At 44.5% G+C, this 113,950-nt stretch overlaps 2 protein-coding genes and 1 non-coding gene across 12 annotated transcripts; 1 reads left to right on the top strand and 2 right to left on the bottom strand.

Moving 5' to 3' along the window:
- Positions 1-13,608: 13,608 nt before the first annotated feature.
- Positions 13,609-13,680, bottom strand: TRNAE-UUC (transfer RNA glutamic acid (anticodon UUC)). The gene has a single exon. It is a non-coding gene; the product is annotated as a tRNA-Glu (tRNA).
- A 15,287-nt stretch (positions 13,681-28,967) lies between these two features.
- Positions 28,968-73,840, top strand: ZFYVE1 (zinc finger FYVE-type containing 1). 3 transcript variants are annotated; one of them, XR_009738807.1, is made up of 13 exons: positions 28,968-29,250; positions 30,592-31,534; positions 50,434-50,938; positions 55,209-55,423; positions 64,296-64,402; positions 66,706-66,814; positions 67,365-67,462; positions 67,549-67,666; positions 69,051-69,221; positions 69,953-70,133; positions 70,613-70,726; positions 72,178-72,952; positions 73,361-73,840. XR_009738807.1 is itself a non-coding variant. In XM_061429347.1 (12 exons), exons 2-12 carry the CDS (start codon positions 31,052-31,054, stop codon positions 72,408-72,410), a joined length of 2,334 nt encoding a protein of 777 aa, XP_061285331.1. In that variant the 5' UTR covers positions 28,968-29,250; positions 30,592-31,051; the 3' UTR covers positions 72,411-73,840. The 3 variants fall into 3 exon arrangements, 2 of the variants coding, with proteins under 2 accessions (XP_061285331.1, XP_061285332.1); XM_061429347.1 differs by having other exon boundaries at positions 72,178-73,840; XM_061429348.1 differs by lacking the exon at positions 28,968-29,250 and adding an exon at positions 29,390-29,505 and having other exon boundaries at positions 72,178-73,840.
- Positions 73,328-113,712, bottom strand: DCAF4 (DDB1 and CUL4 associated factor 4). Of its 8 annotated transcripts, XR_009738810.1 has the most exons (16): positions 113,543-113,712; positions 96,108-96,204; positions 93,877-93,986; positions 93,271-93,428; positions 92,467-92,549; positions 91,255-91,357; positions 89,084-89,227; positions 88,353-88,402; positions 84,524-84,603; positions 83,430-83,528; positions 83,219-83,316; positions 82,187-82,360; positions 81,720-81,834; positions 79,933-80,177; positions 78,806-79,146; positions 73,328-74,638 (listed from the first exon to the last, which is right to left on the bottom strand). XR_009738810.1 is itself a non-coding variant. In XM_061429350.1 (14 exons), exons 2-14 carry the CDS (start codon positions 96,194-96,196, stop codon positions 79,984-79,986), a joined length of 1,494 nt encoding a protein of 497 aa, XP_061285334.1. In that variant the 5' UTR covers positions 96,197-96,204; positions 113,543-113,712; the 3' UTR covers positions 79,788-79,983. The 8 variants fall into 8 exon arrangements, 4 of the variants coding, with proteins under 4 accessions (XP_061285334.1, XP_061285333.1, XP_061285335.1 ...); XR_009738808.1 differs by lacking the exon at positions 78,806-79,146; XR_009738811.1 differs by lacking the exon at positions 78,806-79,146 and having other exon boundaries at positions 83,430-83,525.
- Between the last annotated feature and the right edge of the window lie 238 nt (positions 113,713-113,950).

Genomic DNA, 113,950 nt, shown 5'->3' with positions numbered 1-113,950 from the left:
GAAGCGACTTAGCAGCAGCAGCAGCATATACTCCTTATCCGGTTTTGCTATTTACTTTTACTGTATAACACTTTTTCCTTCTTTATTTTATGGCTTGTTTGCCCATACCCCACTAGATGTAAACTTAAGGAGTGAGAGTATTGTCTGTTTTGTTTACTGCTGTGTATACCAAGTGCCTAGGATGATGCCTCATAAACAACAAAGGCTCAGTAAATATATGTTGAATGAAAGAAGTGGTTATATGTGGATACCAACAGTGCATAAAAAGCAGTAGGAGACTAATGTAGAATGCTATAACCAGTACCACCATTTGTAAAATTTACATCCATCTGTTATTTTCTGCTTGCAAAGTTTGTTACCATTAAGAAAGTCTAATAAAACCTACTCTCCCAGAGCTATTGCATGGATTAAATAGCTAATACATGTGAAAATACTTTGTTCAGTAAAGTGCTGGTCAAATGCTAGTTATTTTTTCAAATAAAAAGTTTGTGCTTTTTTTTTTTTTAACAATCGCAAGCATAAACAAATCCTCTCAGGTTATCCCTATATATAATTAGAAACAATGTACACAAATTCATGTATTGCTTGTATGATAAAACCTTAGAGAAGTCTCAAGCAACAATTTGCTTTCCTATAGTAAGCGTGTTGTTTATGTTGACCTGGCCTCTTTTCCCCAGCCTTTAGTAAAGGCACTCCAATTTCTTAAAAGAAACCATCCTTCCACTACTCCACATCTTTGTAGTTTGGATAGAAAGTCCCAACCCTAGCAAAAACCCTTAGGACATAGGGAGGGACTTACGACCCAATCAGAGCTGGTAATATAGCCCTTACATTGTATCAGGCACTATTTTAGGCATCCTACAAATATGAGCAACTTTAAATCTCTTAGCAACCCAGATAGTAGAAACTATTGTGATTGTTGTTCAGTTGCTAAGTTGTGTCTGACTCTTTGGGACCCCCATGGACTACAGCATGCTAGGCTTCCTTGTCCTTCCAACTCATGTCCATTGCTCAAACTCATGTCCATCGAGTTGGTGATGCCATCCAGCCATCTCATCCTCTGTCGTCCTCTTCTCCTCTTGTCCTCAATCTTTCCCAGCATCAGGATCTTTTACAGTGAGTCGGCTCTTTGCATCAGGTGGCCAAAGAATTAGAGCTTCAGCTTCAGCATCATTCCTTCCAATGAATATTCAGGGTTGATTTCCTTTAGCATTGACTGGTTTGATCCCCTTTCTGTTCAAAGGACCCCCAAGAGTCTTCTCCAACACCGTAGTTCAAAACCATCAGTTCTTCAGGACTCCACCTTCTTTATGGTCCAACTCTCACATCCATACATGACTACTGGAAGAACCATAGTTTTGATTAGATGGACCTTTGTCAGCAAAGTAATGTCTCTGCTTTTTAATATGCTGTCTAGGTTTGTGATGGCTTTTCTTCCAAGGATCAAACGTCTTTTAATTTCGTGGCTGTAGTCACTGTCCACAGTGATTTTGGAGCCCAAGAAAATAAAATTTGTCACTGTTTCCACTTTTTATTTATCTATTTGCTGTGAAGTGATGGTACCGGAACTATTGTGATACAGATGAAAAAAAGCTAAGACTTGAAGAGGTTAAATAAGATTATAGGAATAGTAGATAATTGATGAAGCCAACCTGGTTACTGAGTCCATGCTTTCAACCTTTACACTATGTGCTTTATCAAGAAAAAAGCTTAAAGGGGGAGGGCAGGAGAACTCTTCCTTTTTTCACTTAACTCTGGGAGGATTTAAACTTAGAGCTAGTGGAGAGAAAACAAAACCAACACAGAAGAAAGCAGGGCTAAGCTGACAGTATCATTTGAAATTATGGATTCAGCCGTTCTTTAGGCCAGTTATGTTTCTAGGACTTCCTTGGTGGGGCACAATGGATAAGAATACATCCGCCAATGCAGGGGACACAGGTTTGAGCCCTACATGGGGAAGATCCCCTGAAGAAGGAAATGGCAACCCATCCCAGTGTTCTTGCCCAGAAAATCCCTTGGACAGAAGAGCCTGGTGGTCTATAGTCCGTGGGGTTGCAAAAGAGCCAGGTACAACTTGGCGTCTAAACAGCAACACAACAGCATGCTTCTAGGCTTCTCGGTTTGTAAGCCAATAAATTCCTTTTCCTAAATCAGTTTGAATTGAATGTCCCATCCCTTCAACAGAAAGAGCCCTAAATAATGCACTCATATATCACTTGTAGGGCTTCCCAGGTGACACCGTGGGTGAAGAATCTGTCTGCAACTCAGGAGACACAGATTCAATTCTGGGTTGGGAAAATCCCCTGGAGGAGGGCATGGCAACCCACTCCAGTATTGCCTGGAGAATCCCATGGATAGAGGAGCCTGGTGGGCTACAGTCCATAGCATCACGAACAGGCGAACAGGCAGACACCAGTGAAGCGACTGAGCACGCATGCGCATATCACTTGTCGTGGATAGGCCAAGCTATTCATATGTAATGACCCTCAACCCCAACCTGAGGGGCCCTTGCTGAGGAATGCAGCTGAAGATAATTAATTTGGATATTGTGAATTGTATTATGTGAGCTTCCCTGGTGGCTCAGATGGTAAAGTGTCTGCCTGCAATACGGGAGACCTGGGTTCCATCCCTAAGTTGGGAAGATCTCCTGGAGAAGGAAATGGCAACCCACTCCAGTATTATGTATTATGTGGACTTCCTAGGTGGCTCAGTGGCAAAGAATCTGCCTGCCAATGCAGGAGACGCAGGAAATCCAGGTTCAAGCCCTGTGTTGAGAAGATCCCCTGGAGTAGAAAATGGCAACCCTCTCCAGCATTCCTGCCTGAAAAATTCCAGGGACAGCGGAGCTTGGCAGGCTACAGTCCATGGGGTTGCAAAGAGTCAGACATGACTGAGCATGCACACAATTTCATTATGTACATTCTGGCTCTATTACCATATTTGAGCCAAATGGTCAGCAAAATATCAGGTGCCTTATGAAAAGAACATACTTTAGCTGAACCAAGCAGATCATCTCAGGAATTTAAACTCAAGATCAATGAATTGATAGCAAAAGAAAAATGCAGCGATAGGTGAGAGAGTAGGTGAATTATGTCAAAAACAGAAGGTCACTAGAATAGGTACATTTGTGCCTTGGATTGAGAGGAGGAAATTATTGGAACTCCTATCAAGGTATCTGAGTTGTCATCAGAGCTGCTGGAACTAAGGTGGTGTCCTGGCGAAGCTCCTGTCTCCCAAAGGCTTAGCCATACAGCTTCCTGTATGATTGTCAACTGTTTCTCACATAGTTTCCATGTTAGACACTGAGTTCCTTCAAGGAAGGGACCATGTGTTTATTTACCTTTAAATGGCTAAGCTATCTATGTCAATATTTAAAAATCACAGCATGTCTTTAAAAATAGGAAAACAGTTTTAAACAGCCAGGTATCAAGCAGTTTGTCTCTACATCTCTGCCTGGAGCTCCAATTTAGGCTACTTTGTCGTCAAGATTTAGACTTTATGTGATTTCAAACTGCTGTCAATTGGCATTATTAAAATATTTATATAATTATAGAAGATAGGCATATTGTGTTAGGTCATCTAAAATTAATTATCAAAAAAGCATTGGGTAAAAGAAGAAATAGGTATAAAAAAGGGGCAGTTTTCCATACGAAATGGTAATCTGGTGGCTCAGTTCAATTCAGTTCAGTCTCTCAGTCATGTCCGACTCTCTGCAACCCCATGAATTGCAGCATGCCAGGCCTCCCAGAGGCTGGCTCAGTTGGCAAAAATATCTGCCTGCAATGCTTGGAGATCTGGATTCAATCCCTAACTCGGGAAGATCCCCTGGAGAAGGGACTGGCAACCTACTCCAGTATTCTTGCCTGGAGAATCCCATGGATAGAGGAGCCTGGCGGGCTACAGTCCATGGGGTCTCAAAGAGTCAGACACAACTGAGCAACTAACACACACCATATGAAATGATGAATTAGACTGTTCTTTGGGCTATAAAGAAGAGATAGTCATGAGACTTCCCTGGTGGTCCAGTGGTTAAGAATCTGCCTTGCAATGCCAAAGACATGAGTTCTGTCCCTGTTCAGGGAACTAAGATCTCACATACTGCAGAGCAACTAAGCCTGTGTACTGCAACTACTGAGCACATGCACCAGAACTAGAGAGTCCCTGCACATCAATGAAAGACCCCACATGACTCAAACAAGACCCAATGCAGCCAAATAATTTAAAAAAAAGAGAGAGAGATAAGTAGCTTTGAAAACTGGAGGATCTGTTAAAGTGTAATGATAGAAATATGCAAAGTATTAGTACCAGCACTTTGGCTAGCCTGAGAATCTGGTGAAGTCAGGGAAGTCTTCCAGGAGGAAGTATTATCCTGAGCTATGTTTAACTAGGACTATAGAGGGAAGACAGTTGATGAATAAGATATAAAAACTGCTTCCTTTTATTAGTAATCATAGAAAAGCTATTACCATAGTGAGGTATCATTTTAAAGTCATTTCCTGGTGGGCTGCCATCTATGGGGTTGCACAGAGTTGGACACGACTAAAGCGATGCAGCAGCAGCAGCAGCAGCAGCAGCAGCAGCATTTGTAAAAACTAAGGAGTCTAATAATACAAGAATGTAGAAAAACAGGAACACTTAGGGATTGCTGGTGAAAGTGTACATTGGCACAACTATTTTGGCATAACCTAGAAAAATAAAGCATGTGCTTCGCCTAAGAATTAGTAGTTCAGTTTCTAATTTCATAAAGAAACTTGTGTATATACAGCAGTACACATGTTCAAGAATGTCCATGGCACCATTGTTCATAAAGGAAAAAACAATGGAAAGTGTTCACATGGTTGACAGGAGAATAAATATACATATTTTCAAAATTTACATAATGAACACTGTATAAAGATAGAATGAATAAACTACAGTTACATACACGAAATGTTGAGTCGAAGAAGTCATAGAACTGTATGTTGTACGATACCATTAATATAAAGATTAAAAAATTATATAAGCAACTATTGTTTAAGAAACACATATATGTGGTAAACTATACTTTAAGAAAATTAATTAAAAATTCAAGGTAAGGGCTCCCCTGGTGGCTCGGTGGTAAAGAATCTGTCTGCCAATGCAGGAGACACGGGTCCTGTCCCTGATCTGGAGAGATTCCACATGCGTCAGAGCAATGAAGTGCTTGCACCACAACTATTAAACCTATGCTCCTGAGCCTGGAACCGCAACGACTGAGACTGCGCTGCTCACAGTGAAGCCCACGTGCCCTAGAATCCGTGCTCCACAAGTGAAGGCACCCCAGGGAGAAGCCAATACAGTGCGACTGGAGAGTCGCCCCTACTTAGCACAACTAGAGAAAAGCCCACACAGCAAAACCAAAAATAAATTAATTAATTTAATTATTTAAAAAAATAATTCAGAGTACTGGTTATCTCTTGCAATTGCTATTTTTCTTTTGGAGAAACCAAAGGTGGAGTTTGGAAAAGAGCATATAAGTATCCCCAATGGTTTTGATAATGTTCTAGTATGTAAATTCATTGCTGGGTTTAATGATTTTAATTTTATTATTATGCTTTACAGTTTACATATGCACTACGTATATTTTCAACATAGCAAATATTACGCATATTTTAGCTTAGAAATAAATTACACAAGCACATCTACATATACAACACTTATAGAAATGGTTCATTTATTTTGCTTTTAAAAATTTTATGTAAATAGAATCATACAGTTTTTCAACATTTATTCATTAATAGGGTTTTTTATATGAAATTAGTAAATAGAAATCTGCCTTATTTTTAAAACTGCTATGTTGTATTCCATAATATAGTTGTGTCATAGTGTCTGAACTAGAAAGTTTTCAAAAATAAGAAACAAACAACTCAGAGTAGCTTAACCAGTAAGGAAATGTATTGGCCCATTCAGCAGAGAGATTAAATCGGCTGCCTTTCAGGACTAAGTGATCCAGAACTTTAATAATCTTATCAAGAATGAGGTTCTTCTGTCTTTATTTTTTCTTACCTCCCTGCTCTACCATTTACAATGTGGGCCTTGCTCTAAGGCTAACTTCCCTCATAGTCATAATGTGGCTACTTTGAGCCCATCAGTTGAGTTCAATTCAGTTCAGTCGCTCAGTTGTGTCCAACTCTTTGCAACCCCACGGACTGCAGCATGTCAGGCATCCCTGTCTGTTGCCAACTCCCAAAGTTTGCTCAAATTCATGTCCATCAAGTCAGTGATGCCATCCAACCATCTCATCCTCTGTTGTCCCCTTCTTCTCCCACCTTCAATCTTTCCCAGCGTGAGGGTCTTTTCCAGTGAGTCAGTTCTTCACATCAGGTGGCCAAAGTAGTGGCATTTCAGCTTCAGCATCAGTCATTCCAATGAGTATTCAGGACTGATTCCTTTAGGATTGACTGGTTGGGTCTCCTTGCAGTCCAAAGCACTCTCAAGAGTCTTCTTCAACACCACAGTTCAAAAGCATCTTTTTTAATCATCTTTTAATTTCATGGCTGCAGTCACCATCTGCAGTGATTTTGGAGCCCCCAAAAATAGAGTCTCTCACTGGTTCCATTGTTTCCCTATCTATTTGTCATGAAGTATTGGGACCGGATGCTATAATCTTAGTTTTTTGAATATTGAATTTTAAGACAATTTTTTCACTCTCCTCTTGCACTTTCATCAAGAGGCTCTTCAGTTCCTCTTCACTTTCTGTCAAAAGTGGTGTCATCTGCATATCTGAAGTTATTGATATTTGTCCCGGTAATCTTGATTGCAGCTTGTGCTTTATCCAGCCCAGCATTTCACATGATGTACTCTGCACAGAAGTTAATGTACTCTGCACAGAGTGACAATATACAGACTTTCATACTCCTTTCCCTATTTGGAACCAGTCTGTTGTTCCATGTCAGGTTCTAACTCTTTCTCCTTGACCTGCATACAAATCTCTCAGGAGGCAGGTCAAGTGGTCTGGTATTCCCATCTCTTAAAGAATTTTCTACACAATTTTTAATTAAAGAGAAAGTATAAGAGGATTTCAGAAGTTCTTTTTTTTTTTTTTAAATCTTATTGAAGTCTAGTTGATTTACAATGTTGTGTTCATTTCTGCTGTATAGCAAAGTAATTCAGTTACATACATTTTTTTCATGTTCCTTTCCATTATTGTCTATCACAGGATATTGCATATAATCCCTTGGGCTATACAATAGGACCGTGTCGTTTATTTATCTTATGTATAATAGTTTGCATCTGCTAATCCAAACTACCAGTCCTTCCCTCCTGCATCACCCCCACCTCGGGCAACCACAGTCTATTCTCTACATCTGTTAATCTGTTTCTGTTTCATAGATAATTTCATTAGTATTGTATTTTACATTCCATATATAAGTGATGTCATATGGTACTTGTTGTCCTCTTTCTCATTTACTTCACTTAGTATGATAATCTCTAGATCCTTGCGAGTTCCTGCAAATGACATTATTTCATTCTTTTTTTATGGATGATGTTCAAGCTGGTTTTAGAAAAGGCAGAGGAACCAGAGATCGAATTGCCAACATCCGCTGGATCATGGAAAAAGCAAGAGAGTTCCAGAAAAACATCTATTTCTGCTTTATTGACTATGCCAAAGCCTTTGACTGTGTGGATCACAATAAACTGTGGAAAATTCTGAAAGAGATGGGCATACCAGACCACCTGATCTGCCTCTTGAGAAATTTGTATGCAGGTCAGGAAGCAACAGTTAGAACTGGACATGGAACAACAAACTGGTTCCAAATAGGAAAAGGAGTACGTCAAGGCTGTGTATTGTCACCCTGCTTATTTAACTTCTATGCAGAGTACATCATGAGAAACGCTGGACTGGAAGAAACACAAGCTGGAATCAAGATTGCCGGGAGAAATATCAATAACCTCAGATATGCAGATGATACCACCCTTATGGCAGAAAGTGAAGAGGAACTAAAAAGCCTCTTGATGAAGGTGAAAGTGGAGAGTGAAAAAGTTGGCTTAAAGCTCAACATCTGGTCCCATCACTTCATGGGAAATAGACGAGGAAACAGTGGAAATGGTGTCAGACTTTATTTTTCTGGGCTCCAAGATCACTGCAGATGGTGAGTGCAGCCATGAAATTAAAAGACGCTTACTCCTTGGAAGGAAAGTTATGACCAACCTAGATAGCACGTTCAAAAGCAGAGACATTACTTTGCCAACAAAGGTTTGTCTAGTCAAGGCTATGGTTTTTCCTGTGGTCATGTATGGATGTGAGAGTTGGACTGTGAAGAAGGCTGAGTGCCGAAGAATTGATGCTTTTGAACTGTGGTGTTGGAGAAGACTCTTGAGAGTCCCTTGGACTGCAAGGAGATCCAACCAGTCCGTTCTGAAGGAGATCAGCCCTGGGACTTCTTTGGGAGGAATGATGCTGAAGCTGAAACTCCAGTACTTTGGCCACCTCATGGGAAGAGTTGACTCATTGGAAAAGACTCTGATGCTGGGAGGGATTGGGGGCAGGAGGAGAAGGGGACGACAGAAGATGAGATGGCTGGATGGCGTCACTGACTCGATGGACATGAGTCTGGGTGAACTCCAGGAGTTGGTGATGGACAGGGACGCCTGGCGTGCTGTGATTCATGGGGGTTGCAAAGAGTCAGACATGACTGACCGACTGAACTGAACTGAATATTTCCATTAAAAGATGTTTGGTCCTTTGAAGAAAAGCTATGACCAACCTAGACAGCATATTAAAAACCAGAGTCATTTCTTTGCCAACAAAGGTCCGTCTAGTCAATGCTATGGTTTTTCCAGTAGTCATGTATGGATGTGAGAGTTGGACTGTTAAGAAAGCTGAGTGCCAAAGAATTGATGGTTTTGAACTGTGGTGTTAGAGGAGACACATGAGAGTCTCTTGGACTGCAAGGAGATCCAACCAGTCTATCCTAAAGGAAATCAGTCCTGAATATTCGTTGAAAGGACTGATGCTGAAGCTGAAACTCCAATACTTAGGCCACCTGATGCGAAGAACTGACTCATTGGAAAAGACCCTGATGCTGGAAAAGATTGAAGGCAGACGGAGAAGGGGACAACAGAGGAGGAGATGGTTAAATGGGATTACCGACTCAATGAACATGAGTTTGAGTAAACTCCAGGAGTTGGCGATGGATAGGGAAGCTTGGCATGCTGCAATCCATGGGGTCACAAAGAGTCAGACGTGACTGTGCGACTGAACTGAACTGAATATTTCCATTATATATGTAATGGAAACATATATATATACCAATCCTCCACCAGCTTTGTTCATAGTAATGCTTCATAAGGCCCCCTTGACTTCACAGTCCAGGATGTCTGGCTCTAGGTGGGTTATTACACCCTCGTTCTTGCCACTTTTTAATATCTTCTGCTTGTATTAGGTCCATACTGTTTCTGTCCTTTACTGTGCTTATCTTTTCATGAAATGTTCCCTTGTTATTTCTAATTTTCTTGAACAGACCTCTAGTCTTTCCCATTGTATTGTTTTTCTCTATTTCTTTGCACTGTTCACTTAAGAAGGCTTTCTTATCTTTCCTTGCTATTCTTTGGAACTCTGCATTCAGATGGGTATATCTTTCCTTTTCTCCTTTGCCTTTCACTTCTCTTCTTTTCTCAGCTATTTGTAAGCCACAAAGCTAGTGCAGGTGATGGAATTCCTTTTGAGCTATTTCAAGCTCGAAAGCTTATTTAACTTATATGCAGAGTACATCATGTGAAATGCCAGGCTAGATGAAACACAAGCTGGAATCAAGATTGCAGGGAGAAATATCAACAACTTCAGATATGCAGATGACACCACCCTTATGGCAAGAAGCAAAGAGGAACTTAGGAGTCTCTTGATGAAAGAGGAGAGTGAAAAAGCTGGCTTAAAACTCAGCATTCAAAAAACTAAGACATGGCATCCAGTGCTATCGCTTCATTGCAAATAGATGGGGAAACAATGGAAACAGTGACAGACCTTATTTTTGGGGGCTCCAAAATCACTGCAGGTGGTGACTGCAGCCATGAAATTAAAAGACACTTGCTCCTTGGAGGAAAAGCTATGACCAACCTAGACAGCATATTAAGAAGCAGAGACATTACTGCCAACAAAGGTCTGTCTAGTCAAAGCTATTGTTTTTCCAGTAGCCATGTATGGATGTGAGAGTTGGACCATAAGAAAAGTTGATCACTGAAGAATTGATGCTTTTGAACTGTGGTGTTGAAGAAGACTCTTGAGAGTCCCTTGGACTGCAAGGAGATCAAACCAGTCAATCCTAAACCAGTTCTGAATATTCGCTGGAAGGACTGATACTGTGGCTATAACTCCAATTCTTTGGCCACCTGATGCGAAGATTTGACTCATTGGAAAAGATCCTGATGCTGGGAACGATCGAAGGCAAGAGGAGAAGGGGACAACAGAGGATGTGATGGTTGGATGGCATCACTGATTCAATGGACGTAAGTTTGAGCAAACTCCAGGAGTTGGTGTGGACAGGGAAGCCTGACATTCTGCAGATCATGGGGTCGCAATGAGTTGGATATGACTAGCTACTGAACAACAACAACAGCAATACCACATCCTCTTTACCATTAATCTGTCAATGGACATTTAGCCAACATGTGTTAGCTATTGTAAATAGTGCTGCTAAGTACACAGGGGTACATGTAGCTCTTCAAATTATGGTTTTATCAGGATATGTGCCCAGGTATGGGGAGTTTTGAACCTTATGGCAACTCTAGTGTTTTGAGGAAATTCCATACTGTTTACCATAGAGGCTGCACTAATTTACATTTCCACCAACAGTGTAGGAGGATTCCCTTTTCTCCATACCCATTCCAGCTTTTATTGTTTGTAGACTTTTTGATGATGGTCATTAGGACTGATGTGAGGTGATACTACATTGTAGTTTTGATTTGCATTTCTTTAATAGTGATGCTAGCATCTTTTCATGTACATATTGGCCATCTATATGTCTTCTTTAGAGAAATATTTAGGTCTTCTGCCCATTTTTCAATTGACTTATTTGGCTTTTTGTTATTGGATTGTATGAATGGTTTGAATATTTTGGAAATTAAGCGCTTATTGTTCATTTTGCTTGCAAATATTTTTTCCCAGTTCATAGGTTGTCTTTTCATTTTGTTTATGATCAGAAGTTCTTCCAGAAGCTCAAGGAAGAACTTTCTAAAAGCCCTAGGAACATGAATTGATCACATCCTAAATTGTTTCTTGTTCTTGCCTGAAATAAAATAATTGTTAAGATACTCTTAGAAAATCAAGCCTATCCCTTGAAGTAAGAGGGAGGTCAGCTTTCCTAAATCTAAAGTCTGTGTGGGGGAGAAATGTGGATATTTGAGCAAAATTAGGATTATGTAAGAAAAGAGAAAGAGGGAAACAGAATCTGAGAAGGCAACCATCATCCATTATACAATTTATTGAATAATTTTCTTGTTTATGAACATTTGTTTCCAAATTGTATGCATTTAAACAATTATGCAATTATCATCTTTATACAAGTTTCCTTCAAAATTTATGTTCGTAATTCTCAAGGACTGATACCTAGGAGCGGAAAGGAATAGTGGAAGAGTATGCTGATTTCTAAATTTGAATAGATACTACCAAATAGTTCTTCAAAGGAGCTATACCCACTACATTCTTAAAAATAGTTTAAACTTGAATACACATATATACATTGTTGTTGTCATTTAGTTCCTAGGTCCTGTCTGATTCTTTTGCAACAGCATGAACTGTGTAGCCTACCTGGCTCCTCTGTCCGTGTAGATTGCCTTTCCTTCTCCAGGGAATTTTCCCGATGCAGGGAGCAAACCTAAGTCTCCTGCATTGAAAGTGAAAATCACTCAGTTGTGTCCAACTCTTTTCTACCCCACGGACTGTAGCCCACAGACTCTTCTGTCCATGGAGTTCTCCAGGCAAGAATACTCGAGTGGGTTGCTATTTCCTTCTCCAGGGTAACTTCCTGACCCAGGGATCGAACCCGAGTCTCCCGCATTGGCAGGCAAATTCTTTACCACTGAGCCACCAGGAAGCACACACACATACATCAGTTCAGTTCGGTTCAGTCGCTCAGTCATGTCCGACTCTTTGTGACCCCATGAACCACAGCACGACAGGCCCCCCTGTCCATCACCAACTCTGAATTTACCCAAACTCATGTCCATTGAGTCGGTGAAGCCATCCAACCATCTCATCCTCTGTTGTCCCCTTTCCCTCCTGCCCTCAATCTTTCCCAGCATCAGAGTCTTTTCAAATGAGTCTGCTCTTTGCATCAGGTGGCCAAAGTACTGAAGTTTCAGCTTCAACATCAGTCCTTCCAATGAATACCCACGACTGATCTCCTTTAGGATGGACTAGTTGGATTTCCTCACAGTCCAAGGGACTCTCAGAGTCTTCTCCAACACCACACAGTTCAAAACCATCAATTCTTTGATGCTCAGCTTTCTTTATAGTCCAACTCTCACATCCATACATGACTACTGGAAAAACCATAGCCTTGACTAGACGGACCTTTGTTGGCAAAGTAACGTCTCTGCTTTTAACTATGCTGTCTAGGTTGGTCATAACTTTGCTTCCAAGGAGTAAGCGTCTTTTAATTTCATGGCTGCAATCATCATCTGCAGTGATTTTGGAGCCCCCAAAAATAGTCAGCCACTGTTTCCACTGTTTCCCCATCTATTTGCCATGAAGTGATGGGACCAGATGCCATGATCTTCGTTTTCTGAATGTTGAGCTTTAAGCCAACCTTTTCACTCTCCACTTTCACTTTCATCAAGAGGCTCTTTAGTTCTTCTTCAGTTTCTGCCATAAGGGTGGTGTCATCTGCATATCTGAGGTTATTGATATTTCTCCTGGCAATCTTGATTCCAGCTTGTGTTTCTTCCAGCCCAGCATTTCTCATGATGTACTCTGCATAGAAGTTAAATAGGCAGGGTGACAATATACAGCCTTGATGTACTCCTTTTCCTATTTGGATCCAGTCGGTTGTTCCATGTACAGTTCTAACTGTTGCTTCCTGACCTGCATACAGGTTTCTCAAGAGGCAGGTCAGGTGGTCTGGTATTCCCATCTCTTTCAGAATTTTCCACAGTTTATTGTGATCCACACAGTCAAAGGCTTTGGCATAGTCAATAAAGCAGAAATAGATGTTTTCGTGGAGCTCTCTTGCTTTTTCCATGATCCAGCAGATGTTGGCAATTTGATCCCTGGTTCCTCTGCCTTTTCTAAAACCAGCTTGAACATCTGGAAGTTCACGGTTCACGTATTGCTGAAACCTGGCTTGGAGAATTTTGAGCATTACTTTACTAGCGTGTGAGATGAGTGCAATTGTGCGGTAGTTTGAGCATTCTTTGGCATTGCCTTTACATACATTTGCTTTAATGGTAGACAATGACATTTAATTTAGTTTAACTTACATTTCCATGACTTTCTCCAGTGAAGGTGATTATCTCATCCTGCAGCTATTATCTGAAGCTGTTCCCCACCAATCCAATAGAGCTACATCTACTTTTTTACTCCTTTCATATTTAATACCTCTGACCACTACCTTTTTTCCTTTTGACTACGCCACACGGCTTGTGGGATCTCACTTCCCTGACTGGGGATTGAACCCAGATCACAGCAGTGAAAGTGTGAAATCCTAACCACTAGACCACCAGGGAACTCTCTGACCACTGCCTTTAACAATTCCTTCTTCCTTGGTTTCCTTGTCCCAGGTTCTTCCTCCTACAACACTGCCTCCTCCTTCTCAGTCTCCTTTGAATGGTCCTCTTCTTGTTCTCACGTCTTAGAATGTTGTTCGTCCTCAGTGTCCTGTTGCAAGCCTTCCTCCCTTCTTGCTGTAAGTGATCCCACAGCTGACTCATCTACTCTTAGGGCTTCAACAATAAGTCTAGATATATAGATCTATTCTCGGATCTGTGTCTGTAGCCTAGATCATCTGAACTCCCTTCTCTTATTGGCCAGCTATCTACCACGTGTCTCTATTAGGATATTTCCTGGGCACCTCAAACCCAACTTAGGCAAAACTACACTTAATATCATCTTGTCTGTTTTTTTGCTTTGGTTTGTGTTAAAAGTAAAATTCACATAAAATTCACAATTTTAAACATTCTTAAGTCTGCAATTCAGTGGCTTTTAGTGCGTTCACTACGTTGTGCAAAATCACCACTAATCCCAGAACTTTTCATCCCTTCAAATAAAATTCTGTACATTAAGCAGTCATTCTCATTCTCTGTTATCCATTCCCCACAGCCCTGAAAACCACTAATTGGATTCTTGTTTCTATGGATTTGCCTATTCTGGGTACTTCCTATGAACAGAATCATAGAATATGATTTGTGTCTGACTTGTTCACTCCCAGGTGGTGCAATGGTAAAGAATCCACCAGCCAAGCAGGAGACCCAGGTTTGATCCCTGGGTCAGAAGAATCCCCTGGAGGAGGAAATGGCAACCCGCTTCAGCATTCTTGCCTGGGAAATCCCATGGACCAAGGAATCTGGCAGGCTACAGTCCATGGGGTCACAAGAGGGCTGGACATGACTGAGTGACTTAACAACGACAACATCTTTCACTTAACATGTTGTGAAGGTTCATCCATTTGAACCATGTGATAGTACCTCATTCCTTTTTATGGCTGAATAATATGCTGTTGTATGGATATGCCAGGTTTGATTTATCCACTTATTAGTTGATGGACATTTGAATTGTTTTCACTGTGAATAATGGTACAATGCACACTTGTATGCAAATTTCATTTGAACATATGTTTTCCATTCTCTTGAATGTTGTCTCTGGGAATGGAATTGTGGGATTATATGGTAGCCCTATGTTTAACTTTTGAAGGAAATACCAAACTGTTTTCGATAGCAGCTGCACCATTTTTTGTTCCCACTAACAACGTTTGAGGATTTTAGTTGCTAATATTTGCAATTCTCTGGATTTTCCCCCCTAGTTATACCTGTCCTAGTGGATGTGAAGTGATATCTCACTGGGGTTTTGGTTTGCATTTCTGTAATGAGCATCTAGGGCTCGCTTGGTGGCTCAGATGGTAAAGAATCCATCTGCAGCGTGGGAGACCTGGGTTCAGTACCTGGGTTGGGAAGATCCCTTGGAGAAGGGCATGATAATCCACTTCAGTATTCTTGCCTTGGGAAATCCCAGGGACAGAGGAGCCTGGCAAGCTATAGTCCATAGGTTTCCAAAGAGTTGGACACGACTGAGTGACTAAGCACAATGAGTATCTATCCATGTGCTTTTTGGTCATACATGTATCATTTTTCTGCAGTCTTTTTAGACTAGAGAAATGTCTATTTACATTCTTTGCTCTTTTAAAATTATGCTGGGAGGGATTGGGGCCAAGAGGAGAAGGGGACGACAGAGGATGAGATGGCTGGATGGCATCACTGACTCAATGGATGTGAGTCTCAGTGAACTCCAGGAGTTGGTGATGGACAGGGAGGCCTGGCATGCTGCAATTCACGGGGTAGCAAAGAATCGGACACGACTGAGCGACTGATCTGATCTGATTATTAAGTTTTAAGAATTCTTTATTATGAATATTAGACTCATCAGTTCAGTTCAGTTGCTCAGTCACGTCCAACTCTTTGCAGCACGCCAGGCCTCCCTGTCCATCACCAACTCCCATAGTTTACTCATACTCCTGTCCATTGAGTTGGTGATGCCATCCAACCATCTCATCCTCTGTCGTCCCCTTCTTCTCCTGCCTTCAATCTTTCCCAGCATCAGGCTCTTTTCAAATGAATCAGTTCTTTCCATCAGGTGGCCAAAGTATTGGCGTTTCAGCTTCAGCATCAGTCCTTCCAATGAATATTCAGGACTGATTTCCTTTAGGACGGACTGGTTGGATCTCCTTGCAGTCCAAGGGACTCTTGAGAGTCTTCTCCAACACCATAGTTCAAAAGCGTCACTTCTTCAGTGCTCAGCTTTCTTTATAGTCAGACTCTCACATCCATGCCTGACTACTGGAAAAACCATAGCCTTGACTAGACGGACCTTTGTTGGCAAAGTAATGTCTCTGCTTTTCAATATGCTGTCTAGGTCGGTAATAACTTTTCTTCCAAGGAGCAAGCATCTTTTAATTTCATGGCTGCAGTCACCATCTGCAGTGATTTTGGAGCCCAAAAAAATAAAGTCTGTCACTGTTTCCATTGTTTCCCCATCTATTTGCCATGAAGTAATGAGGCCAGATGCTATAATCCTAGTTTTCTGAATGTTGAGCTTTAAGCCAACTTTTTCACTCTCCTCTTTCACTTTCATCAAGAGGCTATTGAGTTCTTCTTCGCTTTTTGCCATAGGTGTGGTGTCATCTGCATATCTGAGGTTATTGATATTTCTCCTGGCAATTTTGATTCCAGCTTGTGCTTCATCCAGGCCAGCATTTCTGATGATGCACTCTGCATATGTTACATAAGCAGGGTGACAATATACAGACTTGACGTACTCCTTTCCCAATTTGGAAGCAGTCTGTTGTTCCATGTCCAGTTCTAAGTGTTGTTTTTTGACCTACGTACAGATTTCTTAGGAGGCAGGTCAGGTGGTCTGGTATTCCCACCTCTTTAAGAATTTTCCAAAGATGTATGATTTACAAATATTTTTTTCCTATTCTGCAGATTGTCTTTTCACTTTCCTTACAGCATCCTTTGATGCACAACATTTTTAATTTTGATGAAGTCCAACGCACCCTTTGTTTGTTCGTGCTTTTGGTGTCATCTTTGAAATCTGTTGCCAACTCTAAAGTGTCAGTGTGTTCAGGCTGCTACAGCAAAATTCCACAGACTGGAGAGCATTATGAAGAGAAGAAATTTAATAGTCACTGTTCTGGAGGCTAGAAGTCAAAATCAGAGTGCCAGCAGGGCCAGGTGACAGCACTCTTCCTAGTTGACTCACATGGCAGAAAGGGACTAGAAAGCTGTGTGGGATCTCTTCTATAAGAACACTAATCCCATTCATGAGGGCTCCCCGCTCATGACCTAATCACCTCCCAAAGGCCCTAATCACCTCCCAAATAATAATATTATTAATATTCTATTAATACCATCACCTTTGGGGATTAAGATATCAGCAGATAAATTTTGGAGGGACATGAACATTCAGATTCTGTCAGATCTCTCCACAATGACCTGCCCATTTTCGGTTGCCCCACGGGCATGGCTTAGTTTCATCAAGTTGGACAAGAGTGTGGTCCTAGTGTGATTAGATTGACTAGTTTTCTGTGAGTATGGTTTCAGTGTGTCTGCCCTCTGATGCCCTCTTGCAACACCTACCATCTTACTTGGGTTTCTCTTACCTTGGACATCGGGTATCTCTTCACGGCTGCTCCAGCAAAGCGCAGCCACTGCTCTTTACCTTGGACAAGGGGTATCTCCTCACCGCAGCCCTTCCTGACCTTCAACGTGGGCTAGCTCCTCTAGGCCCTCCTGCGCCGGCACAGCCACCGCTCTTTGGACGTGGGGTTGGTCCTCCCGGCCGCCGCCCCTGGCCTCGGGCGTGGTGTGGCTCCTCCTGGCCACCGCCCCTGACCTCAGATGCGGGGTAGCTCCTCTTGGCTGCAGCCCCTGACCTCGGACGCGGAGTAGCTCCTCCCGGCCGCCGCCCCTGACCTCGGACTTGGGTAGCTCTTCTCAGCCATGCCTGCGCCGTCGCAGCCTGGCACTCTCGGCCGCTGCCCCTGACCTCGGACGTGGGGTAACTCCTTTTGGCCGCCGATCAGGCCCCAATTCCACCTCTGGGTCATGGTGGAGAGATCTGACAGAATGTGGTCCACTGGAGAAGGTAATGGCAAACCACTTCAGTATTCTTGCCTTGAGAACCCCATGAACAGTATGAAAAGGCAAAATGATAGGATACTGAAAGAGGAACTCCCCAGGTCAGTAGGGGTGCCCAATATGCTACTGGAGATCAGTGGAGAAATAACTCCAGAAAGAATGAAGGGATGGAGCCAAAGCAAAAACAATACCCAGCTGTGGATGTGACTGGTGATAAAAGCAAGGTCCGATGCTGTAAAGAGCAATATTGCATAGGAACCTGGAATGTCAGGTCCATGAATCAAGGCAAACTGGAAGTGGTCAAACAAGAGATGGCAAGAGTGAACGTCGACATTCTAGGAATCAGCGAACTGAAATGGACTGGAATGGGTGAATTTCACTCAGATGACCATTATATCACTACTGTGAGCATGAATCCTTCAGAAGAAATGGAGTAACCATCATGGTCAACAAAAGTCTGAAATGCAGTACTTGGATGCAATCTCAAAAACGACAGCATGATCTCTGTTCGTTTCCAAGGCAAACCACCCAATATCACAGTAATCCAAGGCTATGCCCCAACCAGTAATGCTGAAGAAGCTGAAGTTGAATGGTTCTATGAAGACCTACAAGACCTTTTAGAACTAACAGCCAAAAAAGATGTCCTTTTCATTATAGGGGACTGGAATGCAAAAGTAGGAAGTCAAGAAACACCTGGAGTAACAGGCAAATTTGGCCTTGGAATACGGAATGAAGCAGGGCAAAGACTAATAGAGTTTTGCCAAGAAAATGCACTGGTCATAGCAAACACCCTCTTCCAACAACACAAGAGAAGACTCTACACATGGACATCACCAGATGGTCAACACCGAAATCAGATTGATTACATTCTTTGCAGCCAAAGATGGAGAAGCTCTATACAGTCAGCAAAAACAAGACCAGGAGCTGACTGTGGCTCAGACCATGAACTCCTCATTGCCAAATTCAGACTTAAATTGAAGAAAGTAGGGAAAACCACTAGACCATTCAGGTATGACCTAAATCAAATCCCTTATGATTATACAGTGGAAGTGAGAAATAGATTTAAGGGCCTAGATCTGATAGATAGAGTGCCTGATGAACTATGGACGGAGGTTTGTGACATTGTACAGGAGACAGGGATCAAGACCATCCCCATGGAAAAGAAATGCAAAGAAGCAAAATGGCTGTCTGGAGAGGCCTTACAAATAGCTGTGAAAAGAAGAGAAGCAAAAAGCAAAGGAGAAAAGGAAAGATATAAGCATCTGAATGCAGAGTTTCAAAGAATAGCAAGAAGAGGTAAGAAAGACTTCCTCAGCGATCAATGCAAAGAAATAGAGGAAAACAATAGAATGGGAAAGACTAGAGATCTCTTCAAGAAAATTAGAGATACCAAGGGAACATTTCATGCAAAGATGGGCTCGATAAAGGACAGAAATGGTATGGACCTAACAGAAGCAGAAGATATTAAGAAGAGGTGGCAAGAATACACAGAAGAACTGTACAAAAAAGATCTTCACGACCCAGATAATCACGATGGTGTGATCACTGACCTAGAGCCAGATATCCTGGAATGTGAAGTCAAGTGGGCCTTAGAAAGCATCACTATGAACAAAGCTAGTGGAGGTGATGGAATTCCAGTGGAGCTACTCCAAATCCTGAAAGATGATGCTGTGAAAGTGCTGCAATCAATATGCCAGCAAATTTGGAAAACTCAGCAGTGGCCACAGGACTGGAAAAGGTCAGTTTTCATTCCAATCCCAAAGAAAGGCAATGCCAAAGAATGCTCAAACTACCGCACAATTGCACTCATCTCACATGCTAGTAAAGTAATGCTCAAAATTCTCCAAGCCAGGTTTCAGCAATACGTGAACCATGAACTTCCTGATGTTCAAGCTGGTTTTAGAAAAGGCAGAGGAACCAGAGATCAAATTGCCAACACCTGCTGGATCATGGAAAAAGGAAGAGAGTTCCAGAAAAACATCTATTTCTGCTTTATTGACTATGCCAAAGCCTTTGACTGTGTGGATCACAATAAATTGTGGAAAATTCTGAAAGAGATGAGAATACCTGACCTGCCTCTTGAGAAACCTGTATGCAGGTCAGGAAGCAACAGTTAGAACTGTACATGGAACAACCGACTGGTTCCAAGTAGGAAAAGGAGTTTGTCAAGGCTGTATATTGTCACCCTGCTTATTTAACTTATATGTAGAGTACATCATGAGAAACGCTGGACTGGAAGAAACACAAGCTGGAATAAGATTGCTGGGAGAAATATCAATAACCTCAGATATGCAGATGACACCACCCTTATGGCAGAAAGTGAAGAGGAACTAAAAAGCCTCTTGATGAAAGTGAAAGAGGAGAGTGAAAAAGTTGGCTTAAAGCTCAACATTCAGAAAATGAAGATCATGGCATCTGGTCCCATCACTTCATGGCAAATAGATGGGGAAACAGTGGAAACAGTGTCAGACTTTATTTTTCTGGGTGACTGCAGCCATGAAATTAAAAGACGCTTACTTCTTGGAAGGAAAGTTATGACCAACCTAGATAGCATATTGAAAAGCAGAGAGATTACTTTGCCAACAAAGGTCCGTCTAGTCAAGGCTATGGTTTTTCCAGTGGTCATGTATGGATGTGAGAGTTGGACTGTGAAGAAAGCTGAGCGCCAAAGAATTGATGCTTTTGAACTGTGGTGCTGGAGAAGACTCTTGGGAGTCCCTTGGACTGCAAGGAGATCCAACCAGTCCATTCTAAAAGAGATCAGCCCTGGGTTTTCTTTGGGAGGAATGATGCTAATGCTGAAACTCCAGTACTTTGGCCACCTCATGGGAAGAGTTGACTCATTGGAAAAGACTCTGATGCTGGGAGGGATTGGGGGCAGGAGGAGAAGGGGATGACAGAGAATGAGATGGCTGGATGGCATCACCGACTCGATGGACATGGGTCTGAGTGAACTCCGGGAGTTGGTGATAGACAGGGAGGCATGGCGTGCTGCAATTCATGGGGTGGCAAAGAGTCGGACACGACTGAGCGACTGAACTGAACTGAACTGAAACATTCAGATACTAGCACACGGTCATGTGGATATATACCTGTATTTTTACTTTTTTTTTTGGTGATGTTGTGGGTCTTGTGAGATCTTAGTTCCCCAACCAACAATTGAACCTGGGCCCATGGCAGTGAAAGCTCTAAATCTTAACCATTGGATCACCAGAGCACTCCTTTTATACATATATATGTGTGTGTATATATATAGAGAGAGATTGCACTGGTCTTTGTTGCGGCATGCCGGCTTTCTCTAGTTGTCAAGAGCAGGGGCTCCTCTACATTGTGATGCACGGGCTTCTCATTGCAGTGGCTTCTCTTGTTGTGGAGCACCAGCTTTAGGTGCATGGGTTTCAGCGTGTGAGCTCAATAGTTGTTTCTTATGGGCTCTAGAGCACAGGCTCAGCAGTTGTAGCCTATGGGCTTAGTTGCTTCACGGCATGTGGTATCTTCCAGGACCAGGAATTGAATCCATGTGCCCTACATTGGTAGGTGGATTCTTTTAACCACTAGACCACCAGGGAGCCCTCTGTTTTTAATAAAATTTCATTGTTTTATCTTTTACATCTTGGATTTGAGTTAATCCTTATATATGTCGTGGGGCTTCCCTGATAGCTCAGTTGGTAAAGAACGTACCTGCAAGGCAGGAGACCTCGGTTTGATTCCTGGGTTGGAAAGATCCTCTGGAGAAGGCTTAGGCTACCCACTCCAGTATTGAGCTTCCCTTCTAACTCAGCTGGTAAAGAATCCACCTGCAGTGTGTGAGACCTGGGTTTGATCCCTGGGTTGGGAAGATCCCCTGGAGAAGGGAGCAGCTACCCACTCCAGTATTCTGGCCTGGAGAATTCCTTGGACTGTATAGTCCATGGGGTCGCAAAGAGTCGGATATGACTGAGCGACTTTCACTTTGTATATGTTGTAGTATAGGGGTCCAAATTCATTTTTTTGCATGTGTATATCTAATTGCCTCAGCACCAATTTTTGAAAAAACTTCTTTCCTCCATTGAATAGTCCTGGAACCTTTGTAAATCATCAACTGATAGTAAATGGTTGGGTTTAATTATAGACTCTCAATTATATTCCTTTGAGAAATACTTCTATCCATGTGTAATTACCACACTGTTTTGATTATTGTAGCTTTCTGAAAAATTCTGAAGGCAAGGAACGTGAGTACTCCAGGTTCACTGCAGCATTGTTTACAATAGCTAAGATATGGAGACAACCTAACTGTTCATTGATGGGTGAATAGATAAAAAATATGTGAGTAACGTAAGTAATGGAATGTTATTCAGCCATAAAATCAATGACCTTTTGACACTTGTGACCACATGGATGGACCTTGAAGACTCTATGCTAGGTGAAATAAATCAGAGAAAGACAAACGTTGCATGCTCTCACTTTTAAATGAAAACAAAAAAACAAAACCAAGCTAAAAAATACAGGGAACAACAAATTGATGACTGCCAGAGGTGGAGGGAGGTTGAGGGGTGGACAAATTGGGTGATGGGGGTCCAAAGAACAGACTTACAGCTATAAAATAAACACATCATGGGGGTGTAATGTACAATATTGTGACGGTAGTCAATACTGCCATATTGCATATTTGAAAGTTTAAAGTAGATCTTAAACTTTCTCATTCAGTTCAGTTCATCACTCAGTCATGTCCGACTCTTTGCGACCCCATAGACTGCAGCATGCCAGGCTTCCCTGTCCATCACCAACTCCTGGAGCTTACTCAAACTCATGTCTATCATTACAAGAAAAAAACTGGGAGGACTTCCCTGGAAGTCCAGTGGTTAGGACTTGGTGCTCTCACTACTCAGAGCTTGGGTTCGATTTCTAGTTGGTTGGGGAGCTAAGATCCCACAAGCCACACAATGTGGCTACGAAAGAAAATAAAAATTTGTAACTGTTTATGTTGACAGATATTAACTGTTGTGGTGATTTTCTTACAGTGCATGTACACATCGAATAATGATGTTGCACACCTGAAACTAATACAATGTTACACGCCGATTATAAGTTCTCAAAAATGAGTTGGGAAGGGGGTCCCTCTTCCATTTTCTGGAAGAATTTGTGTAGAATTGGTATTGCTTCTTCCTCAAGTGTTTGGTAATAGTAATAGAATTCAACAGCAAAGCTGTCTGGGCTTGGAATTGTCTTTGTGAGGAAGTTTTAAACTAAAATTCATCTTTAAAAAAAATAAAATAAAATAAAATTCATCTTAATAGATAAAGGGTTATTCTGATTACATTTAGAGTCACGTTTGGCAGTTTGCTTTAAGGAATTTGGCCGTTTCTTGTAAGTAGTTGAATTTATAATAACAAAAAGTTATTAATACTATTTATTATTCTTCTACTATATTAGGATTTGTAGTGATTCTTATTTCCATTTTCTTAACTGTGTTTGTGTCTTTTTTATCTTTTTTGGGTATGTCTAGATATAAATTTACCAACTTAAAAAAATCTTGTCAAAGAACCATCTTTTGGATTATTTTCTCTATTGTTTTCTTTTTTTTTCTTTAATTTTGTTTTTTTTCTTTTTTTTTAAATTTTATTTTTAAACTTTACAATATTGTATTAGTTTTGCCAAATATTGAAATGAATCCGCCACAGGTATACCTGTGTTCTCTATTGTTTTCTATATCATGAGTTTCTGTTCTGATCTTAATTATTTTTTCCTATTTATTTTGGATTTAACATGCTCTTGTTTTCTAGCTCCATAAGACAATAGCCTAAATAACTGCTTTGAGACCTTTATTTTTTTCTGAGATAAGCTTTATATCCTACAATTTCTCTCTAAGCATTGTCTTTATTTTATTTATTGTGTTTTCATTTTCATTCAACTCATAATACTTTCTAATTTCCTTTGTGGTTTCTTTGACCAAAGTATCATTTAGAAGTGTATCGTTTAATTTCCAAATATTTGGGGATTTTCCAGATATATTTCAGATACAGATTTCCAGTTAATTTCATAGTGATCAGAGAAAAGACTTTATATGATTTTAGTATTTCTAAATTTACCGAGATTTGTTTTATTGCCTAACATGATCTATTTTGATGAATGTCCTGTGTGTACTTTAAGAGAAGGTATGTTCTGCTGTTGTTAGGAATATCAAGTTGGTTGATAATGTTGTTCAAGTCTTTCCTATTTTAACTGATTTCCTTCAGCTCTTTGTGCATTTGTCTATTTCTGCTTTCAGTTCAAACTTCAGACCCTCATGATGACAAAACCATGTTTACAAATTCTCAGAAGAGACACTTGTGATCATTATTATAGAATACAGTCCACCTATAACTCTGGGAGATAGCGATGGACAAAGGAGCCTGGCGTGCTACAGTCCATGGGGTCGCAAAGTCACAACTTAACGGCTGAGCAGTGGTCACACAGACAGGTTTCTTTTCTTGCTCCCCCTGCTGGTAGGTAAAGTATTTTAGTCCATCCTTGGACTCCAAGCTTTCTTGGGGGGCTTCCCTTGTGGCTCAGCTGGTAAAGAATCCACCTGCAATGCAAAAGACCTGGGTTTGATCCCTGGGTTGGGGAGATCCCCTGGAGAAGGGAACGGCTACCCACTCCAGTATTCTGGCCTGGAGAATTCCATGGATGGTATAGTCGTTGGGGTTGCAAAGAGTCACACGTGACTTTCACTTTTTCTTTTGCAAGGATTCTCTTTTATTGCCCAGTTTCCTCTTCTGTTTCTCTCCTTAGTAATTGTTATCAAGACTCTGAGACTTCTCTGGTGGCCCGGTGGTAAGATTCCGTGCTCCCAATGCAAGGGTCCTGGGTTCAATCTCTTCATCAGGGAACTAGATCCCACATGCCACAGCTAAGAGTTTGCATGTCTTGACTAAAGATCTGCAACAAAGGTTGAAGATCCCGAGTGCTGCAACTAAGACCTGACACAGCCAAATAAAGTAAATAAATAAATGTATATAAAAGACTCTAGGAGAGTCCCCCCAGGCTTCCCCAGGAATTACCACTCTGCTTGTGTTTTTTTTTTTAACTTTCTTTTTTGACTTTCTCTTTTTAATACTTGGGGATTGCTCTTATTTTCCTGTCAGTGTAGTAATGTATTTAAATATATATTTTTTGTAGTTTACCTAACATCTGAGTATTCTGCTGCATAAGTCTTTTTAGAATACCATGTCAAGCATACTCGCGGAAACAGAAGTTTCATTTTGAATTCCAAACTGTTTTTATTTATTTATTTAATGTTGTTACTATGTACTCGTGGTCCATGGTCAGCCCACTGATTGAACAAATGTCTCATCAACTCTTACACAACAGGTATATCTCCAAACACAGAAAAGAGATTATATATTGAGTACACTCTCTGTAGCAAATGTCCACTCTATTCACTGTTTTTGGATGTTAATTCTAAATGCCCTGGACAGAAAATCTGACTGGCACAGCTAGAGATCAAGGTCTTTTCTAGTACCTTTTTAACAGAGAAAAAGTTTTTAATTTGTTGACATCTCATTGTATTAATTTTATCTTTTATGAATTGTGCTTTACTGTCATGTCAACAAATTCTTCACTTAGCCTAGGTCTTGAAGATTTTCTCACGTTTTATTCTTAAAATTTTATAGTTTTGCATTTTACATTTACATCTATGATCAGTTTTTAATCAATTTTTGTGTAATGTATGAGGTTCAAGTTGAGGTTAATTTTTTTTTCTTTTTGCCTATTTTTTTGTGCGCAATTACTCCAGCATCATTCTTCCTCAAAGATAAAGGAAAGACAATCTTTCCTGTAACTGAATTGCTTTTGCACCTTTGTCAAAAATTAGTTGAGTGCATTTTTCAAAGATGAGAAATGGAGAAGGAAATAAGATCTTAAATATGTTATTTGACCCCAAGATTGAGATTTGGCAGAAATGATAATCACCAGATTGTGCAATTATGTGAGCCAAATCATTTCTTTTATTGATTAAGGCAGTTTGATTCACAACTTCTGCCTTAACTACTGGAAGGAAAATATAGCTCATAGGTTGGTGGACTCAAATATAATCTGATGAAGTAGATTATCATATTTTAAAATGACAAACCTGGAAACCTTTTACTTGTTTTGTATGTCTTGTTGGGGTTGAGACCTTTAAAATGCTGTGCTGAGTGACCTAAGGAAATCAGTAAGTCCATAAGCTTGGTTTGCTTACCTCGAAGATTCTACTTTCCTGTCACCTTTTGCATTATTCAGTTTTTTCTAATTAAAATTTTTAAATTTTATTTTTTATGGTAAGATGCACAAATGGGCTTCCCTGGTGGCTCAGAATCTGCAGGAGACCCAGTTTCGATCCCTGGGTTGGAAAGATCCCCTAGGGAAGCGAATGGCTACCCACTCCAGTATTCTTGCCTAGAGAATTCCATGGACAGAGGAGCCTGGCGGGCTTCAATCCATGCAGTTGCACAGAGTGACTAACCGTATTGTATTGTATTGCATTGTATACAAATGGGAAAGTACAAAAAACATATAAATTGTGTAAAGCAAAATCTAGTGAGTATTGGTACAGCTACTACGAAGGTCAAGAGTTGAACACTACCAACAAACACCCAGATGCTTACCATGTGCCCTGATCATATCAGCTCCTTCCATGAGCTAACCACTGGGTTTGTTGTTGTTCAGTTGCTAAGTCAAATCTGTAGTCCCCACGTGACCCCACGGACTACAGCACACTAGGCTTCTCTGGCTCCTCCACTATCTCCCGGTTGTTGTTCAGTCTCTCAGTCATGTCCTACTCTTTGCAACCCCACGGACTGCAGAATGCCAGGATTCCCTGTCCCTCACTGTCTCCCAGAGTTTGCTCAAACCCATGTCCATCGAGTTGGTGATGCCATCCAACCATCTCATCCTCTGTTGTCCCCTTCTCCTCCTGCCTTCAATCTTTCCTGGCATCAGGGTCTTTTCCAATGAGTTGGCTCTTCGCATCAGGTGGCCAAAGTACTGGAGGATTAAATACCATTTAAAGTTTTAAAAAGGATTAAAAAAGCTCCAAAATCACTGCAGATGGTGACTGCAGCCATGAAACTAAAAGATGCTAACCCCTTGGAAGCAAAGTTATGACCAACCTGGAGAGCATATTGAAAAGCAGAGACATTACTTTGCCAACAAAGGTCCGTCTAGTAAAGGCTATGGTTTCCCAGTGGTCATGTATGGATGTGAGAGTTGGACTGTGAAGAAAGCTGAGTGCTGAAGAATTGATGTGTTTGAACTATGGTGTTGGAGAAGATTCTTGGGAGTCCCTTGGACTGCAAGAAGATCCAATAAGTCCATTTTAAAGGAGATCAGCCCTGGTTTTTCTTTGGAAGGAATGATGCTAAAGCTGAAACTCCAGTACTTAGGCCACTTTAGCCCACAACTCATGGGAAGAGTTGACTCATTGGAAAAGACTCTGATGCTAGGAGGGATTGGGGGCAGGAGGAAAAGGGGACGACAGAGGATGAGATGGCTGGATGGCATCACCGACTCTATGGACGTGAGTCTGAGTGAACTCCGGGAGTTGGTGATGGACAGGGAGGCCTGGTGTGCTGCGATTCATGGGGTCGCAAAGAATCAGACATGACTGAGCGACTGATCTGAACTGAACTGAACTGAAATACCATTTTGGGGAAGGAAATGGCAACCCACTCCTGTATTCTTGCCTGGAAAATCCCATGGGCGGAGGAGCCTGGAAGGCTACAGTCCATGGGGTTGCAAAGAGTCAGACATGACTGAAGCGACTTCACTTACTTACTTAAATACCATTTTGTCCTCAAGATATATTAATATCCTCATTTTATGATTAGGAGTATGAGGCAAACTATTAAGATTATAAAAAATTATTGTGGTAGGTTAGAAATAAAACCTTCTAGGGAAATTTTGTGACATGCTAACCAATCCTTAGAGCCTAGCTCGAGATGTTTTATCTTAAGTTCATTTCCAAAATCCCTCTTTTCCTCTTCTCTCTTTAAAACCTGAAAATTACAAAGTGCTACAGATAGCTTAGTTCTTAGTATCTTGGTTTGTGATGTGGCTTTCTCAACGAAGTTTTACTGTTAGTCCAACTGTTGGCTATCTGTCCAGTCTTGAAAACATAATTTTCAGCAATATAATCCTCACAAATAACTTATACTGTATTATGTAGACTTGGCTTTACTATTGGTCTAACTATGTCCCTTGAATCATCAGGTAAAAAATTATCTCACTTTAATTCAGGAGATGGGTTCCTGTCCCAGCTTTGTCAATTATTTGCTTTATGACCTTGGCGAGTCACTTAACCATCGGTTTCTCTCCTGGGTTAACAGTTATCAGGACAGAGTCAGAGAACATGAGAATTGGCAGGGATCTTTGAGATTACATTGATACAATCCTTTTATTTCATAGAGAGTTGCATGATTTGCCCAAGAGCTTTCTAGAACAATCACAGTCTTCATCTCAGACCAGTGCTCTTTACACCAGGCTTCTGGTGTTGTTCTAAGAAACAATAGAAAAGACAAAAAGTGAAAGCACTGAATAAAAGACAATTTCCAAAACAAACAAACAAACAAAAAAACAGGTAACAATATTAACCATTAGCTTGTGTTGTAGCCTGAAAATTTACCTGGATAAATGTACCTCTCTCTTACCAAAAGCTGATTTAAAACTTGGAAGTTCTGAAGGTAAATAAGGAAAGGTCAGAGAAATAAATTAATGGAGGAAAAAAAAATTAATTCTTGGCTTGCAGAACATTCCAAGACTACTTATATTCTCATATAAATTCTTTCTGGTCTTAGTTTGTGCAAGACGAAATTGGGTAACTGGAGACTGCCTGTTTTTAACACATTTCTGAAGGAATGGTGTGCAATAAAAGTTACTTGAAATCGAATTATTTGCCTGGCCTATACCACATATTACATCAGTTCTCTAATTTAGAGCCACTCCTTCTCTGGCCACTACCCAGAACAACGTGCTGAAACCTGCGGAAACCACAGTCAGCGCAAAAACTCCAAGTCCCATAATGCTCGAGAGCCTGTCTCTAGCGCCTCTTCGCAGGAGCCGCGTCTTCCGTATCGGGAGTTGTAGTCATTCAGAGGCTTCACTTCCGGGAAGTTGGGGAAGGGTGCCACTCCGAGGAACTACACTTCCCAGGAGGCTGTGCGCACGCCTCTCCGCCCTCGCCGCTGTCAGGCTCCACCTCTCCCGCTCCTCCCTCAGTGGGCTGCAGCGCTCACGCCTTCCTGTTAGTCCGAGCAGGGAGAAGTTCACTCCGATCAGCTGATCCTAACTGACAACAGGAGAGGAGGAAGCCCGGGAGGCAGCGAAGGAGGAGGGGGGGCTGAGATGGAGATGGGGATGGATCCACCGGTGCCCTGAAGAACAGCCCCCGCCTCCACCGGCGCCCCGTGGTTCCCGGACGCCGCCTCGCCGCGACAGAACTGCTTAGTGGTGGGGTTCCCGGGCCGCCGCGGTCGGGGAGGGAAGGGCACGGCCCTGCGCCGGGCGAGCGATAGCCCTGGAGCTCCCTCTGCCCCCGGGAGGAAGGGGGGGGCGGGTGCGGCTGGGGTGGGGGTGGGGTGGTATAAACAATGGATCCGGCTCTGGCCTCTGCCGGCGTGGGGGAGATTTGGGGGGACCTTCTTTGTTCTTAGATCCTGCTCCAGCCCCTCGGGTTGAGGTGGTGTTGCCTGGGAGGAAGGAAGGGTGAGAAATCCCCGGCTGGGGAGAGGCAACGAGGTGGGAGGCCGAGTGGGCAGACTGTTTGCTTGGGTCTTGGTGGGCGGAGAGGTAGCCTTTTGAAGGTTGGTTTTACATTTTTAATCAATTGTGACAATTTTGATTTTTGTTAACGTTGCGGGAGCTGCTTGGGCACGTCTGTGATTAGGGTGTAAATAAGGTCTCCTAGTCATTCCTTTCGCCTTCCCTGTTTATCTAAAAATTAGAAGGATAGATTGATTTCTGTATGGGAGGAGTTGAATACCTGAAAGGAGGGCTTTACATTTCGTTGGAGCATTAGAATGGGTATCCAGGCGAAGGGGAGTTAGAAATATGATTGTAGAAGGGGCAAAAGCCCCTTTCTTGCTCCACTTATTTTTCTTTCTTTTTTTTTTTTTAAGTTATTTTAAAGTTGGGTTTTGAGTGACAAAGAGAAAAATTATTTAACTCACTGCATGCCTGGCTTTGCAGTGGGCCATAGTGAAGGAATTCTGTCTCCTGTCGCTCCTTTTTTGCAATTTGAGAAAAGGATGAAAGGAAGTACAATAGTTGTTTTTAAGCACCGTAGAATGGTGGTGACTCTTTCCAGGTTGAGAGTCCTTAATAGGCATCTGTCTAGAGTTGAAACAGCCCAGTTACAAGGGTCTTTGGACCTGCCCAGGACTTTGATGGAGCTAGAGTTTATTATTATTGCTTCTGTAGCTTTTTAAAGGCATCTTTCTTCGCCTCTCCCAATTGTGGAGTGCAGGGACGGGTGCAGAACGTTGTCCCTTCAAGGACTGTTTGCTTAGTGCTTTCGATCTGAATCTAATAACTCAAGGAACAGAGAATTTCAGTCTGGGAAATAAAGCGACAGAGTCTGTTAAGTGCTTTGATCCTATAGGTAGTTGTTTTCAAAAGGAACAGCCTTAATCATGATTTTGAGGAGAAATTTCTAGGATCAGAATGAGTCAGTATTTAAGTTTCAAGAATGAAATTTCTCTTGGGAGTTTTAGCCTCATATTTAATCACAATCTTTTTATAAAGGTGCACTTCTTTTAGATGAGTGAAATACTTTTCCTGCCTCTATTGTAGGTATCCCCAGAAATATTGACTTGAGGTTGGATAATATTGAAAAGCTCCTGACCACTCTTTCATTACCAAAACCTTGCGACTGAGGCCCCACCCATGAGCCCACCTCAGTAAATCCATCAGATCTCTCTCAGATAGCCATAAAAGACCCTTTCAAGTTGATTTTGACCACATATTTGCCTGCACTTTATGGAAGATGAAACTATCAAACCAAATCAACGTTGCTGCTGATTCAAGAGTCTTAGAGGCAGAAAATTAAACATTGGAACATTTGTGAGTGTGTGAAGAATTCTAATAGGACATCGATTGTTTTTTTTTTTTAAAAACAAAACACATTTTTTTAGGGTATTCAGAACCCTGTGGAAGTTGTGTGCAGTCTTCAGACTCAACACCTCTGTCTTCACTTCCCCCGGGGAAAGCCCAGTTACCGTTACATGGTAGGTGGTTTCCTTCCAGTCTGAATATGAGTGCCCAGACTTCCCCAGCAGAGAAGGGCCTGAATCCAGGGCTGCTGTGCCAGGAAAGTTACACCTGCAGTGGGACTGACGAGGCTGTCTTCGAGTGTGATGAGTGTTGCAGCCTGCAGTGTCTCCGTTGTGAGGAGGAACTCCATCGGCAGGAGCGCCTGAGAAACCATGAGCGGATCAGACTCAAAGCTGGCCATGTCCCTTACTGTGACCCCTGCAAGGGCCCCAATGGGCACTCTCCAGGTGTGAAGCAGAGGGCAGTGGTGAGGTGCCAGACCTGTAAAATCAACTTGTGCCTGGAGTGCCAGAAGAGGACTCATTCTGGGGGTAACAAAAGGAGGCACCCCGTTACTGTGTACCATGTCACTAAGGTCCAGGAGTTGCTGGAAGAGGAAGGGATGGATGAGGAGACCAAGAGGAAGAAGATGACTGAGAAGGTTGTGAGTTTCCTCCTAGTAGATGAAAATGAAGAAATTCAGGTAAGCGCTCAGTGATCTAGGATTCATGTGGTAGTGGAGGAGATGTGTTGTTGGCAGGTGACTCTCAGGGAACGTCCAGGAGGAGCTTACATTTTAATCGCTAAGAGGCAAGACTTCCGAAAGCTTAAGTTGCATGGAGTTAGATTCACTTACCAGCTGCATGACCTTGGGCTGAATTATCAGTACTTTACCCCTTTGAGTCTTAATGTTCTCATCTGTACACTGGGGACAGTGCCTACTTCATTGGGTGGTCATGAGGAAGAAATGACACAGTGTTTGTAAAGCCTGTTAGATAGTGAATACTCAGTATATGATAGCTGTCATTATTATTATTAGGATTATTATCAGAAAGAACTGATTTAGAACCATTTTCTGAATGAGAGCACTTTGGTAAGTTGTGAATACATGTGAATGAGGAGAGACTGTGTGTGCAGAGAAAGAAACACTTTTTTGGTGGGTCCCAGGGGAGTGGAAGGCTGTAAATCATAACCCTGCTAGCTCCACTGGGAGACAGGTCTTTGAAAAGTGGGCATTTCCTAAGGGTAGTACCCTCTCCAAATGGGCTCTTATTCTCATATATTAGCTTCTGATCAGTAGAGGCCAGTAAGGGCATCTGTGATTACAGGACTGGAGAAATATTTAATTCTGGGCTAGGGAGAGGGTGGTGAGTGATAATAGGAGCAAGTTGGAGAGATGAAAGTGTGTGACAGTTGGGCCGTTTGGTAAAGGGGGTAGATGAATGAATGTACTCTCCACTGAAGCTAGCTAGTATCATCATTTCTATACTTCGAATGAAGACTGCTTGAATTCACATCCTGGCTTCACTTACGGACTGTATCACCACAGATAAGTTATTTAAACTCCGTGCCTCAATTTTGCTTCCACATCGTAGTAGCAATTGAGAGGATTCAAAGAAATTAGGAATAGAAATGGAAAGGCCCTTATCACCGGGCCTGGCATTTGGAGTCAGCATCAGTTTGTTGTATTTGTCAGTATCAGGGAGTGTTTGTGGTACATTCAGTACTTTTGGTTGTGATGACTCCTCAAGCCTCCAGATTGGAGGAGTACATTTGTAAGTTACCACTTGGAAACTGTCTAATTACCCTTGAATATTTTTCATCTGTCTTTTTCCTCTTTAGATAAGATTATGGAGATGAATTGCATCATGATTTCTATGTACATGTATTGTCAGCTACTTTGCTAACACAGGCTTTTCTTTCTTGGCTGAAAGGAACTAATAGAGTTATGGAAGAGTGACCCAGATCCCCTTCTGCCTCCCTTGTTAGCAATAATGTCTCCTTTATGGATTATGCTCTAATTGGGTGACAGTGTGGACTAAATATTTATAAATGGAACACTTGGATTTGGATGTTTCTTGTTGGTTTTACCACCAGTTCTCTTTAATGTGGAATACTTTGCAGTGTTGTCAGTGTCATAAAATGAGAGGAAGATTTGGGATGACCAGTAATCCTCATGGATACTGTGTCAACACCAAAAAGAGTGTTTCTTAAGGGGAGGAGGCTGTATTTTTTTTTTTTTTGTAGCGTTGATACATATTTCTTAGTAGAGAATTAAGAAAATAGAAGAATGTATACCAAAGAAGACAAATCCAACTGTTTGTGCATCTGTTTTTCTTGTAATGTGTCATATATATATATATATTATAATTGGATTGTTCTGTAAAGATTTCTCCTTCATAAACATTGACTACTTCCCAGCAAATATCAGTTTATTAATTGCAAGCAGCTTTGGTTGGGACTAATGGATTAGATGAGAATTTTAGGTGGAGATTTGTTCTCATAGAGTCATAGTGGTAACGTACGTGGAGAAACTATCTGGTTCCCTTTTCTAACGTGAAGGTCTGAAACAATTAGAGAGGTGATTGTCTGATATAAATCTAGATGATGAACTCAGCTCGATTGTAAACTCTTGGAGAGCAGGACCCTGTGTTGTGCCCTGGGTCATACAATGGTGGACATATCAGCCCTTAAATACTTGATTGGTGATGTCACATGTCAGCCTCAGTTTTTTAGAAATGAATATCACACACATACTTAGTAAAAAGGCTAAAACCATATGAAAGGACATACAATGACAAGAGTTCCCCTCCTACTCCATGCTCTTGGTCTCTTGTTAGAACATTCACCATTAACAGTTAACTATGCGCCCTTCTAGAATTTTTGTCACGTATGCTTATGAATATATGTATGCATCTTTTAAATTTTTCAACAAAAAGGGAATCTAATATACTTGCTGCTCTGTCCTTGGCTGTTTTTCACTAGAGGATACTTGTAGAACTTTCCTTATCTGCACTTTGGGGTTTACCTCATTATTTAAAGGCTGCCTAGTACTCGGTTGAATGGTTTTTCTATAATTTTAGCCTATTATGGGATGTTTGAGTTATTACAACCAGGGATGTATTGAATATCCTATAAATCTATTTAGATATGGAATCTTTGTCAAATGATATGTGCATTTTAGATTTAGATTGATACTACCAAATTTCTGAACCTTATTTTCTTTGTTCCTGCAGTGCTTCTCTGAATCTCCCCTGGGTTCTGGTCTTGGCTCATCATAGTTAAAATTTAAAGAGCTCTCACTGTGGTACTTGGCACCATGCATAGCATTTGCACTCATTGAATCCTGATGACAGATAGCTCTGTATTAGTTTCTTACTGTTGCTGTAACAAATTATCACAGATTTAGTGACTTAAGACAAGTTTTTCTATTATAGGTCAGAGATCAGAAGTCCTAAAATGGATTGATGGGGCTGTGTTCCTTCTGGAGGCTATGGAAGAATTTGTTTCCTTATCTTTCTAGCTTTAAGAAGCCTCTTGTGTACTTTGGCTTGTGGCCCCACCACCCAGCTTCAAAGCTAGTAGTGTTAACATCTTCTAATCCCCCTTTCCATCTTTTTTCTTCTGCTGTCACTTGCTTCTCTGCCTGTGGCCCTTCTGCCTCCCTCTTGCAAGGATCCTTGTGGTTACATTGGATTCACTTGGATAATCCAGCATATTCTCCCCACCTCAAGGTCCTTAATTCAGTCATATCTGCAAAGCCTTTTTGCCCCATGAAGTGACAGATTCGCAGGTTCTAGGCACTAGGATGGCATCTTGGGAGGTGCGGTGGGGGCAATTTCACCCTACCACAGCCTGTGAACTAAGTGTAAGTCTTAGTAAGTTCGGCAGCTGTAACAGAATAGCATAGATGGGGAGGTTTATTAACAACAGAAGTTTATTTCTCATGGTTCTAGAGGCTAGGAAGTTCAAAATCATGGCACTGATAGATTCAGTGTCTGATGAGTGTTTGGTTCATGACAGCTGTCTTCTCATCATGTCCTCACGTTGCAGAAAGAACCTCTCTGGAGTGTCTTTTATAAGCACACTAATCCTGTTCATAAGATTTCTACCCTCATGACTGAATCACCTCTCAAAGGCCTTACTTCCTAATGCCGTCACATTGGGAGTTGGATTTCAACGTATGCATTTTAGGGGAATACAACATATCATCTAGAAGCAGTGTGTTTTCTCGATGAGGACACTGAAACACAGAGAGATGAAATGACTTGCCAAGGTCAAGTTACAATAAGTGGCAGAGGATTTGCGCTCCAAGATCCTTGTGCTATAATACTTCTGTTCTCTCTCACCAAGTCATTTAAATGTTCTAATCAAACTTCATTCTGGTCAGTAGCATCAGCTTACCAATTCCTCATGGCTACTGTGAGGATCAAATGAAACACAGCTCTGTGTAAATGCAAGACTGTTAGCACTGAAGAACTCCTTCCTCATATCAGTGAAGATTTCATGATTTAGGCCCTGATTTTGCTTTTCTCTGTATGGTTCTAGGCATTTGTGGGCTTTGATCATTTTCAGTTTAGTTCATAGGGATGATTTTAGCAGCTTGTAGGCTGTTACTGTTATGTGAGGTTCCCTCAAATTCTCTGGCCTAGAATCTCCTAAGATTTTTTGTTTGTGATCTGAATATTATTTAGTTTCTTTTGGAAGACCTGGAAGGACAAAAAGCTTCCTTTTGGAGGTGACAATTTTATCATTGACCCGTTGCCATTTGAGTGTATACTGGAATGGCAAATTTGGGGAGAGATTGACTTGTAGTCTCAGAAGCAGGAACTCATTGGTGGCTCTTAAATGGACACATTTGGCCTACTAGCCAAAGACATTTCATTCATTCATCACCTTTATGGAGTATATCTGCTGGTGCCAGTCATTTTCTAGACTCCAGAGATAAGGTTTGGTCCATGCCATCATAAGAGCTTACCATTAAGGGAGGAAAGCAAAGTTCACACATGTAAAACACATAAAAAAGGTGGTTTCGCTGTATAATCAAGGAAGAGTGACTGAGAAGCCACTTTTGCCAGATGGTCAGGGAAGGTTTTATTGTAGAGGTGACTCTTAAGCAAAGACATGATGGTTAATACCACCTGGGGAAATAGACCTCCAGACAGAGGAAAATGAGAACAGAAAGCAGGTAGGCTGGCATGTTTGAGTAGAGAAAGAATGCCTGTGTCGCTGGAGTGAGCCGACAGAGAGTGGTGAAGATGGAGGTGCAGAGCTAGGCAGTTGCCAGATGCTGTGGGGCCTTGTAGGCCATGGAAATAAGTGTGGTTTTAAATGTTGTGGGAAGCACCAGATTGCTTTATGCTAGAAGGTCACTTGTGCTGATGGAAGTTTTTTAGAGATGCTCTTGACTTTGGTGTGAAGACTAGGAGACTTTGTAGTGTCTGGGAGAGGACAAGAGGAAAGCAGGGAACCCACTTAGGAGGCTGTAGCAGATGCAGAGGGGAGAAGGAGCCTGGAATTGGTGCAGTTACTGTCATGGTGAGATGGAAAAACATTGATGAATTTGGGACGAAGTTTGGATGTAAAACAGGAATGCTGGTATGTTGGGTAGGTGAGTGAAGGAGAGGACTCCGTAGTGACTCCTAGGCATTTGGTTTGTGCAAATAACACCTGCTTAAAACCCCAGGTTTAAATTGATAAAACCCCAGACTTAAATTGATAAAACTTTTAAGAACTCAGTTCACATAATAAAGAAAAAGTTAAAGTAATCTCATTTGTTACTATCTAGCACAGTAGTTCTCAACCAAGGGTGATTTTGCTTGCCCCCAGGGGTAGGGGTGGGGGGGCATTTGGTAATGTTTGGAGACTCCTCTAATTGTCACTGCTGGGGGATCAGGGATTATGTGCTTCTGGCTAGTGGGTAGAAGCCAGAGTCCTGCTGAGTATCTTAAAATGCATAGGGTAACCCCCACCTAGAGAATAACCTGGTACAAAATGTCAAGGGTGCTAAGATTGAAACTGATCTAAGAGATGAAGATTTGTTCTGATAGGAGACCTGGATTCCAGTGAAGTGGAAAACATTTAACCAATACACCACTTTTTATTCCGTCTTCTGGTTCTTTCTGTTCCTCAGAAGTAATTTAGCTGAAATCAATATTATCTTTTGGCATATTTTGTAACCTCTCTAGTGAAATGGTTAGACCTTCTGTGTTGTATTCATTGATTTTTCTAGACATTACTGGAACTGTAGTTGGAAAACCAGAGACTCATGGGTCCATTATTTAGAAACTCACAATACGTAAATGATCCACACTGACAAGAGATCTATAGTTTCTTGAAGTTAGAGACAACGCCCTTAGCAAATAACTCAAAGGTTAGAAGAATAAAGTTCTAACAATTAGAGTTCTTAATGGAGGTAGGGGGTAGTATTTTCCTCTTTGTTGAGTCTTGTGAGGGATTCAGACATCTTGTCTTGCTGAAATATTTCTAGTCACAGAAATGGTGAAAACATTCATATACTTTTATATATATATATATAGAAAACAAAATTATACATTTATATGTACACAGATCCACATCTAATATATGTATATATAAATACTTAAACCCCAAGTTTTTCTTTCTTTTTACAACCACTCCATTCTCCACTGTCTCTTTTCTACAAACTTGCTATCAGAACAGAGCAGCACACTAACAGTCTCTTGCCCCTGTTTCATCCTCATGCTAACTGATCCCCAGTGGTAGGAAGGCTGTGTGCTCTTCATGCCAAAAAGCTCTGGAAGTTAAATCCCCTCCTGCTGAACATGTGGGGTGATAAGGAAGCCCACTGACCCAGGAGTGGTCCATGAGACCCTTAAGAAAGTGTCTCCTGGGGTAGGCCTTCCTAGACTAGAAATCCAGAGCCCTGAGCCCTGTCTGAAAGGGAAGGCCAGGGTAAGCCTTCCTGTCCTTCAGTGAAGTCAGTGGTGGACCTCATCTCACTGAGACCGTTCCTTTAAGAAGACCCATCACGTTGTTTGGCTGCTCCACTTGTTTACAGTCCCAGAATAGTGTGGCTCAGAACACTGGGAGTTGGCCTTTTTTTTTTTTTTTTAATTGGCTTAAAGAGACATTATTCTAGTGGGATTCAGGAATGGAAAATAGCTGAGGATGTTTTTGTACTGTATGGGAATCCTTGACCCCAAACAGGCTGTGCTGGTCTGTCCCATTTCTTTTCTGCTTCTGTCTTAGACTCATCTGCGCGTGACCCCCTGGGCCTTGTCCTCTGCTGCCTGGTCTAGGGTACCTTCCAGGGGCTTGCTCTTCCCAGGACCTCTGTTTCAGAGAAGCTGGCAGAAACCCCTCAGGACTTAACCGGTTGGTAGGTCAGGAACCTGGGGATCATAATTATCTAACTTGTGGAACTTCCTTATTTTTCTCTTCGAATGGTCAGACTATTATAGTATAAGGACTCATTTTGGTACTGTGGCTGGTTAGCCCTTTGGCAAATTCTGGTCAAAACACAAATATATTTATTCTTGGTTATTAGGTGCCATGTTAAAAAATGTAACAAAAAACCCCTCCCATAGATCTGCTTAGGAGCTGTCTGTCAAAATAATAAGCAGTAATTGGTACAACAGCAGAGACTCCATCTCCCTCCACCACCTTTTACTCATAGAAAGCCAAGTAAAAGTCCCTTTTGTTTAGTAATAGTAGTTGGGGGAGGGCATTGTATGATATTATTGGGAAACTGGGGTTGAGGATGACTCAGACAAACAGGAAGATGAAAGAACCCCTATTATATGCCTCTAATTTCTGCTCAGCATCTTGTGAGCTCACTCAGCCTTGGGCTTATTCAGTTGTAACAGACTTCTGGCATTTAACCTGGGAGGCTATTTTTTTAGTCCAGGGCTGTTTAAAATTTGACCCATGCAAGCCATCAAAACCACTGTGAGTCAGCTTTTCAGGGAACCTATCTTTAACTATTTCAAGTTACCTCCAGTTTGTATGATTCTAATTTTTTTCTGGTCTGTCAGTTCCTTGAAGTGATTGATTTTTTTTCTGGAATTTGGTAAACATTTGGCTTTTTTGAGTCGGGGTTAGTATCCTAGGCAGATTTCTCATTAAGTTGACGGTGTATGTTTCCCTGTGGCTGCATCTCCGGGCTGTGCTACTCTTGAGTTGGTCCTGCAGATTGTGTCATGTGGAAGCCTTCTGATGGCTGGCTGGACTCTTCTGGGGAGTCCTGTCTGCTTTGGGAACAGCTCCCAACAGATCAGTTCCAGCTGAGGTTGGAACTGCTAAAATGTATTGAACACATTTGATCAATGGGGGGCAACCAGCGGAAACCTAGTGGGTGAGATCACAGAGGAGGGAAAGAGATAGAAAGTTTTCAGGCAAGACAGATTGGAAAGACCTATGGGAAGGGACACAGAGGAACTTTTGGAGGCAGGAAAGGGTGGGTGTTTCCTTGGAGAATGTTTTGTTCATTTTGCCCCTCTTTCCAACAGCTTTTGGCCAATAATTAAGAGGTTCCCTTTGACCTGTTTGTGAGGTCAACTTGGTGGTAGCTGGAATCCTTGGTGGTGGCAGAGAGGTATACCCACCATACGTAAGCACTTGGCCTCTGGCTTGAATTGATGGAGGATAATTCAGTTTTCTTGTAGCTTCTGGAATTTTTTTTTTCCCCTCCTTCCTAATTTTCTTTTGCTTGTGACTGGGTTATTGCTGTCTTTCCCAGGAACTTGACTCTTAGAGTACTTGAACAGACGGAGCCTGGTTCTGGCATGTAGTCACAGATACCCCAGGTTCAAGTTAAGAAGAGAATAAAATCCCAAGCAATTCAGCAGTCGTAGAGTATTCTAGAAATTCCTCTACCTCTCAGCCCATTCTCCTGCCTGGTGAATATGTCATCCAATTAATACATGGCTGAACCGTTTTCCATAATCTCTTATAACCTTTCTTTTCAAAGAGTTTAATTCAGTTTACCTGTGTCATTCAACAGCAGTCATAAACATTTATTGAGCGTCAATTTTCTGCCTTACTAGTTTGAGTAATCGCTCTGAAAAATGCTTTAAAGTGAAAATTCAGAGGTTGAGCATGACTGGGGAGGGGTTGTGGGGCCTTCTTTCCTGGGAAGGCCCTGCTGTCTTCTGTCCTTGTCTCTGAGCAGAGGCTGCTTGAGGATCCTGACTGTTGGTGCGCACCCTTTCTGGTCCCGGTGCCTGGGCGTTCAGTCTGTGGCTGGTAGGTCACTGGGCGCACTCATTCCTCCCCGTGTCCTTAGTCAGCTCTGTTGTTTGGAACTGGATCACCTCATGGGCAGCCATAAAGACAGCCTGCTTTGCCTTTCTTCTTTTTCCTTCCCTCCCTCCTCCTCCTCTCCTTGTTTCCTTCCTCCCCTAATTCTCTCTCTCTCTCTCCTTTTCCCTCCCTCCCTCTAGACTCTTCCTTCCCTCTCTCCCTCCCTCATCTCTTCCCTTCTTCTCCCCCCTACTTCATGAATTATGAAGTTAAATCTACCATTGCCAGGGGAAAAACGTTTCTTTCCAGTGCTACATGTAAAATTTTAGGCTTAGTAGAAGTCGCTCAGTCATGTCTGACCCTTTGCAACCCCAGGATTGTACAATCCATGGAATTCTCCAGGCCAGAATACTGGAGTGGGTAGCCATTCCCTTCTCTAGGGGATCTTCCCAATCCAGAGATTGAACCCAGATCTCCGGCATCGCAGGCGAATTCCTTACCAGCTGAGCCACCTGGGAAGCCCAAGAATACTGGAGGGGGTAGCCTATCCTTTCTCCAGCAGATCGTCCCAACCCAGGAATCCAGATGGGGTTTCCTGCATTGCAGGCGGATTCTTTACCAGCTGAGCTACAAGGGAATCCCTTTAGGCTTATGTACCATATTCTTTTTTTTTTTTTGGCCACACCATCATGCAGCTTGGGGGATGTTCCCCAATGAGGGATCTGATTGAACCCAGGCCCTCAGCAGTGAAAGAGTAGAGTCCTAACCATTGGACCGCCAGGGAACTGCTTATGTACTGTTTTGGACTGTTCATACATTTCTTCTCCTTTCACTACCATGAAGATTGCATTTACTGCATTTTTTTTTTAAAGGATTGATCTAAAGAGATTTGGCTTTATAGTGCTGCCTTCCTTGACCACCAGATTTAAAACAGCAACTCCTGCCTGTTCCTATAGTCCTACTCCTCTTTCCTGGTTTTTCTTCACTCTGCTTATCATTGTTTGACATAACATGTACTTAAAACCAACCCTTGTGGTATAACTTACACATAATATAATATGTACATCAAAAACCAGTTTTTTGGCTTCATCCCATGGCCTGTAGGATCTTGGTTCCCAGACCAGGATCCAACCTGAGGCCCCTGCATTGGAATCTCGGAGTCTTAACCACTAGATCTCCAGGGACGTCTCTGTAATACACACCTTTTAAGTGTACAGATTTGTGAGTTTCAACAAATGTGTGTACACCTGTGTAACCACCTCTGCAACACTCGAGATGTAAGTACCACACGCTAACCAATTGCACCCCTGGGGCCCCCATAACGCTCAAGGTATAGAGCGCTTCCGCCCCCTCGGAAGGTTTCCTTCTGACTTCCCCTAGGAAGTCAGTCCCCAGCAATCACTCATCTGCCTTCTACAGCTGCAGATTTGACTTTCCTGGAGTTTCGTGTGAATAGAATAATTTGGTGCTGCTTTGTATCTGGCTTCTTGCACTCACCATATGTTTTTGAAGGTCATCCGTGTTGTTGCGTGTCTCGGTTCATTTCTTTGTGTTGCAGAGAAGTTCTATTGTATAGATGTACTGCAATTTCTTCATTTGTCCAAGGACATTTTGTTTGCCGTATATATTGTTTGCTTATGGTCTTTCTTCTCCCCATTAGCATGTAAGCTTCCTGAGGGCAGTGATTTTTTTTATAGGGGTGTAATTCATGTAACATAAAATTAACGATTTTAAGCGAACGATTCATTAGTATTTGGTACATTCAGTGTGGTGCCACCACCTCTGTCTAGTTCTAAAACATTTTCGTCATCCCAGAAGAAAACCCTGTACCAGAGGGCAGTGATTTTTTTGTCTTTTTTATGCAGTATTTGTTATTTTCCAGTTATAAAACTTACATAGACTGGTCATGTTAAAATACTGAAGATACAGAACTACAAGAAAGTATCCACTTCTATCTTAATTTTAGAATGAAAACCACTAGTACCTTTAGTTCTTCTGAATGTTACATTTACTCTTTGAGTGTGGCCTAGAGGCAGACCAGGGCACTGCAACATCAGTCGGCACTTAACAGCATTTACGGCAGGCCTCCGCTGTGCTGAGTGCTTGCTGTGCATTCTCTCAACTTAATCCTGGCAACAATCCTGTGAAGTAAATTACATTGTTACCCTCATTTTACAGATGAGATAATGGAGCCCAGAGAAATTAAATAATTTCTTTAAGGTTTTTCTGAAGTCAGTGAGTGGTAGAGGCAGATTGGACCCCCTCTGCTTTTTTTTTTTTTAATATATATTTTTATTTATTTGGCTGTGTTGGGTCTTAGTTGCAACATGAGAACTCATGTTGAGACAGGTAGGATCTTAGTTCCCCAACCAGGGATCAAATCCAGGTCCTGTGCATTGGGAGTGCAGAGTAAACCCACTGGACCACCAGGGAAGTCCCCCCTCCACTTTAAAAAAAGATATTTTCTTGGCCACACTGCACAGCATGTGGAATCTTAGTTCTTCAACCAGGGATCGAACCCATGCCCCTTGCAGTCTTAACCACCGGACTGCAAGGGAAGTCCCCAGATTGGACCCTAAGGTGTAGCCTTCCCTAGAGAGAATATAGCATCTAGACATTCTGTTCTGTGTTTATTCACTTACTTAACAAATAAGTACAGATTTCCTATTGTGTGTCAGGCCCTGTCTTAGGGCTAGTGGTAAACAGCATAGCTTAGACCCTTGCCAACCTGGAGTATGCTCTAGTGGGAAGCTGGAACCAGGAATAATGGGAAAATGTTAACAGAGGTGGTGGGTGGGGACTGGAGGCTCTGATTAAGAGAAGGGTAGAGAAAATTGCCCATGGCGCGATCCAGATGGAGGTGGATCTGAATCGAGCTCTCACTTTTTAAAAAATTAAAACATTTCCTTTGTGGTTTATCACAGGATACTGAGTATAGTTCCCTGTGCTCAGCTCTGCTGTCTTCTGTCTAGCCTGGAGTTGTTACTACTAATCCCAGAGCCTTTACCAGAGCTTCCGTCTGTTTCTATAGCTGGCCAGATATGAGTATGCCATGCCACGCCACTGAAAGGGGGGCATCTTCCATTTGGAAGCTCCTTGGAAGAGTTCCTTGAGGATGATGTGGGTCTTGAGGATGATGTGGTATTTCCAATCCCCAGAATCTAGCATTGCTTTGGAAAGCTTTTCACTCAGATATAAATGGACAGCTGAACTGGGTGAGTTGGGTGAAGTCAAAGAAACTGACCATGGAGCTAAAAATGACCCGTCTAAAAGAATTTGCTTTGTGGATCATCCCTACATAGAAACATTTCTCTTTCCTGCTAGAGGAGCTGCAGGCAGCACTGTGAGGTCATATGTCAAAGGCACCACTGGTAGTTAGAAGACATGGGAGGAGAATTCCTGACCTCTCAAGTAATGGAACTCTTTTGAGGACACTGGAGTGGAAGAAAATGATCTTTGCCCTTACCAAATGCGCTCAGTGTGTTTGTGAAGCCAATCTTGTGACTTTAGTGGTCTTAAGAAAACATTTGATTGAGAAACAATTGTTTTTTACATGAAACTTGATTGGCACATGTGTGGGTAAACACAAACATGTACAGTCCTTGGAGGATAGGATGAAACGTAATTTTCTGAACTAGCTGGGTTGGGGGGAGCAGGTTTACTAGAACTTTCTGGCAGTAGGGATTTGCGGTTGGAAGGGAACCTCCTTTGATTTTGGACTTTAACAGTGGACTGGGTCCTGATCTGTTTGACATTGTTTAAGTAAAATTTTATCTGAAAATTAGGCCATGGACTTAAATCTTTGTATGGAGTTTTTTTCAACATGATGAAAATAGCTCTGGATTTTTCAGAGAAGAGAGTCCTCACTTTTCACTTCTCCTTTCCTTCCTACAGAAGATGGAAAATGTTACCTAAATTATACTTAGGTTGGTCTTACACTGTTAGATTAGTGCCAGATTCTAGATGAAGCTTGATACATATTTGTTGATTGGTCAACAGAGAAAAAACACAGCCTAAAAGTTGAGAATTAGGTTTTACTTGGTGAGTTTACTGAGGAGTATAGCCTAGGGTAGCCTCTCAGATAGCCCACTCCAGTACTCTTGCCTGGCAAATCCCAGGGACAGAGGAACCTGGTGGACTGCTGTCTCTGGAGTTGCACAGAGTCGGACACGACTGAAGTGACTTAGCAGCAGCAGCAGCCTCTCAGATGGCTCAGAGGAACTGTTTCAAGGAGTTGAAGGAGGAACCAGCATACAAGGGAGTTTTTGCTGGGGGGAAAAAAAGAAAAATTTTCTAGTCCAACATCAAAAGATCACTGCTAATCACAAAGAATAGAAATCTCAAGTTAATGATTTCAGTGCTTTTCTGTGGGAAGATGCAAGAGTCTGGGCTCATTGAAATTATTCCTTTGATGTACACCTTTACTATCTAGAGTCAGTATTCTGTTTTTCTCCATCCTGAATCCCCTCAGGGTGAACCATGGCAGGAGGGCTGGGGTGGCTGCAGTGACTGATGGCTGGATGGAGGCAACATTAGTTGTTTACCACAACGGCAGGCAGCGTTCTTTGTTTACTGAAATGGCAAACAGCATATTTTTTGTGTACAGGTTAAATGAAGTAATCAAGTTCTCATTTCCTTCTGAGATAGTGGTTCCAGTTCTGCCAAGATTGAGAATCTGGTTTGGTTTCTTTGGGTTCTGTCTCTTCATTGGAGCTCAGGCAAAAATGGAATGAAAGCAGAATAAACCAGAGTAATTGTTCAGTTCCTAAGTTGTGTCTGGCTCTGTGACCTCATGGACTGCAGCATTCCTAGCTTCCCTGTCCTTCCCTGTCTTCCAGAGTTTGCTCAAATTCCCATCTTGAGTTGTTGATGCTGTCTAACTATCTCACTGGCTGCCGGCCTCTTCTTTTGCTTTCAGTCTTCCCCAGCATCAGGGTGTTTTCCAGTGAGTTGACTCTTCGCATCAGGTGGCCAAAGTTTTGGAGCTTCAACATCAGTCCTTCCAGTGAATACTCAGGGTTGATTTCCTTTAGGATTGACTGGTTTGATATCCTTGCAGTCCAGGGGACTCTCAAGAGTCTTCTCCAGCACAGACCCTCACGTAAATGTAATTAGTGGGAACTTAACTTTGGGGATAATTTATCTATTTTGAGTAATGTTAGAATCTCAGTGGAGAGGTATAAAATCATCTTTGTTGTCCAAGGGTGGGATTTACCATGAGCGCTGTGCGGGGCGGAGCAGTCATGCCTCCCTTAGCCCTTTCATTACTTTGGGAAAGGACCTGATTTTTGTCCTCAGCTATAAAAACTTAGAGGACTGCGTGTTTGTAATTGGTGCAGATCAGATCCTCTGCACCCAGAGCGACCAGAACTGAGAGGACCTCAGTCCTGTGTTTCTTTCCTTTGGAGTATGTTCCGGTGTCTTTAACTTTACTGCCTCTGCTCTGTTGAACTTTCCTCCTTCCAAGGCTTTTTATTTCGATTTCTGTCCCATCTCTTGCTTTTTCCTCCCTCGGCTGCCTCAGAGCAAAGCCCACACGGTCATTCGTCCCGGAATAATTCTCTGAGGGCCGAGAAGGAATCTCTCAGAGACTGTCATCCTTCCCCTTGCCTGCTTGGGTTGCCTTTTTCACTGTTGTAAACTGCTCTGAACTCTGAGCTGAAACAATGTAGTTCATTGAGTACTATAACATTTCATTCTAGAAACTCTCCTTGGAACTTGGCACAAAATGAAAAGCTTTGATGGGTGAGACAGTGATAGAGAGAGGGGTGTGTTGTTCGGTTTCTTCAAGATGGGTATGGTGACAGTCAAAGTTGCTCAGTCGTGTCCGACTCTTTGCGACCCCATGGACTATACAGTCCATGGCATTCTCCAAGCCAGAATACTGGAGTGGGCAGCCTTTCCCTTCTCCAGGGGATCTTCGCAACCCAGGGATTGAACCCAGGTCTGCTGCATTGCAGGCAGATTCTTTACCAGCTGAGCCACAAGGGAAGCCCAAGCTGTAAAGTCAGTATCAATAATACTATGTTGTTTTGCTTAAGAGGAGTGAAAAGGAGTTACCAGGAGCAAGCAGTGAGAGCTTTTCATTTTCAGATAGAATTAGTTTAGATTTCACCCCATCACTGCCTCAGTCCCTGGATGGACAACCTCTGAGCCACAAGCAGGCGCAAGCTCGGGCGCTGCTGCTGTGCCCCTGGGTGTTTTCCCAGCAGGCTCGTCTTTACTAAATAATGGCTGGTATTCATCAGGCGCTTGCTCTGTGCCGGGCGTTGTACTGTGCCCTTTGCGTGCCTTATCGCCTTTCGTCCTCTCAGTAGCCCTATGGGTTGTAGAATCTCATACCATCTCATTTCCCTGAGGTTTCAGGAGTTGAGCAGCCTTTCCAGGGCCACACTGGGTGTTGAATTTGGGTGTTTCTGACTTGCCTGAGGTCCATGTGAGCAGGAGGAGGACGGAAGGCAGAGGCTGGGGAGGAGCACCTTTGGGGTGTTGCTCCTGTTTTTGCTGTTGGGTCAGGGCCGAGGACCATTCCCAGCATGTCAAGTTGGGTGGGGTGACCAGTTGGCAGGGTTCAGAGTCAGATAGCTTATTTCAGCCCAGGAATGGAGCAGAGTGGGAACAGGCAGATGGTGAATAGGCAGAACCAGTAGAGCAGCAGCCTTGTTCCCCCTGGCCGCATTCTTCCTTCATCAAGGGGAACCTTCTTACCTTTTCTTGACCTTCTCTTCTGCCAACTGTGGGCTTCCCAGGTGGCTCAGACGGTAAAGAATCTGCCTGCAGTGGGGGAGACCTGAGTTCGATCCCTAGGTCAGGAGGATCCCCTGGAGAAGGGAATGGCAACCCACTTCAATATTCTTGCCTGGAGAATCCCATGGACAGAGAAGCCTGGCGAGCTACAGTCCATGGGGTTGCAAAGAGTTGGACTCAGAGACTAACACTTTCAGTTCACTCTCTTCTGACTGAAAAACCGGTCTTGTTACTTACTCCCTAGGCTGTTGTCTCCTTTCTGGCTCAGGGGAAACTGCCCACAGGTTAAGGATGAATTGAGTAGTATAACAGGGAGCAAAATAATGCGAAAGGCAGAAGAAGGAAAAACGAAGCATGGTTTCAGTTTGCCAGGCATTTTCTCGTTTATCTGTTGATTTGATTAGCAACCAGTACCCAGTCAGGGGAGGCAAAGATGGTTATATCCTCATTTTACATGTGGAAAAATGCAGTCAGTGCATATTGAATGATTATTCAGGGCTTCTTGGTAGAAAAACCAGCCTGAGGTTTGAGCTCCACCTCCTAGAATTCTTTGCGCTAGACTCATCTGCACATGCGCACATGAACTTGTATGTTTAACATACCCCCGGACACCTGGTGCCAAAATCATATCCCCAAATGCTGACTCCAGTGAGTTACTTATATATGTTATGCACATCATTTAGTGGGTAAATCTTGAGACATTTAACTCTTAACAGCTCCTACAGGCCCCTTTTCAGGTGCCCACTCTTGAGTGTCCTGGATACCCGTTGTGGTTTTTTTTTTTGGATAGTGGATTCATGATTGAGTTCATTTCCAGGGGAGAAAACCCCTGGGCCTTGTCTTCTTCCTCCAGACTGTTTGATGACTCTTGCAGCCGGCCACTCTGACCTTATCTGACTCCTTGCTGGTAGAGGTTTATGGAGCTTTTGTTTTGTTTCTCTTGCGGCCAGCTTTGCAGCTTGGAACGATACTGGAGGAGTGACATGGGTCCAAAGTGGGCTGTTCTGTGTAACTTCTTGTTCCTCTCAGTTGCCTGGGAGATCAGTGAGCCCAGTTATCAAATGCCGCCGCTGTGTTCAGCCCTGTGGACGATCCAGGGTGGAGAAGAGTGATCAAAGTACCTAGCAAGGTGCACTGCATTCATTCATTCGGTAGCTCAATATTGAACTCCTCTCCTGTGCCAGGCCGTATCCCGAGTACTGGGGGTGTAAGGGCAGACTCGCTTCTGCCCTCATGCATCTAGTGAAGGGCACTGTCAGTGCAGTGGGCATTCAGTAAATAAAATATTGTCATTAAGGCTATTCCTGTAATAATTGTAGTGATGTCATTAATAGAATAGTGAGTGCTTTACCATCTTGATGAGATTATGGGAAATGAAGAGATCGTATTATCACACCCAGTGGTCTGCCTCCCTGTAACTTCTCCTTATCAAACCAGCAGACTCTTGAGAGTCAGGAATGTGTTTTCTGTTGTTGTTGTTTGTGTGTCTCCTGGCTGGAGGATGAGACTTGTAAAGGTTCATCACTCCTTTAGCTGGAGTAGAACACCGTGTGTTTGAATTAGGAGCGTTGACCCTGGGGATTTGTGTTCTGAGAGTTACAGGCCCCTGAGCATCTTCCTGGAACTCCAGTCTGGGATCTATCTCACTGACGCCAGCGCCCTTCCTTCCTGGCCTGACTTTTTTTTTTAATTTCGTCACGGCACACATGTTTTCTCTGTTTGTGGCGTGAGCTTCTCGTACTGTGGAGCATGGGCGCTAGAGCTCACAGGCTTAGTAGTTGTGGCGCTTGGGCTCACTTGCCCTGTGGCATGTGGGATCTTAGCTCCTTGTTTAGGAACCTGCATCAGCTGCACTGGAAGGCAGATTCTTAACCACTGGACCACCAGGGAAGTCTCATGGCCTGACTTCTTATAAGGACTGCAGTGTTTTTAAACTGTAAACAGGAATTATGGATAGATGGAGTTTGACTAGTAAGTTGTTCTTTGTTTTTTAATAGTCTTACTCAGATGTAAGTCACATACCATGTATTTATCATCCTTTTAAAATATACAACTCAGTGCTTTCAGTATATTCATAACGTTGTGTGGCCCTTAGTACTAAGTCCTTAGCATTTTCATCAACCCAAATAGGAACCCTGTACCCACTACCAGTCACTCCCTATTTTCTGCTTCCCTTCACCCCTGGCAGCCACTGATACATATTCTATCTCTATGAGCTGACCTATTGTGGACATTTCATATAAAAGGAATTATATAATATGTAACATTTTGTGTCTGGCTTCTTTCACTTAATATTTTCAACGTTCATCCATGTTGTAGCATATATCAGTACTTTTTATAGTTGGATAATATTCAGTCATTGTATAAATATACCGCATTTTGTATATTCACTCATCAGTTGACGAACACATGGGTTGTTTCCATCTTTCACTGTTATGAATAAGGCTGCTGTGAAGATTCATGTTCAAGTTCTGTATGGATGAATGTTTCTAATTCTCTTGGTTTATACCTCGGAGTAGAGCTCCTGAGACATTTGGTAACTCTGTGTTTCACTTTCTGAGAAACTGCCATGCTGTTTTCTAGAGTGGCTGTGCATTGTGCATTCTCATCAGCAGCGTTTGAACATTGAAGTTTCACTGTATTCTCACCAGAACTTGCCATTATCTTTTTGATCATAGCCATCCTAGTGGGTGTGAAGGGATATCTTGTTGTGGTTGGTTAGCATTTCCCTGATGACTATGGTGTTGAGCATCTTTTCATGTGCTTATTGATAATTGAATGTCTTCTTTGGAGAAATGTCTGTTCAAATTGTTTGCTTAATATTTAATTAGGTTATTTTTTCCTTACTGAGTTGTAAGAATTATTTACATATTCTAGACCATTAGTCCCTTATCAGATATGTGGTTTGCAAATATTTTCCCCCGTTCTTTGGATTGTCTTTTCATCTAATGGTATCCTTTGCAGAATAGAAGTTTTTAATTTTGATGAAGTCCATTTTATCCATTTTTTTCTTTTGTTGTATTGATTTTAGTGTCATATCTAAGAAGACATTGCCTAATCCACGGTTGCAAAATTTCCTCCTATGCTTTCTTTTAAGAGTTTATAGTTTTAACATTTTTATGACCATTAAGTTCTTATATACTGACTGAGGCTTTCAAAGTTCCTGTTAGCTGTTTGCTAGGGGTAAGTGTCAGAGAAGGCAATGGCATCCCACCCCAGTACTCTTGCCTGGAAAATCCCATGGATGGAGGAGTCTGGTAGGCTGCAGTCCATGGGGTCTCTAAGAGTTGGACACGACTGAGCGACTTCACTTTCACGCATTGGAGAAGGAAATGGCAACCCACTCCAGTGTTCTTCCCTGGAGAATCCCAGGGACAGGGGAGCCTGGTGGGCTGCCGTCTATGGGGCCGCACAGAGTCGGACACGACTGAAGCGACTTAGCAGCAGCAGCAGCAGGGGTAAGTGTTGGGTGAGAGGCTATTATCCTGGGACTTCTTTTCCTTGTCACATTGACAAGTCAATCGAGGAGCCCTGGCAAGCACTTAATTCTTGCAGGTGTTTCTAGCTATTTTGCAGTTTTTGTATTTCATTGTCTTTCCCCTCCCCCCTCCCCCCCTCCCCTTTTTTGGGAAGGTAACGAATGAAGAGGACTTCATTAGGAAATTGGACTGCAAACCTGATCAGCATCTGAAAGTGGTTTCCATTTTCGGAAATACTGGGGATGGGAAGTCTCATACCCTCAACCACACTTTCTTCTATGGCCGAGAAGTCTTCAAAACCTCCCCTGCCCAGGAGTCCTGCACTGTGGGAGTGTGGGCAGCATATGACCCAGTCCACAAAGTAGCCGTGATAGACACGGAAGGGCTCTTGGGAGCTACAGTGAATCTAAGCCAGAGAACACGGCTGCTGCTTAAGGTCCTGGCCATCTCAGACCTCGTCATCTATCGAACTCATGCAGACCGACTGCACAATGACCTCTTCAAGTTCCTTGGGGATGCCTCAGAAGCTTATTTGAAACATTTCACTAAGGAGCTCAAGGCTACCACTGCCCGCTGTGGCCTGGATGTCCCCTTGTCCACCTTGGGCCCTGCTGTTATCATTTTCCATGAGACTGTGCACACCCAGCTGCTGGGCTCTGGTAAGTAGATGGGGTTCGGTTGTCATACTTTGACCTTTCTGGGTACACTGGGCTGCAGTAGTGACTTGGTGGCGGTACATTGCCCAGAAAAATTTCTGCCTGGGCAAGACATAAGGAAGTGTTTCGAGAAGGACGACATGATCAACCATGTCAGAATCTGCTCATGGGCAGGATGAGGATTGAGAATTGCTGATTGGCTTTGGCGATATAGAGGGCCCTGGTGATCTGGGTAAGACCGTTTCCCAGGGATGGTGGGCCTGAAAGCCTGATCAGAGTGGGATCAAGAAAAGAGAAGGAAAAAACTTAAGGTAGTATATTGATCTCTTTCTTCTATAAAGGGAAGCAGGTAAGTGACAGCAGGAGGCTAATGTGGGATTTCAAGTTTTCCCTTTATTGAACTTTAAGACGCGAGGTATTGCAGATACTTGGGTATTGCTGGGAATGATTCACTAGAGCAGGAGTGATGCACAGGTGGAGGGCTGACCTTAGGAATGTGGACGGCTCATCTGTAACAACAGGAGAGAAGGGAGATTATATGGACACGATTACAGGTAAGTAGGTAGGCGTGGTGGAAGGTGTCTTCTTGTTTCTGTTTTCTTAGAGAAATAGGAAGCAAGAGCATCGCCCGAGTGGGAGGGTGAGGGAGCAGGTGCGACAGTGATTGGATGCAGCGGGGGCAATAGTGTTGGCTCCAAAAACAGTTTCATTATGAACGTTCGTTTAGTTAACAAAGTTTATTAAGTGCACAAGGTCACATGCTGACTGCCAGGACCCCAAACTGAAAAGAAAACCAATTCCCACCCTCGAATAGCTGGTAGTCTAGTTGGAGAGGCCACATGTGTTCCATTCCGTGGTGGGTGTCGCTCCTGGAGCTGTGAGTGTGCAGAAGAGGGACACTGTACACATCTTTGTAGGAAAGAGGAGGTGACATTTGAACTTTAGAGACTGGCTAAATAGAGGAGGGGAGGAAGGATGGTCTAGGAAGATGAACCTGTAGTGGTTTGAAGGAGCTTATTGTGTTCAGGGAACTGTAGGTATTTGTACACTGAGTTCCTGGATTCTGTTCCTGCCCATTTCAATGCATTCTCCTCAAAGGATGGGGAGTGATGTTTTTTAAAAGCTTAATTTATACTTTAGGTCATGTCATACTCCTGCTTCCAACCTGTCAATGGCTTTCCATTACATCAGGATACAATCTAAACTCCTAATTATAGTGTCCTCACTCCTGCCTCTGTCTCTGAACTCTGCTTACCCCTTTCACTCCCTCCACTAGCTATACCAGACTTTTCTCTGTTCCCATCTTTGTACATGCTACTCTGTCTACCTGGAACACACTTTCCTCCAGCCAGCCATCCTCTTTCAGATTCAGCTCAACTCTCAGCCCTTTGGAGCCTTTGCCAAGTGTCTCCTTTAAAATGGTCCTTCCTGCACCCTGGTGGTCCTGTCTTGTTAGATCACCCTGTTCATGTTCATCAGGGCAGCTGTCGCTCTCCAAAATAATCCTGTTTGTTTGCTTACTGGTTTTTGATCTTTTCCCCTTGGAATGGAAACTCCAGGAAGGCAGGAACCTTGCCTGTCTTATTCACTGCTGCCTTTGAAGAGCCTGGGTGAGTGCTTGGCGCACAGGAGGCTGTCATCAGGTACTTGCTGAATGAAGAGGCTCAGTGTGTCTGAGGCTTAGATTGTGTGGGAGGGAATAGTGGACACAGTCAGGAATCAGATCATGCATGGATGGCCTTGATTTAGGTCTCAAGTATGACAAGATCCCTTGAAGGATTTTAAGTAGGGAGTTAATGTGATCAGATCTGTATTTTCAAAAAGATCCCCCACGGCCTGTTGCAGGATGAACTAGAGAGGCACGTGTAGAGGCAGGGAGGTGGCCAGGAGCTTATCACAGTACTAGGTGAGGAGTGATGGGGCCTGAGCCAGGGCAGGGCAGCAGGTGGGGAGTGGACAGACTGGGACCCTATTAAGGAGTTAGAATCCGAAGGATCTGGGTCTAGGATACCTCCCGTGATTAGCATTTTTATGCCACTTTGGATCTTCACAGCTTTGGTGAGGGGAAGGTCTAATTTCCTGTTCAGGGTTTTGAAATAACCAGCCTTTCAAAGTAACTTTTTTTTCCATAGGCTTTACTTAAAAAAAAACAAAACAACCTTCTTTATTTTTGGCTGTGCTGCATCTTTGCCGCTGCATGGGCTTTTCTCTAGATGCAGCTTGCGGGGGCTGCTCTCTAGTTGCAGTGTGCAGGCTTCTCGTTGCAGTGGCTTCTCCTCTTTCGGAGCACAGGCTCTAGGGCGTGAGGGCCTCCGTAGTTGCGGCTTGCGGGTTCTAGAGCACAGGCTCAGTAGTTGTGGCGCATAGGCTCAGACACTCTGCAGCATGTGGGATCTTCCCGGAACAGGAATCGAACCTGTGTCTCCTGCGTTGGCAGATGAATTCTTCAGCACTAAGCCATCAGGGAAACGCCCCTGCTTTTTTTCTTTTGCTTTATGCCTTGCACTATGCTAGGTGCTTGTTTATTTGTTTTTTTTAAATAAAAGCTGAATAACAAAGATAACATTTTTTTCCTTAAATTTTTAAACATTTTTATTTTTTTGCCTGTGTCACACAGTATATGGAATCTTAGTCCCCTGACTAGGGATCAAACCTGTACCCTCTCCAGTGAAAGTACAGAGTCTTAACCACTGGCCCACCAGGAAAGTCCCAACATTTTCTTAAAATAAATGCAGACTTAATGTTTCTTTGTTACTCAGCTCAATCAACAGCAGCTATGTTTTACAAATGAAGAAACTGAACTCAGAGAGCTTAGGTTATGTAACCAAGGAGTTTCCAGCTAGTAGGCTGCAAAATTGGGAGTCTGAATCCAGAGTTGTTTGTGGATCCAGAACTCTGGCTACTTCTCTTTGATGACTGTACCTTTAAATTGAGCTAAAGCCATATTTCCAGTGTTTAATTGGAATGATTTTGTTGTTAAAATATTAAAGGAAATTATGCTATATGACTCAGGGAACTCAACCCGGGGCTTGGTCACAACCTAGAGGGGTGGGATGGGGAGGGACGTGGGAGGGAATGTTCAAGTGGGAGGGGACATAGGTAAACCTATGGCTGATTCATGTTGATGTTTGGTAGGAATTAACACAATCCTTCAATTTAAAAAAATAAATTTTAAAAACAACATAATCCTTTGTCAGCACAGAATCTAGTTTCTAAAGAATAAAATAATTTAGGTTTTAAAAAAAAATTAAAGGAAATTAAAACCAAAAGTCCATCGAAGTTTTATCTCCAAAATGATTATTGAATCTGTTTATACTGCTGCTCCCTAAATTTCTGGATAAATGTTAGATAAACTACGGGAAGGCTGATACCTTCACACAATGGCAGTTGTCTGCAACTTCACCAGCATAAGATCAGCGCTTCCAGAGCAGCTATTTATTTTAAATGCTCACTAGAAGGTGACTGGTGAAATCCATCCATAGGATGAAAGACTTATGTAGCTGTTAAAAAGAAGGAGATGTCTCCTCACAGTGTATCAAGTGTCCAAGGACACACGCTTACCGTATGTTGTTAAGTGATGAAAGCAAGTTGCACGTATGTGTTGGGAATTATGTAGGAAAGAAAGTCTGAAAGGGTAATCACTGGACTGTAGTTCCCTTTGAAGAGTAGGAGGGAGCAGAGGACCTACGTTTCTTTCCTTTTATGCTTTGACATGTTTGGATTTTTTACAATAAGCACACTAAAAAACAAAAAGACACTTCTAGTTAAAAATCCATCTTGTAATGCAGGGGACTCTGGTTTGATCTCTGGTTGGGCAACTGAAACCCCCACATGCTGTGGAGCAGCTAAGCCCTCGTGCCGCAACTAGAGAACCCGTGAGCCACAATGGAGATCCCTCATGATGCAGCTTAGACCTGCTGCAGCCATTAAATAAATAAATATTAAAATTAAATAAATGACTCTCTCTTTTTTTTTTAAGTTACTTCCTTGAAGTGTAACACACATACCAAAAAGTGCACAGTATATCAGAAGTGTATCCCTGAGCACTTTCACAAGCTGAGGGTACCTGTCACTTCAATACCAGGCCCCACTTTACAGAAACCCCTGCTCGTGCTTCCTTCTAGGCAGTTCCTTCCATCCTGACTTCCAACAGCATAGAGCAGTTCTGCCTGTTTATGTACTTTTATATTTACGGAGTTACACCACATATTCCTTTTATAATGAAAGACAGGAGACTTAAGAAAGGCCCCTGTTCACACACCTGTTTCCACAGATCACCCCTCTGAGGTGCCGGAGAAGCTCATCCAGGACCGGTTCCGGAAGCTGGGCCGCTTCCCGGAAGCCTTCAGTTCCATTCACTACAAGGGGACGAGGACCTACAACCCTCCCACTGACTTTTCTGGGCTTCGGCGTGCTCTGGAGCAGCAGCTGGAGAACAATACCACCCGTTCTCCCCGGCACCCCGGCGTCATCTTCAAAGCCCTGAAGGTCAGTTGGTTTCTGGCCTGAGTGCTTCTCACTGGGGCACCAGTGGGTGGTTAGGACACTCAGTTCTCCAGCTTCTGTTGGTGCTGGTGATTAGAAACCTGGGCCGCAAAGAGAGGATCTGTGAAAGGAAGGGCATGAGTGCAGTGTGTTACCTGTTGAATGGTGTCCTCTTGCCAGGAACATGAATCTTGGATGATAATTAAAAGGTCCTCATCTTGGAGAAAAACCTTATTTTACCATTCTTTATAATAAAGACATCAACTCAGTTCCTGCCAAGACTGCTTCTGTTTTAAGGTTTACTTTGTATACGCCCCTGTGTTACCATGCCTGCAGGCGGAGGACAGAGGAGCAGGGAGGGAACAGGGTCTTTGGAGCAGTGCTGGGAGTGTGGGATTTGGAGAAAGGACACTGTTGACAGGAAGACTTGAGCTAGGGATTTGAGGGTGCTCTGAGGGTTAGGGCATAGAGCCCGAGACCGGAGGAGATAGGAGAACCGGTTTCCATAAAGCTAGGCTGGCCTGTTTGACCCAGGAACAGACTTTGGGCATATGCTGATTTGCTTCATCCATGGAGTCTAAAAGGTTTGCGGTGGGACACAGTGTAAGCAATTTCTGCATCTGGGTAAACTGTATATGGAAGTTTGTTATACTATTTTTGCAACTTTTCTACAGGTTTGAAATTACATCAAAATGAAAAGTTAAAAAAAACAAGAGAAGGGAATGAAAAGTTACTACTCAGACAAGTTTATGGTTTTTGCATAGTGGTTACTAAAGGCTGTGTTTAGTAACCTCACAAAATTCATATCTTGAAATACTTTAATGCCCAATTAGTATACATGTACTAGTATACATACATATCCAGGGGTTTGGGAGGTGACTGGGTCATCAGAATGGAACCCTCTTGAGTGTCTTTAGCACCCTTACAAATGGAGCCCCAGAAAGCTCCCTTCCACCAAGTGAGGACACTGAGAAGGCACCATCTGTCAACCAGAAGGCAGACCCCCACTTGGAGGCTGCCATGCTGCACCCTCATCTTGGATTTCCAGCCTACAGGACTGTGGCGAATAAATTTCTGTCATTTATAAGCTTCCCAGTCTGTGGTATCTCATTATAGTATCCTGATTGGACTAGAAAAACTTGGGACTCTGGAGTCAGACAGAGTTGTGTTGGGATCCCAGTTCTGCCATTTACCTGTTGCTTGGTCTTAGGAAATTTGTTCGTTCATCCATTCAACAAATAAATGAGTGGATCTCTGTGTCAGAGTTTGAGGTGCTGGAAATAACCGTGGAGAATAAGATAGACACCAGTGTTTGCCCTTATAGTATACTTCTTCAAGGGCTTCCCAGGTGACTCCATGGTAAAGAATCTGCCTACCAGTGCAGAAGATGACGAGTTCGATCCCTGGGTCGGGAAGATCCTCTGGAGGAGGAAACGGCAACCCATTCCGATATTCTTGCCTGGAAAATCCCAGAGAGAGAGGAACCTGGTAGGCTAGAGTCCATGGGGTCACAGAGTCGGACACGACTGACCACACATGTCCTTGTAATGGCTTAGAGGTAGTCAGGTGGAAGATTACACCCAAATATTGGGAACATTCTTAAATGCAGGCTGAATCCGTACTACGTTATACAAAGGGCTGTAAAATCTGATCCTTAAGACTATTGACAACTAGGCCAATGGCTGCATTATAGAGTTCCTTAGGTTTTCTCAAAGTTAACCTGCTTAGTGTTTGCAGAAGCCCTTCAGGGACACCAGGTGCCGTGAGCAGTAAGTAACCTGTGCTCAGAGTTCTTGGATGCCCTCCTCCAGGCGGGTTTGTCAGGTCCCTTTCTGCTGTTGTTGTTGTTACATTGTGTTTTTACGAGGTGATATGATTCATGAAGCTTTCTGTGATTAAAAAGAGCCTGGTCAGCTGGAATTTTGAGGACTCTTGGTAACCGTTGGCCTCAAGAGTTTACCTGGATCTTGTATTTCCTGTTCTCTGAGGCAGGCTCTGTGCTGTACTGAGGTGTGGGCCCACAGCTCTGTCCATGCGATGGAGTTACCTGTTTAAGCTTGTGCTTCGGGCTCTCCTCAGGGAACTCTGGGGTCTTGCAACTTGTTCAGATCCTTGAAAAAATTGTTTTGTCTTTTTCTGGTTGTTTTTAATCTTCTTTAAATTAGAAGTTGTTCATTCTCTGATAATCATGCTTAGAGAAAGCTACCTTTAAGGTCTGCATTAGGCAAATTGACCTAGGAGAGGTGTATTGCTATTAAAATACTCTTAACAGAAGTCTTCATAGTTCAAAGCAGTGTATAATATAATGGCCATTTATTTTTGTCCACTTATTTTTTGTTTTATGTTGTATTTTTTTTCTTTTAAGGTGGCCTTGCATTCTTTTTTGGAACAAAAGAGTAGGGATGGTCATAAACAGATAAATTATCAGTGCCAAAATAGCTTGTTTGACTTTCTGTTTCTCCCATTTTTTTCTTTCTCTACTGGTATTTATTCTTCACCTTGTCCAGTGCCTTACTGACTCCCTGAAGAAACACTTCAAGAAGCCTTGGGATATATTCTAGTATGATTTATATGATTTTGTTTCCTCTGTGATTTTCTCTTTATTTTACATAAGATACACAGGAATATTGTTAGGAAATAAATGTATAAACCTTTTGGGAAAATTGGGAGGCACTGTGTGCACTGTGAGGCAAGACTGTGATGGCCAAAAAAAGAAATCGCAACCCTCTAGCAAGACCACCACTGTGCAAGGGTGAACACTGACAGGTTAGGCAATAAAATGTCAAAAAGGATATGAAGCACTGTAAACTTTTACAAACTTCTGGTTGAGGTAAAATTAGTATAGCCACTTTGAAATGCAGTAGTATAAAGAAATGCATAATATATATTCCAACCATGTCATTTCTAGAAACTGGCCATAAAGCAACTCTTCCACAGGAACACAGAGACCTATATGAGGATGTTAATGGCAACAGCCTTGTAATAGCAAAGAAAAAAGCAAACTAAGTGTGCAAAAAATAGATAAATGGGGCATTATATGATTCTTTTCTACTTATTTTAAAAAGAGAATTGGGGTTGTGATGTATCTATGTGCCTTATATACTTTGCTTTTTTTTTATGGAGTGTTGAAGCCTAGCATTTTTTCCATGCTATTAAATATCCTATAAAACCATGTTTTTTTAAAAATAGCTGCATGCTTTTTCATTTATATGGATGGATCATTTTTTATATGTAGTAGTTCTGCCCTTATTTTAATAGTACTTTCCATTTTTCCTTATATTTTCTGAGTACCTAAAGGTATTGCCCCGGAGAAGGCAATGGCACCCCACTCCAGTACTCTTGCCTGAAAAATTCCATGGATGGAAGAGCCTGGTAGGCTGCAGTCTATGGGGTCACTCAGAGTCGGACACGACTGAGCTACTTCACTTTCCCTTTTCACTTTCATGCACTGGAGAAGGAAATGGCAACCCACTCCAGTGTTCTTGTCTGGAGAATCCCAGGGACAGGGGAGCCTGGTGGGTTGCCGTCTCAGGGGTCGCACAGAGTCGGACACGACTGACTCGACTTAGCAGCAGCAAAGGTGTTGCCCACATTCTGCCTAATTCCTTCAGGTAAATTGCAGCTCCCATTGCTGCTGGCCAACCTTTCTGTGGAGTGTTTACTGATGTCATGTTCTGTGCTCTGCACTGACGTGTATTTTTCATGTTATCCTCATACCAACTCTGAGGTTGAGAAACAGAGGCACAGAGAGGTATGCTAATTTGCCCGAGATGGCTTGTCTAGTGAGTGGTGGAGAATTTGTTTTTTTAATATTCATTTATTTATTTGGCTGGGCCAGGTCTTAGTTTGCAGCCTAGCACTCGGGATCTTCAGTCTTTGTTGTGGCACGTGGGATTGTTTTTAGTTGCAGCATGTGGGATCTAGTTCCCGACGAGGGATTGAACCCAGGCCCCCTGCATGGGGAGCGCAGAGTCTCAGCCACTGGACCACCAGGGACGTTCCAGTGGTGGGGATTTGAACCTGGTAGTCTGGCTCCCAAGTCTGTGCCTTTAAACCCTGGGCTGTATTCCTTCTCAGTAGTTACTCAACTTTTAAGAAGGTCAGAAGATGGGTCGTCTTTAAAGGTTCCAGTTGCCTTTACAAAGGACATTCTTATAAGTTGTATTTGAGTGTTTGGTTACTTTAAAAAGTTATTTTTTAAATTGTAAAAGCAATGTGTGTTTGTAATGAACAATTGAAATAGTACAGATTCAAATAGTACAATCCAATAGTAAGGTATGACTTGAATCCTTTCACTCCTGTCCCCCTCACTGTATGATAACTGTTATAATACTTTCTGACATACACTTCCAGAAATTTTTGGTGCTGCTTCGGTGCATACAGAAATATATGTATGTAATGTTTGTATACATTTTCTCCCTAAATAAGTCAGATCATAGAGAAGTTAAATCTTTTTTTCCTTCCTCATATTCTTTTCCTGTTCATTATTAAACAGGAAATGCGATTAATGAGCAAGATTGAGGAGTTGTAGAATGTGTGTGTGTGTGAGCATGTGTGTGTGTATGAGACCTTCAGTCACTTTCTGCTCTAGCGACTTGCCCGTGTGTTTCCCATTCATTCTGCTGATCTAGTCACTCTTCCTGCCATTTAGCCTCTTTGTGGTCCAAGCCCCAGTTCCTTTTCTCCAGGGGAATTTTTCTCACTTCTTAACCTCTCACTCGTTTGCTCAGTTTCCACAGTAGCAACAGCTCAGATACCTACCAGCAGAGCATATTCTCACTGATGAAGTAAGTCTGTTTAAAGAAAAGAGATGCTCAGGTCCCTATTGACCAAGGAAATTGAATATTGAATTAACTGTTGTTGCCTGTATTTACAGTTATGAATAATGGAGAGAACCATTTTAAGGTTGGATTCTTACAGGTTTTATGTAATACCTCCTTTAGCCTCCGATCTCTAAATGTAGGAACTCTGACTCTCTAATTCTGTCATATCAGGAAGCACCTATTAAGTATTTACGAAGTTATTATATATTTGGGGGGGAGGGGCATCGTGGATTACATAAGAGTCTCCATTTTGAATCAGAAAATTCACTGCTAGCCTTTGATGACTGGAGTGAAACTTACAGGTTAGATAGTAAGAGCTGTACTGTTGTCAAGGCAACTAAAGTTCAAGATCATCTAGTCTCCAGGCAGCCTTTTCCAGACTGACCTCAAATACTTTCCCAAGCTTTCTCAGGAAAGGTCCTTCCCTGCCTCTTATGGCTTTGGGGCCTCAGGAGGGAGGGAGGCCAAGAAACCCTGGAATGATGTGAGGCTTGAAATTCTTGAAAGAGATGAAGTATATGGATTAGGTGGTAATGTTCACACTGGAAAGAAACAGGTTATAGAGGAAGGAAGACAGTGTCTCTTTACCCTTGTATCTAAAACACATGAGCATCAAGCTTTTTTTAACAGTTATTGTTATGTTTCCATACTTTTTTTTTGGCCGCATCATCCAGCATGCGGAATCTTAGTTCCCTGACCAGGGATCAGACCTGTACCCCCTGTAAGGGGTGTGTGGAGTCTTAGCCATTGGACTGCCAGGGAAGTCCTATTCCCATACTCTTGATTCATGTAAGTCCTCCTGATGCTTGTCAAGGTCTGATTCATTACTGACTGCCGGCTCTTCGGTGAGTTGTGAGAGAAATACGATGCTTGTGTTACCAGCATTTGAGAGGATGGGTGGCCAGCATCTGAAGAGGTGAGGCTGGTTGGTCTTGGAGTTCTCTTTCTGATGTCATAAGAAGTTACTGTTGCCTTGGCAAACGTAAGCCAACAGTTGTCTAGGGCCGGTGACAATGGAGGTTCTATGGGGATTTGTCTCATGGTGATCAGGCTGCAGATTGTTTCATGCTAAGCCTTGAGATATTTAGAAATGTCCTCATTTTTCTGAAGATCTTCCAGAGAAGTGAATCAGGCCACTTGAGTTTGGAACAGAAAAAACCTTATGCTGTCACTATTATTGGGCTGCAATTTTACATTTACTGGGGAGTGGCATGCCTTCTGAGTTCAACCCAGCTGTTGGATTCATGCTAAATTTGATATTTTTCCTAAGAAAAAGTATTACTTAGGTTATCCTTTCAGTTACCTATTTAAAAGAGAAACCGAGGGCTAAAAATGCTCTTCTTTGGGTCTCATTATACATCTTTAGTAGCTTCTGCGTTCCTTATTTAGCTCTCTTTTTTTTCTTTCTTATTTTAACACTGCATTTGGTACTTAAGCATCTTTTTGCAGCTAAATATTCACCCACAAATGCAACCAGCCATGAAGACCAGGGAGCTGTCATGGAAAGGAGAGAAGCTCTTATATCCCTTCTGTTAGCTGGATCAGTTGGTGAGGGTATCTGAAGGATAAAATTAAAGAATTCTCAGCATAAAAAATAAAAATATTAATCGTGGCAGCTCACGGTTTCTGAGCTCTCAATCTTTGCCAAGTGCTCTATGGAGTAACTTCATTTGATCTCACAGTGTAATCCATGGAGACCCCTGCTCCAATAGCCACCCCCATTTTACAGATAAGGAAATTGAGGCACTTGAAGAGCTACCAACTACAGGCTGAAATAATTTTTTGTGGGGGGTCCTCACATTGATGCAAATTTTCCATTTGGTTTCATGCTATACCCGTTTATTTTTTAAGTAAAAATAACTTCCTGGGACTTCCCTGGTGGTCCAGTGGTTAAGATTCTGTGCTTTCACCGCAAGGGGCATGGGTTCAATTCCTGGTCAGGGAACTAAGATCCTGTATACCACGTGGTGTGGCTAAAAAATAAAGCAAAAACTTCCTCCCCAAATCTTTCAGTAAATTGACACATTAGGAAGATGATTCTCTGTTTGCCCACCAGCTAGCCCCAGAAGGTTAGGCACACAGCTGTTTGAGAAACACAGCTGTGTGAGAAATACAGAAAGAGTTATCAGTGATTTGGCCAATCAGTGAGTAGTTAGGCATAAATTAGAGAGGCCTGTGGGCGTGGGATAAGACCTGGTGCAGAGGCAGGGCCAAGGTGAGGAGGAGAGGGTGGGTGGGTTGGCGTGTGCGTGGGGCTTGGTGTGCGTGGGGCTTGGTGCTGGGGCACTTCATTGCAGAGGTCCTAGTTGAGTACTTGTTAAGACGTGTGCTGGACTGAGAGGAGGATCCAGAGGTAGTACGTGCCTTTCTTAGTGTTTGTGATCTAGTCTGGGAGATCAGATACATATATCAGGCTTACAGCTTTGCCTCATCACTTACTACCTGGTTCCGATGTTGAGGACAGGAGGTGCTCAGAGAAGGCAGAGTGTGATCTTCCCAGAGTGGTTGGGAAGGCTGCATGGAAAAGGTGAGACCAAGGATAGGTCCTACTCAAAAGTAGGAGAGAGGAGGATGGTGTAGGCTTGACTCTGCTGGGTTTGCGTCTTGTTTATTCTCTTCAATATTCACATGTATATTCCCTTATAGTCTGTCTCCAAATCTTACTTGTTTTCCCTTAGTTACTTTTTACAAAATTACTACCAAGAGAAAAGGACGTATATGTATTAATCTTAGATTGTTTTTTTTGGTCCGAGTCAGAGATTGCCACTTGGTCAGCCGTCACTGGCAGGTGGTATTTTATGGGCATGTTCATTATCTTTGCAGGAGCTGAATTTGAATGCACATGGGTGAGTCCCACACCCTTAGTCTGACACATTCTTTGCCACTACTCTTGTCTTGAACACCTGACCTGACTCAACATTGAGAGCTTGTGCTTTTGAAAACAGTTGGTTTACAACTCAGGGTATTAGGCTTCATTGGGAAAAAGGAAAAGGAGTTTTAATAAATAAGTGTCCTTAAGCGAAATTCTGTTTAGAACTTGAGAATCTTAGTTTAGAACCTAACCTGCCCCTTTTCTGAATCTCATCTTAAAATTTCTTTCACCTTTTTACTAAAGAAAGTAGCATCTTGTCCTTCTGTTTTAAAGCTACTTTTATATCTCTTCCCCTGAGTAGTGCCTGGCTGCCACAGAAAGAGTCAAGACTTAGGAACTGTGAATATTTAATAATTTTTAAAGCCTAGAAAGCCTATTTATATTTAATTCATATGACTTTTTTCACTGCGTATGACTGAAGGGTTGGAGGGGGGAAAAAAAATCAGCCTGAAGAATACTTTCAATATAAAGTAGTGAACACAAAGAGGATTAAAAATGGAAGCTTCCTTTAAACATAAAAATTTCAGTCTGTTACTTCACATACCTTTATCTTTCTTCTTGGCATTTATTTTGACCGTTTGCTGTCTTTTAGGTTAGTTACTATAGTTGATAAAAAGGCTGCCAATACCTAGAATAATTCCTCCTTGCGTTTTGGCTGATAACCCTTTTTTGTACATAGAGATAGTTCTGTGGCCAGTAAACTCCAGTGAGTGTCTGTGGTTAGAACTGGTGGAGACGCCCAGAAAACTCCCAGCGCACTTCTGAGCTCTGTCTCCCTCCGACTTCAAGACAAGCCACCTTCTCAAGTATCGCTTTCTTTCCCAGCTTCACAAAGATGAAATGGGCATTCGTCAGTATCTGGTGGTTTTGAATGAACAGTGGAGTGTGTGACATGTTTATAACTTTCAAGGTCATTAGGAGAGAACAGTAATTTTGCTTCCTTCTGAGCTCTTGGGAAATGGGCCGGTTCTTTCTGAGGTTTCCTGTGGTGAGGATTGGTGTAAGTCAGGCCAAGAAGGTGGAGGTTAAGGAGCAGAAGTCGCTGGCTTCCCGCTTCTAGCCGCAGAACCGGTAAGAAATAAGCCAGCGGTGAGGGCGTGTTAGAAAGGCAGCCAGTGGAAGGCCCAGAGCTCCGAGCTCTTTGCTGAGGCCCTTCGCGTGTCACCTTCCCTCCGCGCAGGCTCTGAGTGACCGCTTCAGTGGTGAGATCCCCGATGACCAGATGGCACACAGCTCCTTTTTTCCAGACGAGTACTTCACCTGCTCCTCCCTGTGTCTCAGCTGCGGGTAAGTCCCCACTGTGGGAAAAGAGCCTCAGAACAGTGCTTCACAGACTTCCCTGTGCCTGCAGATCACGTGGGGTCTGCTTAAGTTAGACTGTGACTAAAGGATGGAGTGGGGCCTGAGATAGGGTATTCCAACAAGTTCCCTGGTGAGCCTAACGGTCCAAGGACCACACTTTGAGGTTGCAGGGGATTACAGGACACATGGTTACGAAGAATTCCCTGAAGATTCCAACCGGTTTAGATGTGAAATTGACTGGTTTGAGTAACTTTCACTGCAGAAAGCTTTCAGTTCAGTCTAGTCACTCAGTCGTGTCCGACTCTTTGCGACTCGATGGACTGCAGCACTCCAGGCTTCCCTGTCCATCAACAACTCCTGGAGCTTGCTGAAATTCATGTTCATCGAGTCGGTGATGCCATCCAACCATCTGTCATCCCCTTCTCCTCCTGCCTTTAGTCTTTCCAAGTGTCAGGGTCTTTTTCAATGAGTCAGTTCTTCATATCAGGGAGCCAAAGTATTGGAGCTCAGCATCAGTCCTTCCAATGAGTATTCAAGACTGATTTCCTTTAGGATTGACTGGTTTGATCTCCTTGCAGTCCAAGGGACTCTCAAGAGTCTTCTCCAGCACCACAGTTCAAAAGCATTTAGCACAGAAAAGAAAAAGCACAGAAAGCTTTAGGTTGCCCGTGTTTCTGTGTTTCTCTTACCAGAGCTTTCAATTCTAGTCATTCCATCCATTCACTGTGCACAGCACTGGGGTAGGATCGGTCCTAGTGGATTCCTTTCATGATGAGGACAGACGCCTAGAGCACCGTAGAATTATCCAGGGAGCTTTCCAAATGATTGAAAGGCTTTGTCTCCAGGGTTTCTCACTTACCAGATCTGGGGTGGTGCCTCAGCACGGGTGTGTTTAAAACGCTCCTCAGGTGATTCTGATGTGTAGCTGAGTTAAGAACATTGAGTTAGGGCAGTATTCTCAAACTTTATGTATGCATCGCCTCGGGCTTTTGTTAAATGCAGATTCAGAATCAGCAGGTCTCGGTGAGATTCTGTGTTTCCAGCCGGCTCCTGGGTGATGCTGCTGGTCCTTGGTTACAGGGGAAACAGCAGTGATTCTCAATTTTAGCATGCCTCAGGAAAACCTGAAGGACATGTTACAACAGGTAGTTGGGCCTTGCTCCCAGTTTCTGATTCAGTAGGTCTGACGTAGGGCCTGAGAATTTGCCCTTCTGCTAAGTTCCCGGGTGATACTGATGTTGCTGAATGGGGACCGCACATTGAGGCTCACTGGATTAATTTGAACTGTTGATAGCTACTCAGTCACAGGCCAGTGACTTGTTGGATGGAGCCTGGGGGTTTAAATGCAGTGTGTCAGGGTCAGATTGCAGACTCTGTCTTGTAGACACTGGCCCACCTCTCCACTGCTTTCATCACTTCATCATCTAATCCTGTCCTCCACATTTGCCTATACGGGGGAGACCTGAGCCTTTTCTGTAATGAATTGCCTTTTTGCATTGATCCCTATAGGCCACCTCCTGGGCCACCATATTTGCTCTGAGTTTGTAACAAGGACGTGGTTCTTGGATTATACAGACTGCGCCAGGGAGGACTGAGGCTTGTCTTAGAGAGGAAAGAGGGATGTTAGTTGCCAGTGTGACTTCCTTTAGCGGGCCCCATGAGCCCAGCAAGAGAGGCTTAGGCTCTGTTGGATCATCATCACTTTTCCATTCTAACTGTGCCTTACCAGGGTTTCCAGAGCTTTCCCTTCTCTCACAGTGAAATTCTAAAGTCCTGGTCCCTGGTTTTGCGTTGTCAGGAGAGCAGAGCTCACTGTTCATTTGGAAGGTTTTCTTTTCAGCTTAAGCCTCCTCTTAATGCATTGTCAGAATTTGAGGGTCAATTTTTGTTTTGCATCTTGGCAGCCTGTTCTGATTAAACTTCTTATTTCATGCTGTTTGGATGTTTGAGTTCCCTGAAGGCTGTTAAGGTTTTATCTCTCATCAAGGTGCTTTCTGCTGGCTCCTCCATTCCTATTGAGGGACCTGGTGGTTTTCCAAGAAGAGATACCCTTTTGGCCCTTTTTCCTCATGCAAGAGTAATAGGTGCACTACCTGTGTAGCACTGTTGATTGCAAGTATGAGAGAGGCCCTTAGTTTCCAAAACAAACTGCTGTCTCTCTGCTCCGTATTTGGGGCCCAATTAGTAACAGGGGGTCTAGTTTTGCCCTTGCATCTGGCTTAACGCTTGTGCGTAAGCGGCCCTGGCTCCTTTTAGCAGCTTCATGTCAGCTTTGGTGCCTCCCTCAGGGCTGGATGTAAGAACAGCATGAATCACGGGAAAGAAGGGGTACCTCATGAAGCCAAGAGCCGCTGCAGATATTCCCACCAGTATGACAACCGGGTTTTCACCTGCAAGGTGAGTCCTCCCAACCTCTGCTCCAGCAGCTGGCTTGCTGGCCACACTCCCCTCTTGGAAGACTGGCTTAGGACCACTCTTGACTGTTACCAAAGTATTTGATATTCAAATTGAGTCTATCTGAAACTTCTCTCCAGCTCCAGCCATTAAAAACTCACATGTCTGTTGCCAGGGGCCCCTTGGTTTATTTTTTTTAAGCTTAAACCTCCCCCCTTATCCTGTTGAGCCTGTATGCCGGGTTCATCTACATTGACTGTTTATTCCTAAGAGTGAAATTGCCCTTCAGAAACTTAGTTTGGATGAATTTCTCCTATGACAGTGATAGAATTTGTAGCTCAGTTTTGGGCCCCTGGGATGGGTACACATTCAGATCATAATCATTCAGGGCACTGACTTCTTTGGAGAAAGACTTTCCTCTGCTCTGCTAAAACCCAGGGTCCGTAAGCCCTCAGCAGGTCTGGTTTGCAGGCAGTGGGGCCAGACAGGGGTGTGGAGAGGCCAGGGGGTCTGGTGGACAGAACAGAAGCTGGCAGAGTGCTCCGTGTTTCAGGCCTGCTACGAGAGAGGCAATGAAGTCAGCGTGGTGCCCAAGACGGCTGCTTCCACTGACTCCCCCTGGATGGGTCTTGCAAAATATGCCTGGTCTGGGTGAGTTTCAGTGGCTGGCATTTGGGTCTGTTTGTCTCTCCAGGCCCCTGGTGTGGAGTTCCAGTATCTGTCTGCCTTCCTTGTAGGTACGTGATCGAATGTCCCAACTGTGGCGTGGTCTATCGTAGCCGGCAGTACTGGTTTGGGAACCAAGATCCTGTGGATACGGTGGTGCGGACAGAGATTGTGCACGTGTGGCCTGGAGTAAGAGCTGTTTTATTTTTCTGTTTTCTCTTCGGGTTGTCCAGTTATTCCTGTGTATGGGAAAGTGGAGCTTGTTTGCAATGGTGGTTAACCATGAATTTCAATATGTTGGTGGTTTAGGAAGCTATGATCTGGAGTGCCTTTTTTGTTCTAGACCGTTCATTTTTATCCCATTTCTTGCATAAATATTAGAAACACGACTTAAACTAAAAATTGATATATAAATTGCCTTAGCAAATAAAACTTTATCTTTTCATATTCTCCTCACTCATTTTCCATATGTATGTTTGTATAGATACAATTACAATTAACGTGCCACTTAACTGCTTTTTCTCATACCACAGTTTTGCTTTGTTTCCATATTGCTTTCACTTTTCATGATTTTCATTTGTAATCACTGTGTAATATTCTGTCTAATGTTAAAGTTTGATTTCCCCATTCTCTTCATTTTGAACATTCATGCTGTTTATGATTTTTTTATTATCAAAGAAAATGCTATCGTGACCATCTTCATGTAAGAAAGCCTTTTCTTTGTTTTGGAGTATATTCTTCTTGAAGTATATTCTAAGAGGTATAATCACTATGGACCTTTACTGTTTTTAAATTGGATTTTTTAATTCAAGATGTTGGAAAAACAAATCTATTTATGAGACAGTGATACAGTGCTTTCATTCTGCATTAAACCACGATTCACACTTGGAATTACCCATCAATCACAGCACATCCAATGCCTTTTCCCTTCATGGAAGAAAGATAAGCGATTTTCTATGTGTTGTTTGCTTCAGTCGTGTCAGACTCTTTTCAACCCCATGGATTGTAGCCCACGAAGCTCCTCTGTCCATTGAATTCTCCAAAGCAAGAGTATTGGAGTGGGTAGTCATTGCCTTCTCTAGGGGATCTTCCCAACCTAGGGATTAAACCCTGGTCTCCTGCATCATAGGCAAATTCTTTATCATCTGAGCCACCAGGGAAGCTCTTTTCTATAAGGGACTTATTTTACTTGGTGGTGTTCCCCTTTCTGGGTGATTCCTAAAGCAACAGATCCTAACCCAGCCTGGGGTGGGGAATCTCTTGGAGGAGGTGTCCTCTTTATAGGATTATTTATTTCCTGGGTTGTATATCTCACAAGCAGAGTAAGTTCTGAATTGAACAGTTGTGGACCAAGTCCTGTGGTCATCTTGAAGAGTAGTATCAGCAATGACTCATAGGGTGTGATGTTGCTTAGAAGCCAAAGGGATTCTGATCTGACCCTGCTCTTCTCTGCCAGGGAATCTGTGGTTCTGAGTTGGCTGTGATGGGTATGTAACTCACCTAAGACCCCTCTCCCTCCTTCCCTTTACTCCCGTCACTCAGAACATGATGGGAGCCTGTGTTTTCATTTCAGACTGATGGATTTCTGAAGGACAACAACAACGCGGCCCAGCGCCTCTTGGACGGGATGAACTTCATGGCTCAGTCGGTGTCTGAGCTCAGCCTCGGGCCCACCAAGGCTGTGACGTCCTGGCTGACAGACCAGATCGCCCCTGCCTACTGGAGGCCCAACTCCCAGATCCTGGTACGGCAGCAGGATCCCCGGCACAGCCCATTCTCCTTGTGTTGCTTCACCCTGCCCTTAGCTTGTTCTGCGAGGAAGGCTTGGAGTCTCTGTCCCAGCCAGATGAGCTTCCAGAGTGTGGGAAAGGGTGGGACACACCTAAGACAGCCAGTGTCCTCTTTGTCCGCTGATTTCCCGTGTTATTTTCTGAGTATTTCCCTTGTGGTGGATTTTAGTTCACTTTCCCACTAGAGCCAGTTGTTATTGGTCAAATGTCTGAGGTCATACCTATAGACTGTAGAGGAAAGGGAGCCTTTAGAGGTCATTTAGGGTCACCCCCAGCTTGATACACAAACCTCACGGCTCCCACATCAAGGGAGTCCCCAGATTTGGCCCAAACACTTGTGACAGGAAACCTGTTCCTCCTCAGCTTCCCAGAGGCTCATGAGAAACCGTGAAAGAAACGAATCCTTGTTGCTTTTATGGCTGAAATTACATAGTCCTTTCTGAGATCCCTGTGACTCGGCCGGGTGGATGTGAGGTACCTTTCCAGCACTTCTTGGAAGAAAATGTTAATCACAGCTGTGCTTCAATGAGGGTGTTCCATGTGGCTGGAGGTCTTAGGTCCCCTCTGTTGGGACCATCAGCATCCTGCCATCCTCAGATGATCCAAAAGACTCCCTGGGTTGACTTTCTCAGCTGAGCAGACATGAATGACACCTGCCTCTCTGTTTGTTTTGGGCTTGGAACAGAGCTGCAACAAATGTGCTACATCCTTTAAAGATAACGATACCAAGCATCACTGCCGGGCCTGTGGGGAGGGCTTCTGTGACAGCTGTTCATCCAAGACCCGGCCGGTGCCCGAGCGGGGCTGGGGCCCTGCGCCCGTGCGGGTGTGTGACAACTGCTATGAAGCCAGGAATTCCCAGTTAGGTAACGTGGGGCCCAGGAGCCGCAAGGTGGAGGGGACCTCTCCTTGGCACTGGGTGCTGGGAATGGGACCCTCACCTGCCCAACCCTGTTCCTCCCCGCCTCACTCTTTGAGAGCAGTCGCTCCCCTGGTCTTGCCCAGGCATCCTCTAAGCTCTTTGTTAACTGAGTCCTGGGGGCGCTGTTCCTTGGCTGGGGGAGGGTTAAAGCTGTCCTGTGTTTACCATAGGCTTAGACTGAATCTTCTCCTGGAGGAGGTTCTAGGTCATGCTCCTGGCCCACTGTAAAGGAAGGTTATGAAATAGCCCCAGAGACCTGAGGTAGAGGAGTGGCAGACCTCACTGGCTGTGGTGTGCGTGCCCACAGCCCAGACCCTTGCCACCCTTGCAGAATGGCACAGGGTGCCCTGGGAGAAGCGTCTAGAATTTTTCATTTGGGAAATGACTCAGAGGTGATGGCATTTCCTTCATCATTGTCTGCAGATGTCACTGAGGCACAGGGGGACGACGAAGGTGGGACGCTGATCGCTCGGAAGGTGGGCGAGGCCGTGCAGAACACTTTAGGAGCCGTGGTGACAGCCATTGACATACCACTAGGTGGGCCTGGCAGTGCCTCTCGGGTGCGGTGTGTGTGGGTGAGGGCTCGCGGAGTGCCGTGCCTTGGGCTGTTGTTTTGTCAGCCTGCTGACCTGGATTGAGTTGGGCAGCAAGGACGTGACTGAGAATTTACTTTCCCTGCTTCATGCTGAATACCTTGGTGGTTTCATGTCTATTCCTGGAGGCCATCCTCTTAGGCTATCTATTGCTGCATAATAAACCACCTGAAAATGGAAAGGCTTAAAACAATCACGTCTCAACAGGACAGGCAAGCATTCTTCTCTAAGTGGCATTGCCGGGAATTACTGCTGGACTTTCCAGTATGGCAGCTGGACGGGTCTTGAGGGGCCAAGCCAACCTCACTTACACGCTGGCTAGCCTGGCAGGGCTGCCTCGAAGGCTGGGCTCAGGAGAACTTCCCCTTCACCCCATTCCCTGTATTCCCCACGCCTCTGCACATGGTTTCTCCAGTGCTAGCGACTCCTTACGTAGTGCCTCAGGGCTCTCAGACAGGCCTGGGCCTGGAAACCAGCTCTTCTGCTAGAGACTGCTGTAGTCACAGAGCCTGCCTAGATTCAAGAGAAGGGGCAGGGCCTCAATCTGCCACACCAGCCAAGCTGTTATTCCTTTAAGATTGAAGAGAGCCACTCACCTGATGTGAAGGGGCGGGCTTATAACCAGGATGGGAAGAGGGAGATGAAGGGAAACCTGCCAGTGTGCGGAGGGCTTAGGCAGGGCTGACTGGGCCTGGGGCATTCCAGCCCTTCATAGGGGAGAGACCAAGGGCTCCTGGGTGGCTGTGATGACAATTGCATGGATCAGATTTGATCACATGGCTCACAGAATGAGCTGATGACAGGCTTTTGACTTGAGAGTGTAGAAATAGATGGATTTATCCAGCCTGGAGGCTCAAGTTGCATCTGCTCTCAGGTGACCAGGAGGGGCAGGGGCTGCCCTTGGCAGAACCTTCCAACTGTGCTTAACAGGCACTCACTTGCTGAGCACTCACTGGCTGTTGGGTCCCAGCTCATCAGACACTTTATTTCTTATAATCTTGTAACTGTTTTTGAAGGTGGGTTGTTATAGATGAGTAAACCCAAGGCCCTGAGACTCTAAGGAGCCTGTCAATCCCACAGCTGACTGACTCAGGCTCAGTGGAACTGGGATGAAGCTGTGTCCTGACTCCAAAGCCCGAACTTCACCATTCCGCCAGTGGTTCTTAATTCAGCCGTAGTGTAGGCTCACCTGGAGAGCGTACTAGATAGGCACATATCAGTGCCAGACATCCTGACCTGTGTGGTAGGGGGTGAGGGAGCCCTGGGTGGAAGGGGTGATGTGTGTGTGCTTAGACTGTGAGCCAGTGAAGTGTCTGTCGCTGGCGTCTCACCCGGTGGGACTTGGGGTGCTGGGTCCCGCGTGTGCCGCCCATCATGGCCCCTTCCGCGACGCAGGTCTGGTGAAGGATGCAGCCAGGCCGGCCTACTGGGTCCCGGACCACGAGATCCTGCACTGCCACAGCTGCCGGAAGGAGTTCAGCGTCAAGCTCTCGAAACACCACTGCCGGGCCTGCGGACAGGGCTTCTGCGACGAGTGTTCCCACGACCGCCGGGCTGTCCCCTCTCGAGGCTGGGACCATCCTGTCCGAGTCTGCTTTAACTGCAATAAAAAGCCCGGTGACCTTTAACCCCAGCTCCCTCTCCGAGTCCTTCACAATTCCTTAGGTTCTCAGGGTTAGAAACAAGGTCGTGCTGAGGTAGGCCCTCCTCCTGGTCACCTGTGGCGGTGTGTGTCCTCTCTCCTCATCCCGGGGGCCCTGTTCCCACTGTGGGGTGGCGGGCGGGGGGGTGCAGACAGCGAGTCGGGGCGAGCCGGGCGGCGGGCCCGAAGGCGTGAACCCCACCAGGGCGGGCAGCCTGAGCAGCTTAGAGCAAAGGGGAATGAACTCGAATCCACTGCATTTTATTTCAGTTAAAAATAATACGTACGTAAATATATACACACACACACACACACACACGTATATACATACAAAAGGAATGTGGAGGCGTTCACGCTGCCGCTGGCCGTGAACACCCGCGCAGTCCGTCCCCAGCAGGGATCCGGGGGCAGCGGGCAGCAGGTCTTCCCCCCACAAAACCGAGCCAAGTCCAAGGCCACTGCACCACTAGCCTCCCTCTGCTGCTTCTCTCCGAGCCTTCGAAGCCTTCATGCCCCTCGGCTGCCAGGGTAGGAGCTTCCCAGGGACCTTCTGCTGGGGGTGGCCTGTGGGGGAGCTCCCTGGGCCCTCCAGAGTCAGATCCCAATCCCTGCCTTGGCCTGTTTCAGAGACCACCCAGCTTCGCGTGCAGGTCACGGATGGGTGGAGGGTGTGGTAGGGTCCCCGGACCCAAGGAGTCCCCAAGCTCAGGTGACGTGATGTCCCTCGAGCGGGGGCGGGCACGGAAGGAAACGGGCCTTCCCCAGCAGTGTTCCCTGCTTGTCGATGCTTCCATTCGCTCCACCACTTGGCTTTCCCTGCCCCGCAGTGAGCACCTGCCCCCACCCTCCCCTCCCAGCCCCCGCAAGCCCCCCATCTACTGAGTGTTGCACTAGGGTTCTTGCTTATTTTGAAGTGTCTTAATTCTTTATTCCCAGACACACGACCCCTTGAGCTGTTGGAGGGGTGGTCATGAGAAATCTTCCAGGGAAAGCACAGAACGGACTGTTAGTGGTTTTTTCAAAGTATATACAAACATTTCAGCGGATCGTTACGAAAAAATTCTCCAGTCCTGGCGAGAGAAGTCAGATGAACGTTTGTTTCTCAAGAGCTGGGACATCCATATCTGTCGTGACTGGAAAGAGACCGTTGTGCTGAAATCCTGTCATCATGGTGGATTTTATCGTCAATGGCCAAAAAGGAAGAATTCGAAGTGACACAGTTCTTGACTGAACTGGGGGGTGGGCCAAGCTTCAGGGAGGTACGTGGTGGTCACTTGGTGTCGCTGACGTGAGCCCTGGACACGTGTTGGTCCCTCAGACCTGCTTCCTTCCCGCCTCCCGTGGCCCAGTGACTGAGGCCTGCTCTAGTACTGTGTATTATTAAATTCGCCGTTATAAAGGAGTCTTCCTGCGGAATATGGACTGTGGCCTCTTTCCTTTAAGTTCATCAGTATTATCTTGCTACCTCTTTCTAGTTGATGAAAAGTGAAAGAAAGTGAAGTCGCTCAGTCGTATCTGACTCTTTGCGACCCCATGGACTGAAGCCTACCAGGTTCCACTGTCCATGGGATTTTCCAAGCAAGAATACTGGAGTGGTAGCCATTTCCTTCTCCAGATCTTCCCAACCCAGGTATTGAATCTGGGTCTCCCGCAGTGTAGGCAGACGCTTTACTGTCTGAGCCACCAGGGACGTCCGTCCCCTAGTTGATGAAAGCTGGTGGCTTTTCAGAGCAAAAGCCAAGTGAGAGGTATATTTTACCTGTGAATATCTCAGTTTATTCCCTGGGAATGCTCTCTCCCAGAAGAGATTAGGTGTTACTAGTGACCTGTGGAAGCCCTGGGAAGAGACTCTTCTCCTTTTGTATCTGCCCTTTGGTGTCGATCCTCTGCCCTGCCTTGCTCTGTCTGTTCAGCTCCCGTTGAACAACTGTTCACCGTCTCCTGTCCTGTCGTGTGGGGCCGCCCCTGAGCATGGTGTCTGCTGGACCACACAGGAAAGATGCAGACAAGTCTTCCAAACTCGCTTTCTTACACTAGTCAGACCAGGAGAGGAGAAGAAGGTAACCTGGTATCAGAATAACCAAAAGTTCTCTCTTTTGTCCTACACACCCAGTGTTCATCTTGGTTTTGCGGTGGCTGCTTTAATTCAGATGAGGCCAAGAGTGCAGGTGGGTGGGTGGTAGGAGCAAGCAGGGAGATGGGTCCGGAAGTCACCTGTAGGAAAACTAGGTTTAAGGAGATCTTACACTTCCAGGGCAAAAATAAAAATTCCATTCTCTCTAACACCAGGGGGTTGAATAGATTCCTTGAGCAGGAGACCTTGTTAGCTGTCTCACTCATTAGCAGACCTTAGGCAAACTGCTTTCTTTTCAGTAGCCCCCCCCCCCGCCCGCCCCCCCCCCCCCCCTCAGTATATTGGCATGATCTTCACCTGCTTCGTAGGGTCCTAAGAATTAAATGGGAATAATGGTGAAAAAACATAAGCAAGTGTCTACATGTGGTAAGTAAGTGCTGGGGAAGCTAAGCGCCCTGGAGGTTTCTGTGAAGCTCAGACTCAACCGATTTGAGTTGAGTTCAGTTCAGTCGCTCAGTCGTGTCCGACTCTTTGCCACCCCATGAATCGCAGCACGCCAGGCCTCCCTGTCCTTCACCAACTCCCGGAGTTCACCCAGACTCACGTCCATCGAGTCAGTGATGCCATCCAGCCATCTCATCCTCTGTCGTCCCCTTCTCCTGCCCCCAATCCCTCCCAGCATCAGAGTCTTTTCCAATGAGTCAACTCTTCGCATGAGGTGGCCAAAGTATTCGAGTTTCAGCTTTAGCATCATTCCTTCCAAAGAAATCCCAGGGCTGATCTCCTTCAGAATGGACTGGTTGGATCTCCTTGCAGTCCAAGGGACTCTCAAGAGTCTTCTCCAACACCACAGTTCAAAAGCATCAATTCTTCGGTGCTTAGCCTTCTTCACAGTCCAACTCTCACATCCATACATGACCACTGGAAAAACCATAGCCTTGACTAGACAGACCTTTGTTGGCAAAGTAATGTCTCTGCTTTTGAATATGCTATCTAGGTTGGTCATAACTTTCCTTCCAAGGAGTAAGCATCTTTTAATTTCATGGCTGCACTCACCATCTGCAGTGATTCTGGAGCCCCAAAAATAAAGTCTGACACTGTTTCCACTGTTTCCCCATCTATTTCCCATGAAGTGATGGGACCGGATGCCATGATCTTCGTTTTCTGAATGTTGAGCTTTAAGCCAACTTTTTCACTCTCCACTTTCACTTTCATCAAGAGGCTCTTTAGTTCCTCTTCACTTTCTGCCATAAGGGTGGTGTCATGTGCATATGTGAGGTTATTGATATTTCTCCCGGCAATCTTGATTCCAGCTTGTGTTTCTTCCAGTCCAGTGTTTCTCATGATGTACTGTGCATAGAAGTTAAATAAGCAGGGTGACAATATACAGCCTTGATGTACTCCTTTTCCTATCTGGAACCAGTCTGTTGTTCCATGTCCAGTTCTAACTGTTGCTTCCTGACCTGCATACAAATTTCTCAAGAGGTAGGTCAGGTGGTCTGGTAATCCCATCTCTTTCAGAATTTTCCACAGTTTATTGTGATCCACACAGTCAAAGGCTTTGGCATAGTCAATAAAGCAGAAATAGATGTTTTTCTGGAACTCTCTTCCTTTTTCCATGATCCAGCAGGTGTTGGCAATTTGATCTCTGGTTCCTCTGCCTTTTCTAAAACCAGCTTGAACATCTGGAAGTTCACGGTTCACGTATTGCTGAAGCCTGGCTTGGAGAATTTTGAGCATTACTTTACTAGTGTGTGAGATGAGTGCAATTGTGTGGTAGTTTGAGCATTCTTTGGCATTGCCTTTCTTTGGGATTGGAATGAAAACTGACCTTTTCCAGTCCTGTGGCCACTGCTGAGTTTTCCGAATTTGCTGGCATATTGAGTGCAGCACTTTCACAGCATCATCTTTCAGGATTTGAAATAGCTCAACTGGAATTCCATTACCTCCACTAGCTTTGTTCGTAGTGATGCTTTCTAAGGCCCACTTGACTTCACATTCCAGGATGTCTGGCTCTAGGTGGGTGATCACACCATCGTGATTATCTGGATCGTGAAGATCTTTTTTGTACAGTTCTTCTGTGTATTCTTGCCATCTCTTCTTAATATCTTCTGCTTCTGTTAGGTCCATACCATTTCTGTCCTTTATCGAGCCCATCTTTGCATGAAATGTTCCCTTGGTATCTCTAATTTTCTTGAAGAGATCTCCGTTTTTCCCATTCTGTTGTTTTCCTCTAATTCTTTGCATTGATCACAACAGTTAGACAATTACAGATGAAACAGATCGGAGGACAGCTTGCACAGATGCCCAGGTGAGGGTGAAACATGTCCCAAGAGAAGGGGCAACAGGGTAAGGTGTGTGTGTTCACATCTCAAGGCCACGTTTTATCCCAAGGCATAAGAAGCCATTGAGTGCAGGCATCTTTGGGGAAAGGTCATTCTCATGGCAGTGGCCTGAAGAGGCAGACATCAAGGAGTGGGCCTGGAGGCATCTACCGTTGTAACACGAATGGAGAAATTTAGCCTGCAGTTGTTTTCAGAGACGGTTACAGGGAACATTTAGACCAGGACGGAGTGAGGGCTCACAGGTAAGAGGTAAGCAGGTGGTGCCTTTGTTGTGGGCACCGAGTGTTGACCGGTGGGCATTTCTGGTGACCAGTCTGTGCTACTGTTCTCATCCGTTAAGAAGGCCACGAGCAAGGAAACAGCAAAGGGTTTATCGGAGCCTGGTGCTGACGCCACCCTCTGTTCATTCTAGACCTTTCATTGGCACCCGGAGGATCAGGGCAAAAGGCCCTAACAGACCTGCAAGTGAAAAATGCCTCCAGAGTGTATGACAGACTTAGTCTTCGGGACACTCTTAACAAGCAGTGTGCCAAAATGCTTTATCAACTTTGCAGTGAAGTTTAACCACTTTTCATATCATCTAGAGCAAATGTTAGGAGCAGTGACCACTAACCAAACATAAGAACAGATTGCTAAATTAAGAAGTTTTGATCATGTCCTCACCTCCTTTTTTTTTTTTTTTAAGCCTAAGGCAAACATACAACTAATTCTTTGACAACTGTATTTGCCTAGTAAGAAACTTGGGCTATGGCACAGTTGACAAGGCATTAGGAAGGTGTTTGGGAATGTGATGTGCTCAGTCATGTCCAACTCTTTGCGACCCCATGGACTGCAGCCCACCATGCTCCTCTCTGTCCATGGGATTTTCTAGGAAAGAATATTGGAGTGGGTTGCCATTTCCTCCTCCAGGGGATCTTCCTGACCCAGGGATTGAACCTCCATCTCCTGGGTCTCTTGCATTGCAGGTATAACCACCAGCTATATCTCAGAGCTCATCAGGTACTTTTTTGAGTAGTCAGTTGTCTCCTGTCTCTGAGAGACAGTGTACTGTTCAAAAGTGGACTGAGTAGCCACAGCTTCTTTGCAGTACAGAATTGTGGCAAAAGCTCTGCACTAGAGGTGCAATACCAAAGATACTCTCTGTAGAAGGCAGATCTTCTTATGAACAAACTTGTGAGAACTTAGAACTTCTGGGGGTGAAAGTATGAGTGATATTAGGGTCACAGCTTAGCACTTATGCTTGTTTGTGCTCTTCGGGTGGGGGCATGTCACCAAAATCAATCCAAAAGATTCTGCTGTGATTGGTCAGCTGGACCTTTCAATCATAAGGCTATTTCCTGAGTCCTCCATGCAGGTCAGCATGCCAGGGCTGCAGAGATACAGGGGCGATGTCTAAATGATTGAACACCTAAGAATTCTGGTAATTGGCAAGCTTCTTGCCTTTGAGTGCCAGAGCCAGAAAAACTTACTTACTTGGTGATTAAATATGAAATGCTAGCATTGCCCCAAGCTGCCTTGTGATTTCTCCTTAGCACTAGCAGTGTGATACCCAAGTACTGTCAGCAACTGGAGGAGTGTGGAAAGTAGAGGACGTGGTCTCTTCTGGTACCAATGCCAGGTCTGTGATCTGTGGTCAATTTCTCTGCCCAGAAAAGGATGTTGATAATTTTTATATTATTACTACTGCCCTACCTCCTTTATGGGTTGTTTTAAGGGTCTAGTCAGGTTAAGATAGGGGAAAGTCATTTATAAAACCTAAAGCTCTGAAAACATTTATTATAACATACAGCTCATCTATGGGATGACCATTCTGATACTCTAATGAGTTTTGGATTTGTTTCTCTGTACATTAAGTTGTAGGAGGGTTCTGGCAGGACACAGATGTGTAACACTTAAGGGGATAACTGTAAAGTGTGTTAATTGGCGAAGCACATTGGACTAACAACAGAGAGATGCAATTACCAGCTGCAGGTCTGAAGGGACAAATGGAGAGAAGTTCCTGGAATCCAGAGAGCTGTGTTCCAGCAGAAGCTGTAGCCTGGGGTGGAGGGAAACAGCCACAGCTCTGCAAACCCCAAAAGGAGGGGAGCCAGAAACTAACACTCTCCCCTCAAGCTCCTGTCTGCTTTCCTGCTGTTATGTTCGATTGGCTGAACCCAACCCAGGCCAGGGAGCCTGCTGAAAGCTTTGCAGAAAAGCCACGAAAGCTGGCCTCAGTCTCCATCTTTTGTTCCCTCACCCAAGATCTGAGCAGGTGTTGCCGTAGCTGGTTTGATGCTACAGCAGCCAAGCATCACGAGGTTCTAAATCATGAACAGAAATGACACACCATGTTGTGGTTCTTTATCTGGTAGAAAGACCAGCTCTTTATATTAACACTCTGTATAAACATCTCACAAACCACTTCTCTTGGATTACAAAAAGGCCAAGCCCGTTTTCTTTGAATTGGGGCCCTTGAATGGATGTTCAAGTCACCACGATAAATACAGGAGCTGCTGTATCTAACAGTCTGGAAGGTGCTTCAAGAAATGCACGCTAAGGCCTGCCTAGCATCTGAAAGGATCCACCTTTCCTTTGAAAGCCAATGAATGGTAATAAATGAGAATCTGAGAGATCTGACACTGGTGTTGAGTGAGTTTGAGAAGGCTAATTTAATGATGACCAACTCAGCCTTAAAAATCTTCTTCTAGAGACTCAGAGAAATGACTTTCCCTTCTTCTCACCTGGCTTTCTCAAGGATGTCTTTCTGGGACCCAGGCACTGACTACTAACAGTCTCATCAGGCTTCTTGAAAGGGCTTTTGGTGAAAAAAGCAGCTTTAGTTACTGTCTATCTTCAGCCTTTAGAAAATTATTTTTTGTTAAAAAAAGAGGGGAAGAGAGATCCTAAGGAATTCAACAAGAAATAGGCACCTTTTATGAAAAGGACTTTCAAGGCTCACAACTTAACCGAGATCACTTTACTGAAGTATCTCCACATAAAACATATCACCTCTTCCTCCGCAGCTGGATGGATGGTACATGTGCACACAGACGACCCACTTAAAATGCCCTCACTGGAAACAGCAATTGTGGCAAAAATACGGCTACCTTAGCTCCCTTGAGTAACATTCACACCCCTCCAGGCCGCACCCTGCAGAGTTAGCTGTAGGAGAAGCAGTAAAGGTCCTGCCGGACAGCCATGAGCAGCCCTGGCGCTCCCCGGGCGCCCCCAAGACGAGAAGAGAAGGCCACGCTGGGGATGTCGGCCTTGGAGGTGGGGTATGGGGAGGGTATGGTTCTGAGTAGTCGGCCGTCGTGGAGGCTCCAGATTCTCGTGTAGCAGTCCTGGCCCACTAAGAGAGAGGGAAGACATGCTGCAGGTTAGTGAGAATGCACAGGACCAGGGCGGAGGGCAGGGGGTGGAAACTGTGGCCCTGGCTTCCACGATTCCTAAGGGCTAAAGGTGATTCCACATGAGCCAAGCAAACTCACAACGGAAATTGTCTCTACAGATAAGATGTCCCTTTTGAAAATTAAAGTCACAGGTTGCCCTGGTGCTCCAGAATTGCGAGTTGCCGGTGTTCAAAGGGACAAGACGCAAAGGCTGGCTGTGACACCCTGGGTGGTTCATGGGGCATCTTGGCTATTGGGTGGCCCATTCTGTTTCTCTTGGTGACAAGGGCTGTTCAAGAGGGAGCCCAGCCCACCTGTTCTAGATGACATGCAGCTCATTTCCTTTTTATGAGATAGTAACCAGGACGATCTCTTTAATTTCATTACATCCCGGGGCAAACTGGGTGATAACTCTCTCCAAAACATTTTCTGCTTTAATGATTCAGTTCATAAGACTTTATAGTCTTCAGTATTCACAGGTCAGAGGAAAGAGACACCAAACACCACTGATTACAGCAGCCCGGACAGCCAGTATACGCTACTGGGGGAAAGGGCAGACCTCAGGCGTCACGGACTTCAGTGTGTGCTTCCGACCATCCGAGTTGACTCTATGACCTTGGGGGTGGGTCAGTTCGGGTCATGCAGTTCAAGGATTACTGCTGTCAGCCCACTCCCTACATCTGCTTCTCAACAAGGCTCGTATCTTTCCTATCATCCAGAACACAGAAACTCTTCTGCAGTGAAAACTTGTGGAAAATAGACTTAAGGAAGCTAACTGCTGGTGGTGTGGTAAGAGTAGTAAAAAATTCTAAGAAAGTTCTAGCGAAGTGATGCTTCTCAGCCACAAAAAATTTCACAGCAGATAGGTACTTTCTGTAGGAATATTAGAAAATTTGAGATCTGTGAAGACTAAGAACATACACCTTAATGCCAAGGGCCTACTATTTCATTTGTGAAAGTGCTGAATAATTATATAATATAATCTGTGATCAACTCCTAACTCCTTTCAAGGGGGTTTGGTGCTCGAAAGCTCTGCTTCTATTCTACACATCATGGGATCACAGCGGTGGTGGTAAAGGGACCGGGCATTGGTTCCTTTACAATGACCTTCATCTCTGTTCTCAGCATCCTCTGGTAGAAGCATGAGTACAAAGAACAGGGGCTCAAGCTTTGCGACAGGACGGCTGCCCTGAATGCGGACCTGGTGAACAGACTTAACCCCCACACCCAGGTCTCCTAAGTTGCTGTGTTTTATTGCTCCTCACTGGCCTGTAACTGAAGTGATGTCTGCCCAGTGACATGGAGACAAAGGGCTATCCACATGCTGGGGGTTAAACTGTTGCTCACTGATGGCCAACTTTGCACCCCATCTTGACTCCCAGACCCCAAGTGTCCAAACCCCCCTTTATTCAGCTTGCCATAGAGTCATGTCTTCTCTGCTTTAGCTGCTGGGGGTCCTCAGGGTCAGGGTCAGTGGGATGGGGCGCCTCGTCCCCAGCTACCTGCCACCATGATTCCTTCCTCCTCGTGCACGTGCAGGGGCAGGTGGGCATACTCGTTCACGTGCCCTTCGTACTGCCTGATGCACTTGGTGGTCCTCAGGTCCCACAGCTTGATCTGTGGGAAGAAGCACAGAGGCTGTCAGGAAGGGTCCATCCAGCACGTACTGGTGAGCCCCAGGCGTGAAAGCCAGCGGGGGCGAGGTGTCTCCACAGACCTCTTCAAGTGAGAAAATGTAAGGCGCCCGCTCTGAGTCTGAGAACCTATCAGAGGCACCAGGACAAGTGCCCCATCCCTTTAGACCAGATGGGGCTCCGAGTGGGCGGCAAAGCAGCTGCCCTGCACACCTGGCACCTCACCTGGTCTCCACATGCCTCTCCCCTGCCGCGGTCCGACACAGGAGCCTCTCCTGCCGAGCCCCTCCCCTGGCCCAGAGCAGCTCCGTGGCTGCAGTCAGCAGTACCCGTACCGTTCCGGCCATGTCGGACGCCATCAGGCACTGTTCTTCTTGGAGGATCTGCACAGAGGTCACTGCAGAGTCGTGGAACAGGCGGGTGGCCTTCCAGCCCTTGCCCTGATTTTGACAACGCAGATCAATGGCAAAGATTTCGCCAGAACGACAGCCGTTAAACAGCAAAGGAGCCTGTGGAGAGAAGGACTGTTTGGTACCTCCCTCCACGTCTGCGAAGAGTGAGTCCCCCAGAACACACCCCCTGTCTCCCTTCTCTGGATCAGAGGGATGGGTAGAGGCAGGCTGGTTAGGGTTCGAGCTTCAGCGGAGACGGAAGGGTTTCTTATCAAAGGTCAAGAACTGGACATCACGTGTCCCTCCAGTGTCCTCCCCGCTGGCTGCGACGGGCCCTTAAGGCCTCACCCTGAACCCCTCCCCTCCCGTGAAGTGAGGGTGTCCCATCCCCGCCCAGGTTATGAGTGAGAAAGTAGGTGATGAGAGTGGAGTAAAACAGACTAGAAATCCAGGGAAGACACGGGTCCCAAATAGAGTGGGAAGATGGCTGAAGAAACCAGAATGATGAGTTCTGTGCTTATTGCCAAAAGCAGGTCAGCACATCTCTTCCACCCTTTGAAAGAAAGGTGGCATTTTCTATAGGTCGAGTCTTTGAAATGTAGTAAGGACCAGAATTTTAATTTTTAAATTTATCAAATGGGTAGCTTGCCAACTGCATATAAAACTGTTACAAACTGGGACATAATTTATACATTAAAATTTTTTTACTGTCCTGCTGGCTAATCTAAGTACTCAAGAACTAACACTTCATTGAAACTTTAGGAAGTTGCTGAAAGCCAGCTGAGCCAGGCCTTTCTAGATCGGCCAAATTTCATTCAGCACTGACTTATTCACCCATGAATCACTTCGGATGCCCTCTTTTTCCCTGTATATGAGAGAGGAGGACTAGATTTCACACAAGGGAATCCCATTCCAGCCCAGCACAAGGTTGCCTCTTGGGAAACTCTGAGTTAGGCCCTCCCCAGTGCAACCAACCGTGACAGCAAACTGCTGGGTCAAGACGTCACTGCTGGTCCCAAACGACTGCCGGTGTCCCGTCACCACGCTGGTCACCAGGACTCGCCGAGACAAGCCTGAGAGAGACGGAGACAGGGCGGACAATGTCCCTCTCGGTCCGGGGAGAGGAACTGTGGACTGGCGTTTCAGGTCTGTGCCCTCTCTCACTCTGGGCAGCTGGGTGGCTCACCTGTACTAAAGCAGTTGTTTGCCTGGATGTTCAGGGACCACGCGCAGGACCAGGCCCCGGGGATCCGGAAACTGCAGAGCATGCCAGGCCGGTCTCCTGCTGAGGGAACAGTGTTTCAAGTCCAGCTGTGTGATCTTAAGCAAACTTTCTGTTCATTTTTTAAAATTGATAAAACATACATTAAGGGCACAAATCATACTATACTCCTTAATGAGTTCTCTCAAAGTAAGTAGAGCTTTGTAACCACCACCCAGGTTACTAGAACATTCTAGTACCCTGATACTCTTCATGTTTCTTCCCAATTACTACCCTCCTCACTCCTCCCTAAAGGAAACCACTATCCTGACTTCTAAGAGCATCTCTTGGTTTTGTAAGGCAAATTCTGAACCTCTTTTTGCCTCAGTTTCCTCATCTGTAAAATGATGATACTATATCCTCCTGCTTCACAAACTGGCTGTATGATGAAACGCTAGGCACAAGGCTAAGTGTGCATTAAATCACTTAATCTTCCATGTAACCCGAGGGGGCAGATATTTACTTTCCAGAGGTTAAGCAATCTCTTCAAGATGGTTAGGGGCAGAGCTGGGATTCATGTCAGGTCTACCTGAGAGGCCTGATCCTTGTCTCTGAACCTAATTCTCTGAAACTGAAAACTTCATATCCAGAATGCTGCCAGGCCGCCAGACTGCCTTCAGCCATACAGAATCTAAGTATCCCTGACAGCACCTTCCATACAGTAGGAGCTTAACAGATGCTCTCTTGGTGATCTGTATATAGGCAGCCTAAATAAATATTTTCATCTCCTATACTGGTTACACATGCTTTTAACTGTTCTGGCTGCTGAAAAGACCCAAAAGGAGGGGATAAGTGAAGATGTACACGCTTCCAGTACAAATCCTGGGTGGGGTTTAGGGAATCCTCCCAGGTGCTCTGCAGACTGTCCCCATCCTGCGAGCTCCCACTTGGACTCACCAGCCTGTGGTCCCCACCCGTCTTGTCCAAGCCATCACCACAGAGCTTATGCTGCTGCTGGCTGCAGCTCCTGGGAGGCAGAGGACAAAGATGTCCCCCAGCACCTCCTTATCCATCAGTACCTGCATGATTACTGACAAACAGCGACGTGGGGAGCAGGGTGGCACAGCCTGGAGTCTCTGCAATTCCCATGAGGCACAGCCTGGAAGAGCTGTTAAGGACAGTCAAGAACGAGTCTCCTCCAGGAGGAGAATGGGCATCAGCACTCTTCAAAAAAATCATCCACATTTAACAGGCTCCATGTTCCATATTTAGTTTTGGATATTTTAAAAGGAAAAAAATGTCACAGATACACTTAAAGGCCCCTTTTTAACTCCCCCCACATAGAATTGTGACTCTAAAACAAGTCTGAGTTCTAGGCCTTAATATTTCTACTACACAGTATTTGTCCTTAAGCAATGTAAAGAAGCATTTGATTTTAAAATACATGTAAATGGCGTCACACACAATCTTCTACAACTGTTCAACGTACATTGTCTCCGAGACGTAACTGTGGTAGTGTTTGTAGCTCTGGTTCAACCACTTGCACCACAGAGCACCCCTTTGTATGAACAGACCACAGTTTATTTATCTGGGATCCTGCTGCTGAAGTGGGTTTTGCCCCCGCCCGCATCCTTTTTTCCTCTCTTCTTGTCCTTCTGTCTTCCACTCCCATGTATGGGAAGCTTCTCTTAAGAGTTTCTTACACCTGTGATAAGGATTTCACTTTACACTACAGTGTGCCATATACACACAAACATTTGAAACAGGAGTTCCGTTAAACAGTCACCCTTACTAAATAGGAAACCGGCATCTTCTAGCAGTTTTCCCCATTCTCCTCCTACACCAAAACTTGGCTCTATCAGACCTTAAAAACTGTGTTTATCTGAATGGGTATAAATTACCTTTCAATTCGCATTTCTCTGGCTACATCTGATAGTCATCAGGCTTCCCTTCCTTTGAGCTGTCACTTTATGTCCTTTGCCTGCTTTTCTACTGGACTGTCTTCTGATGTGGTTCCTTTCCCTTCAGAGTTTCAATAGAAACCTGTGTTTATTCCCTACTTCCTCGCCTTTTACTCTTCAACCCACTGAAATCCAGGTCAGACCTTCGTCTTTTCAGTGAGATGTTCTCCACCAAGGTCTCCAGTGAGCTCTTAATACCTAAACCCGATGAATGCCTTCCGGTCCTGCCCTGAGCCATGCAGCAGTTTCTAATGGCACACTCCTTGGCTCCGTAAGCACTCCCCTGGCGTTCCATCCTTGGACCTTCTATCGCTAAGACACCCCAGCCTAGGCTCTAAAGCCTCGTAAACTCGTGTCTCTCCTCCACTCCTGCTCATCAGTTCACTCTCTCGCCACTACTCTGGGTCCTGCAGCAGCCTTCCACCCAAGGTCTCATCCTCACCAGTCAACCACCCTCACTGCCATTTGAGAAGTGAATCCATGACGACTGTTCTCCAGGGGCATCCCACAGCTCTGAGGATGTGGTTTTGCAAGGTCCTACCTAGCCAAAAACATCATGGCTACCAAGCCACTTACTGCTGTCCAATGTGCCAAGCTCGCTTCTCACTCTTCCTTCTAATGGGCGCTCTGTCCCCTCCTTCCCCTGTGGGGATCACCTCCAGAAAGGCCACCCAATTCCTGTACTCTACAACTGCCCCATGGCCATCACTGCAGACTTGATCACCTGTTGAGGTGCCTAGTTCCTACCTTCCACAGGGGTTGCAGATGCTCAATAAATGATGGAATGAATATACACACTTCATCGAAAAATGTACATCTGTGCCAAGCAGGCAACAGTCTTGACTACCTGCATGTGTGACGTGTGGGTATCATGTTGCCTTGGGTGGTAAGCCTCATGTTAAGTATCTCTAGTACACAGGCTGTTGAAATTATACATGAGAACCCTGATCTGGGCAGCTCAGTACTTTCTTAAATAAATTTCTTTTCCTTTTAGGTTTGTAGGGCAAGGATGGGAGAAAGTCCTTACCCATGTTATTATGGCTGAAACCCAGGTTACACTCAAACTCTGCACAGTACTTGCAAGGGCCAGTATCAAAGATTTAATCCTTTAATAGGCCACAGGTCAATGAAGAAACTAGTTAAGTGTAGAAAAAATTCAGTTGACCCTTCCGCCATTACAGAGAAAAGAGCAGATGGCTGGTCTGAACCAGGTGTCATTTTTCTAAAGGGAGAAAGTTCAAGACCTTCAGTAAAAGCAGCAGGTGTGTAAAAGCCTGATTACCTGAAATGACCACCAGAGGGCAAGCTGCTGATCAAAGAGCAATAGACCCCAGTCATTAAACCCCACTACAGGCATGCTTTGTTTTATAATGCTTTGCTTTACTGCTCTTTGCAGATAGTGGACTTTTTTATATATTTTTAAAACAAATTGAGAATCCATAACAACCTGACGTTGAGCAAGTCCACTACTGTTGCTATTTCCCCAACGGCATTTGTTCATTTTGTGTTTTTCTGTCACATTTTGGTAATTCTCACAACATTTCAGAATTTTTCATTACTATTCGTTACTATTTTACGTTACAGTAATCTGTGATCAATGATCTTTGATGTCTATTGCAAAAAGATTGACTTGTCGTCAACAAGTCAAACTCAGATGATGATTAGCACTTTTAACAACAGTATTTCTAAGATAAGGTGTGTACGTTGTTGCTCAAATATAACACTGCTGCACACTTACCAGGATAGTGTAAACAACTTTTATATGTACTGGGAAACCAAAAAATTCATGTGACTTGCTTTATTACGATATTCTTTTCGTTGCAGTGGTCTGGAACTGAACCTACACTCTCTCTGAGGTAGGCCTATAAATGAATTTTATCCTCACAAAGAGAAGCATGGAAAAATGCCATATTGTCTGAAGATCAGAAATGGGAGTGAGGTTCTTGTTTTGCCTTTTTAAAGGCTTGATCTCTTCTGCCCTCTGGTTAAGATCAAGACAGTAACAGGTGGTCGTATCACTACACAAACCCCACCAAACGAAAGCCACCTAAAACTTTCTACTTACAGAACACACACAGTTTGTCTTACATAAAATTTATAATCAGATCCTAATAAAACCCTTTGAAACAGAGTGTTGTGGAACAAATAAAAAAAAAACAAACCCCGCAAACCAAACTAACAGATTCCAATTGAGGCATCATTTGTTGAGGACCCATGACATGGCCAAGCACTGTGCTGAGTGTACTCACAGATGTTAACCAGTTAACCTGAGGACAGCTCTAAGTTAGGTAAAACAAGTGGTCACACAGTTTCAAGAGCTCATTTGTTATGGAAGTAAACCACAAGACTCATTAGCACATGGCTTCGACTTTGGGTCCTTCTCTCCATGAAGGACACAATGGACAGCTGACCTCTGCACCATCAAGAGCCCCAGGGAGCCCAGCTGCCCTGACTGGGCACTGTGTGCCCCTACAATCTGGGAAGGGAAGATGGAGACGAGAATGAAGAGTGCTCTGAAGAAGGCCTAGGGCCCACAGCCCCAGTGCACGTCCAGGGACACCCTTTCTGCTGTGCCCTCAGCCTCCCCGCCCTGCCTGCAAGGTTCCCCTTCCCTCTGTCTCAGGAGGACCTGGGGTCCCTTTTCACGGCTTTACTGTTCCTTTGCGCTTGGTTCCTCTGCTACAGCACTGACTCTCGAGCCCAGGACTCTGTCTGATACGTGGTGCCATCAGCACAGTTTCAGCACTTCAACTACTTCTCTGTGCTCATGGGGATCCCTGTTTTCTAGCGGATGCGCCGCTCTTTCCTTCAGGGGAGACATGCCTGCAGAATGGCCCAGACCTCTGGACACTAAGACACCGAGACACAGTCTCACAAACCCCACAGGTGCCCAGGTCTACACCAGTGTGCAGCCCGCCCACCAAACCTCTTCAATGCCCAAAGATACAGAACGTGGGAATCCAGGTGATTCAGTGAGGCCCAGCACATGGCGTTCACCTGGTGAGGAAAGACAAGATGGGAAGACTGGTCTGACTGCCAACTTAGAATCAGACGCTTTCTTACAGAACACAGACACATGACTGCTTTCTTCAGGTCTCACTCCTTGAATAGGGGCTGGAACGAGCTTCTGAGGACAAGGAAGCTCCCTGCCCACTGCGTAGAACCTTGAGGGCAAGGGGAGGAAGCAACTCCTGGGCTGGGGTCCTTCATCATCAGCATGGGGGCCTCATAATGAGGCATCTGGTATCCCGTCCAGGGAGGGGATGGATTCTCTGCAACGGATCTCACTTAACCCAGAAATCATTTTCAACCTGTGTCTGTCTTGTGGCCCAGGTCTCAACCGAAGAGGAAATCACAGCTTCTTACAGATGCCATCACCCCAAATCAATGTAAAGGCTGCCCGCTAGTCAGCAACAAGGCTCTTTACATTTATGTAAATTTCAGTGCTGGCTAGACTGGCTGGGAGATGGAACACAGGATGATGCAGTGGGAGGACCCTCTGCCCACCGTGGCGCACCTCCCAGGAGCTAAAACACAACGTTTTCCCTTGTGAAAATGAGGTAATGGAGCCCTGCCTCCTTCACCAAGCTCTCCTCTCCTCTGAGTGTGACCAACTACCACAGTGCCCTGGATCTAAAGGCAAAGCGGCTGCCAAGGCTATAGCGCAGGGCAGCATACCTTCCGGTTGGTGAAATAGAGGTTTTCGTGCATGTGCACCCTGAACGTGGGGGTCTTCAGGCCGTGCAGGCTGATGATGCCGTACTTTGAGCCCCCAACTTTGACATCGTTCACAGTGAAGAGCCGGTCACTGTTGGTATCCGCCTGGAGAGGGGAGGTGGACTGTGGGTGACTGCCCAGGCTGAGCCAGGTGGGCTGCCTAAGACCAACTGCCCAGTCCCCACGTTCTCTGTGCATTCCCACCAGGTGAGGGCCCCTGTCCATGAGAGAATGTGGAGTGACCTGACTTGCCCCTACGTGGTGTAGCCATCACCGGGCAAAGCTAACAGATATCTAGTCTCACAACTCAGAGGCAAAAACAGCAGTGAGGGGCACGGCCAGCAAGTCTGACTTCACTCAACTGGGTGTGGGAGAGTCCTAACGTCCACCCAGAGGACTGCTCAGATGAGCCTCATGGTGACACAGCACGTGGCCATCATGCAGGCCACACAGCAATGTGGGAAATGCTAGTTATAACTGGCAAGGGCTAAAAGATTCCTATTACATAGCTACTGTGATTACCACCGCAGGAGACCCCAGTTCGATTCCTGGGTCAGGAAGATCTGCTAGAGAAGGGAAAGGCTACCCCCTCCAGTATTCTCAGGCTTCCCCTGTGGCTCAGCTGGTAAAGAATCTGCCTGAAATGTGGGAGATCTGGGTTTGATCCTTAAGTTGGGAAGATCCCCTGGAGAAGGGAAAGGCTACCCACTCCAGTATTGTGGCCTGGAGAATGCCATGGACTGTACAGTCCATGGGGTGGCAAAGAGTCGGACATGACTGAGCGGCTTTCACTTCACTATGATTACCACCAAGTAAAAAAAGGCACTGTGTGGGGAAAAAAATTGTAATAAAAAGATGGCACTGGGATGTGGGCTATTTTTAAGCTTTTCTTTTCTCATTTAAAAGATGTGGTTAATTATTTCAAAGCAAAACCTTTATATGTGTGTTTTTAATATATATGTATAAACATACACATATACACACTGGTTTGGATGCTGGTGAAAACACACTCCCTTTGCGAGTTCACTTGGCAAGAACAAGTATGTTCCTGAAGAATCATTTCCATGGCTAGCGTCAGATTGAGCACCTGATCCCTGGGTGACAAACTGCCCTTCCCACCCCTCTGGTCACACCCGCTATCCAGGCAGGGAGGGACCTGCAGGCACCAGCACCGCAGTGTGAGGACCGAGGGCCCAGGCCGTGCTAAAGCGGCAGGCGCACAGCGACCTCTACTGTCCCCGCCCGGTCTACTGGAGGGAAGGGGCTCCAGAGGGGAACCCCCCCACCAGAAAGGATTCTGCTCGACTGAGGTCAAACTGTAGCCCAAACACAGGAGAGAATGTGAGTCCTGGCCCCCAACACACCTTACGCAGAAGGGTTCTGCTGCCGAGGTCTCCTGGGGCCGGACCTCAATGGTCAATTCCATCGCCTCAGCCTCCCATCCTACCAGTAGACCACTGAGGTTCTCTCACTCTCCTTGACTGGCCCTCTGCCTCCAGGAAGGCCTCCAGGGGTTGTCAGTCTAGCTCAGTGGTCTGACTCCTTCCGTCTGTGGTGGACACTCTAATCCTCTGCCAGCATTTCTCTGGCCCCTGGCTTCTGGTTTGGGTCTAACCAGAAGTGGGAACTTTCTGTTCCCCAGAAATGATGCAATGGATGAGGAAACGGAGGTGTGCTGGATGAGCAGGCCCTGCTAATGAAGTCAGGGACAAAGCAAGAGACGAATACGCCATTGCTTCTGAAGGATGCTGGAACTTCAGGTTTGGCCACCAAACCCTGTCCAGCACGGAAAGGACTAGAGGCCCCTGGTCCACTGTGTGCTTTCTCACCTGTGTACACAACATACCCAGTGGAAAGTTACTTAGTGATGGTTCTCCATTGGCATGTGCGGACTGTGGCTTTAATGAATGTCAAGTGACACAGCTGTAGTGGGGCTGACAACGGTCACAGCACAGCCTGTCTCGCCAGCTTGGCATCTGCCGCTGGTAGCTGCTTGTTAGAACCGTAATACCTGATTTCAAGGCTAGAGGCTTCTATGCGGTCAGGCTTGATGGAAAGCAAAGCGAAGCCACAAATGGCCCAGGGGACAGCCACTACACCCCGGCACCCGCGGACGGCTCCCTTGCACTCACCATTATCAGGTTAAACTGGTCACTTGCCAAAGCGGAGGGATCCGAGCTCTGAATTTGGACCTTTTTCCTCTGCATGCAGCTCACTCGCAGCTCGTGGGCTAAACTGCAGAGGAGAAGGAGAGCAGCATGGGAGGGTGGACGCCGCACGTAGGTACCCATGAAGAAGACGCAGGGCTTCTGCTCTGTCCCCCACCCAGAAGACCATCTTTGTGGGTCAGTTCTCTCTCTGTGTTAAATCTCAGCAGTGGAGCTGAACAAGGCTCCAAGGAAGCTCGATTTAAGAATCTTAGGAAAACGACAGCAAAGAAATGGCTGGCTCACTCATGGTGTCAAAGAAGGGCACACTAGAAAGATTGGTTTTGGATCATCTAGCTCAACTCTTTCTCTTGGGATGAAGAGCGTGTGACCGAACGGAACAACCTGCGGCAGGGCACACAGTTCCCGTGCAGCCGCCCATCCGACTGGCTCCTTTCCTCTTCACCAAGGACTGAGCATGTCTTCAGGTGAAGAACTAGACCTTTAACTCTTTTCCCACCTGCCCTGGCTGACACTGTCTGTAGGGCCGGCCTTCCGGGGAGGGGCCTCCCCAAGGGAGCCACCCCCTACTCATGTTGTTCTTCCCGGCCCAGCTGTAGCAGGAAGCAGAACGCAGGGGCTAGGAGCTCAGGCTTGGGGTCAGATGGATGGTCGGTCCCCTTTCTACTTTTACCCTGAACAAATCATTCCACTCTGAGTCTCAGTCTCTTCGTTTGGAAGCTGGGGGAAGGGTCAACCTACCTCACAGGTCTTTAGTTAGAACTGTAGACATCACAAGTGTTTGAAATTTAGTACATACCCATTTAACGTGCCATTTTTGCTGACAACTCGTTAGAAGGAGAAAAGGAGGCAGAAGTCTGATGGAATGAAGTTAAAGGACCTTCTACTTAACTAGAAACAAACTACAGGTAACGAAGAGGAAACACCTTGAGAAATTCCTGCCCAGTTTCTCTGCCTGGATGCATTCCCCGCTCTCCCTGGCTCTAGAGGGGAGGTGATGCTCCCAGCGCTGACTTCAGCAGCGGAAGGCAGGCTGTGGGCTGAAGCGCCTCCTCTGTGAAGGTTCCTCAAAGAGCAGCTACGCACGCTATGCCCACTTAATTCTTGGACCATGGAAATAAAAAAATACGAAAAGAACACTGATGAAGAAAACATAACCATGAGGCATTATCTTACCGGCAGTAACTGGTGGCGTTGAGAAAACCCAGCTTGCTTTTCTGGAGTAAGGAAGATGCATTAAATCCCAACCTGGCTATTTTCTAAATTAAAGAGAGAAAGATGCGATGAAGTTTTCTGTTATTGTATAATGGATTCTGTTTTTAGGATGTGATGAAGAAACAGGTACTAAGTTGACAGAAATTACATGCATAAAAATCTGATCCTCTCCTGTGCTAGTCTCCTCTCCTTGGAAAGAGAAAAAGCCTATCACAAGAAAGTATGTGAGAGCTACAAAGTCTGCTCGGCACCCTTCTCTCCAAGGGCCTTGTCAACTTAAACCTGCGATGAGGCCGCTGAGCTAGCGAGTGCAGGAATGGCCTGGCCACTCGGGTCTGCATCGTGCTTTCCGTTTGAGCTACCATGACGGTGGGGCCTGGATTTTCCACTCCACTACTCCTGTGATCACTGAGATATCCTGGCGTCTCATTCCCAGAAGGGGTCCTGGAGACCCTCCTATACAAACCACATGTTCTGGTTTTCCATTGAAAAGATACAGTCACAGAGGCTGTATCAGGTTGCTAACCAAGAACCTCCAGGGGAGGAACAGAGTGTCAGGATTACTGATGAAACCCAGCGAATGAGAAAAGGTGGTGGTGGTGGGAGGAGTATCTTGCCGGTTCCTATTCTCTTCATCAGGTCCCCTTCAGGGAAGTGTGCTACGCCGAGTCTTATGGGGGGTGTTTCACTGCCGCCTCCTTGTGGCAGTGGGTGGACGCTGGCAGGAGTGGCGGGGACGGGCAGCCCCTGGGGTGCGGCACCTACCTTTCCCTGCTGCTCCTCTTCCTCTAGCAGCCTCAGCCTCTTGCGCTCCATTTCCTTCTGCCGGATACTCTCCTTTGTGAGCGGGTTGCAGTTGTTATGGCCAGGCAGCAAGCGGAAGTAGCGCTTCTTTTCAGGATCAAAGTAATAACCTGGTAGATCTTACATCAAAAGAGATCTTACATCAAAAGAAATAAAATTCAACTTAAAACTCCATGAACTTAGCCACCCAACGGAGAGCCCAGGGGCCTGTCCACCACCCCTCCCGTTGCCGGTCCTTCCCGAGGGACAGCAGGTGGACGAGCATTGCCAGTCTCCACTCTGGGCCCGAGTTCAGCCCTGCGGGGAGCCGTTTGCCTCAGGATCTCGGTTCTTAACACACTCGGCTCCTCCCATGAGTGTTTCAACTTGCTCCCAGGATTTCCTCTGAGTCAGGAATGGGCTAATGACACACCTAGAGTGTACCACACACAAGTGAAGACACACGGGGCTGAGGAGAAGGACAGCCAGAACAGACAGAACCAGATGACAAGGGATGACTAGGTTTCATCTAGTCATCTTTCGCCGCAGGCAGGCCCCAGAGGAGCCCTGTCCGGCAGGCGGCCTTACCTGGCACAGAAGAGCTGCCAGCTGTGCTGGAGGTCGAGGGGGCCTCACCATGGCCATCGCTGGAACCCTGCGGGCTCTGCTGCGCCCCTGCGTCCTTCCTGCAAGAGTAACTTGCGGCCAGTGAGTCCCAGTCATTCTCTGACTGTGGGGTCCTGCAGTTCCACAGCCTTCACATTCCCAACCCTCGATTACTTGGGAGGCACTGACCCTTCTCTTCCTTGGAAGCAGTTTACCTACTGCCAATATTCCAAAGTCAGGGCAAGGTTTTGGCTTTTCACCCTTTACAGGATGCAGGTCACAGTACTTCCCCTTTTGTATCTCCTCCTTTGAGCATTTTCTGAGGTCTTTTGGAATTTTCCAGATGAAAATGAGAACAGAACTCTTGGCCAATAAGAATTTTACCAGCTGGGCTCATCTGTCAACTCAAGAGTAGCTACAAGGCCAGGTGAATTCAAGTCTTTACTGGATTCAGCAGTACAAAGAATTTACATTTTACTTGGCTACCCAAGCCTACGGTTGGAGAAACTGGGGTTCGGGCACAGAGGTGATTTCCTCAACAACACTGGGACAGACCCATGGTTTAAAGACTCATTCTGCAAAGGTACAAGCAGCTCCTGTGGCAATTACAGGCTGAAGGATAGAACAAAAGACCTAATTTTAGAATTCTGATAAAGTCCAAAATTATGAACTTTCCCTACCCTAGCCTATAACACTGAAAGGAATACAAACTGCAAAAAAAGCGTAAAAAAAAAAAATCAAATAACTTTCTTTTTGCCCAGAAATACAATACAGTTTCAGAGAATATTATTTATTCTCCCTTTTTATGGCCCAGAGCTTCCCGAGGCAGTTCATCTGTTATCAGCAGAGAGAGAGAGAGGGATTAAGTGTCATGACAGATGTCTACATTTCTAGTCCAAGGACTGCTGTTCCCTTCTTTCCATGTGGAGTGCAGAGGATTGCTGTCCTGCATGTTTCCACGCGACTCTGCCAGGCTGAGTCAAGGTACTCTTCTTACACAGACCACATTCTGGTGCATGTTGTGCTCTTGGGGGAAGGCCTGGGGCCCATGGTTCTCCTTATACAACGTATCAGCACTGGGTACTATCCTGATCTTTCTACAACACGGGTCAAATTTGGGATTTCAGCTCAGAGTCCCTATTAGCTTGAACCAGGTGAGGCCTGCCCATACAGGAGGCCTGCTCAGAGCCAGGGATCCTCATGGGGCTTTGCATACACTACTGTGACCCTCGCAAGAGAAGCACTGTATACGAAGAGTGACTCAGGGTGGCCAAGTAGCTTGCCCGATTTCACACGGGAAAAACGCAGAGCGTCAAACCCAGATATCCTAACACCCTTGTTCCTTCCACACAAATGTGATGCCTTTTTAAAACTTAAATTTTATGGTTTTTTTTTACTCTTTGAGTTAATCTATTCTAGAGAAGCATACTGGCATTCGACAGCTTCTGATTCTATAATTAGAAATTTGTCCATTTTAAAAGGAGATCTGGAGAGTGGAAGAGTTCTGAAATTGGCATATAGGTCTCCTTTGGTGAGGAATGGGCTGTAGAGACCTCCTAGGGCCAGAAGTCAGGTCAGCAGCCCTGAACTGTGAGGAGGTATCCTCTCCTGGGGTGGGGTGGGGTGAATCATGTCCTGAGACTAGACTGTTTGTACTTCATTCATGCAGAAAAACAAGTGTGGAAAATGTTTATTATAGGGATTCCACCTAAGTTTACGCTGTTTTATTTTCTAAGCTGGGTGGTAGGTACATGATATTCACTGTATTACTCTTTATACCTTTCTGTATTCATTAAATATTAGCTATTATATATTACATAGCCTTCCTTGGGATTTAGGCTGAATTAATGAAATTAGGTTTCTAGAAAGCTATTTTCAAGGCTGAAAAAAAAAGAGAGAGAGAGAGAAAAAAGGTTCAAAAAATGGAGAAACAGCTCCTCAGTTATACCAGACAGTGTTTAAGCCTGTGGCTAGGGCTCTGGCCACAGGTCATGGTCACACGGAAGAGGAAGATGAGTGTGGCCATCTCCTCACTACTCAAAGTGTGGCGGATGGGCTGGTCCTCGGCAGAGACACCCCCGTGGGAGCGTGGGAGACGTGTAGACTAGTCAGCCCCCCTCAGATGCTGCACTTGGTCGAGACCCTTAGGGAGTTATGTGCGTGTGAGCGTGCTGGCCATGCTGGGAAGACACTGGGCGACCGACAGCACTTGCCTCTCGTTAGAGCCATGTGGTCTGAACCAAGCGTTGTGTCGGTGGCCCCTTCTCCTGTGCCTTCTACTCTTCCAGCTGCTTTGATGCATTTCAGCTCCTAAAAGACAGAAAGAAGAAACAAAAAGAAATTACATGCAAACGCACGTGCGCACATCTTTCTCTTCTGTTTGCTTTTGACAGTTCAGTTCCTTCACGTACAGAACTGGGAAAGCCCCCACTAAGCCTTACCTAGAGAAGGCCTGCCACGAGGTGGACGCACGGATAAAACCCAGCGCCTGTAGCCACTGTCTGCCTGCAGCCTCTTACCTCACGACAGACACCTGGCCTGCCAATCCGCCAGCCTCCACTCCCCGGGTCACTGTGTGACGTGTGGACAGACTCTCACAATTACTTTTCGACTGAGGTCTGAGCCTGCCTTGAGAACCTTCTTCAGCTAGTCTTTTCCCTACCAGATTAACACCAGAGCTATATAATAATTATTCTTTCAATCCACACACACCCCTGATTCATACAGAACAGTTAATAGTGAATACTTTCTCTTCCTCAGTATCGAGCAGGAAAAACTGTGAACAAATTAAACAGGGCCAGTGCCTGTGACGTCTCGATGTGCTTTAGAGACTGTTTTAGCTTCCTGAAGTACATTAACTAAAGGCAAGGGTGTGCCTTTGTTGAAATGACGACACTGATGTTGCCATAACTATTTCAAGTGGCTTTTTCAAATCTTACCTTGTATAGCCTGAATTTATCACTTAGTTGTCAAAATGTCACAAGTTTTAACATTGGGAATCACACTAGGAATTCTTAAGAGACTGAACTGTAGTATGGAGGCCAGTTGCTGCGAGATTCATGCTTTCCCAACACCTGGTTGGGATTCCTTTCCCACTCACTGGAGACACCGTGACATCCGACTGAATGTACTTTATAAACGTAATTAAATGCCATGACAAAAATTGGAAAAATATTTCTAGGGCTGAAATACAACCAAAGAACAGATTAGAAAACCTACCTGCCTTTGTACAGGAGACAGGAATCAAGACCATCCCCATGGAACAGAAATGCAAAGAAGCAAAATGGCTGTCTGAGGAGGCCTTACAAATAGCTGTGAAAAGAAGAGAAGTGAAAAGCAAAGGAGAAAAGGAAAGATATACCCATTTGAATGCATAGTTCCAAAGAATAGCAAGGAGAGATAAGAAAGCCTTCCTCAGTGATCAATGCAAAGAAATAGAGGAAAACAATAGAATGGGAAAGACTAGAGATCTCTTCAAGAAAATTAGAGATACCAAGGGAACATGTCATGCAAAGATGGGCTTGATAAAGGACAGAAATGGTATGGACCTAACAGAAGCAGAAGATATTAAGAAGAGGTGGCAAGAATACACAGAAGAACTGTACAAAAAAGATCTTCATGACCCAGATAATTGTGTGATCACTCACACTCACCTAGAGCCAGACATCCTGGAATGTGAAGTCAAATGGGCCTTAGAAAGCATCACTACGAACAAAGCTAGTGGAGGTAATGGAATTCCAGTTGAGCTATTTCAAATCCTAAAAGATGATGCTGTGAAAGTGCTGCACTCAATATGTCAGTATTGGAAAACTCAGCAGTGGCCACAGGACTGGAAAAGGTCAGTTTTCACTCCAATCCCAAAGAAAGGCAATGCCAAAAAATGTTCAAACTACTGCACAATTGCACTCATCTCACATGCTAGTAAAGTAATGCTCAAAATTCTCCAAGCCAGGCTTCAGCAATATGTGAACCGTGAACTTCCTGATGTTCAAGCTGGTTTTAGAAAAGGCAGAGGAACCAGATATCAAATTGCCAACATCTGCTGGATCATGGAAAAAGCAAGAGAGTTCCAGAAAAACATCTATTTCTGCTTTATTGACTATGCCAAAGCCTTTGACTGTGTGGATCACAATAAACTGTGGAAAATTCTGAAAGAGATGGGATTACCAGACCACCTGACCTGCCTCTTGAGAAACCTGTATGCAGGTCAGGAAGCAACAGTTAGAACTGGACATGGAACAACAGACTGGTTCCAAATAGGAAAAGGAGTACGTCAAGGCTGTATATTGTCACCCTGCTTATTTAACTTATATGCAGAGTACATCATGAGAAACGCTGGGCTGGAAGAAGCACAAGCTGGAATCAAGACTGCTGGGAGAAACATCAATAACCTCAGACATGCAGATGATACCACCCTTATGGCAGAAAATGAAGAACTAAAGAGCCTCTTGATGAAAGTGAAAGAGGAGAGTGAAAAAGCTGGCTTAAAGCTAAGATCATGGCATCTGGTCCCATCACTTCATGGCAAATAGATGGGAAACAGTGGAAACAGTGGCTGACTTTATTTCTGGGGGCTCCAAAATCACTGCAGATGATGATTGCAGCCATGAAATTAAAAGATGCTTACTCCTTGGAAGCAAAGTTATGACCAACCTAGACAGCATATTTAAAAGCAGAGACGTTACTTTGTCAACAAAGGTCCATCTAGTCAAGGCCATGGTTTTTCTAGTAGTCATGTATGGATGTGAGATTTGGACTATAAAGCTGAGAGCCGAAGAATTGACGGTGTTGAACTGTGTGGTGTTGGAGAAGACTCTTGAGAGTCCCTTGGACTGCAAGGAGATTCAACCAGTCCATCCTAAAGGAGATCAGTCCTGGGTGTTCATTGGAAAGACTGATGTTGAAGCTGAAACTCCAGTACTTTGGCCACCTGATGCGAAGAACTAACTCATTTGAAAAGACCCTGATGCTGGGAAAGATTGACGGCAGGAGGAGAAGGGGACGACAGAGGATGAGATGGTTGGATGGCATCACCAACTCAACGGACATGGGTTTGGGTGAACTCTGGCAGTTGGTGATGGACAGGGAGCCCTGGCGTGGTTCGGTTCATGGGGTCGCAAAGAGTCGGACACAACTGAGCGACTGAACTGAACTGAACTTGCCTTTATTCCCCAACTTCTACTTTTGAGTAGGGAGTGCCTTGCCTGTTAGCATCAAACAGAGCACTGCAAGTCCAGACCTATGTTCCAGAATTCACTATTTATCCAAAGACTCTGTGTCAACCTATGATTGTGAGTTGGGGTTAATTCGATACAAATGAACAAAAATTAAGTGAGTATAGTACTTAAACATTTCATGAATTCTGTAACAAAGTCCTTGATTTGCTTCCTTTCAGTCTGCTTCCCATAGAGTCACTGCACAATTTGGATTAGTTTAACCAGCCACTCTCTAGTCCTGTGCCAGAAAGCATATGCACCACTAAAGCACATCATACAACCATGCCGACTTGGAGCCATCACAAATGTTTCACTTTCATCCTCTGCTGGGACATCATAAACTGACCTAGTTTTATTTACTCCTAGTTTGGTTCACTGCTGACAATACGGAGCATTATCACTCTCCTAAAATCCTTTCCACTTCCTTCTAGTCACCGTTAGTACATAGCACAGCTCCCTACTTCACCCAGAAGACAGACGTTACCAGCATGAATACCCCAACTTCTTTCTCATCCCCTGCACAAATGTCTGCCTTTACTAATTCCTATCATCTCCCCTCCTGTCTAGGAGAAACACGTGGCCCTGTGCCTTTTCCAGGCCAACCCATCCCTCCTGACAGTTTCCTTCTCAAACATTGCCAACATCTGTTCTCATATGTTTAATCAATTTCCCACTTTCCTTATCTCAGCGTATAAACATGCTCCGGCTTTTCATTTGTATGTGCTCCACCTCCAATCCAAAAGGAACAAAAGTGTTCTGGAAGCACAATCTGTATGTACACACCCTACTTCTTTATTTTCCAATCATTCCCCAATGCAGTCAGGCCCCCTCTATCCTCACCCTTCTGCTAAAATGCTCTTACTGAGGTGTGAACTAATGATCACCTACCTGCCAATGTTAGTGGTCTCTCTTTAGTCCTGATTCTCACGACATGTGACACCACAAAGTTTCAAGCTTCTTGAGGTTCCTGGAAGAGCTTTCTCTTGGTTCTCCCCTGACTTGTCAAGTTCATCGTTCTCTCATTTCTCCTGGGCCACCCATTCTGTGTTTCCCAACATTCTATCCCAGATGCTCTTGATTCCATATTTAATAGCATCTCACCTACAAACACAGTTTCACCTCTATCCTAGCATCCCTCCAGAGCAGGGGTCCCTAACCTCCAGGCCTCCAGACAGGTACCTCCTGCCAGATCAGCAGTGTCTCTAGATTAGAAGCAAAGCACACAATAAACGAAGCTTGCTTGAATCATCCTGAAACCACCCACCCTGGAAAACTGTCTTCCATGAAACTGGTCTCTGGTGCCAAAAGGTTGCGGACCTCTGCCCTAGAGCATTCTAGTTCTCATGAAAAGGCCATCTCCTGTCTACTTCTACATGAAGCAGATTCAACATGTTCCAAAGAGTTCATAATCTCTCTCTAGTTTCCTAGCCTGCTCTCTTACCTATCTGTATTTCCCGTCTCTGAAATTCCACCAGTGTTTCACCCCATCCAAAAATATAATTTTATTAATTTTTCTCAGTAACCACTTTAATGGCTCCTGAATTTAGATCAATTACCTTAAGCCTTAGAAAAAAAAAAAAGTTGTATTTGTTAAAAAATAATAATAAGTTAAAAGATTATCATTATTACCAACTCAATAAAAAGATAATAGTGAGTCAAAGGCTTCAGATCACCCAGCAGGAGGCAGGCCACTGGCCCACCAGCACCACTGTCCTCAAAAGAGCAGCGCACAATCACAAAGACACAGCTAATAAGAAAGAAATGGCAGCTGCTGGTTTTGGCTGAAGACAATACCTCTAAACTACCAACTCACACAAACACAGGTTCAGGCAATGCAACAGAACAAGGGAGGCTGACAAGATCAAGCGGAAGTCATTTTTAAAAGTCGTAACAAATAGATGTTGACCAAACATGGAAAAGAATTAAGAGTGGGATGAAACGGTATCTTTCTGTACTTTTAAGAAGTCTATTTCAGGGGTAGAGTGTGTCTTCCCCAAATGCAAACGTGGTTCAATCTCAATAACCACTTTAGGGACCAGGTTTGCACCTATCCCTCTGCGTGGAACTCTGTACTCTCACCTCCCACCATTAAATGTGATGTGAATTCTTTAAGACAAAAATCCTGCTTTGTTCTTTTTTCTATTCCTGGCAGTCAGTAGCTGGCTCTTGGTAAATGTTCACTGAGCTAAAACCAACTGACCAACATCCAGCCAACCAACCAACCAGCCAACTCTGCAGCTATTTTAAATCCCAAGTAGCTTCCTTCTGCTCTGGGTATTTTCATTTGATATTCAACATACATTACAAAGTGCCCACTCACGTCAGGCACCGGGCATGGATGGGCAGGCAGAGATAAATTGTGGTTCCTGTTCTCAAGGGACTCGGTGCTTAGAGGGAAGATGAATATGTGCACCAATTCCTGCCGTGCATCTTCAGGGTGATACAGGTCTCTCCAGGTGCAGTGGGGGCGAAGGCAGTGATGGCTCGGAGTGGAAGAGCCAGAGTGGAGACTGAATTTGAATCCAGCCCGTCAGGCAAGGTGGCAGTGTGAGGAGTCTGTGAGCACTTTTTGGTGTGGCCAGAGCCTAAGGTACAAGGGGTTGGGAGATTGGGCTAGAGGCAAGCAGGGTCAGATACTGAGGTCCCTGGGTGAGTAACATTAGACCTGTATTTTAGAAAGGGCATTTCAGAGGCAGCGGTGGAGGGAATGAGCTGGAAGTTAAGGGTTGCTGCAGCAACTCAGGTTAGATGAACCCACCAACATGGAAGTAACAGTGATACCTGGGATAGAGAACCCTGAAGTTAGAAAGATGTAGGAGGGAAATTTCATGGGAGAGGTGGGCAGAGGGCAGCTGAAAACTGACAAGTGAATAACTGGCAGTGTTCTGACCTGAGAGTCCAAGAATAAAGAAGGAAGGGCGGTTTGGGGAACAAAGTCTGACCATGAAGAAGCCAATCTCAAGATGTGTTAAAACGGGCCTGAGAATCCAGAGGGGAAATGAGGCAAAAGATACAGATTTGAAAGTCATCAGCACACGGTAACAGATTGAGACAAATGTGGCTCAAGCCAAATATACAGCGAGGATTAAAATTCAAAATTAGAGACAATTTTATTGGACAGTAACATGAAGTCAGCACAATCAGTTTTTAGATTGGTGTTTCTCTACCAAGGACGATTTCACCCACCAGGGGACATCTGGCAATTTCCAGGGACATTTTTGTTTGTCACAACTTGGGGGTGGGGAGGGGTGGGCTGCTCTGGCATCTAGTGGGTAGAAGCCCGGGATGCTGCTAACCATCCTGTAATACAGGACAGCCCCTTACAACAAATTATCCAGCTCCAAATAGTGCTGAGGTTAAGAAATCCTGCTCCAAAAGGAAATGCTCAATAACAATTTTGCTGGGGATAAAATGCTGGCTCTCAGCTCCTTGGGAACCACTCTGCCAAGCACAGATATTAAATAAGATGTGTTGTGGCAGGCTGAGCTTGGCTTTGCCTTTTAGAGTATCTTTCAAGCACTTAAAGGAATAAAGAATAATAATTTCTAAGAGACCATTATTCTAGAAAGATAATGTTAATCTCAAACAAATAAAGAAACATGACTTAACTTTTTGGAAAATGTCTGAGCAATACTTATCAAGTAATTTAAATGTACATGCCTTCTTCCGGGCCTTGATCCTAAGAAAATAATCCAAAAGATTGTAAGAATTATATGCAAGACGTTTACTACAACTTTCCAACTCACTGTATGAAGCTAGGAGTCCTTTGTTGCCAAAACCAGACAAAGGTATCACAAGACAAGAAAACTACAGATCAACCTACTTTATGAACACAGACACTATTCCTCAACCATATGCTAGCAAACCAAATCTAGGTTCAACACTAAAAAAAAAATCAGTGCAATACACCATATTAACAGAATAAATGAGAAAAAAATAAACAAACACCCACGTGATTATCTCAATAGATGCAAAAAAAAAAAATACTGGACAAAATCCAATGTCCTACTGGACTTCCCTGGTGGTCCAGTGGTTAAGAACCCGCCTGACAAAGCAGGAGACATGGGTTTGATCCCTGGTCCAGGAAGATCCCACATGCTGTGGGGCAACTAAACCTGCATACTGCAACTACTGAAGCTTGTGTCCTCTGGGGTCTGGGCCACTGAAACGAGAAGTCCGCACAACGCAACTACAGAAAGCCTGGCCCACAGTAATGAAGATTCAGCACAACCAAAAATAAATAACATTCAAAAACAAAACAGCTCTTATCTTAAAAAAAAAATCCAATATACTGTCATGACAAAAACTAGGCACAGAAGGTAACTTCCTCAACTTGATAAAGGGCATTGACAACCCCCCCACAGCTACCACCATAATGGTAAAAGACCGCAAGCTTTTCTCCTAAGATCAGGAACAAGACAAGGATGTCTGTTCTTATCATTTCCATTTAACACTGTCCTGAAAGTTCTAGCCAGGAACAATTAGGCAAGAAAAAGAAATGAAAAGAATCCAAACAGGAAAGGAAGAAGTAGAACTATTCATATCTGTAGATGACATGATGTGATACATAAAGAAAATCCTAAAGAATTCACATATACACATATGCACAGAAACTACTGGAGCTAAGAAATGAGTTAAGCAAGGCTGAAGGATGCAAAATAACTGTACTTCTGTACATGAGCAGTGAATAATCTGAAAGTGAAGTGAATACAAATCCATTTAAAATAGCACAAAAAAGAACAAAGTACTTAGTGATAAATTTAACGAGTGCACAACTCTATACATTGAAACTACAAGACATTGTTGAAAGAAATTCAAGAGGACCTAAATAAATGAGAAGACAACCATGTCACGGATTGGAAGACTTAAGATGGTCTACAAACTGATGTACAGATTTAACATACCGCTCTCAAAATTCCAACCGCCATCTTTGGAGAAGTTACTAAGTTGATCCTGAAATTCATTTGGAAATATAAGGGACACAGAAGAGTGAAAATAATCTTGAAAGAGAGCAAAGTGGAGGACTCACACTTCCCAATTTCAGTGCTACAGTAATCAAGACATTGGTATTGGCACAAGGACAGCAACATAAATCAATGGAGTAGAACTGAGAATAAAGAAAGAAAGAAATCCAGAAATAAATACATAAATACATATATTTATGGATGTATAAATATATACATCCATATATTTATGGATGAAATAATATCCAGAAATAAATCCATATATTTATTGGATATTTTATAGAAAATTTTAAAGAAAATTATTTATCTATTTCTTTTTAGCTGCGCTGGGTCTTTGATGCTGAGCATGGGCTTTTCTCTAGTTGCCTCAAGTGGGGGCTACTCTCTACTTGCAGAGCGTGGGTTTCTCATTGTGGTGGCTTCTCTCGTTGCAGAGCACAGGCTGTAGGGCACACGGACTTTAGGAGTTGTGGCTTGTGGACTCAGTAGCTGTGGCACCCGTGCTTAGCTCCCCACAGCATGTGGAATCCTCCTGGACCAGGGATCGAACCCATGTACCCCACACTGGCAGGTGGATTCCCAACTATTGGACCACCATGGAAATCCTGAAAATTGATTTTTGACGAAGGTGCCAAGACAATATGGGGGTGGGAGGCAGCAGCAGATAAAGAAAAATCTTTCAACTGCCCAAAGCTCTGGATATTCACCCGCAGAAGAATGAATCTGATTCCTATTTCACACCATATATAAAATTAACTTGAATGGGTCTAAGCTCTCAAACTATAAAACTTATGGAAGAAAACAAAGGTATTAATCATCAAGAACTTTGAACAAGCAACACTTTAAGTATGATACCCAAAGCACAAGGAAAAACAGCTTAATTAGACTTCATCAAAAGTAAAAACTTTTGTGCTAAGAACACTATCAAGAAAGTAAGGATGAAACTGGAGCCGATTATACAGAGTGAAGTAAGCCAGAAAGAAAAACACCAATACAGTATACTAACGCATATATATGGAATTTAGAAAGATGGTAATGATAACCCTGTATGGGAGATAGCAAAAGAGACACAGATGTATATAACAGTCTTTTGGACTCTGTGGGTGGGGGGGTGGAGGTGAAGGGGGTGGGGGGTGGGGGTGGGGGGAGATGATTTGGAAGAATGGCATTGAAACATGTATAATATCATATAAGAAACAAATCGCCAGTCCAGGTTAGATGCAGGATACAGGAAGCTTGGGGCTGGTGCACTGGGATGACCAAGAGGGATGGTATGGGGAGGGAGGTGGGAGGGGGGTTCAGGATTGGGAACACGTGTACACCCGTGGCAAATTCATGTTGATGTACAGCAAATCCAATACAATATTGTGATCAGCCTCTAATTAAAATAAATAAATTAAAAAAAAAATGAAAGTGAAAAGACAACCCACAGAATGCGAGGAAGTATTTTTAAATCATGTATTTGATAAGGATCTAGTATCCAAAATATATATACAACTCAACAAGAAAAAAATAACTCAATGAAAAATAAGGAAAAAAATCTGAAGACAATTCTTCAAACATATACCACTTAGAAATGTGGTAAACAGCCACTTAGAACATGAAAAGATGCTCAGCATCATTAGTCATTGTGCTGTGTGCTTAGTCACTCAGTCGAGCAAGACTCTGTGACCCTGTAGGACTGTAGCCCGCCAGGAGCCTCTGTTCATGGGGATTCTCCAGGCAAGAATACTGGAGTGGGATGCCATGCCCTCCTCCAGAGGATCTTCCCAACCCAGGAATCGAACCCAGGTCTCCCGCATTCCAGGCAGATTCTTTACCATCTGAGCCAGTGTCCGACTCTTTGAGACCCCATGGACTGTAGCCCACCAGGGTCCTTGGTCCATGGGATTTTCCAGGCATGAATACTGGAGTGGGTTGCCATTCCCTTCTCCAGGGGATCTTCCTGACCCAGGGATCGAACCCAGGTCTCCCGCATTGTAAGCAGACGCTTTACCGTCTGAGCTACCAGGGAAGTCCCCTCATTAGTCATTACTGCTGCTGCTGCTAAGTCGCTTCAGTCGTGTCCGACTCTGTGCGACCCCATAGACGGCAGCCCACCAGGCCCCGCCGTCGCTGGGATTCTCCAGGCAAGAACACTGGAGTGGGTTGCCATTTCCTCCTCCAATGCATGAAAGTGAAAAGTGAAAGTGAAGTCGCTCGCTCAGTCATTACTAGGTAGATGCCTAGTAACAATAAGATACCACTTTATCTCTCTCAGGATGGCTACAAAAAAAGAAAAAAGTACTGGTGAAGATGTGAAGAAACTTCTGGTGGGAATGTAAAACACTACAGTCACTATGGAAAACAGTTTGGCAATTCCTCAAAGGATTACACACAGAGTTACCATATGACTTAACAAAATCCAGCAGAAATGAAAATATATGGCCATATAAAGATCTGGACAGTAATGTTCATAGCAGTATTATTCATAACTGCCCCAAAGAGTAAATAATAAAAGTTTCTATCAACTGATGAATCAGTAAAAATATAGTACATCCATACAACAGACTGTTATTCAGGCATAAAAAAAATGTACTATTGACGGAAGCTACATCATGGATGAACCTTGAAAATACTATGCTAAGTGAAAGAAGTGGGACAAAAAGAGCTACATACTGTGTGACTTATTTGATGTATATGAAATCTTCAAAATAGGCACATTCAGAGAGGCAGAACGAGAGAAGCGGTTTTTCAGGGGCTGAAGGAGGAGGGGTACAGAGTATGGGGAGCATAAAGGGCCAGGTCCTCTTTTTTTTTTTTAAAGCTTCCTGAAAGCCTGTTTTTCTGTTATGAATAACTGCTTTTTCCAGTTATCCCCAGATGAGTTGATAAAGACTCTGATTAAACTGTTTTATGCTTCTAAGAATAAGAGTAACTATTACATCTTTTTATTATCTAGGTGGTAGCTTTGAAAAATTTTTATAGAATTTTAAATGATTTATGATGTTCCATGTGTTCTTGTTTGTTTTCTTAGGTAACATTCCATCAAATTACTAGTACCATATATAATACTACAGTATGACAGCAGTTAAAAAATGTTTTAAATTATAATTGATTTACAATGTGTTAATTTCTGCTGAACAGAAAAGTGATTTAGTTACACACACACATTCTTTTTTAAAGTGTTCATTTCCAATATGGTTTATCACAGGATACTGAACACAGCTCTGTTCTGTGCAGTAGGACCTTGTTTATCCATCCATTCTACATGTAATAGCTCACATCTGAGAACCTTAACCTCCCACTCCACCCCTCCAACCTGCCTCCCCCTTAGCAACCACAAGCCTCTTCTCTATGAGCATGCCAGCAGTTTCACTTGTTTTAAAGTCAGAATCAAACTGAATATGACTTTAAACTAAAATTTATGCTTTGTGCATTTGTAAAACATGGATATACTGGTATCATATTTCCTTTATTCTACTTGATTATACACTTGTTGAAAGGTAAATTTACAGATCAAATGATGGAACTTAAGGATTCAGTGAAAGTTTTTTTTTTCTCTCTCTCTTTTTTAAAAAGAAAACTTGTCTTTTTAGTTAAAGCTTCATGGAACAGAATTTATATTTAATCAGAATGACTAGACAGGATCCTTTTGGGAAGTCAATCTAAAAGAAGCTAACAGGAATTGGTAGAACTTTTGGTTTTTGATATTTACTTACTACAGGCACAGTGTAGTAATATGAAATACTTTGAAGACCATAATTAAAAAAAAAAAGTGTCAGAGTTATACAAAAAGACCATATATCACTGGGTAGGAAGTTGACTAGGTAGGCAGTGAAATGACTGGGTGTGTAATATTTTTTAAAACCTTGATTTTGGGTCAGCATAAATAATCCTTTAATTTTCCCCCTACTTTCAGCCGCATTCCATTTTGATGTTTAGCAGAGCAAACCAGAATAAAGTTCTATTAATTCAGCAATCCTGAAATCTGAGTCATATTAAGATAAAAATGAAACTGAGGAAAGCTAGTTTCCTTCTTCTGTAATATCTAATTCATCTTCTTATTGATCCTTTCTTAGTCCACAGGTGGACACTTGTCCTGTTCCAGACAATGAGCTGAGCAATCTCTGAAAAGGACTCTGTGAATGTACTCTTACAATATATGTGAGATGGATAATCGGGTGAATACCTAGAGCTTCTGAAAACCTCAGAGCTTCTCATCAATCTTTTGTATATTTTGGTAGGGAGCAGTGTATACCTCTGAAGCTTTGCTGAGAAAAAGCATTTCAATAATGATAAATTCTGAAAATACAGTCTTCATATCCTTTACTTTCTGCTTTTCAGAACCGCCAACCATTTCCTCCAGATGAGGGCTGTCTGTACAGCATCCCCTGTAGCTCTTTATAACTGGGTTCATCAGGAAATAACACATCCAGCAGAAGGGTGTGCTGATATATTCTTTCTACTTCAGGTAGCTGTTTGGCGACTCCATTTCTTGATGATGATGTCACTGTGAGGTCATCACGTTTCCTTTATGGTTCCTTCCACTCACTGCTGTGGCGTGCAGACAATCCTGAAGGTCGGCCCATGCTTCAGCGGTTTTTTGGCCCCCACTTCAAAGCTGGGGTCTTTTGTGAGGCTCTCATGTGGGCAAGTCGGCTCTGACTTGCAGCCTGGAAGTTTACTGTGCGTGCATGCCAAAGATTTGCACAGCTCACCAAATTGCTCCTGGACTGGAATGCAAAAGTAGGAAGTCAAGAAACACCTGGAGTAACAGGCAAATTTGGCCTTGGAATACGGAATGAAGCAGGGCAAAGACTAATAGAGTTTTGTCAAGAAAATGCACTGGTGATAACAAACACCCTCTTCCAACAACACAAGAGAAGACTCTATATGTGGACATCACCAGATGGTCAACACCGAAATCAGAATGATTATATTCTTTGCAGCCAAAGATGGAGCTCTATACAGTCAGCAAAAACAAGACCAGGAGCTGACTGTGGCTCAGACCATGAACTCCTTATTGCCAAATTCAGACTTAAATTGAAGAAAGTAGGGAAAACCACTAGACCATTCAGGTATGACCTAAATCAAATCCCTTATGATTATACAGTGGAAGTGAGAAATAGATTTAAGGGCCTAGATCTGATAGATAGAGTGCCTGATGAACTATGGACGGAGGTTTGTGACATTGTACAGGAGACAGGGATCAAGACCATCCCCATGGAAAAGAAATGCAAAGAAGCAAAATGGCTGTCTGGAGAGGCCTTACAAATAGCTGTGAAAAGAAGAGAAGCAAAAAGCAAAGGAGAAAAGGAAAGATATAAGCATCTGAATGCAGAGTTTCAAAGAATAGCAAGAAGAGGTAAGAAAGACTTCCTCAGCGATCAATGCAAAGAAATAGAGGAAAACAATAGAATGGGAAAGACTAGAGATCTCTTCAAGAAAATTAGAGATACCAAGGGAACATTTCATGCAAAGATGGGCTTGATAAAGGACAGAAATGGTATGGACCTAACAGAAGCAGAAGATATTAAGAAGAGATGGCAAGAATACACGAAAAACCATACAAAAAAGATCTTCACGACCCAGATAATCACGATGGTGTGATCACCCACCTAGAGCCAGATATCCTGGAATGTGAAGTCAAGTGGGCCTTAGAAAGCATCACTACGAACAAAGCTAGTGGAGGTGATAGAAATCCAGTTGAGCTATTCCAAATCCTGAAAGATGATGCTGTGAAAGTGCTGCACTCAATATGCCAGCAAATTCGGAAAACTCAGCAGTGGCCACAGGACTGGAAAAGGTCAGTTTTCACTCCAATCCCAAAGAAAGGCAATGCCAAAGAATGCTCACACTACCGCACAATTGCACTCATCTCACACACTAGTAAAAGTAATGCTCAAAATTCTCCAAGCCAGGCTTCAGCAATATGTGATCTGTGAACTTCCTGATATTCAAGCTGGTTTTAGAAAAGGCAGAGGAACCAGGGATCAAATTGCCAACATCCGCTGGATCATGGAAAAAGCAAGAGAGTTCCAGAAAAACATCTATTTCTGCTTTATTGACTATGCCAAAGCCTTTGACCGTGTGAATCACAATAAACTGTGTAAAATTCTGAAAGAGATGGGAATACCAGACCACCTGACCTGCCTCTTGAGAAACCTGTATGCAGGTCAGGAAGCAACAGTTAGAACTGGACATGGAACAACAGACTGGTTCCAAATAGGAAAAGGAGTATGTCAAGGCTGTATATTGTCACCCTGTTTATTTAACTTATATGCAGAGTACATCATGAGAAATGCTGGACTGGAAGAAACACAAGCTGGAATCAAGATTGCCAGGGAGGAATATCAATAACCTCAGATATGCAGATGATACCACCCTTATGGCAGAAAGTGAAGAGGAACTAAAAAGCCTCTTGATGAAAGTGAAGTGGAGAGTGAAAAAATTGGCTTAAAGCTCAACATTCAGAAAACAAAGATCATGACATGCGGTCCCATCACTTCATGGGAAATAGGTGGGGAAACAGTGGAAACAGTGTCAGACTTTATTTTTCTGGGCTCCAAAATCACTGCAGATGGTGACTGCAGCCATGAAATTAAAAGACACTTACTCCTTGGAAGGAAAATTATGACCAACCTAGATAGCATATTTGGAGAAGGCAATGGCACCCCACTCCAGTACTCTTGCCTGGAAAATCCCATGGATGGAGGAGCCTGGTAGGCTGCAGTCCATGGGGTCGAGAAGAGTCGGACACGACTGAGCGACTTCACTTTCACTTTTCACTTTCATGCATTGGAGAAGGAAATGGCAACCCACTCCAGTGTTCTTGCCTGGAGAATCCCAGGGTCGGGGGAGCCTGGTGGGCTGCCATCTATGGGGTTGCACAGCAGCAGATAGCATATTCAAAAGCAGAGACATTACTTTGTCAACAAAGGTCTGTCTAGTCAAGGCTATGGTTTTTCCTGTGGTCATGTATAGATGTGAGAGTTGGACTGTGAAGAAGGCTGAGCGCTGAAGAATTGATGCTTTTGAGCTGTGGTGTTGGAGAAGACTCTTGAGAGTCCCTTGGACTGCAAGGAGATCCAACCAGTCCATTCTGAAGGAGATCAGCCCTGGGATTTCTTTGGAAGGAATGATGCTAAAGCTGAAACTCCAGTACTTTGGCCACCTCATGGGAAGAGTTGACTCATTGGAAAAGACTCTGATGCTGGGAGGGATTGGGGGCAGGAGGAGAAGGGGACGACAGAGGATGAGATGGCTGGATGGCATCACTGACTTGATGGACGTGAGTCTTGGTGAACTCCGGGATTTGTTGATGGGCAGGGAGGCCTGGTGTGCTGCGATTCATGGGGTCGCAAAGAGTCGGACAGGACTGAGTGACTGATCTGATCTGATCTGAGCTGCGCAGGTTTTTCAGGGTACCGCTTCCTTCCTCTTCCCCAGACACCATTCCAGGCCAGGTGGCCAAATCCCGAAGGTGCAGCCCGGAAAAGGCCAGGCCTGGGAATCTCAGACCTAACCAGGAAGCCTCTCTCCTGGCCTCTGTGCAAGGTGGCCCAGTCCTGCCGAAATTCAGCACGGGGCCAAGGCTCACTGCCCCGTCCTACCCAGCACGTGGCCCGCAGTGGCTTCCTTGGGGAGTGATGAAAATGTCCTGGAATAAGATGGTCGCAGGGCTTCCCAGGCGGCGCTAATGGTAAATAACCTATCTGCGAATGCAGGAGTCATAAGAGATCCAAGAGACATGGGGTTTGATCCTTGGTTCTGGAAGATCCCCTGGAGAAGGGCATGGCAATCCACTCCAGTATTCTTACCTGGAGAATTCCATGGGCAGCACAGCCCGGTGGGCTAGAGTCTACAGGGTCATAAAGAGTCAGACACCATTTAGTGACTAACGCAGCACGCACACACGCAAGATGGTCAGACGACATTGGAAATATTGTACAAAACCTGCCAAACGGTGCATTATAAAAAGGCGAATTATATATATCCAAGTGAAAGTCGCTCAGTCATGTCCGACTCTTTGCGACCCTATGGACTATACAGACCAAGGAATTCTCCAGGTCAAAATACTGGAGTAGGTGAAAGTGAAAGTGAAGTTGCTCAGTTGTGTCCCACTCTTTGTGACCCCATGGACTATAGCTTACCAGGCTCCTCCGTCCATGGGATTTTCCAGGCAAGACTACTGGAGTGGGTTGCCATTGCCTTCCCCTTTTCCAGGGGATCTTCCCAACCCAGGGATCGAATCCAGGTCTCCCGCATTGCAGGTGGCTTCTTTACCAGCTGAGCCACCAGGGAAGCCCAAACAAACAAAAATTTTCCTGCTACAAAAGTACTATGACGTTTATAAATGAGACATATCCTAAATATCCAGCGACAGATGAGTTAAGATTATAGAGGTTACTGGACTGCAGCGTGGGAAACGCTACCGCCACTGGCTTGAAAAGCCCCACATAAAATGACCTCTGCAGGGGGCTTGCCCTGCCCACCCTGAGTAGTATTTAAAACCACCTCACAAATGAAGGAAATCAAGGCTTTGAAGGCTAAATATGGTACCCAGAAAGACACAATGGGGTGGGGGTTAGGGGTTGGGGAAGGGATTCTACTCCTGCGGGTCCGCCTCAGGACACCACCTCAACTGCGATCTCCACGATTATTTAAAACTAGAGTTTGGGGTTTTGTAATTTTGTTTCGTCCTGGAAGCTGTGGCCTCAGTTTTCTTTCTTTAGAGCTGTTGGATTCAGAGGACAAGGTCTGTGGACCACCCCATGTCCGTCCAGGGGAAAGGGGAGGGGGTAGTCATGGTTTCTAAGGTCAACTGGGGTGACGACGAGGCTTCTTGGACATAGCTAGTGCTAGCTTCGTCGCTAAGGCACCTCGGTGCGGAAGTTAACTTCGGGAAGTGTGGTTTCACCCCGTGGCCCCACCGCTTGCTAGTGACCTCGGGTAAATGACAATTTCACTAGGGCTCGTTCTGCGTCCGACAGAGGTACTGCCGCCGACCTCATGGGGTTAGTGTGCGGAAAGCTTCGATAATGCTTATAAAGCAGTTGGTAGTGCATAGCACTGTAGGTGCTTGCCTTAACTGCTATGCTGACCTGTCTGAAAGCCAACCACAATCTGAACTTCCAGGTAAAACCGCCACCAAGAGCCCGCAGTCCAGCCACTGGCAGCTATCGGGTGGCACTTTGACATCACAATTTAAAAGAACGCTCCATCGGGGCAGACACGGAGCGGCGAAACTCAGGGCCTTCCTCTCCCGTCTCTACGGCTGTAAATCGAACAGGACGAGCGAGCTCCACGCGCCCACAGACTCCACTCAACCAGAGTTAGCCCGCCCAGCCCCCTACCCACGCCGGGGTCCGCGCGGCTCCTCCTCCCCGCCCCTTTTCTTGGGCCTTGCCCCCCACCTCCTCTATCAGAGGAGCAGCAGCAGCCCCCTAACCGACGCCAACAGTACTCCAGTCAGCGCAGACTTACTCGATCAGAGGATTTTTTTTTCCGGCTCTCCCTCGGGCCCAGGGTCCACAGGTGCCGGGTGCGAAGCGTGGAAGACCCGGAAAGACCGAAGGGTAGCGTCTGCCACTTAGTTGCGTCCACTCTTGCGTTGTCGCAGCGGATAGGGAGATGGCAGCCGCCCCTCCTTTCTCATTGGACGCGTCTTCTGACGGGCCATGCCAATAAGGGTGGATCTTAGGGAGGGGCGGGGTTGAGGTCTCGGCTCCGCCCAGGCCTGGCGAAAAGGCAGCGAATCGGCGGCTGTATTCTTTGGGCTCCGCCCTTTGGGGCGGGGTCAATCATGTTTAGGGTGGAGACAGACGCGTTTTGGGGCTGGGCCTGGCCGGGCCGGGCTGGGCCAGAGGCGAGTTGAAACTTCCCAAGCTGTGG

The sequence above is a fragment of the Bos javanicus genome, chromosome 10 (assembly GCF_032452875.1).
Source record: "Bos javanicus breed banteng chromosome 10, ARS-OSU_banteng_1.0, whole genome shotgun sequence".
In the NCBI taxonomy this organism is placed as follows: Eukaryota; Metazoa; Chordata; class Mammalia; order Artiodactyla; family Bovidae; genus Bos; species Bos javanicus.
Note: the sequence above shows the minus strand (reverse complement) of the source record. Positions and strands in the feature narration are given on the sequence as shown.

What these genes read in the sequence shown, in the direction of transcription:
- ZFYVE1 (XM_061429347.1), top strand. Translation starts at nt 31,052, where the DNA reads ATGAGTGCCCAGACTTCCCCAGCAGAGAAGGGCCTGAATCCAGGGCTG. An exon ending in ATGAAAATGAAGAAATTCAG is followed by an intron (nt 31,535 to 50,433) that starts GTAAGCGCTCAG and finishes TTTTTTGGGAAG; the next exon opens with GTAACGAATGAAGAGGACTT. An exon ending in GGCCCAACTCCCAGATCCTG is followed by an intron (nt 69,222 to 69,952) that starts GTACGGCAGCAG and finishes GGCTTGGAACAG; the next exon opens with AGCTGCAACAAATGTGCTAC.
- DCAF4 (XM_061429349.1), bottom strand. Translation starts at nt 96,196, where the DNA reads ATGCATCAAAGCAGCTGGAAGAGTAGAAGGCACAGGAGAAGGGGCCAC. An exon ending in CCACATGGCTCTAACGAGAG is followed by an intron (nt 93,987 to 96,107) that starts GCAAGTGCTGTC and finishes ACTGGCCGCAAG; the next exon opens with TTACTCTTGCAGGAAGGACG. An exon ending in CCCAGCAGTTTGCTGTCACG is followed by an intron (nt 82,361 to 83,218) that starts GTTGGTTGCACT and finishes TTCTCTCCACAG; the next exon opens with GCTCCTTTGCTGTTTAACGG.